The 144,179-nt window shown below is 44.0% G+C and overlaps 2 protein-coding genes across 4 annotated transcripts in view; both read right to left on the reverse strand.

The window, feature by feature from the left end:
• Positions 1–13,355: 13,355 nt before the first annotated feature.
• Positions 13,356–74,972, reverse strand: LOC117369093 (cytochrome P450 3A29-like). 2 transcript variants are annotated; one of them, XM_033963081.1, is made up of 13 exons: positions 74,812–74,972; positions 69,398–69,491; positions 60,806–60,858; positions 58,846–58,945; positions 54,121–54,234; positions 51,074–51,162; positions 47,167–47,315; positions 42,744–42,871; positions 36,893–36,968; positions 33,740–33,900; positions 28,999–29,225; positions 25,840–26,002; positions 13,356–15,147 (listed from the first exon to the last, which is right to left on the reverse strand). In XM_033963081.1, the coding sequence occupies exons 1-13, from the start codon at positions 74,880–74,882 to the stop codon at positions 15,052–15,054; spliced, it is 1,521 nt and encodes a 506-aa protein (XP_033818972.1). In that variant the 5' UTR covers positions 74,883–74,972; the 3' UTR covers positions 13,356–15,051. The 2 variants fall into 2 exon arrangements, with proteins under 2 accessions (XP_033818972.1, XP_033818973.1); XM_033963082.1 differs by lacking the exons at positions 54,121–54,234; positions 58,846–58,945; positions 60,806–60,858 and having other exon boundaries at positions 74,812–74,971.
• Positions 74,973–107,366: 32,394 nt separating this feature from the next.
• SDK1 (sidekick cell adhesion molecule 1) overlaps positions 107,367–144,179 on the reverse strand; it is a 1,012,418-nt gene continuing 975,605 nt past the window's right edge. For both annotated transcript variants that reach the window (XM_033963079.1, XM_033963080.1), the window contains 5 exons: positions 143,116–143,280; positions 131,025–131,162; positions 121,373–121,493; positions 115,174–115,303; positions 107,367–108,322 (listed from right to left, as the gene is read on the reverse strand). In XM_033963079.1, the coding sequence (XP_033818970.1) occupies positions 108,050–108,322; positions 115,174–115,303; positions 121,373–121,493; positions 131,025–131,162; positions 143,116–143,280 (827 nt within the window). In that variant the 3' untranslated portion in view covers positions 107,367–108,049. The remainder of the gene's footprint in view (positions 108,323–115,173; positions 115,304–121,372; positions 121,494–131,024; positions 131,163–143,115; positions 143,281–144,179) is intronic.

Genomic DNA, 144,179 nt, shown 5'->3' on the forward strand with positions numbered 1-144,179 from the left:
GCATGCTTTTCTTAGGGAATGCAATGGGGAAATGAGAATTACAAGTCCCTGCATGCAACGAGGTAAACCCAGAACTGGATCAACCGTGTCCTGTGAATCTGGATCCAGTTGGCAGCCTTACAAAAATGCAAGTTTCAAGTTTATTTAAAATTTCTTATACCGCCCGATCAACCTTCTAGGCAGTGTACAAAATCATAAAAACATACTTTAGCTAAAATGCAGGTTATTATTATTAAGCAGGGTGGACCATTTAGTCTTTAGCAAATATCAGCTTCTGGGGCAGCCCTGTTGGTCTGTAGCAGCAAGTGGAGGCACTTTATTGACCGGGGATACTCAAACCTGTCCTAGGGGTTCACAGGCTAGTGGGGATTTCAGGATATCCCTAACAAATATGAATGGGAGAGATTTGCATGCTCGTCATCTCCATTCCATTTATTTATTTATTTAATTTTCTATACCATTCTCCAATGGTTTACATGAATTTATTCAGGTTCTAAATAATTTTCCTCTGTCTAATGTACCCGGGGCAATGGGGGAGATTAAGTGACTTGCCCAAGGTCACAAGGAGCAGCGTGGGTTTGAACCCACAACCTCGGGATGCTGAGGCTGTAGCTTTAACCACTGCACCACTCTAGAAATCAAAATGTAGTCAAAGTGAGCTGAGTATAGGACAATCGAACCACTGTGACATCACCGATGAGGATGGCTCTTATTGGTGGAATGAGGCATTATGATGTCACAATACCAACTCAGAGGAGCTCAGCATGGTTTACATGAATTTATTCAGGTTCTAAATAATTTTTCTCTGTCTAATGTACCCGGGGCAATGGGGGAGATTAAGTGACTTGCCCAAGGTCACAAGGAGCAGCGTGGGTTTGAACCCACAACCCCAGGGTGCTGAGGCTGTAGCTTTAACCACTGCGCCACTCTAGAAATCAAAATGTAGTCAAAGTGAGCTGAGTATAGGACAGTCAAGGCATTGTGACATCACTGATGAGGTTGGCTCTTATTGGTGGAATGAGGCATTATGACGTCACAATACCAGCTCAGAGGAGCTCAGCATGGTTTACATGAATTTATTCAGGTACTCAAGCATTTTCCCCTGTTTGTCCTGGTGGGCTCACAATTTACCTGAGGCACTGGGGGGATTAAATGACTTGCCCAGGGTCACAAGGAGCAGCTTTAGCTCCAACCACTGCACCACACGTCCAGAGTGGGCCAATGTGGATCCTACCAGTTGATCTGATGCCTGGCTTGTGTCAATTCCCGGGTTTCTGCCTTGTGTTTAGTATGCAGTTTTTAACGGATTGAGCGAAGATCTGAGCCTTATTCCAGTACAGCTCCTGAAGACCCCAGTGGGCGAAACACAGTTCTGTGTCGGGCTGTTTGCTTACATCAAAAGAAGCGCAAGGGAATGTGAAGGGCCATTCTTTTGCAATTTGGCACAAACATCTAATGGGACGCAAGCTGAAGCACATGAATTGTTTGTCTGTGTAACAAAATGAACAGTGAAAATATGGACACATATTTCAGGATGTGAAAATTATTAAATACTTATTTCATTTATGTGTTGCATCATATTTTTAGTGAATGGTTTACATTTGTGTAAGCTTATTATTGTATGCAGTTTGATATTCCATGTATGGTATGAGTAACATAACATAACATAAAAACTCACTTGTATACCGCAAATACCATTAAGTTCTATGCGGTTCCCAAAGACTAGTAATACAGATGAATAAACATCCAATATCTAACTTCCAAAAGATTCCCTAAAAAGAGGAGTCTTTAAGGCACGTCGAAATTGTTGATATGAATTTGAGAATGTGAATATGTGAGTTAGATCCATAGTCCATAAGGCTGCCTGAAAAGACAGCAATCGTTCCTGAAATTTCTTATATTTACATCCCTTTGCAGAAGAAAATGAAAATAATGAATGAGATTTTCTAGAATGTTTAGAATTTGTAATAATGAAAGATTCCATAAGATACTCTGGAATTAAACCCGTTAGTGACAAATATGGTAAAAAAAACAAAAAAAAAAAAACCCCACCAAAAAATGGGGGAAAGGAGAGAGGGGTGAAAGGGAAGGGGGTAGGCAACAGGGGGAGGGTATAGAGGTATGTAATATTTAATATGGAAATTTATTTTGAAGGAAGATGGATATGTTTGAAATTAATTTTGTGAATATAAATGTAATGATTATTTTATTGTATTATATTATTGTATATTTATTGGATTCTTTCAATAAAATGTTATAAATTATAACAGCCAACCCCCCCCAAACCCCATATTATTATTAAAAGTTATTGTGTGATTGAACTGAATTAGGGATATCCTGACAACCCATCTGGCCTTTACCCCTGTCAAAGACTGACAGATTTATTGAGGCAGCAGCCTTAGAAGACACGAGTCCATTTCGCAAGATCCATCTGTCATATACATACATCTTAATGTATCTTAATACATACATGTTAATACATCTGTCTATAAATAAGCCTATAATGTGCCACCAGCCCATGTGCTCTTTACGTAAGCTTAATTAATCAGAAATTCTGATCATCACTGCTGGTTGCATTTCATTGGTTCACCTCACAAATCCACAGGCATGCTCTTTGGCGTTCATTTTTACGCCCCCAAATTACAGTGTAAGGCCCACTAGGCGTTTCCTACAGTGGAAATTCCTGGAAGAGGCAGATCTAGCAATTAACGGTGAATTACGTGCACGGGGAGAGCCCTTTCTTTTTAAATCTGTGTGCGTTCAGTCACTGAGGGCAGGATGCACACAGCTTCGGCAATCCGGTAAAAAAAAATACTGGGTCGGGAGCGATTTTATTTTGCCGAGCTATGCTGAGCACAAATAGCATGCAAATGGGGAAGGAACTGCGCCTGGCCTGCGCAAAAGAGCTAAGTGGTACGTACAGCTCTTTGATGCAGGTCCTGTAAAGCTCCTGATCACAGGAGCTCACGAGCAGTTTATTAAAGTGGGGTTTTTTGGTTTTGTTTTAACACCCAATAAGGACGTAACCTGTGCCTAACATCTGCGTTCTGACCATAGGTGCGAGACGTATACTCATAGAACACTTGCACAAACTGCCACTGGCAGCTACAGACCTGCCGGAAAATTGGACCCCATAAGAGGTGGGTTCTCCCTTCTGCACAATCCAGGAAGTGCTCATTTTAATATTAATGAGCTCCTTGTAATGCATTTGCATAGGATTCTCAAGGTGATTGCTACCATAATTGGTAAAAGGCCCCCCCCCCCCCCCCCCCATAAGAACCCTTTTGAACATCGGAGGCTGAGCTACCTTGCAAGTAAGACTGGCTAGAACCAGTCTTACTTGCAAGGCAAGCTTTTGAGCACCGGGCCTAAGGTGAGTCAGTCATAATAGAAAAAGGGAGACGCTGCACACTGCTGATTCTCCCCTTGATCTGGAAAGAGAGAGTTGTTTGTTTTCCTCCAGTAAGGGGAGCTGACGGTGCTTCTCCTAACAGGTGCATTGGAGGTTAACGGGGGAGGGGGGGATAGAGTGAAGGAAAGTGATGGATGGACTATTTCCAGTGCAAGGGGTTAGGAGACCAGTCCAGAGACTTGATGCACCATCCAGATATAGGGCAAGGTTCACTAAGCAAACCGATCGTCTACTGAACAGTTTGCAAGCCCTTTCCGACCCTGGAACCTGTGTTCCAATCCGATCTTGATCCATGCATGCAAATGAGGGGAATCAGTATGCAAAGCAGGAAGGACGCAATTCACTAAACTTACCGACTGGCTGGCCGAACAAAAAATCCTGCTCTCTGCCCCAATTCTCCTGCTCTGGCCGCCCTGCTCTCTGCCCCGACTCGTCTACCTTTCCCCGCAGTGCGAGCCCGTGGTTTTAACCCGCTTCAAACCCACGGGTTAAAATCACAGGCTCGCACTGCAGGAAAGGGCGGCAGAGAGCAGGTGAGTTGGGCCAGTAACCCCCCCCCCCAAAAAAAAACAACAACAGACAGCAAACACATGCGCAGACCAACTACAGGCAAAGTAGACAGTCTGCGCATGGGTCGGGATTGCTACCTAGCGATCCATGTCGGCAGATGGGGGCGTGCCTCCGATTGCCCCTATTAGAATATTCTTGTTTGCAGAATCGATCGGCCCTGCCCGGATCGGACATGGATTGATCACGATCGGGCAGGTTAGTGAATCTAGCCCATAGTGTCACAACACTCAAGAGGGCAAAAAACAAAAACAAAGACCTTTTTGTGTTGGGAGTAGAGAGTTGCACGGGGACAGAAACCCCACCCATCCCCACCCGTCCCCATCAGGATCCTCTCCGTCTCCGTCAGGATCCTCTCCGTCCCCTTAAGGAATTACCTCCATCCCCATAAAAAGCAGCAATTCTTTCTGACAGGATCATCAATTCCACAGTTTCTTTTGCTGTTTTCCTTGTGGAATCTCTTTGGTGGAACCCTTTTTTTGTTTTCTGTTCAGGTAATTAACTTATAAACCCCCTCTTTTACTAAGGCTGATGTGTCAATTATATTATATGGACGAACCCTGCTTCCAAAGCCTTCCATCCCCGTGGGAGTCCTATGGGCCAGAGGGGGATCCCCGTGGGAGTCCCGTGGGTTAGGGGGGGAATCCCATGGGAACCTCATGGGACCCGCAGGATTCCTGCAATCCCCATTCCCGTGCAGACCTCTAGTTGGGAGCTGATAAGGAACCAGTGAGGATTCACATTCCTGCCAGTTTGTTCGTCAGTTAAAAACTGTATTATCTTCCATCAGAATTGTGTGTTTTGTCAAAGTGACCCCTAAATGGCAAGAGGGTGTGATGCACATAGTAATCAACAAGATCAGAAAGTCCTTTGAAATTTTCCTCAAGGCTACAATGCAGTACAATCAATGTGAGAAGGACACAACTTCCAGTGTTTTCACCTTGGCTCAGTGCTTGGAGCACATTAAAAGAACTTGTAAGTGCTTAGATGGCAAGCCCAGTAACAGGAAGGTGAGGCCAGAGGTTGTGGTAAGAGCGGATAGCGTAGCTGCTTTTAAGAAAGGTTTGGACAGTTTCCTGGAGGAAAAGTCCTTAGTCTGTTATTGAGAAAGACATGGGGGAAGCCACTGCTTGCCCTGGATCGGTAGCATGGAATGTTGCTACTCTTTGGGATTCCGGAATCTTTCTATTCTTTGCGGTTCTGTATGGAATGTTGCTACTCTGGAGATCCCGCAATGAATGTTGCTACTATTTGGAGTTCTGGAATTTTGCTACTCCTTGGGTTTTGGCCAGGTACCAGTGACCTGAATCGGCTACCGTGAGAACGGGCTACTGGGCTTCATGGACCATTGGTATGACCCAGTAAGGCTATTCATATGGTTCTTATGGTCCTTGTCCCAATTATAGAGTGGACTTTGACAACAACTTCAGAGATTGGGAAGTAGGACAAGTGCTGGGCTGACCTCTATGGCTTGTGACCAGACGATAGCAGGGACAGAACAAGAACAAGTGTACGTTTTTTTGTGTTTCACATTTACCAAAAGGTTAATAGTGAGTAAAATGTCTGTTTGCAATACTGACAATAATGTGACTAGCCCAAATTATAAGTCCGCTCTTCCATGACTGTGTGAATGCCCTATTTCTGGTGCCAGTATTTGATCAGGATGGAGTATAATCTGCATAGAGTGGCTCTGGTTGCCTTAGTGGGCAGACTGGAAGGACCATGAGGGCTTTTATCTGCCGTCATCTGCTATGTTATTGTCCTTCCAGCTGCCGCCCTGAGCTTTGTGTAACGCAGTGGTTCCCAACCCTGTCCTGGAGGACCCCCAGGCCAATTGGGTTTTCAGGCTAGCCCTAATGAATATGCATGAAGCAAATTTGCATGCCTATCACTTCCATCATATGCAAATCTCTCTCATGCATTTTCATTAGGGCTAGCCTGAAAACCCGATTGGCCTGGTGTTCCTCCAGGACAGGGTTGGGAATCACTGGTGTAACGTATCAGGAATATGCGTAGTCTGTTACTGAGACATCGTGTGGTGTGGGTTTGGCCATTTCTGGCCTTAAATTGAAATTTGACATTGATGTGACGTGTATGTTATACGTAATTTGATTTGATATGCAAGTATGTAGTTTGTTATAGTGTGTCTCTGAAGTGTTTTGTGTGATAAATATAAATCTTGTTATTTGGTATGTAAATATGCAATTCGCCCTGGATAAGGGCGGGTGAGAAATAAACAAACATACCCCATTATGTATTATTATTATTATTTACTGGGACTTATTAACCACCTTTATGAAGAGATTCATCCATGATTCTAAGAGTGTAACATTTAGATGAGAAATTACTTTCTTTAGGGGGGGGGGGTTGTGCAGTCCTATAGTCCTTTGTGGTACTTGCCAAGTTGCCAACGCTGGAGTGCTCTGTCAAAGTCCCTTCCTATAAATTTGACCTTTGGGCTGTGCTTGCAAGCTCTCAAGTCATATTCGTTGATTTGATAAGTTGAATTAGCATTTCTCTTTACGTCGCTAAGAATCGCTTCATAAAAAGGGGGTTGTTAAATACAACCTGTGATTTCTCTACTTAAGGCATTATCGGAAAAATAGCTTCCAGGGCGAGATAAACATTGGGCCCTTGCAAATATCAATGTTATCCCTTCCTCCCTGTTCAGTCTCTGGATCTTCTTTCTTGGTCTCTTCTGCCCTACCTCCCCTGGCTGCTCTAAGCCCAGCTCACTTCTGAAGTGACAGGAAACTGCAGGGGAAGCTTCTGGATGCAGTAGCAGGCTGCGAGTGACTGCCGGGGTCTGAGCAGTTGCACGCTCACGGCCTTGCCTCCATCACAGAATGCAGAAGTAGGGGGGGGGGGTCACTGTGGCCTGTGAGCGCACATTTATTTAGTCCCCTCCCTCCCTCACGTCCTGCCTCCAGTGCCATCACCTTCAAAAATGGTAGCGCCCATCCCTTATATGGCAGACTGACCCTGCCTGGTGCATTTCAGGATGTCACGAAAGGAACAGTACACATCCTATGCGCCTGCAGGCGGACCTTAGGAAATTGGAAGACTGAGCGTCCAAATGGCAGATGAAATTTAATGTGGACAAATGCAAAGTGATGCACATTGGAAAGAATAACCTGAATCAGTTACTGGATGCTAGGGTCCACCTTGGGGATTAGTGCCCAAGAAAAGGATCTGGGTGTCATCATAGACAATATGCGGCAGCGGCCAGAAAAGCAAACAGGATGCTAGGAATTATTTAAAAAGGGATGGTTAACAAGACTACGAATGCTATAATGCCCCTGTATCGCTCCATGGTGCGACTTCACCTGGAATATCGTGTTCAATTCTGGTCTCCTTATCTCAAGAAAGATATAGCGGCACTAGAAAAGGTTCAAAGAAGAACGACCAAAATGATAAAGGGGATGGAACTCCTCTCGTATGAGGAAAGCCTAAAAAGGTTAGGGTTCTTCAGCTTGGAAAAGAAACGGCTGAGGTGAGATAGGATTGAAGTCTACAAAATCCTGAGTGGAGTAGAATGGGTACAAGTGGATCGATTTTTCACTCCATCAAAAATTACAAAGACTAGGGGACAATCAATGAAGTTACAGGGAAACACTTTAAAAACCAATTGGAGAAAAAAATTTTCCACTCAGAGAATAGTTAAGCTCTGGAACGCATTACCAGAGGATGTGGTAAGAGCAGATAGTGTAGCTGGTTTTAAGAAAGGTTTAGACAAGTTCCTGGAGGAAAAATCCATAGTCTGTTATTGAGAAAGAGACGGGGGAAGCCACTGCTTGCTCTGTATCGGTAGCATGGAATATTGCTACACCTTGGGTTTTGGCCAGGTACTAGTGACCTGGATTGGCCACTGTGAGAACGGGCTACTGAGTTTGATGGACCATTGGTCTGACCCAGTAAGGCTATTGTTATGTTCTTAACTTGTTGATTTGTCTCGGTGCATCTTCCAGGTTCACCGAGATTTCTTTCAGTTCGTCCTCCACCCTTGAAAACCATTTCCAGTTCAGGTAGGTCTCTTACATTAAAGACCAAAGCAAAGAATTCATTTTTTTAGCCTTCTTTATCAATGCTTTGCATCTAACTTGCCAGTTCTTATTTCACATCTTAATTTCTTCATTTGGATTCTTTTCTGTTCTTTAAAGGATGTTCTTTTGGCTCTAATAGCTTCTTTCACTTCACCTTTTAACTATGTCAGCTCTTGTTTTCTCTTCTTTCCACCTTTGTTAATATGTGGAATACATCTAGTCTGGGCTTCCATAATGGTGTTTTTAAATTACATCAATGCCTGATATAAAGTCCTGACCTTTGCCTCTGATCCTTTTATCTTCTTTTTAATCATTTCCTCAGTTTATCATAGTCATACTTTTCAATAGTGTTTTTAATGTTAATTCTGGCCCTAAGAACAGGATATGTAATAGTAGAAACTATATTACGAAACAAAGCACAAATGATGTAATAGTAGAAACTCTTGCATTTTTATACCACCTCACCTTTTTGTTTGTTTTTTCTAATGTTACCCATTCTGCCTGTGCCTGACAGAAAGGGTGACGTTTAGCAATAAACTGTGGATTACTGGTATAATTTTAACATGGAAGTCATTTGCTTGCTTATTGCTTACAGCAATGTTCTCAAACTTTTTTTTTAAATCTCTGGCACACTAAACAGAGCAAATGACGGCAAATAAAGACCTGAAATTGAAATAGGATCGATTCCGTACAAACGTAAGGAAGTTCTTCTTCACCCAGAGAGTGGTAAAAAACTGGAACGCTCTTCCGGAGTCTGTTATAGGGGAAAACACCCTCCAGGGATTCAAGACAAAGTTGGATAAGTTCCTGCTAAACTGGGACGTACGCAGGTGAGGCTGGGCTCATTTAGAGCACTGGTCTTTGACCTGAGGACCGCCGCGTGAATGGACTGCTGGGTACGATGGACCACTGGTCTGACCCAGCAACGGCTATTCTTATGTTCTTATGAAAGGTCCATCCAGTCTGCCCATTAGTGATACTCATTTTAAAAAATACCTGATTTGATTAACTTGCCTCTTCTTTGATATTTCTGGGCCGTAGACTGTAAAGACTGGTATTGTCCTAGCTTCCAAATGCCGAAGTTGACGTCCAAGCTCACTCCTGCCTATCCAACATCCCGTTATTTGTAGGATATCTACCGTAAAGTCTGGCCAGTAACATCCTCATATTCCATATTAGTGGAGTTCCCATTGATGCCCACCCCATCCTACACCGAATCACCATATATGGGACACAGACCATGAAGGTGTGTCCAATACCGGCCTTAGTTCTTTAATTTACATCCTTTGTTTTCTAATTAGAGATCCTCTATTTTTATCCCACTCTTTTTTAAATTCCATCACTTTTTTTGAATTCCATCATGCCCCAGTTCATTGACCACTGCGTCAAAGAAAACAGGGCTTCAGTGCCATATTTAAGTGTTTACTTAATCTTGAATAGCAGACCATGCACTGAAGCCCCGTTTTCCCTGACAAAGTGATCAATGGACTGTGAAACGCTGGCCCTGGTGGTCAGATAAAGTTTTGGCGTGGCATCTTCTTGAGAGCAGCAAAAACAGCTGCACACAAAGTACAACAGTTAAATAATGACAGCCAAAGAATCATCTAATTTAGCCTGGATTTTATAATAGGATGTTTGTGTGATGATCACGATTGCTCAGTTTAATTTTCGAACAAGGAAAGAGAGATGTCCTCTCAATGCAACAATATTTATTCTTTAAAAAGCATTTTGTCCCAACAAAGATCTAGGTTTCAGCTTACAGATATACCTTCTTCATAGGGCTCCACACCCCCTACTCCCCCCCCTTACGCCACTGGCTACCATATGACTACAGAAAAAGGAGGACAGATTGAGATATCCAGGTTTATCTTCCATTGCTTTCAATGGAAGTAAAACTCAGATGTCTCAATCCATCCTCCTTTTTCTGGAGACATATGGTAACCCTAGTTATAAAAGACTTTGCTTTTTCAAGGGGTCACCAGGAGAGGACAGAGTAAGGAGTGTGGGAAGAGACTCATCTCCAAAGGGAAACTGTGAGTGACATGACCCTGCTTCTTGCCCAGGCCGTTTGGAGGGTTTCAGCTTGGTGGGAAAGATAAGAGCGGTCCCAGGTTGAGGAAAGAGGATGGGATCCTGGAGCTGCTCACCGCTTGTATCAAGGATTGTATGAAGAGATTGGGGAACATGATAGAAAGTGTTTCTGAAGTGGCTTTATTGTAAACAGCTTGTAAAACCAGTTTCAGTAGGCAATGGTTTGTGTTTAAACCTGCAATCAAGTTCAAGCAGCATTCCAGTTATCAAATGCACCTTGATCTCAGCTCGATTCCTTGATAAGAGATTAAGTAAAGGACTGAGTGTGGTGACTAAACCTCCAGTAGTGTGATCCTTTGGCCTACTGGAGGAAGTCCGGCACCAGCCTACACCCAACTCAAAGAGACAAACTCTTTTTGTGAAGCCTGGCTGTGGGTCCCTGATCTGAGGAGCTAGCTGGTGCGTGCGTGAGACCAGGGTAACATGTCATTCATCTATTTCTATGTCCAAATGTTGCTCAAGACTTCTAAAATGGCCTTCAAAATTTCTAACAATGCCTTTTACATTGTGTCTGCTCATATGTTAGCTCTGTACCTCTCTCCCTGCTCAATCCTCATTCTCCTGCTCTCTAGAAACCTCAATAAATTTCTTTAGTAACCCCCCCCCCCAAGTAATTTTCCCCTATACCCTATTCATCCCCAGGACTAGCTGTAGCTCTACCACTAATGAGCAAGCAGAAAGAGGCACTGGAGATGTCAAAACCAACTGATGGTCACGAGTCTTTTATTAGAAGTCAAACATCTAAAATGTCTCATTTTTTTAGATTTTTTTGGGTTAAATAACTGCTTTTTAATTCAATTCATAAAACAGTGAACAAAATCTTTTCAGTTCCCTTCAACACCGGAATTATGCATATAAAATGTAATTCTCAATTCTTTGCTCAGATCACTGCACTCGAGTGGTCCCAAGCCCCACTGCACTGACATAAGCTGAGAGAATCTTGACTACTTGTTTGGTTTCTAGGGTTAGTCTGGATTCATTCAACCAGTCAGTCGCTATTCTTCTCGATTCCCCTTTCAACTGATTGACAAACTTAGCTGCCAGCTTTGACTTCTAATAAAAAACTCATGACCATCAGTTGGTTTTTGACATCTCCAGTGCCTCTTTCTGTTGTTTGCTCTATTGTTCAAGGTTTGGTTTCTTCTTTCCTCTACCATTAAAGAAGCATAAACAGTTGCCTTCATTGCCAGAATTTGGGAGGGGGATCAAAACAGTCAGTAGGGTTGGCCCTACTAGTAAGCAAACCTAGGAAGTCACCTAGGGCACCATAATTCGGGGGGAGAGGGGGAGGCAGCATAATAGCCAGTAGAGCTGGTTGGTCAAAGCAACATGGCTAACAGTAGAGCTGGCTTTCAACCATTAGGCATACTAGGTGTGCACCTAGGGTGGCAGCAAAGACCAACTGTAGTCAACGCAAAACAGCTCCACAAACTAAAGAACCATCAGTGGGTAACTTTGACTTGAAGGGAGGGTGAGCAATTTTCAGAGAGCCCATTAACTCTACAGTTTATAGATATATGAGTATGTATTGTATATATAAGTGAAACTAATCAATTCAAAATTTGGCGAAGTGGGGAAATATTAATATATAAAAATGTACGAAACTCCACTTGTTTAAGGCTGAAAGTCAGCTCATACGGAAGAAAAACCTCAGGTCTTTATCGGTTGAGCTTCAAGCTCAAACCACCTCTACCCACATCATTGGCCAAAAACTTCCGTAAAGAATCGCTAAATACCACTAAAGTTATTCCTTTGAGGATTGAGATTCTTAAACAACTCTGTAATGACTGTGCTTAAAATTAAAGGAGTCTTCGATTTTGCCATTTCTTCAGGGCTTTCAGACTTCCCATATAGCCACACAGTGTTCACGGTCCCACGGTCCTTTAATTTTAAACATAGTCATTAGAGAGTTGTTTAAGAATCTCAATCCTCAAAGGAATAACTTTAGTGGCATTTAGTCACTCTTTACGGAAGTTTTTGGCCAATGATGTGGGTGGAGGTGGTTTGAGCTTGAAGCTCTACCAATAAAGACCCGAGGCTTTTCTTTCGTATGAGCTGACTTTCAGCCTTAAACAAGTGGAGTTACGTACATTTTCATGTATATATAAGAACATACCGGTAGGTATGATGTTCAATTGTACATTTTTAGAGGTTTGCTCTGGGATGGGTAGCATCAGGGTGGTGATGATTTTGAGATAATTACTAAAATCTTAGGGGGGAGCCTGAAAGTGAATTGGAAAGGGGCAAGGCAGGTTTGCCTAGCCTCACAATACACTCACTACCTCCAGGTTCTGACCCTCAGCCTTAAAATCTCTGTTCTTCCCGCAGGACAGGTTAACACAGCGGTCTCAAACCATTTCCAGGGCCACATTTTGGATTTGTAGGTACTTGGAGGACCTCAGAATAAAATAGTTAATGTCTTAGTAAAGAAATTACAATTTTGGATGAGGTAAAACTCTTTATAGTTTATAAACCTTTTCTTTTGGCCAAGTCTTAATAATACCATATGATCAAGAAACTTGTTTTATTTTACTTTTGTGATTATGATATAGTACCTGGCAGGCTGCATGTGGCCCCTGGGCCACGAGTTTGAGACCACTCGTAACAACAGCAACCCCCAGCCTCAGTTCATCCTTGCTCCGGTTCATTTCTCCGAACTCAGCTTCACCAAACACTCAGTTATGGCATTAAGACTTCAGACAACTTTAAGTGGGTACATGACAGATAGATGCTGTTTTGTTGGGTTTTTCAAAAAAAATTAATTTGAAAAAAAAAAAAAAAAAGTTGGCTTCAAGATTTAAACTAGAAAGCCCTCTGGATGTAGAAAATCCAGCATACATATTACTGTATATCCCAATTCCCAAGCAACAAGAGGACCCATCTTGAGCTCTTTGGAGAGGACAGGATAGAAAATGAATGAATGAATTAAATAAATAAATAAACAAACTCCAACGGGTCATAGGTGAACCACTAATGTATGCAACAGGAAACTTCAAGGCTGGTCATGGCCCCCTGATGCCTCCATATATTTGCTATAACATTTAAGACACGGTAACGACAACTTGTAAAGAACGTTTTATTAAATACTTCACTACAAAAACACAAATTCATTTTTAGCCATGTTTAGTTGAATTTCTTCCATTAGTTGGGGGAATAACCAAAGTGATTTACATATTATCGGAAACTTCATTGGTTGCCGATTAAGGCTAGAGTTTTGTTTAAGTTTGCTTGTATTTGTTATAAATCAATCTTTAGCTACCTTCTTTCCCATTTTTCTTTGAACCACTCAAATAAGTCCACACGTAGAGTTTGTTGTTGGGGGGGGGAAAGGGAATGGAATAGAATAGAATTTTATGATTTTTATGAATGGTTTCAAGAAGGTTTGATTTATTGATTGTATATTTGATGGGGGGGAGAAATTACTTTGTTGCAGTAATATTTGAAATTTCGCTGTGCTTATTTTACAATTGTACATATATGTGATTTATTTATGGCGCATTTATAGTTTGAAAATCAATAAAGAATTAAAACAAAAAACATTTCCTTCTGTTAAACTGTGCTGTTATAAAAGATTTCTTGAGAGAACTCTCTCTTTTCAGGCTGCTACACTGAATGGTTGGTTTGGAAAAATTAGACTAGGATTCCTCCTATCTTGATCTTAGAAAATTATCGACGACCCAATTATTTGATAAATTTGTATCCTAATTGTATTCTGTCGTCTTTTTAAAATTTTATGCATTTCTTAGGTTTTATTATCTGATGTATTTCCCATATCAAATTGTATTCTTCGCTGTATGATCAGTTTTTATTTGTTGTAAACCTAGAACCATCCCTGGTTAGGCGGTATATAACAAATAAAATTATTATTATTATTAAAACCTTTGCTAAAGCTGGTGAAATTGGAGGCTTTCTGGCCTCTCTCTTTTCAGACACTGCATAGCAGGATGTTTTTGGCAGAGGTCTCCCATCGCATCCGAGAGGGGGCACTTGAGACTTGTAATACAGGATATCCTTTCATTTTCGTTAGCTTGGGCTAGTTCTCAAAGCGACCGCTAAATAGGCATCAGTGAGCGCTTAAGAAACACTCCACGGTTTATACGAAGTTCAGAAGAGATTTCCAGAAATCTGTGTAAAATGGTCCTTTTTCTCTATTCTGATGTATGTTTCTGATCTTTAGGGGGAGAGGGGGGAATTCATCAGGAGGAGCTCTAACGTGGTTACCGCATGCTAAGCCACTAACCCCCTCTTTTACAAAGGTGCGCTAAGCTTTTTAGCGTGTGCTAAATATTAGCGCTCTAAACGCAAGCTAAACGCCAACGCATGCATGTTATCCTATGGACGTATTAGCGGTTTGCGCACACGTTGATTTAGCGTGCGCTAAATCCACGCTATAACGCTTAGTGCGCCTTTGTAAAAGAGGGCCTAAGGGTGAGATTCTGGAAACGGCACCTACAAAATGGGAGCCTACCGCGTAGGCGCGGCTTCCAGAATCGCGTCTTTTTTTTTTTTTTTTTTTTTTGTACAGATGCCTTAAATGTAGGCCAGTGTTTCACAGGCCTGCATTTAAGGTGTCTGATTCACGCCTAAAGAAGCGCCTAAGCACGTCTAAGGCCACTTCCGACGTAAACCACACCTACACTGACCTTAGGCATCCATAGGTGTGCTTAGGCGCTTTTATAGGATCGAGTCAAAAGCCTACCTTGTAGGCATCATTCGCTGCATTGATTTTTTTTTTTTTTTTTTAAATGTGCGTCCCAATTGGTCCGTTAGACAGCAATAGGACGCCTACCGCCACCTACAATTGGGATGCCATTTTGAGAATCCAGCCCTTAGGGCCCCTTGATGAATTCCTCCCTTCTAACATAGGGAGATAGCACCAAGGGAAGTCTCAGCTGGCAGAAGCTGTAGCGTTTCCTGCGACGTCGCCTGTTCTCAGTTTCACTCTTCAGCACTGGTGCTGGTTCTGGGCACAAGTTTTAGCTCAATGGGCTTCTTGGGCTGCAAGAATCCCTTTGAGTCAAGTTCCAGAGGGACCTAAGGAAAAGCAGAATGGATCAAGAGAAGGATAAGTTTTTATCGCTTAATAATAATGTGAGAATGGAACCCAAGCAATATATGATTTTTTTTAACCTTTCCTGCAAACATAATAGGGCAGTTTATAAATTAAATTAAAGAAAGAAAGAAAGAAGGAAAGCAACACTAGTGTAGAAGACAGGAATGAAGAAAAGCAAAACTGGCATTAGTTCAATACGAATTAATTAGAGATTCTATCAAAACTTTAGATTCTGTCATCTGAGAAATATTCAAAGATATAAGCTACCTTTTGCTTCCTTTAAGGCAGTGGTCTCAAACTCAAACCCTTTGCAGGGCCACATTTTGGATTTGTAGGTACTTGGAGTGCCGCAGAAAAAATAGTTAATGTCTTATTAAAGTAATGGGAACAACAAAACAAAACTGCAGACGTGTACAAGATGTAGGCAAGATTTATTGTGACAAATTAAAATATATAAAAACCTTTTTACCAATCAAGAAATGACAATTTTGCATGAGATTAAACTCTTTATAGTTTATAAATCTTTCCCCCCCCCAAGGCCTGCATATTCCCCCCCTTCTTTGCAGCATCCTCCAGCTTCCCCCCACCATGGCTTCCTGGTCTTAGTTTCAGCTAATTGCTGCAACCTGCAGAGAGGATCGCTGGTGTTATAACGTTCCTTGCAGGCTGCCGTCGACCTCAGCAGCACGTTCCCTCTGCTGCGGTCCCGCCCCTCCTCTGACGTCAGGGGCAGGATCGCGGTAGAGGGAACATGCTGCTGAGGCGATGGCAGCCTGCAAGGATCGCTACAGCATCGGCAATCCTCTCTGCAGGCAGCGGTAATTATCTGAAGGTAAGAGCGGGAGGCCGGGGGGGGGGGAAGCCGGAGGACGCTGCAAAGAGCGAACAGCACTAGTACAGACAGCACTAGTATAGACCGCGGGCCGTAAAATAGTACTTGGCGGGCCGCATGTGGCCCCCGGGCCGCGAATTTGAGACCACTGCTTTTAAGGGAATCAAATCTGCTGGGAAGCTTAATCTATCTTTTGCTTTCAAGTTTGTAGAGATCCCTGACTCCATTAGACTTATAGGCCAGCTGCAATTATTTTGTATGACCCTGAAAACTTTGTTGTTCTCGCAATCTTTAAATGGTTTAACTACAGTCTCCCAAATTAGAAAATGGGAAAATGGGTAATTAATATGTGGGCAAACGTTAGCTAATACAAAACACTAAAAAATCCCACACTTTCTATATGAAAACGTGAATATTCAAACTAAGTACAAAAAAGCGCTCAGAACCAATGGAATGGTAGTAAAAAGATCACGCCGGGATTTGACCCCTAGAGAAAATCTTCACTTGTTCAATCATCACACTTTGCGTATTGTACTATATTGATAACTATTCCAACTACTCAAAAAGTCATGCACATTCAAAAGGTTTTTTGTGTACTCATCTTGAGTGTCTAATTGTTCCAGGTTCTGACGCGTTTCGCCAGACCAAGAGATACAGGTAGGAAAGAACATTAGATCACAATTGTTTTGAGACTTCTGTGTGGGTTCTCTGAGGAAGCCTGGTCTGGCGAAACGCGTCAGAACACCCAAGATGAGTACACAAATAACCTTATGAATGTGCATTCTTAACCCTTTCAGGACCAAGGGACATATTTGTCCCATAACTTTAAAATCCTATAAATTTTGATTGGGATAGTCTACAGTTCTAAATTTGATATGTACGGATTCCATATGATACTGCCTTTATGTAAACAAACTGGTTCCGACATTCATTCATTAGCGTCGTTGCCAGATTGACGAGAAGATTCACTTGCCACACTGTCCATAAGCCAGAAGTGTGATTTAAAAAAAAAAAAAAAAATGATATTTCACAAAAAAAATCAATTTTTTGGCATCTGCAAGCCCTTTTTACCATAAAAATGTCGTCAAAACCACAAAAATTGGCCTACGATCCTTATGGTCCTGAAAGGGTTAAGAAGCTTAAATTTACAGACTAAATGCCTGTTAAAATTGTATATCAAAAGCATTTATTTGGTGTGCTCTGTTTATCATATACACTTCCCCCTCCCCATTCGCGATTTCCGCACTCGCAATTTCACATAATTGTGATTTTTTTTGGGAGGAGGGGGAAAAAAAAACCACCCATATTTTTGCCTTCCCCCCAGCATCCCAGCCTTACCTGGTGGTCTAGCGGGCTTTCGGTGCAAGAGTGATCTTCCTACGCTCCTGCCCCGTGTAGATCACCAATAGGAAATGGCTGTGGGGAATTCCCGTCATAGTCTCGAGAGACTACGGGAACTCCCCACAGCCATTTCCTATTGGCGATCTGCATGGGGCAGGAGCATAGGAAGATCGCTCCTGCCCCAAAAGCCCACCAGACCACCAGGTAAGTCCGGGATGCCGGGGGAAGGCGGGAGGGAAGTGAGGGTGGGTCAGAGCCGGATATTCGCGATATTTCCCTATTCGCGGTCCGACTCTGCACCTATCCCCGCGAATAACGAAGGAGATGTGTAAAGTATTCCACAAGATCATAAATGTATTACTTGCAATCAACAATGCAAAAAAAAAAAAAAAAAAAAGAGAATACAAAAAGTAGCCCTCCCACTGAGGGACTACCTTACATTCCCTGGTGGTGGAGTCAGGGGAGGAGTGATGCCCCAGTTGCGACAGAAATTTTGAGAGCAGAGCCCAAATGGGCAGGAGTATCTGGGGATCATTCCAGGCCCACCTATAGCCCTAAACCACCAGGAATAGTAAACCAGGTCTAGAAAGGCCTGAGGATCGGTGGAGAGGGATTTGAGGAGGTTCTGTGGAGAAGGGACAACTCCTCTTTGGAGAGAGGGAGACAAACGGAATAAAGCACAAATTTTCAGCTTCCATGAAAACATATGGTCATTTTTTGGCAGAAACTGAAAACATGGCTGAAAACTAAAATAACCTTTCTACTTTAACAGAAACTGGGCAGAAAATGGATTTTGGGCTGGTTTTGGTATTGTAACCGAAACCGAAAGCAAAATTTGGTTGGTCTCTAAAACTAAGTCAAGCTAAACTTTTTGTTAAAAAGAAAATCCAGACAACAGTGCACTGGGTAGCCGTCGTGGGGACCCAACTGGTCAGTTGCGATCCTGCCTCTGTAAAAAGAAAACTCCTTAACAATTGGTTTTCAACGTAAAGATTAATGAAAAGTATTCAACAAGAGGAGAACTGTGCAAAGGAAAGCAATCTGGTAAGTGCTTTGAAGCGGTACGCGGGAGACCGAGGCAAGATGCAAACCTCCATCATTAAGGGAGCGTAAGGCCCTAGCAAGGGTGTAGACGATGATTATCAAGGATAAATAAGAAGGAACACTGTCTGTAAGATCTTATCAATTAGAATAAGGGTTTTGAACTGAATTTGGCAGAAGATAAGAAACCAATTATGGTGACTTATGAGGGAGGTTATGCAGTCAAACCTTTTTGTGTGGCTTAGGATTCTTTAGTGTCGTGTTTTGAACAGATTGAATGCGTTAATCAACAAGAAGGTTTTACCCGAGTAAGCTATGTCACAGGAAACCACGCCAGAGATACTTCATGCATATAAAAGAGTCATTTTTGAAGCTTTATTTAGATACAGTAAACCTCGGTTTGCCAGCATAATTCATTCCGGAAGCACGCTCATAATCCAAAGCCCTCGTATATCAAAGCAAACTTCCCCACAGGAAATAATGGAAACTCTAGACGATTCGTTCCACAACCCAAAAACTTTAATACAAAATACTGTGCTGTTGTGAGTGCTTGCGTTGCGCTTACATTGTGCTCAGTCGCGACGCTTGTGCTGCATTCAGCTGCGCTCAGCAATGCGACACACATAGGTTGTGCGCACTTACATCGCGCTTACATTGTGCTCAGTTGTGACGCTTGCGCTGCATTCAGCTGCAATCAGCAATGCGACACACATAGGTTGTGCGCACTTGCATCGCGCTTATATTGTTCTCAGTTGCGACGCTTGTGCTGCATTCAGCTGCGCTCAGCAATGCGACACATGTTGTGCGTACTTACATCACGCTTACATTGTGTTCAGTTGCGATGCTTGGGCTGCATTCAGCTGTGCTCAGCAATGCGACACATATGTTTTGCGTACTTGCATCACGCTTACATTGTGTTCAGTTGCGATGCTTGGGCTGCATTCAGCTGCGCTCAGCAATGTGACACACATAGGTTGTGCGCACTTGCATCGCGCTTATATTGTTCTCAGTTGCGACGCTTGTGCTGCATTCAGCTGCGCTCAGCAATGCGACACATGTTGTGCGTACTTACATCACGCTTACATTGTGTTCAGTTGCGATGCTTGTGCTGCATTCAGCTGCGCTCAGCAATGCGACACATATGTTTTGCGTACTTGCATCACGCTTACATTGTGTTCAGTTGCGATGCTTGGGCTGCATTCAGCTGCGCTCAGCAATGTGACACACATATGTTGTGCGCACTTGTGTCACGCTTATATTGTGCTCAGTTGTGATGCTTGTGCTGCATTCAGCTGCGCTCAGCAATGCGACACACATATGTTGTGCGTACTTGCATCGCACTTTCATTGTGCTCAGTTGCAATGCTTGTGCTGCACTCAGCAATGCAATGCACACATGTTGTGCATACTTGTATGTGGTGTGCGTCGACGTGCTCGTCTTGCAAAACAACGCTCGTTGATCAAGTTAAAATTTTATCAAATGTTTCGCTCGTCTTGCAAAACACTCGCACGCCAAGTTACTCGCAATCCAAGGTTTTATTGTAATGGCAAACTGAGAGAAACTGCCAAAGAGAAAAAAAAAATACAACTTAATCATTGTGGAAAACTGGTTCAACAGACAATTCTTGGTCCACGTATATTCCTAAATATTTAAAATTGTGTAACCAGGGCAACTGAATGACTTTGCAACATCAGAGGAATATAGAGACAGAAGGAACTACCAGTCCTTTACCACACAGCGTCCAGGCATGGGAGCAGGACCAAGTCAAGACGAAGAGAGTCGGTGAAGACTTGAAGCGGTCCAGAGGAGGGCGACGAAAATGATAGGAGGCTTGCGCCAGAAGACGTATGAGAAGAGACTGGAAGCCCTGAGGAAAGGAGGGACAGGGGAGATAGGATTCAGACGTTCAAATACTTGAAAGGTATTAACGTAGAGCAAAATCTTTTCCAGAGAAAGGAAAATGGTAAAACCAGAGGACATAATTTGAGGTTGACGGGTGGTAGATTCAGAGGCAATGTTAGGAAATTCTACTTTACGGAGAGGGTGGTGGATGCCTGGAATGCGCTCCCGAGAGAGGTGGTGGAGAGTAAAACTGTGACTGAGTTCAAAGAAGTGTAGGATGAACACAGAGGATTTAGAATCAGAAAATAATATTAAAGATTGAACTAGGCCAGTTACTGGGCAGACTTGCACGGTCTGTGTCTATGTATGGCCGTTTGGGGGGGGGGATGGGCTGGGGAGGACTTCAGTGGCTGGGAGGGTGTAGATGGGCTGGAGTAGGTTTTAACGGAGATTTCAGCAGTTGGAACCCAAGCATAGTATCGGATAGAGCTTTGGATTCTTGCCCAGAAATAGCTAAGAAGAAAAAATTAAAAAATTTAAATTGAATCAGGTTGGGTAGACTGGATGGACCATTTGGGTCTTTATCTGCCATCATCTACTATGTTACTATGGTGTAACGGTTCACTAGTAGGTCATCAGCATTAAAAAAAATGTACCGATACCTTGATCTTGAACAATTATAGCAAGAGGATGATGGAAATATTAAACAAGAACTAGCATGGAACCCTGAGGAACGCTGCAGTGCGCAGGTTGTGTGGAAGACGGCAGCGAGACGGGGAGCTCCTGGATTCTGTACGGGTCCTCCAACTGTGCATGCAGATCCCGTATCTGTGTGCAAACTAATTAGGGGATGGAATTCCTCTCGTATGAGGAAAGACTAAAAAGGTTAGGGCTCTTCAGCTTGGAAAAGAGACGGCTGAGGGGAGATAGGACTGAAGTCTACAAATTCCTGAGTGGAGTAGAATGGGTACAAGTGGATCGATTTTTCACTCCGTCAAAAATTACAAAGACTAGGGGACAATCAATGAAGTTATGAGGAAATATTTTTTAAACCAATAGAAGGAATTATTTTTCACTCAGAGAATAGTTAAGCTCTGGAACGCGTTGCCAGAGGTTGTGGTAAGAGAGTATAGGGTAGCTAGTTTTAAGGAAGGTTTCCTGGGGAAAAGTCCATAGTCTGTTATTGAGAAAGACATGGGGGAAGCCACTGCTTGCCCTGCATTGGTAGCATGGAATGCTGCTACTCTTTGGGTTTTGGCCAGGTACTAGGGCCTGTGAGAATGGGCTACTGGGCTTGATGGACCACTGGTCTGACCCAGTAAGGCTATTCTTATGTTCTAGTTAATGAGTCATCAACAATCAATAATTGATGTTAATTGCCAACAATTTGGAGGTCTGCATACATCTACCCTAGGTACTATGCAATAAAATACGTACCTACATTTTTTAGCACGCAACTCCAAAGGGGCATGGGTGAATCAGGGAGTGAAGTTAGGTGTGATGTTTTAGAATACTATCAATTGTGGACCCAAGTGCAAACATAAATAATGATGACCAATGTTAGGCACAAAATCCATGCTAAACTCGCATTCTACAAAGGGAACTCTTCCATGCTAGACTACTACAGTAGTACCTTGGATTACGAGTATAATCCGTTCCAGGAGCATGCTCGTAATCCAAAATGCTCGTTTATCAAAGCGAGTTTCCCCATAGGAAATAATGGAAACTCGCTTTGATGCGTTCCCCAACCCCCTCATTGCTCCCCTCGAAGGCCCCCCCTGTGATCAGGCACCCACCCCCTGCCTCGAACCGGCACCCCCCGCCACGATCCGCCCCCCCCCGCCACAATTGGGCACCCCCCCCCGACACAATCCGACATCCTCCCCCGACACAATTTGGGCACCCCCTGCCGCTTCTTACCCTCATCTGGGCACTCTAGAAGGTCGGACTCCTCGTCTGCTGGGCCTTGAGCATCTGAGCATGCTCAAGGCTTGCGAGTTCACGTTCACGTTCAGAATGTGAACTCGCAGGCCTTGAGCATGCTCAGATGCTCAAGGCCCAGCAGACGAGGGCCGATCTTCAAGAGTGCCCAGATGAGGGTAAGAAGCGGTGGGGGGGTGCCCAATTGTGTCGAGGGGGGGGGTCGGATCATGTCGGGGGGGTGCCCAATCGTGGCGGGGGGGGGAGTCGGATCGTGGCGGGGGGTGCCCAATCGTGTTGGGGGGGGGTCAGATCGTGGTGGGGGGGTGCCGGTTCGAGGCAGGGGGGGTGCCGGATTGCGGGGGGGGGGGGTGCTCGTAAATCGAGCCATGCTCGGTTTCCGAGGCACCGATTTTGCAAATGTTTTGCTCGTCTTGCAAAACACTCGCAAACCGGTGCACTCGTAAACCGAGGTACCACTGTATTTTATAAAGAGCACACCCTGAAGCGTGCTAGTCTACTGGATCTTCCTGATGCTTGACTTTGGACATCATTTACTGCATCTCGTCCTTAAAGTATGGCCGTTCAGAAAAGAAGGGATCCATTGAAATACTCTACCAGTTAACCCGATTTCCTACGCTCTGTCCAATAACAACTTATGGTCATCAAGATCAAATGCAGTTGACTGGGCCAAAGAGATCATTAAAGCTATTTTACCACTGTAAAAGGCAAAATGTAATTCACTCAATAAGGCGGTGAAAACAGTCTCGGTACTGAGAAAGGTTTAGAATCCAGGTTGCTTACAGAAGGCCTCTTTAACTAAGAGTCGGTTCAACGGATGGCCACCAGGATGGTCTCAGGACTCAAGGATCTCTCACACCAAGAGAGGCTGAACGAATTGCAGCTATACTCCCTCGAAGAGCGTAGGGAGAGGGGAGACATGATTGAGACGTTTAAATACATCATTGGACGTATAGAAGTGGAAGAGGATATTTTCTGTATTAAAGGACCCACGACCACTAGAGGGCATCCGCTCAAAATCAGAGGCGGTAAATTTCATGGTGACACCAGGAAGTATTTCTTCACCGAAAGAGTGGTTGATCATTGGAACAGGCTTCCGTTGCAGGTGATCGAGGCCAACAGTGTGCTGGATTTTAAGAGTAAATGGGATGCCCATGTGGGATCCCTAAGGGAGTGGAGTTAAGGAGTAGGGTCGTTAGGAGTGGGATCTTTAGGAAAATAAGCCTAGGTGGGCAGACTTGATGGGCTATGGCCCCTTTCTGCCGTCATTTTCTATGTTTCTAAGCTTTGGCGTTGTCTTCGACTCTAATCTCTCATTTTCTACCCACATCCAACAGACTTCTTAAGCCTGTCGCTTCTATCTCTACAACATTACCAAAATTTGCCTCTTCCTCTCTGAGCACACTCCCCGACCCTTGTCCACACTCTCGTAACCTCATGCTTAGACTACTGCAATCTACTGAAGAGCGTAGGGAGAGGGGAGACATGATTGAGACATTTAAGTACATCACGGGACGGGTCGAGGCGGAAGAGGATATCTTCCTTCTCAGGGGACTCTCGACCACAAGAGGACATCCGCTCAAACTCAGGGGAGGGAAGTTTCGTGGAGATGCAAGGAAGTACTTCTTCACGGAGAGAGTGATCGAGCATTGGAACAAGCTTCCAATGCAGGTGGTCGAGGCACGCAGCATCCCAGACTTCAAGAACAAATGGGATACCCATGTGGGATCCCTACGGGGTCATGCCAAGGGATAGGGTCACTAGGACTTGAATGAGCGGGTCAGTAGAGTGACAGTATAATTACAATTATACTTAAGGGGTCAGAAGACTTAAGGGGGTGGGTAAATAGTGTGGGCAGACTTGATGGGCTATATGGCCCTTATCTGCCGTCATCTTTCTATGTTTCTATGTTTCTACTTCTAACAGGTCTTCTGCTGAATCACCTCTCCTCCCTGCAATCTGTACAAAACTCTGCTGCATGACTCATCTTCTGCCATCCTTTCCTCAAATCACTTCACTGGCTCCTTATCTGCCTTCATACACAGTTCAGACTCCTATTTATAACCTACAAGTGTGTTCATTCTGCTGCCCCTCAGTATCTCTCCTTATACGCCTTCCCAAGAACTCCATTTCTTCTCCTCCACTGCCAATTCCAGACTTTGTTCCTTTCATCTAGCTGCCCTGTATGCATAGAATAAACTACCCGAGTTTGTCCATCACGCTCCTTCCCTTCTTTTGTTTAAAAGCAGACCGAAAACCCACCTTTTTGATTTAGCCTTCAATCCAAAACCCTACTCCCCATTGTCCACTGCTCACCATCCTAGCCAAAAGACTAACCGTCCCCCCTAAATGTATTTCCCACCCTGGCATCCTGTTTGTCTGTCTTGTCTGTGTAGATTGTAAGCTCTTTCGTGCAGGGACTGTCTCCTTCGTGACTCTGTACCACGCTAAGTATGTCTGGTAGTTCTCTAGAAATAATTAATAGTAGCAGTAGGTGTTAATGCATGACTTACCGATGAAAGCTCATCCTGTCATAAGTTCCAAATGTGCGTGTGCTAACCGCGCACTAAAATACAGTGGTACTTTGGATTACGAGCATAATCCGTTCCAGGAGCATGCTCGTAATCCAAAATGCTCATTTATCAAAGCGAGTTTCCCCATAGGAAATAATGGAAAGTCGCTTTGATGCGTTCCCCCCCCCCGAGAACCGGCATTGCTCCCCTCAAAGGCCCCCCCCTGCGATCCGGCACCCCCCTGCCTCGAACCGACACCCACCGCCACGATCCGACCCCCCCCCCGACACGATTGGGCACCCCCCCGACACGATCCAACCCCCCCCTGACACGATTGGGGACCCCCCCCCCCCGCCGCTTCTTATCCTCATCTGGGCACTCTTGAAGATCGGCCTACTCGTCTGCTAGGCCTTGAGCATCTGAGCATGCTCAAGGCCTGCGAGTTCACATTCACGTTCAGAATGTGAACTCGCAGGCCTTGAGCATGCTCAGATGCTCAAGGCCCAGCAGACGAATAGGCCGATCTTCAAGAGTGCCCAGATGAGGATAAGAAGCAGCGGAGAGGTGCCCAATTGTGTCGGGGGGATGTCGGATCGTGTCGGGGGGGGTGCCCAATCGTGGCGGGGGGAGTCAAATCGTGGCGGGGGAGTCGGATCGTGGCGGGGGGGGTGGGTGCCCAATCGTGTCGGAGGGGGTCGGATCATGGCGGGGGGGGGGTTGCCGGTTCGAGGCAGGGGGGATGCCGGATTGCGGGGGGGGGGGGGGGTGCTCGTAAATCGAGCCATGCTCGGTTTTCGAGGCACCGATTTTGCAAATGTTTTGCTCGTCTTGCAAAACACTCGCAAACCGGTGCACTCATAAACCGAGGTACCACTGTACTTTAAATTTTAAAAATATTTTACCTTTTTTTTTGATGGTGCGGAGAGCGGGCATTCCTGTGCTAACCAGTTAGCGCAGCTATAGTACCACATGCCAACTGGTTAGCGTAGTAGATGAGCCCTTGTCGCCTAAAAAAAATGGGCGCAAGCGAATAGCAACGTTAACACAAAAAACCCAGAAAAAGCCCATTTGTACAGCTATGGTAGAAATGACCTACGCGAGGGCACCCTAAGGCCACTTCTTACTGCGACTTAATAAAAGGACCCCAGAGTTTGGCTTCTAACCTGAGTGTCTTTGGTGGTTTGGAAGGAGAAGTTCTGCAACAGGACCGCCATTGCCGCTTTCATGATGAGGAGGGCAAATCTCATGCCGATGCAATTTCTGGGGCCAGCTCCAAAGGGGAGGAAAGTGTACGGGTCCACGGAGTCTTTGTTCTCTTTACTGAACCTAGGAGAAGTCAAACACACAAGTAGGAAGCAGGAAAAGCTCCTTTCGGAAGACGTGACATTTTATTGTCTATCTAGCACATTCTTGCTTTTCTGTGCAGATTTGAATGCCATCTCAATATGATGGCTATTTTTGAAAGCTCTAGTTTTGTTTTGGATGTATGAAAACTGGCATTTAGACATGGATATTGCATGGACGTCCAAACCCTGATTTCATATAGCCAGGATATGGACATGCAAAACTACAGTATGTCCATATGTAGGGTTACCAGACGTGTCCTTTTGAGGACATGTCTAGGGCTCCGGACGGCTTTTCAAAACCCGGCACTTTGTCTGGATTTTGAAAAGCTTCTATCAAATCGCCGTCGGGCAGGATGCGCGGATGCCTTCCTGCCCGAGAGCAGGCAGTAGGGGGGCAGGGCTAGGGTGTGACTGGGGGCAGGCATGGGGGCATGTCTAGGGGGGTCTGAATTTTCCAAACGGAAAATCTGGTAATCCTATCCATATAGAAGTGGGGCATGTTTTGGGGCTCCAACTGCAGAAGAGAAAGAGATGTTCATAACCAAAAGAAGGACGTCTTTATTTAGACCTGGTACTTGGCACTTCCAGGTTACAGAAAGGTACTCTAATTGATCAATTTTCTACTGGATTGACTAAGGACCCCCAAGCCAATCGGGTTTTCAGGATAGCCCTAATGAATATGCATGGAGCAGACTTGCGTGCCTGTCAATTTTATTACATGCAAATCTCTCTCATGCATATTCATTAGGGCTAGGCTGAAACCCAATTGGCCTGGTGGTCTTCCAGGACAGGGTTGGAGACTACTGGACTAAGGCAAGACACTGCAGGTGTTTTTCTGTCCCTGGAGTGCCCTTAATAATAGCAATATTATTATTAAGACAATTACAAATAGCTGCAGTGGGATTTAAACTGGTGACATCCTCCGCTCTCTGTGTTATTGACTGCTCTAGCCATTAGGTTATTCCCCCCCCCCAAGGATGTCTCTGCGGCCATATGTAATATTGACGTTCTTACCCTGCCACAAAGAAGTCCATTTCCCAGTTCATAGTTTGTACATTTTAATTTGGAAAATGGATGCTCATAGCCAGCACTTGGGCATCCATTTCTCATATATTTTAAAACAGGCCGCATGTCAGATTCTGTTCTAAAACGCGTGAGAAGTGGACGGCCATATGCGACGTCCATATTTCGAGTCGAACATCCTTTCTGAAATACTGCCGTACAGCTCTACGTTGCGCAATCGTTTTGATGTTACCACAGAACTATAAAGATTCAATTGTAAAAACCAGAGCCAGTCTCCGAATCACCTCGCTGCCTCTGTTTTCCTCTTGATCACAGTCTAGAGAGTTGAGTTTCCTGCTCTGCAGGGGTAGTGATTGTCCACTGGCGACTGAACCAGGGCTGGCAGAAGTCGCAGCACAAAGCGTTGAAATCTTGAGATATAGTTTCTAATTAAAGCTCGGGTTTATATTGTAAGATCAGTGTACTGATGAGTTATCTGGTAGGGTGCCAAGCAAACTGTCTGAACCCGACACATAAAATAACACTGAGATATTTCAGGTCACGCTTTACCAGATGGTGTAAGGAATTATTTGAAATGCTGTTTTCTCTGATACATCATGGTCTACTGTGCCAATATAATGAGATTAATTATGGATATTGTTTTCCTTTATTTATTTACTTTGGACTTTTGTGTGAGGGGGGGAATAAAATAAATGGCGGTCAAAGTTAAGTGTTGAGCTGATCTGCGCTAAGCTAATATTCTGGAAAGAGCGCTCTGTTATCCTTGTGCGCATTTTGCAACCCAAATTTGGGTTTGAGCATTTGCACCTGCCAAAGGCTAATGTAAATGACTGTGTCCAGCCAATGGCAGTTAGACGCACAAATGCAGGTGTTCTATAACAATGCGCCTAAATTCTGGGAATGTCTCTGACCCATCCATACCACTCTTATGGCCAAGTCCCCAGGCGCCATGTTGCTGGGGGTGCAGGCACCCCTTCTCCTCTCTGCCCCCCCCCCACCTCTTCCCATTCCTCTCATCCACGCGCCCCCCTTCCCCTCCCCCACACCTCCAGTTGAAGTTGTTGTTCGCGGCGGTCTACAATATGCTCTTCGTGACCCTATCGGCTCTCCCGCTGATGTCACTTCCTGGTGCTGCGCATAGGAAGTGATGTCGAGGGAGAGCCGACGGGGTCGCCAGAAGCAGGTTGTTGACCGCTGCGAGCAACAACTTCAACTAGAGTTACAGGGGAAGGGAAGGGGAGGGAGTGCGTGTGCTAGGCAGGAGCGGGGAAGGAGCGGTGGGACAGAGACGAGGGCAGGGGAGGGATGCTATTCGCTACGCCACTGCCGCCCCTATCCAAGCCAGTTAGGGAATGACTGATTAGCGCAGATATTCAGCATCATTATCCTAAGTGCTGCTGAATATTGGCAGCTGACCAGCTCAGCGAGATTAACCAGGCAGTGGTGTAGCGAGGGAAGTTTGCATGCGGGGCAGAGTTGCCCAGCATCGCCACACCGTGTGCCCCTCCCATACATCTTCAAATCTTTGCTGGCACCTCCCCAAATCTTCACAGCAGCGAGCAGCATTTCCTACCTGCTGCTTGCACCAGCTTCAGCCTTCCCGCTGAGGTCATTTCCTGGTCCCGCAAAGAGGAAATGACATCAGAGAGAGGGCTGAGGCCACCATGAGCACTAGGTATGAGATGCTGCTCTCTGCTAGGGAAGATTTGAAGTGGGAGGTGAGGAGGTGCTGATGCTCTGTCCCCTTAACTGTGCCTGGATAAATCCTTTTGAATATTAATCCCTTAGTTGTATTAATTATTTTAATTTAGCCATTACAAAAGTGCCTGCATTATAGCTTTCACACATTAGTATTCAAAACCCTATTTTATGCATTCAAACCACCTCTATTTTGTTTTCCTAATTATTTTAACCAAATACTTTTCAGCAAGTGGTTCTTTCCTCGTGGGGTACCTTTCAGGTCGAAATTCCTCTGGCTCCGGCCAGTACTCCGGGTCCCGATGTATCGCGAAAACTGGGACCATTGTTGGAATCCCTTCTGGAATGGTTAATCCGTTTATCTCCACCGTTTTCTTACAGACTCGTTCTAGTCGTCCTCCTGGGGGATAGAGTCTAAGGGATTCATTAATCACCATGTCAAGATACTCCATCTGCATCAAGGCCTCATAGGTAGGTGTGGCCTAGAGAAGAAATGCAGGAAACGTCATACGGTCATTGCTCACTTCACGTGAAAAGGGGCTGTAATGTCTTAATGAAGGGCTGTTCCAAAAACAATAGCAGGACATCGAAGACCTTTTATCTATATCAAGTTTCAAGTTCATTAAAAATTTGATTTAACGCAAATCAGAATTTCTGAGTATTTTACAATTTTTAATAATAAAGGGAGACAAACTTAACAAATAATCACTTTAGAAGACATGACTGACAGACACAGTTAGGAAAGTTGAGAGAACTACAAATTAAAAGTAAAGTGTACAAAAAAGGAAAGACCACAGTAGGAAGTAGAGGGTTGTGCGGGGACAGAAATCCCACCCATCCCCGCCTGTCCTGATATTTGTCCTGGACTTGTCCCCCCTTAGCTTCAGTCCATGTCTTCTTGTCTGCTCTATTTTGTCGATTCCTTACAGTATTTTGAAAGTCTCGATCATATCCCCTCGCAGTCTCCTTTTCTCAAGGGAGAACAATCCCAGTCTCTTAAGTCGTTCCTCGTATTCCAAGTTCTCCATACCTTTTATTAGCTTCGTTGCTCATCTCTGCACCCTCTCCAGCAGTTTTATATCCTTCTTTAGGTTGGGAGACCAATGTTGGACGCAGTATTCCAAGTGTGGTCTGACCATTGCTCTATAAAGCGGCATTGTAACTTTCTCCAATCTACTCGCGATTCCTTTCTAACATTCTATTTGCTTTCTTTGCCGCTGCCGTGCATTGTGCCGACGGTTTCAGGGTCCTATCTATCAGTACACCCAGGTCCTTTTCCTGTTCGCTCTTACCCAAGTTGCACCTGGCATTCTATACTCGTGTTCCTTGTTCTTTCTGCCTAAATGCATTACTTTGCACTTTTCCACATTAAACTTCATCTGCCATTTCTCCGCCCATTTCTCTAACGGACACAAGTCGCTCTGGAGTTCCTCGCTATCTTTCTGCGATCTGATTGCCCGGCATAGCTTTGTGTCGCCTGCAAACTTGATGATCTCACTGGATGTTCCTTCCTCTAGGTCATTGATGAAAATATTAAATAAGATTGGCCCAAGTACCGAGCCCTGGGGTACACCGCTAGTCACTTTCTCCCAGTCTGAGAAATTCCCATTTATGCCCACTCTCTGCTTTCTGTTCTCCAGCCATTTGCCTATCCATCTTAGTATATCTCCCTCTATTCCATGGCTTTGTAATTTCCTGAGAAGTCTTTCATGTGGAACCTTGTCGAAAGTTTTCTAGAAGTCCAAGTATATTATGTCCACCGGTTCTCCACTATCAATTTGTTTGTTGACGGTCTCTAGCATGGCACTTTTTGTAGGCGTTCCCACTATTTTTATTGCGGGTCATGCATTAATATTTCCATTACTGCGCAAGGACATAGGCAAACGTCTAAAGTATTCGCGCGTTAACCCCCAGATTCTATAAAGGGTGCCCGAGTTTGCATGCCCAGATTTGGACGTGATCCTTAAGATCAGATGATAAAAACCTACTTTCCATTCCATCCTTAAGAGTTATTAACACACGGCGAGATCCAGTCTTTACGGTCATGGCGCCCCAGATCTGGAACTCACTGCCGGCACAGCTTAGGGAAGAAAAACCCTTCATAAATTTAAAGGAATGCTAAATTGTTTTTTTGTATATGATGCATTTGATTTTTAAACTTATACGATGCCTCTTTTACCAGGAATAATTTAAAAACTCCCCACCTTATGGGGTTTTTTTTTTCCTTTTTTCTTTAATTTATTGTTGTTCTCCCCACTTACCTTTTGCATATGTTAGTCTCTGTATTCGGCTTTAAGGGCTCCTTTTACTAAGGTGCCCTAGCGGTTTTAGCACGTGCTACACTGCCCCACGCCCTAGATGCCAACGCCTCCATAGAGCTCGCATTAGTATTTTCTGTGTAGCACGGGGTTTGCGCGCTAATCTTCAGCACGCGCTAAAAACGCCAGCGCACCTTAGTAAAAGGAGCCCTAACAGTCTCTTTTAGAAAGCCACGCTAGCAGCTGCGCTAACGGCCCTGAAGCCCATAGAGATTTAAAGATTTTGGGGCTGTTGCCGCGTGGCTTTGTAAAAGAGGCCGTAAGGGGGTTTTTTTGCTCCCCGGATTTCTATCTAAATTGTACATTGCTTTGAAATTTGATATTACGATTTAATCAAATTTTTAATAAAACTTGAGAGGCCTAACGAAATTGGGGAAGAAACCAATGAGTGGCAGGCAATATTTGGGTGCTGTCAATCAGTGATGTTAATTGGCGCCAATTTCAACTTGTGCCCACATCTGGTTATGCGCTGCTTTCTAACACCGCACATCTAAATCCCATCGCGTGCAACCCAAAGGGATGCGTTTGGCAATGGGAAGGGAATTGGCAGGTCAGGAGTAGGCCTGCTAGATTTCCTCTTAAAAGAGAGAGAAAAAAAAAAAGAGGACACTTGTCCCCGCCCAGTTCTGCCCCCCAGCCCCTCCCCCAGCTGAACCTCCTGTCTCCTTCCCCGAGGTCTGGAGGGGCCTCTGTGCACGTGCGGACGTCGACGCGATGATGTCACGGGAACGCGTGTGTATTAGAGTTGCGCAGGGACAGAAATCCCACCCGTCCCCACCAGGATCCTTTCCATCCCCGTCCGTCCCCGCCAGGATCCTCTCCGTCCCCGCCCATCCCCGCCAGAATCCTCTCCGTCCCCACCCGTCCCCGCCAGGATCCTCTACGTCCCCATCCGTCCCCGCCAGGATCCTCTCCGTCCCCGCCAGGATCCTCTCCGTCCCCACCCATCCCCGCCAGGATCTTCTCCGTCTCCACCCGTCCCCACCAGGATCCTCTCTCCGTCCCCACCCATCCCCGGAAGGAATTACCTCCATCCCCGCCCGTTCCCATAAAAAGCAGCAATTATTTCTGACAGGATCATCAATTCTACAGTTTCTTTTGCTGTTTTCCTTGTGGAATCTCTTTGGTGGAACCCTTTTTTTGTTTTCTGTTCAGGTAATTAACTTATAAACCCCCTCTTTTACAAAGGCTGACGTGTCCATTATATTCTATGGACAAACCCTGCTTCCAAAGCCTTCCATCCCCGTGGGAGTCCCGTGGGCTAGAGGGGGGTCCCCGTGGGGTTTCCCGTAGGACCCCTGCGATCCCCATTGTGGTGCAGACCTCTAGTGTGTATGAAGTCATCGCATCGACGTCCGTGCACATGCGGAGGGTCTCCAGACGCGGCCCCGACCTCGAGGACTTCCGAAACCCATCAAACTGCGGGGATTCTGGAAATCCCTCCGGGCACCCAGACAGTCCTCTACAAAGAAGACATGCCTGTGTTTTCCCGGACGTCTGGTCACCTTAGTCAGGGCTGTTCTCGCTAAATCTGTGCAGTATTTTAGAATTAGGGGGATCTGCGCGCAGCTCGTGTGCCTTGACTTGGGTTTTAGTCCGATGTAAGCCCTCACACTCAAAGCTGAGTGCAGAAATCCACGCTGAGTGCTCTTTATAGAATTTCGCAATGCGCAGATTTCTTAAGACCTCCAAATTTTGGTGCCATTTTCTGAAGCCGGTCCTAAGAGCTTAGAGCCCCTATGTATGCTAAATAAATAAGCATATCATAGTAACATAGTAGATGACGGCAGATAAAGACCCGAATGGTCCATCCAGTCTGCCCAACCTGATTCCATTTAAATTTTTTAATTTTTTCTTCTTAGCTATTTCTTGGGTTCCAACTGCCGAAATCTCTGTTAAGACTTACTCCAGCCCATCTAAACCCTCCCAGCCATTGAAGCCCTCCCCAGCCCATCCCCCACCAAACGGCCATATACAGACACAGACCGTGCAAGTCTGCCCAGTACTGGCCTTAGTTCAATATTTAATATTATTTTCTGATTCTAGACCCTTTGTGTTCATCCCACGCCTCTTTGAACTCAGTCTGTACCGTGGATGTCCTGAAAACCCAACTTAGTGGGGTGGCTGCAAGGACCACATTGCCAGTCATTGCCATAGAGCTTAGCCAGACATGGGCAACTCCGGTCTTCGAGGGCCGGAATCCAATCGGGTTTTCAGGATTTCCCCAATGAATATGCACTGCTTTCAATCTTTTGTCTTAAAAGAAAAACACAACAACCGAGCTTTCAACCCCCACCACAGGAATCACCTTCGCCACAGACTCAACAGGCTGCCATCAGCGCCGCACCCTCATGCCGCCCGCCTTACCCCAGACAGGGGAGGGAGGAAGCGCTCCCATCGGGATGCTGGGCAGAGGGGCAGGTGATGTGAGAGATGTCCTCGGGTGCGCGTGGAGAGGGGGAGGGTAGCAACCCATCCCCGCGTCCCTCTGGCTTTCTAGTAACGAAGTCTGGCAAACTCTGTACTAGGGTGACAGCGCACATGCCTACAGAGAGGGCTCCATGCCTACAGAGACCCTTCTGGCCATCACTATTCTATACACTGGAGTTCTTATGAACATTTCCAGTAAGGGTCACCATTTCTACCAGCTGCTCACGAAGGAACAGGTCCTTCCTCACCTTGTTGGGTAGAATTTTATCTATCTCTTCGTGAAGTCTGTGCTGGACTTCGGGGTGGGTTGCCACATTATAAGACAAGAAGGACAGTGAAGAACCAGTGGTTTCGTACCCAGCAAGGATAAAAACAAGAGACTGGGCCATAATCTCCGAATCACTTAGAGCTGTAATAGAAAGAAAGGTGATACAGACCATCATTTATTGTATATATCACATACATGGCACTTTAGAGCGAACATAGAAGTGGCTCGGGAATACTGTCAAAGTGCTGGATTTCTTTGATAAATTAATTGCATTTGCACTCCTGCAGAAGGAGAAATAACCCATTTGAAGGCTACTGTATCTTCTTCAACAGATATTTAGGGCTCTATGATCAAGCTGATAAACCACAGGAGGAATTTCAAAGTTGCTGACTTCAGTTTCAGGGCCTTTAATCAGCAGTTCTTCTGCACTAAAAGCCACAAATGCTCTGCTGCAGCTTTTGTCTTATCTTTAAAAATGCACTGATATGACAAAACAAATAGCTCCACAGGCCAGTATGGTGTGGTGATAATTTTGTCAGATTCAATTCCTTTGACATTTGAAAAAGGGAATCATTGTGGTGCAGTGGATTGAGCTACAGCCTCAGTACCCTGAGGTCATGGGTTCAAATCCACACTGCTCCCTGTGACTCTCGGCAAGTCATGTTAACTACCCCCCCCCTCCCAAATTGCCCCAGGTACATTAGACAGATTGTGAGCCCACCAGGACAGACAAGGAAAAATGCTTGAGTACCTGAATAAATTCCTGTAAACCATTCTGAGTTCCCCTGGGAGAATAGTATAGAAAATTGAATAAATAGTGTGATAAGTTTCAGCCTCTGATAACCAGAGCTGGCATTGTGACATCATAATGCCTCATTCCACCAATAAGAGCCAACCCCATCAGTGATGTCACAATGGCTTGATTATCCTAGACTTGGCTCACTTTTACTACATTTTGATTTTTAGAGTGGCGCAGTGGTTAAAGCCTCAGCACCCTGAGGTTGTGGGTTCAAACCCACACTGCTCCTTGTGACCCTGGGCAAGTCACTTAATCCCCCCATTGCTCCCGGTACATTAGATAGATTGTGAGCCCTCTGGGACAGACAGGGAAAAATGCTTCAATCTATATATATATATATATATATATATATAAAATCGGAGGTATGTATGTGTGTATGTGCCGCGATCACGCAAAAACGGCTTGACCGATTTGAACGAAACTTGGTATGCAGATCCCTCACTACCTGGGGTGATATGTTCTGGGGGTCTCGCGGCCCACCTGCACACGTGGGCGGAGCTACAAACAGAAAATCAGATTTCACCCATTCATGTCAATGGAAAAAATGTAAAAAGCTGCCATTCTCACAGTAATTCAAAAACGGCTTGACCGATTTGAACGAAACTTGGTATGCAGATCCCTCACTACCTGGGGTGATATGTTCTGGGGGTCTCGCGGCCCACAACTCTATGTTGCTTGCTCAGGGCTGGGTTCACCCAAGAATTTATATGTTCTTGCTCCAGGAGGTGAAACTAAAAATGTTGTTTATAATCACGTTTTGCGTTAGTTGTATTGTATTCATTTTGTCCAATATTTCACATTATAATTTGAATATTGTACTTTTTATTAAGCTGTAAAAAAATAATTTCATTCACCACTATAAAGTATCTTTATTTGAATCCATTTACAGTGTTATTGCTATAATTAAATACCCGTGCAACGCCGGGGCATCAGCTAGTACCTGAATAAATTCATGAAAACTGTTCTAAGCTCCCCTGGGAGAATGGTATAGGAACTTGAATGGATAAATAAATATGTTGTTCCACACTTTTCATTTCAGTGAGGCAAATGCATCTACCGTGTTTCCCCGAAAATAAGACCTAGCGTCATTTTGGGGTAGGTCTTAATATAAGCCCTACCCCAAATATAAGCCCTAGTCCCAGGATTCGTCAGCAACTCTTCAACCTGGCCCCTCCCCCCCACCGTGCAGCCGAATCCCTGCTGAACCTCCATCCTTCCCTTCCCGTCGACCGCGAGCGAGTTCTACCATCAACCGACGCAGCGTCAGGACAGCGGCACTCTAAACAGGCTGCTTTGGACTTGTCCGGCGGGGAATTCACTCGGCCGCGTTACTGATGATGTCATCAGTAACACGGCAGATTGAATTCCCCCAACGGACAAGGCCAAGCAGCCTGTTTTGAGTGCCGCCGGCCCGACACTGCTTTGGATGAAGGTAGAGCTCGCTTGAGGTCAGCGGGGAGGGAAGGATGGAGGGTCAGCAGAGGTTCGGCTGCGCGGTGGGGGCAGGGAGTGGCTCAAGGGTTCTGCTGCACAAGGGATGGGAAGGAGAGGAGGAAAGTGCTGCACATGTTGGGGAGAGAAAGAAAAGAGGAAGAATTGGGGTGAAGGAGAGGAAGGGAGGGATGATCATGTGCATACACTGAAAATAAGACCTAGTGCCTTTTTTGGGCCCCAAATGAATATAAGACACTATCTTATTTTCAGGGAAACACGGTAGTAAATGGGTGCAAGTATAGGGAAGCCAAGTCATTGTGACATCACCAATGAGGTTGGCTCTTAGGCATTGGTGGAATGAGGCATGATGACATCACAATACGAGGGGCTGCTGAAAAGTTCCAGCCCAACCAAGAAGAGAATGGGGAGAGTGTGATACAATGGTTAAAGCTACAGTCTTAGCACCCTGCGGTTGTGGGTTCAAACCCACACTGCTCCATGTGACTCTGGGCAAGGCACCTATCCCCCCCCCCCCATTGCCCCAAGTACATTAGATAGATTGTGAGCCCACCAGGAAAAATGCTTGAGCAAACCATTCTGAGCTCCCCTGGGAGAATGATATAGAAAATTAAATACAATTATTGATAATAAATAATACATTCTTTGTCTTATTAAAAGGCACCAGTATCACAGTCTACTAAGATTAGCACTTCTTTCAGGCTCAGTACAAGTACTAGAATTTTGTAATAGTGTCTGAATAGGTTTTCGGAGGCAATCTACAACGCAATACCATTCACTTATTTTTTGGATAACAACTTTAGCTACGCCAAACCACCTCTAGCAACCAGAAAGACCCTCCCTGTATAAAAGTATTTAGGAGAATAAATGAAATGGTGTTACTTTTATATTCGTGAAGATTGCCACTGGGCTCAGTACTTTGAGAGTCGAGCATCAGCTGCAGGAAGTCCACTCGGTCCTGAAAACAGAAGGAATGAATTAGGACAGAGGTTCGTAAAACATTTCGATTTCTGAGACCCTCTCACCCCTTCTTAATTTGAATGTCCATTAGTAAGTTTCAAGTTTCTTTATTTTTCATATATCGTCTATCAAAACACATGTCTAGATGGTGTACATTATAAAAGATTATAGGAAACAATTAAAATAGGTAAATAAAAACAAATAATTTATCAAATATTAAAAATACTGGACAAATTCAGATTAACATACAGCGTGCCGGATTTTAAAAGGAAATGGGATACACATGTGGGATCTCTAGGGGGGTAAAAAAAAAAATAAAAAAAATGTAAATGGGATACACGTGGTATCTCTAGGGGGGTAAATTCAAGGGGGTAGGGTTGTTGGAGTGGGCAGACTTGATGGGCTGTGGCCCTTTTCTGCCGTCATCTTCTATGTTTCTATGAAACGGAAGGAAAGTAGGGGAGGGAGAGGTTGTTTAAAATACATCGAAGTAAAATTAATACAAAAGGACGGTAAGTGGGGAGTGGTAAAGACATTAGGAGGGAAATCACTTCAAAAGAAGGATTAGATGTTTCAAAGCTACACATGAATCAGGGAATTAAGAGGCGGAGGCTGATGCTAAAGAGTAAAATCATCTTTAAAGAGGAAAGTTTTAAGTTTGGTTTTAAATTTTCCGAGTGAGTTCTCTAATCGAATGTCGAGTGCAGGGGTAGGGAACTCCGGTCCTCGAGAGCCGTATTCCAGTCGGGTTTTCAGGATTTCCCCAATGAATATGCATTGAAAGCAGTGCATGCACATAGATCTCGTGCATATTCATTGGGGAAATCCTGAAAACCCGACTGGAATACGGCTCTCGAGGACCGGAGTTCCCTACGCCTGGTCTAGTGGAAGGGCATTCCACAGAGAGGGGGCGGTAGCTGAAAAGATGGATTTGCGAGTAGTATCGTAAAACAGTAGAGAGAGTAAATTTTGATTATTTGATCGGAGGGCCCTTGACGATGAGTAAGGGATCAAACGTTTATCTATGAACGCCGGTTGGTTAGAGATTTTTGTTTTAAAAGTGAGGAGGAGTATTTTATAGGAGAGACGATGAGCGACAGGTAGCCAATGTGCTTTACGGAGGAGAGGGGTGACGTGGTCAAATTTTTTTGCGTAATAGATTAATTTAACCGCATTGTTTTGCAATAGTTGTAGACGGCGAATTTCTTTCTGGGTTATGCCTTGATAAAGGGCATTACAGTAATCTGTAGCTGAAATTACTAGAGAGTGAATCAGGATGTTAATGGAGGAGTGATAAAAAAAAAAGAGGAAATAGAACGGACTCTGAGCAAGTCACATAACCCTTTGTTGCCCCAGATACAAAGTAAGTAGGGGTCTCATTTTTCTTTGAGTCGCGCCAAAAAGATTTGTTTTCATATCCCTCCATAAAATCATGTCGTTATAAGAAGTTCCTTGAGAGAACCCTCTCATTTCAAGCCACTAAACTGAATGTATGGCTTGGAAAAATGATGTTCGAGATCTCTTCCTATCTTGATTTTAGAAAATTTGGTATCTTAATGCATTCTGCTTCATTTTTTCAATCAAATTCCTTATATTCAACTTGATGTATTTTATCTGTTCTATGAATTACTTCTTTCCCTCCCATGCCGGTATTTTCTGCATTATATTATAAATGCTTTCTGTCTTTATCTGTTTTTAAGTCCATTATTCTAATTTGTATTTTATCTGTATCCCATGTATTAAGCTCACCTTGTTGTGAACCGCCTAGAACTTTTTCGGTATGGCGGTATATAAGAATAAAATTATTATTATTATTATTATATAATATATAAACCAGTGGTTCCCAACCCTGTCCTGGAGGACCACCAGCCAGTCGGATGTTTGGGATAACCCTAATGAATATGCATGAGAGAGATATGCATATAATGGAGGTGACAGGCATGCAAATCTGCTCCATGCATATTTATTAGGGCTATCCTGAAACCCCGACTGGCTGGTGGTCCTCCAGGACAGGGGTGGGAACCACCGATGTGAACCATTTTGATTGTAACCACAGAAAGGCGATATATTTCAAAACTCATCCCAGGTCCCTTTCCCTGTAAGCCACTAACATATGCACATAGTAGAGCTTTCCAGAAATGTTAAAATATGATGAACAAAGCAGATAGAAGTGTAATAAAAACCGAAGACCCTCCTCTTCGAGACAATATGCACCATTGACAATCAGTTGCTTGTTCCGACTCAGAGATTTTGATTCCTTCCAATGTAAATTGTACCGTGTATTTTCCATATTACCACCCAATTAGAAGACTTTCACCCCCTCTACTCCTCCTTCTTCTTCTCCACTCCCCTCTCTCTTTCCCCTCACTCAAATTGTATGTCGCCTTGAAACTACTTAGGCCTAGGGCTACTTTTATCAAGGTGCGGTAGGCGGTTAACGTGCGGAATACCGCGCGTTCAACCGCCCTTCCACTCTAGTCGCTAACGCCTCCATTGACAAGGTGTTAGTTTTTAGGCTTGCCGCGGGGGTTAGCGCGTGATGAAATGTCAGACGCGCTAACCCCCGTAGCGCGCCTTGATAAAAGGATCCCATAGAGCGACTCACAAATTGTAGATTAGATTAGATAAATTAGGATGAGTGTAAATATAATATATTTGGTTGAAACAGTTCGACTTCTTCGGATGCGTGTAAATTTAAACTTAGTCGAAATGGTTAACCTAGTACAGTCAAACCTCGATTTACGAGTACCGCGGTTTACGAGTGTTTTGCAAGACGAGCAAAACATTTGTAAAATTTGTGACTCGTAAACCAAGCTTGACTCGCTATACGAGCATGTCCCAAAGTAAAACATCCCGCATCCCCCTCTCCATACCTTGCAATGCACACTTTCTGATGCTCTTTCACTTCAGTTTTGCCTTTTAGGGTGTCCAACCTGCTGCCCCATGCGGCCTGCTCGAGGACAATGCGTTTGTGCCATCTGCCGCCCCTGAATGATTGCCTTCTTGCCGGCTCCTTCCTCCTTGCTGTGTTCGCTCTGGGCCGCGGCGGCAGCTCCTGCATGCCTCCTGCGGCTGGCCCTGAGACGTTCCCTCTGACGTTGCGACGTCAGAGGGAGGGCTTCCGGGTCGGCCGCGGGGGGCACGTGGGAACTGCTGACCGCCGCTTTGAACGAGCACTGCGGCAAGAAGGAAAAAGCCGGCATGAAGGTAGGTACCGCAGCACAGGGAGGGCTTCCGGGTCGGCCGCGGGGGGCACGTGGGAACTGCTGCCCGCCGCTTTGAACGAGCACTGCGGCAAGAAGGAAAAAGCCGGCATGAAGGTAGGCACCGCAGCACAGGGAGGGCTTCCGGGTCGGCCGCGGGGGGCACGTGGGAACTGCTGCCCGCCGCTTTGAACGAGCACTGCGGCAGGAAGGAAAAAGCCGGCATGAAGGTAGGCACCGCAGCACAGGGAGGGCTTCCGGGTCGGCCGTGGGGGGAACATGGGAACTGTTGCCCGCAGCTTGGAACGAGCACTGCGGCATGAAGGTAGGCACAGCGGCACAGTGAGGGCTTCCGGGTCGGCCATGGGGGGAACATGGGAACTGTTGCCCGCAGCTTGGATAGACGGCATGAAGGAGGAGAAAGCCGGCATGAATGTAAGCACTGAATAAAAAAGAAGTTAAAGATGCAAGGCCCCAGTGAGGCTGGTTGGCTGTGGAAAGAGCCCCAGTGCCCCAGTTCCGTTATGTTTATGTCGGTCGTTGGCAGCAGTAGCAATGAACTGTCCGAGTCTCCATTATATCCTACGGGGAACTCTGCTTTGATAAACGAGCGTTTTGGTTTACGAGCATGCTCCTGGAACGGAACATGCTCGTAAACCAAGGTACCACTGTATTTTAGGAGTATATATGCAGAATGATTGATTTATCATATAATGTGCACATATAACTAGGATGGCTGATTATGGTATAAATATGTCTGCATCGAAAACCGTCTCAGAAAACGTTAACTCTGTATTATAGCACCTTTACAGAAGCTCATGTAAACTGCTCTGAATTGACTCCCCCGGTCATTAGGAGCGGTATAGAAGCTTCAATAAACAATTAGATGTTGCTTAAATTACAGAAGTACACAATTATACTGGCAAAGACATCACACTTAAAACCACAATGCTGCAGACATGGTACATAATGTTCAATAAAATGACTGTTTACAATGATTCATATGAGGAAAAATTTTGTTCACGAGGATTGCAACAACAATTCTGTAATTTCAGACATGATTATGCAACCTGGAGAAGTGTGCAAATGAAGTAAAAACAAACAAAAAAAAGACACGTTTTGTCTCAATTTTTGAGAGAGCACTGCTGCTATTTTCCCCTCGATCAATGCTCAAATCTATGGATCAGTTTTCGCCATCGCAACTTATGTGATAGCGTCAAATGCACCCTGGAATCGTGCTACTCTGGAATTCCAGAATCTTGCTGTTCTTTGGGTTCCTGCCAGGTACTTGTGATTGGCCACTGTTAAAACAGGATTAGAGAAAGACATGGGGACAAATTTGTCCCCATCCCCACAGGACCTTAATTTCCCCCCCCCCCACGAGTTTTGTCGCTATTCTTGCCCCATTCCTGTAAGCTCTGCCTTAACTGCAAAAGCCTCGAACACTTCTGATTTTAAAGTATTTTAAAGTATTTGATACTTGTGCAGATGAGGACGGAGCTTAGGCATTGGTGGAATGAGGCATTATGACATCACAATCTGAGCTCTAGAATGTTGTTACTTAGGATTTGAAAGTGTTTGAGGCTTGTGCAGATGAGGACGGAGCTTAGGCATTGGTGGAATGAGGCATTATGACATCACAATCTGAGCTCTAGAATGTTGTTACTTAGGATTTGAAAGTGTTTGAGGCTTGTGCAGATGAGGACGGAGCTTAGGCATTGGTGGAATGAGGCATTATGACATCACAATCTGAGCTCTAGAATGTTGCTACTTAGGATTTTAAAGTGTTTGAGGATTGCAGGAACGGGGCAGAAGCAGGAAAAGAACTTGCCAGGACAGGAAAATGAGTTCCCACAGGGAAGGGGAAAAATTTTGTCCCCGTGTCATTCTCTATGCAGGATACTGGGCTAGATGGACCATTGATCTGATCCAGTATGGCTAGTCTTATTTTCTTATGGCACTGATGGGGCCATCCCATGATTTTCAGTGACTTGTCTCAATAGTGCCAGCACTCGCTGCTGAATCTGAATATTCAGTGCCAATCAATAACCAGATACTGGATTTATTTAGCCATGGTGGGCAGCTTTCAAAAAAAAATACCGCCCGCCCTGGCTGAATATTGACCGGTCGCTGTCTAAACTGTGTTGGTGGAGGCCCTCCCTCTTGCACCTCGTTTCATTTAAATTCTTTGTATTTCCTGCTGATGGTCTGACTGCAACTGTTTGTTTCGAATATAAATTCAAGAGCAAACTGATTTCATGGTTGGGTGCAACAGAGCAATCCACTTCTTTATTAGACTTGATATTTTGACATTCTAGCAAGGTGGTTTAGAGTGATATGGTTCGGATTACAAACCAAGACAAATCTAATACCTGAAGACAGAAACTACAACAGAAAAAGTGCAAAAAAATAAAAAAAGAACGAAAGAAAGAAATACAGGCAACCAAAACTGAAGGAGAAACCACGTGAACTGCCTCTCACATTGAGGCTGAACAGACCTGGTAGTGGAGAGGTTGTCTGCGCCCTGGGTTCTCATTTCTACCGTACCACAGAGGGTATTTCAGACTCACCGTGCGACCTTCCTGCAAACGCTTGGCCCGTATGCCAGTGACAGCATTCAGAAAGAAACGCATCACATCCTTTGGTAAAAAGTTCACATTCAGTTTCTTCAGGACGGGGATGAGAAATGGAAAGAGCACTGGGGAGGAAGAGGAAAGCGACATTCAGTGGGTTGCGATCGGAACCAAGATCGCACCAGATGTGGAACGGACGTGCTGCTTATGTGTGGTGCAGCGGTTCGAGCGACAGCCTCGGCACCCTGAGGTAGGGGGTTCAAATCCCGCACTGCTCATTGTGACCCTGGGCAAGTCATTTAGGGCTCCTTTTACGAAGGTGCGTTAGCTAAAAAAACTAGAAACATAGATGACGGCAGAAAAGGGCTCCAGCCCATCAAGTCTGCCCACTCTGCTTACCCACCCCCTGTCTATGCCCTAATGACCCTTGTAGGGATCCCACATGGGTATCCCATTTATTCTTAAAGTCTGGCACGCTGTCTGCCTCGATCACCTGCACTGGAAGCTTGTTCCAATGATCAACCACTCTCTCTGTGAAGAAATACTTTCTGGTGTCTGCAGCAGCCACTCTCTCCTCCTCTCCCTATTGGCTAAGGCTCTTAACATTTGCATCTCCTCTTCCTATAGGCTAAGGCTCTTTACACCTGCATTGTGATGTCATAGAACTTTCTGATTATAGAAACATAGAAACATGATGGCAGATAAAGGCCAAATGACCCATCATAGAAACATAGAAGATGACGGCAGAAAAGGGCTCCAGCCCATCAAGTCTGCCCACTCTGCTTACCCACCCCCTGTCTATGCCCAATTTCCTTATCTTGACCCTCGTAGGGATCCCACATGGGTATCCCATTTATTCTTAAAGTCTGGCACGCTGTCTGCCTCGATCACCTGCACTGGAAGCTTGTTCCAATGATCAACCACTCTCTCTGTGAAGAAATACTTTCTGGTGTCGCCATGAAATTTTCCGCCCCTGAGTTTGAGCGGGTGCCCTCTTGTGGCCGAGGGTCCCTTGAGAAAGAAAATATCATCTTCCACTTCGACACGCCCCGTGAGGTACTTAAATGTTTCGATCATGTCTCCCCTCTCCCTACGTTCCTCGAGTGCGTAGAGCTGCAATTTGTTCAGTCTCTCTTCGTAGGAGGCGGCAGCGGCTAGCGCGCGGGGCATTTTAGCACGCGCTATTCCACGCGTTAAGGCCCTAACGCACCTTTGTAAAAGGAACCCTTCATCCCCATTGCCCCAGGTACATTAGATAGAGCGGGAGCCCACCGGGACATTTAGGGAGTAATGCTCGAGTACCAGAATAATTGGTTCATAGACAACGGCACAAAAGACAAAAGCGCGCGCCGCCGCGCCGCTCTAAATTACAGTTTTTAGGTGCTCCGACGGGGGGTTTTGTTGGGGAGCTCCCCCAGTTTACTTAATAGAGATCGCGCCGGCATTGTGGGGGGTTGTAACCCTCCACATTTTACTGTAAACTGAACTTTTTCCCTAAAAACAGGGAAAAAGTGAAGTTTTCAGTAAAATGTGGGGGGTTACAACCAGTGTTCCCGCTAAGCTGCGTTGGCCTGCGCTCACGCACAAAATATTACATCGCAGCGCAAAGTTTCTCTTCACAGCGCACACACGCGTCGGTAAGGTAAGGGGACGCACTGGGGGGATTGCACTTCCCCACAATTGCCATGCTTCGGTTCCTCTTCTTCCTTCCTTCCTCCCCCCCCCCCCCCCCGCGGGACCCTGCGGCACCATCAACTCTTACTCCCTCTAATGTCGGCCCTGCAGCTCCAGACTTCCTCGCACCTTCTCCCCTCCCCCTTTGGATCGCTATTATTTTAAATGTTATAGCCGCGGAGCTGTATCCATCAGTGGAGATGTCTAACCTCGGCCTGCCCCGGAACTCTTACTGCAGCAGCCGCCCGTCTAGGCAGGAACAGGAAGTCACTGTTGCAGTAAGAGTTCCGGGGCAGGCCGAGGTTAGACATCTCCATTGATGGATACAGCTCCGCGGCTATAACATTTAAAATAATAGCGATCCAAAGGGGGAGGGGAGAAGGTGCGAGGAAGTCTGGAGCTGCAGGGCCGACATTAGAGGGAGTAAGAGTTGATGGTGCCGCAGGGTCCCGCGGGGGGGGGGGGGAGGAAGGAAGGAAGAAGAGGAACCGAAGCATGGCAATTGTGGGGAAGTGCAGAGCTGCAGGGAAGAGTGTTGCGGTACCCAGCTGGAGGGAGAAGGAAGATGAGGGAGGGAATTAAAGGAGATGCCAGGGCTTGGAGCGTAGGAGGAAGGTATGCCAGTCTAAGGGAAAAGGAAGGGGGAGATGTGAGAGCATGGAGGGGGAGCGAAAGATGGAAGAAAAGGAAAGGAGAGAGATGCCAGAGAATCAGGGAAGGGGAGATACCAGACTATGAGGAGAAGTGTGGGAGAGGGAAGGCGAGGAGAGAGATGCCAGACCAATGGGGTGAAAGGAGAGATGGAAGGGGGAGGCATACAGTTTCTGGAAGGGGCATAGAAGGAGAGAAGATGCCATATAGGGGAAGAGAGACGGCAGACAGTGAATGGAAGGAAGAGAGTTACAAGAAGATGAGGAAAGGAGAAACCACAGAAGACAAAGGTAGAAAAAAATTTCTATTTATTTATTGCTTTAGGAGACGTGTCACTGTTTCTGTGAAGCATTGTATGCAGAGTCCAGCTTCTTGCTGGTTCAATTTAACCTTTGTCTATGTATTTTTATTTTATCCCCCCTTTTACAAAACTGTGAAGCGTTTTTAGCACCAGCCTTGGTGGTAGCAGCTCTGATGCTCAGAATTTTATGAGCATCAGAGCTGTTACCTCCGTAGCTAAAATCCACACTACAGTTTTGTAAAAGAGGGAGGGGTTAGTTTGTGATTACATATTCCTTACTAGGCGAAGGTGTTTTCTGTGTTCTGTGTGTTCGAAAGACATGGTTTTCTGTTAGGATTGACGGTGTAGGATTGATCTGTGCTGGTCTGGCTTGTTTAGTTTTACAATGGGTGTATTGATGTACTGCTCACTGCAATATGTAAGATGCTGCCTTTTCCTAGGTACTCATGTGTGACGTGTGGTTTGTTACTAAAAATCATGTTTTTCTTACAGATGGGGGGGGGTGCCAAAAAATGATGGGCCCCGGATGTTACATATGCTAGGTACGCCACTGTATGTAAAGATACCAGAAAGCTGGCGTAGCAAAAACTTCTAAGTTTTGAGTATTTAACCCTCCCACAATCTCACGGGCACTCGTTTCAAGTTTATTGAGATTTTGATTTAAACGCAATATCAAATATTTTCAATGCGTATAACAAAAATAAATTTGGGGAAATAAATAAAACCATTTGAACCAGTGTTCCCGCTAAGCTGCGCTGGCGTGCGCTGGCGCACAAAATATTACATCGCAGCGCACACGTTTCTCGTCACAGCGCACGATCGGAAGAGGCGTACGGCAGATGGCAGGGCGGCGAGAGGAGAATCGGGCGAGTTGGCTCATAACTTGCTGGCGCCCGATATTTTTGGCTCACGGTGAAAAAAGTTTGCTCACAACACCCGCCCGCTTAGAGGGAACACTGGTTACAACCCCCCACATCCCCCACAACGCGGCGCGATGTCTATTAAGTAAAGTGGGGGGGTTCCCCCCCACACACCCCCCCCCGTCGGAGCACTAAAAACAGTAATTTAGAGCGGTGCGGCGGCACGCGCTGCGCTCAATTGTCTGGGCATGCCTTTGTCCCGGCGCGCTTTTGACCTGACCGAATAATTTGTAATCTGCATCGACTTATAGGCAATGCGGCATATAAATTATTATTTTTTTTTAATGTGTCTAAGAACATATTTCTATTAAAGAAGCTATTACAAATGGAGACAGTCATAGCAATAGGCAACAAAACAAGGAGAGAAGGGAGGTCCCAACCAAACCTGCAAAAAAAAAAAAACCAACCGAGAGCAAACAAAACAAAACTGCAGATCGGTACAAGACGTAGGCGAAATTTATTGTGACAAAATAATTATATGCAAACCCTTTTACCAATCAAGGGACCCGACACGGTCCGTGTTTCGGACAAACCTTCGTCAGGGGTCCATGGTAAAAAAAGGAAAACAAAAGAAGTCACAAAAATTGTAGAGTAGCAGCAAGGTTTAAGCAACGTCAATGTCCACTAACTGCAATGAGCCGTCGCAAAAAGAAAAAATGCCTAAACCTTGCTTCTACTCTACAATTTTTGTGACCTTTTTTGTTTTCCTTTTTTTACCATGGACCCCTGACGAAGGTTTGTCCGAAACACGGACCGTGTCGGGTCCCTTGATTGGTAAAAGGGTTTGCATATAATTATTTTGTCACAATAAATTTCGCCTACGTCTTGTACAGATCTGCAGTTTTGTTTTGTTTGCTGACAGTCATAGCAATACCTATAATAATGATTAATGGGTTTAATAAGCTGAATTTGAGCAACTTCTTGCTGTTGGTGACAAACGGGTCATTGGGGTTGTTCATGGAATCCACGTTGACGCTGAACGAGGTGCTGGTGATCACGTCTGTGCTGTAGGCTCCGAAGATGCTGAAGGAGAAAACGGAAGAGAGAGATGAGGCTCCGCGGTCCAGAACGGGCCTACAACACTTAAAATGTAATGACAGGAAGAAGCTGAAGGAACGAGAATGCAAACTTCACCGTGCCACTGTGGGACTTAGAGAGGAACCAATATTCAGACTGTGGGAGGCAGCCCGGCTGAGTCTCGTGGTCGACGCTGAGCCCAGATTAGGGTTACCAGCTGTTCGGCTTTCCTCGGAAATGTCCTCCTTTTGAGGACATGTCCTGGGGTCCGGACGCCTTTTCAAAACCCGGCACTTTGTCTGGGTTTTGAAAAGCTTCCCCCGAAATTGTATTGGGCAAGAGTGCATCTGCGCACACGCGGATGTCCTCCTGTCCGACCAGAGCACGCAGCGGGGGCAGAGCTAGGGCATGATTAGGGGCAGGACTGGGGCGGGGATGGGCGGGCCTGGGGCGGGCCTAGGAGGTCCGGATTTTACAAATGTAAATTCAGGCAACCCTAACCCAGATATTCGGCTAAGTCTCGTGGTCAGCACTGAGCCCAGTCAATGGCAGGCCGTTTCCAGTCATTTTTTTGGCCTACTCTCCCTTTTACAAACCCGTAGCATCTCCGACACTCATAGGAATTCTATGAGCATCAGAGCTGGCACTAATAACTGCACTACGGTTTTGTAATAAGGGTGGAGGGGGTTAACTGGCTAAGTCAATATTCAGTGCTGGCTGGTTAAGTTAATAGTGGCCAAAGCTGGTCCTTCTGTTTACACAGCCTGATCTGACCACTAAACTTAACCGGCCAGCATTGAATATTCCAGCTTATTGTGTGATATAACTGGTTAACTCATGCAGAATATTTTCAGTTAGCTGATTAACTGCTATGTAACCAGTCTGTGGCCCTTTCTGGCTGGTTAAATAGTTTTGAATATCAAGGGGATAAGTATCTATCTATCATCATTCATTTATCCTGTACACAACAGTGGACTCTCACATTTTGAGGGACACTTTTTACTATTAGATAGCAGAACATAAGAATAGCCTCACTGGGTCAGACCAATGGTCCACCAAGTCCAGTAGCCTGTCCTCACGGAGGCCAATCCAGGTCACTAGTATGTGGAAAAATCCTAAGAGAAGCAATGTTCCGGAACCTCCAATAATAGCAACATTCCATACAGAATCCCCAAAGAGTAGCAAGATTCTACAATCCCAGAGAGTAGCAACATTCCATTATCTCAGAGTAAGCAAGATTCCGGAACTCCAAAAGTAGCAACATTCCATACAGAATCCCCAAAGAGTAGCAAAATTCTAGAATCCCAAAGAGTAGCAACATTCCATTATCTCAGAGTAAGCAAGATTCCGGAACTCCAAAAGTAGCAACATTCCATACAGAATCCCCAAAGAGTAGCAAGATTCTTGAATCCCAGAGAGTAGCAACATTCCATTATCTCAGAGTAAGCAAGATTCCGGAACTCCAAAAGTAGCAACATTCCATACAGAATCCCCAAAGAGTAGCAAGATTCTTGAATCCCAGAGAGTAGCAACATTCCATTATCTCAGAGTAAGCAAGATTCCGGAACCCCCAACAGTAGCAACATTCCATACAGAATCCCCAAAGAGTAGCAAGATTCTAGAATCCCAGAGAGTAGCAACATTCCATTATCTCAGAGTAAGCAAGATTCCGGAACTCCAAAAGTAGCAACATTCCATACAGAATCCCCAAAGAGTAGCAAAATTCTAGAATCCCAAAGAGTAGCAACATTCCATTATCTCAGAGTAAGCAAGATTCCGAAACTCCAAAAGTAGCAACATTCCATACAGAATCCTCAAAGAGTAGCAAAATTCTAGAATCCCAAAGAGTAGCAACATTCCATTATCTCAGAGTAAGCAAGATTCCGGAACTCCAAAAGTAGCAACATTCCATACAGAATCCCCAAAGAGTAGCAAGATTCTTGAATCCCAGAGAGTAGCAACATTCCATTATCTCAGAGTAAGCAAGATTCCGGAACCCCCAACAGTAGCAACATTCCATACAGAATCCCCATAAAAAGTAGCAAGATTCCAGAATCCCAGAGAGTAGAAACATTCCATTATCTCAGAGTAAGCCAGATTCCGGAACCCCCAACAGTAGCAAAATCCCATACAGAATCCCCAAAGAGTAGCAAGATTCTAGAATCCCAGAGAATAGCAACATTCCATTATCTCAGAGCAAGCAAGATTCCAGAACCCCCCAATAGTAGCAACATTCCATACAGAATCCCCCAAGAGTAGCAAGATTCTAGAATCCCAGAAAGTAGCAACATTCCATTATCTTAGAGTAAGCACGATTCCGGAACCCCCAACAGTAGCAACATCCCATACAGAATCCCCCAAAAGTAGCAAGATTCTAGAATCCCAGAGAGTAGCAACATTCCATTATCTCAGAGTAAGCAAGATTCCAGAACCCCCCCAATAGTAGCAACATTCCATACAGAATCCCCAAAGAGTAGCAAGATTCTAGAATCCCAGAGAGTAGCAACATTCCATTATCTCAGAGTAAGCAAGATTCCGGAACCCCCCAATAGTAGCAACATTCCATACAGAATCCCCAAAGAGTAGCAAGATTCTAGAATCCCAGAGAGTAAGCAAGATTCCGGAACCCCCAACAGTAGCAACATGCCATACAGAATCCCCCAAGAGTAGCAAGATTCTAGAATCCCAGAAAGTAGCAACATTCCATTATCTTAGAGTAAGCACGATTCCGGAACCCCCAACAGTAGCAACATTCCATACAGAATCCCCCAAGAGTAGCAAGATTCTAGAATCCCAGAGAGTAGCAACATTCCATTATCTCAGAGTAAGCAAGATTCCGGAACCCCAAATAGTAGCAACATTCCATACAGAATCCCCAAAGAGTAGCAAGATTCTAGAATCCCAGAGAGTAGCAACATTCCATGCTACCAGGGCAAGCAGTGGCTTCTGCCATGTCTATCTCAATAGCAGACTATGGACTTTTCTTCCAGGAAATTGCCAAACCTTTCTTAAAACCAGCTGGTCTGGCATCCTGTTTTCAGGATTGTCACTTCTTCAAGTCTCAGGGCTTGAGGTCCCAGGTGGAACCATCGCAACGCAGTGAAAAAACAAAACTGAGCAAAACTGTACTGCAGTCATAAGGACATAAGATTTGCCGTGCCGGGTCAGACCAAGGGTCCATCTAGTGGCCAGTCCAGGCCACAAGTACCTGGCACATTCCATGCTACTGACCTCAAGGATAAGCAGTGGCTTTTCCCAGATCCACCTTAATACCAGTTGGGATTTGTCCAAACCTTTTCTTTAAAGCCAGCTGCATTAACTGCTTTCACCAGAGAGCTCCAAAGCTCAGCTCTGCGCTGAGTGAAAGTATATTTTCTCCTATGTCTTTTAAATGTGCCACTAGGTAACCAGATGTCCTTGTTCATGTTTAAGAGGAAGAGAAGTGTGCAAATTTCTACTACCCTCCTCTTCATCTGCTCTGGGCTCCCTCTCTTCACATTCAGAGACTTACAAAGGGGAGAGTGTGGTGCAGTGGTTAAAGCTACAGCCTCAGCACCCTGAGGTTGTGGGTTCAAATCCACATTACTCCTTGTGACCCTGGGCAAGTCACTTAATCCCCCCACTGCCCCAGGTACATCAGACAGATTGTGAGCAAACCAGGACAGACAGGGGAAAATGACTGAGTGGCTGAATAAATTCATGTAAACTGTTCCTAGGAGAACGGGATAGAAAATTGAATAAATAAATAAATAAAAAATACTGACTCTTTCATGAGCAAAGGTTCATCGTGTTCCATTTTCTTCTGGACATTTTTCACCAGGATTTCTCCATAATGCTTTATAATGGGAAACATCTGAGGTGAAAAGAAGGGATAATGGGTTCAGTACAACAGTCATTTATTGATCTCTCTGTACATTGCAGTTCAAAGGGAAGTCCAAAATCTGGGATAGTAGCGTGGCCAGACCTTTAATGTCTAGGATTATCAGACGTCCGGATTTCCCCTTTTGAGGACATGTCCGGGAGCGAAGACGGCTTTTCAAAACCCGGCACTTTTTACGGGTTTTGAAAAGCTTCCCGACAAAATCGCGTCAGGAAGGGGCAGCCGCGCATGTGCAGATGCAACGCGGTGACATCATTGCATTGCATCCGTGCATGTTTGGATGCTGTCTGGGAGCTTGGCCGGGGGGGAACAGGGCATGACAAAGGCGGAACTGGGCGGTCCTGGGGGCAGGGCTATGGCTCCGGATTTTCCCAAAGGAAAATCTAGTAACCCTAGTTATGTTTAGTGAGCCTTTCTAAGCTACCACTGCAGCCACACCCTTGATCCTGCATCTTGCCTCCTCTCCTTCTGCCCTTGGATCTGGCATTTGGTGCCACACCCTCCTACTCAGGACCCAGCAACTGCCCCACCCAGTGTATCTCAGCTCCAGGGCGTTAGAAGTGACGCTTATCTGCTACTTGCGCCAGCCCCGCAGGCTTCCCTCTATGGCAGAAAGAAAACAGGAAGTGACATCAGCCAGAAAGAAAACAGGAAGTGACATCAGCGAGGACTTGGCATGGCAGAGAGTCATTAGTGCATTTCCAGTAAGCTATATTTATATCTTCATCACATCTATTACAGTCAGTGTCTCGGCATTTCATGAGGTAGTTTTTAATCAGAGACTCTTGATAAAGGCATTATTGCTGAAACCCTGTCAGTGTCAAGTCTACACAGTGCTAGGGTTATCTGATTTTCCGTTTGGAAAATCTGGACCCCCCCTAGATCCGCCCAGCTCCACTCAACCCCGCACTGTTATGCCCCAGTCCCGCCCCTGCTGCCTGATCTGGTCGGGCAGGAGCGCATCCACACACGAGCGGATGCAATGCAATGACGCCACACACACAAGCGTATGTGCACGACATCATCATGTGGCTTCTGAGCATGCGTGGATGCGTCTCTGCCCGACAGTGATTTGTTCCAAGCTTTTCAAAACCCAAACAAAGTGCCGGGTTTTGAAAAGTTGTCCGGACCCCCAACATTTCTGGGGAAATCCGTATGTCTACACAGTGCTACTATCAATAAGGTGCATCCTGAACAGTCCACGGCCGAGCGACCGACATCTTTTCCTCACGACTCCTTGATTTGGCATGTAGTTTTCGTCGTAGAGGCCTCTTGGGCTCTCTCTCCAGGGGCACAGGCATGTCAGGGGCGTTCCAAAACGTTTCGTGTGTAGTTATAGAATGCTGGAGAAGTGTGCCTCACTTGGGCACCAGCATTTACACCACGTTTCAGCAGGCATAAATCTGGCACGGGAATCAGCACTAAGCGCTTTCTATATAGGATGTACACCCTTTATAAATAGTGCTTAGAGCTGATTTTTTTCATTTCCAAGCACTGTTTTTAGACGTATATGAGGATGAACCTAGCACATAGAAAAGAGAAAGCTATAAAATTAATCTTTTATTTTAAAAAAGGGATTGAAAAGGTAACAGCTAGTACACAGTATTAGAGGCACTGTGATCACCTCAACTCCCTAATAAAAAAAATGTTTCTTCAGCCTTCACATGCTGAGGAAAGTGAGAACCTGTTTCCATCAAAAACACTTTGCCATCCTTGTCCAATCCACCATCCTTTCCAGACTGGACTATTGCAACTTATCTATCTAAGCCTAACAAAGAAAATCCTTCAAAGACTCCAGCAGATTCAGAATGCCGCTGCCAAGCTTATCTTCGCAAAAAGCAAATTCGACCACGTCTCACCGCTTTTGTCCAAGCTCCACTGGCTTCCGATAATCTCCAGAGTCCATTTCAAATGTGCCTGCCTTACTTTCAAGATCCTACACGGCATCCTCCCCCCTTTATTCCTCTTTCTTGGAACTCCTCTAACCCCAATTCCACCAGATCCACCCAAAAACTGAAACTCTCCTTTCCCTCTCTAAAAAGCGTATCCCTTGTAGGAAAACTAGGTTCCTCCCTCCCTTTTAGAATCACTGAGCTCTGGAACAATCTTACCTCCCCTCTTAGGAATCTGAGCTCCCTCCAACTCTTCCGTAAACATCTGAAAACCTGGTTATTCTTCCTCCCTCTCTGATTATTCTAGTCCTCTAAATTTCCTCTTCATCCTTTCCCTCCTCTGGAGTTCCTTTCTACCCTAACTCCTGTTAACCGTATCAAGCGTTGCGAATATAGAGATGCTGCGGTATACAAACCTAAGGTTTAGTTTATTTTAGAGGCGCTGGAGAGACGCAGTTCCCAGAGTGTTTGTCAGTAGGGTTGCTAGATTTTCCAATTGGAAAATCCGGACCCCTAAACCCACCCCCAGGTCCGCCCATCCCCTGCCCTGTAACACCCTAATGCCGCCCCCAGTCCCGCCCTAGCCCTGCCCCCCCCACTGCCTGCTCTTGTCGGGCGGGCAGGAAGTCTGTGCCTGTGCGGATGCCATGCGATGATGTCACACGCACGCGCACATGAAGTCATCGAGTGGTGTCCGCGCATGCGCGGACTTCCTCCCTGCCCGACGCAATTTGAGGTGGCTTTTCAAAACCCGGACAAAATGCCGGGTTTTGAAAAGCCGTCCGGACTACCGGACATGTCCGCAAAAGGAAGACATGTCCGGGCAAATCCGGATGTCTGGTAACCCTATTTATCAGGCAATGTGCACTAGTAGGAAGTGACTAAGGGTTCCATTTACTAAACTTTGGTGGAAAGTGGCATTAACTCACCTTTACATGGGGTTTTCCTGCACACTAAGGCCATTTTTATCACAACAATAAAATGGCCAATTTTCCCTTGAATGTGGCCATTAAAAGAAATAAGCTTCTTTTTTTTGTACCTCTTTGAGTCGCCCACTAGTGAACGTTGGTGAAAGCACCGTACGGATCCTCTTCCACTGGTCGTCCTTGGCAATCGTGATAGCAGATTCCAGGGGGCCATTTAGGCCAAAATTCTAGGAAACAGCGAAGAGAGGGAAGGGAAAGGGCAAAACAGGTTTTCAGTGGTTCTGCTTTTAGGCCCCCCTCCCTCCCCTCCCCCCCCAGAGGCCCTTGACAAAGTGACTGTGACAGATTATGGCATAGGTTACCAGTGAGTTTGTTTGTGAATTTCAAGAGTGAAATGCAGAGGGACACAGAGGCTTCAATGGCTGGGAGGGTTTAGATGGGCTGGAGTAGGTTTTGATGGAGATTTTGGAACCCAAGCACGGTACCGGGTAGAGCTTTGGTTTCTTGCCCAAAAATAGCTAAGAAGAGAAAATGTAAAAAATTTAAATTGAATCAAGTTGGGCAGACTGGATGAACCATTCGGGTCTTTATCTGCTGTCATCTACTATGTTACACAAAGGACTTTATCTTTCCGTGTTTCACAGACAGAAATCTCCAAGCAGAAATTCGTTGTTCATGCTAAAATTATTAGGGCCTGATAATCAAAGGATTTATATTCTTAACTTGGACAGCTATACTCCTAAATGGACCTTTTTGAAAATTCACGAGGGCTAAATTTATACCCAGATTTAACTAAACTCTGAAATTTAGGAGCATTAAAAGTGGATGGTAACAGGGGAGCATTTTGGTGGCCATTTTGAGGCTGAACCTGCAATGGACAGGACATTGCTCTCACTCGTACGATCCCTAGAGACAAGAGACTGACAGAGACGAAATTAAAAAAGAGAATGAATTAGCTTTAGGCGCTACCTTTTACTTGCGACATCCTTGCAAGTGTATTGTTCATCACCAAATGAATAAGTATGTTTTCTTTGAACCTTTTCAATTAACTACTTTCCTGTCTGTATCCCGGTTGGATAAAGGAAAATCGTAAGCTCATTAGAAGTTATGAATTTTGCTTTCAGCTTATAGCAGTGATTCCTTAAGTTTATATTTACTTTTTATTTTCTCGCTAATTGTGGAAGTCTTGGATCCAATTTGAGGACTTGAGTAAAGTTAAGCCATTGTAATTTTTATGTTCTATTATGAATTTACTTGTACAACAATCTATTTCTTTTTTGAATTGTTGTAGAATGTATCAGGCTTGATTTCTTTTCTGTACAAGTTTAATGCTTGATTTTATGTTGAAATCTATAAATAAATAAATAAATATATATATTAAAAAAAAGAGAATGAAAAATTTAATACATTTGTTAAAAAAAAAAAATTCTATTCAAAAGCTCACATACTGATGCGAGTCAGGCATTTTCACATATTTAGAGGCAATTTTCAAACGTCCCACAAGAATCTGCAGACCTGCAGTTACATTTTCAGAGGGAAACTCCCGCTCTGAACACATGGGAGGACAGGCACTGGTGTGCTTTGCTGGTGGAAAACAGGAGGGCTGAAGTATCTGTAGAGATTTCAAAATAAAACTCCCGATTTATTAAGGTCAAAACAAAATGATTAATAAATATATGAAAAATACGTTTTGTAAAATCTAGTTATTAGTAGGGAAACATCCAGGTCATGTATACCAAAACCAAAGCTGACAACACATAAACCAAAAATAGAAACGGAGAAAAAATAAACCTCAATTGAGGGAGGTTGGGACTACACAAGTGCCCAACCATCCACACATCATCACGGGTTTATAAAAAAACTCCGTAAACATATATATAAGAAGTTGCTTCACTCGTTTCCATTCATACAAAATCTTATTTTGGTCACTTTTTTTCTTCTTTTTTCTTCCAAGTCTTTTTGTGTATAAACGTCAGTGTGTAGTAATACAGGCCAGAATCCCAAACTTAACTGAATTAATTAGCAAGGGCTACAGCTTAATTACATTAGTGTAAGAGTTCTTAAAGGTATGGAGCACACAGTCAAAAACAATACGGAAAAAATACACTCATCTGAAAAAGGCTTTTCACCAAAGGCTTCCAACTCATACTCCCGACAGAAAAGACTTTCTGTTTCGCCCGACAAGGGCTACTTCAGGGGAAAAAAAGCCATCTTCTGCTGTCTCCATGCTTCTTACAATTTGTTGGTAGTGAAGCCGACTCCTCTCAAGAAGGTACTGGAAAACTCCCCTCATGTAATACCCGCTCAATGCCTCCTGTATTCAGCATTGCTAAAGGGGGATTTTCATACTGTGTTTTTATCTAGGTGAGATTTTAAACTTCGGCAGAATAATTTCTGATTGCAATATATAACCAATCTAGGTGCCATACAATTATTGCAATCTTACTCAATTCAAACCCATTTTATTCTCATTTTGTCCTCTATAGGATCTTCAGAGTCGAGCGCAGTAATCTCTCATTATTTCTTAAAGATACTGCTCAAATCGTCATTGATCCATCCTTTCTTCAACTTTCTTCATAATTATTATATATAAATATTGGTTTTACACTTTTATAATACTTCAAAATCGCCTATAAATCAGGCACTTATCTTTTTTAATGAGGTTCTGTCGGTTCGGGATCTGCCGACATGTTTTGCCTTTCCGACTGTATCAAGGCTGTCCCCTTGCGGTATTATGCTCCACCATCAAGCCCATCACCATCAGCCATCTTGTCCAGAGCAAACAGCGGGCTTGATGGTGGAGCATAATACCGCAAGGGGACAGCCTTGATACAGTCGGAAAGGCAAAACATGTCGGCAGATCCCGAACCGACAGAACCTTATTAAAAAAGATAAGTGCCTGATTTATAGGCGATTTTGAAGTATTATAAAAGTATTAGTATTTAAGCCCTTTACATTAACGGGTGCTAGAATAGATGTGTCTGTCTTTCTGTCTCTCTCATTGGCTGCTGTCTGTCTGTCTTTCTTTATTTCTGTTTCTCTCTCTCCTTGGCCACTGTCTTTCTTTATTTCAGTCTTTCTCCTTGGCCGCTGTAATTGTATGTATGTATGTCTTTTTTTCTGTGTGTCTCTCCTTGTCTACTGTCTGGTTTTTTTTTTTTCTTTCTATCTCTCTCCCTGGCCCCCTGTCCTTCTGCGTATGTCTTTCACTCCCAGCTACCTGTCTTTCAGTGTGTGTGTCTCTATTTCTGTCTGTCTGTCAATGTCCCTGCCCACTGCCTGTCAATCATGTCCCTTCTCCCACCTACCTTTTTTTTTTTTTTTAAATCACTTGTTGTATACAGTAGAAAAGGCAACTGGCCCACAGTAACCCCTGATGGATATAGTAAACCGCCACCACTCGTAGCAAACCGTCATGCGCAAACCCTACGAATGTGCACAGGCGCCGCACGCTTTAACAGTTCTCTGCTGGCCACGGAGTTACAGATCACGGAGGCAGGGATCACACAGGTAGGAGTGCGCATGAGCGCTTAGGGTTTTATTATTAGCGATAAAACCAATATTTATATATAATAATTATAAAGAAAGTTGAAGAAAGGATGGATCAATGACGATTTGAGCAGTATCTTTAAGAAATAATGAAAGATTACTGCCCTTGACTCTGAAGATCCTAAAGAGGACAACATGAAACTAAAATGGGTTTATCCAGGTGAGGACATGTTTATCTGCTGAAAACCTTTCCCCTCCCATGCTCAGTTTCTCAGGCTCCAGGCCACAAGTAAAAATTTCCACTTAAAAATAATGCCCTTGTCTCTGAAGGTTTCTGAATAATTCAGTTAAACGTTCCAGCGTGTCTCTTCCCAGTCCTGGGTCTTCATTAACATTATCGACTGTACCATTAATGCCACAGTATCCCAGGGGAAACGCTGTGTGAGGGACAATAACAAATTTTAAACCAGTCCCAAGAACACTGCAGCAAAGCGACTGGTCCCGATTCAAACCACTGATGTGTGAAAGAGGTTTCATCTGCCACAGGTGGTTAATTTCAAAGGTCAAAGTACATTTTCACAGATAGGGGACCTCTGTATCCCCAACCCCCACGTTTGTCTGTCCAAGTTAAGATTGTAAGCTCTTCTGAGCGGGGGGTCTATGTGGTGCAGTGGTTGAGCTACATCCTCAGCACCCCGAGGTTGTGGGTTTAAATCTCTTGCTGCTCCCTTGTGACCGTGGGCAAGTCACTTAATCCCCCACATTACACCAGGTACACTAGGCAGTTTGAGCCCGCTGGGACAGATAGGGAAATATGATAAAGTACCTCAATGTAAAACCATTTAGGATATAAGATTAATTGAGGATTGATAAGAGGACTGCATTGAGAACCAGCTCAGAAAACTCTTAAGTCTGTATTGTAACACCATTACAGAGGCTCATGTATTGTAACACCATTACAGAGGCTCATGTATTATAACACCTTTACAGAGGCTCATGTATTGTAACACCATTACAGAGGCTCATGTATTATAACACCTTTACAGAGGCTCATGTATTATAACACCTTTACAGAGGCTCATGTATTGTAACACCATTACAGAGGCTCATGTATTGTAACACCTTTACAGAGGCTCATGTATTGTAACACCATTACAGAGGCTCATGTATTGTAACACCTTTACAGAGGCTCATGTATTGTAACACCATTACAGAGGCTCATATAAACTACTCTGAATTTTAAATAAATAAATAAAATGTCAAAATGTATAGCACTATAGAAGCGTTAACTAGTTGCAAACCCTGGCCAGCAGCATTTGGCAAAGTGCGGCATCAGAGTAGACACATACCCGCCGGTTGGTGAAGAGGGTGTAGCACTCTTTCACCAGGATGGTTTTAATGATGGCAGGGTCTGCGACTGCGAGAATGGGGTATCTGCCGTCGAAAAACCTGCAAGGACACAAAACGAATGCCTTATTGATATGGCACAAGAATGATGCTGCTCGCGAGGGAGATGCCGACGACGCTTCGTCAACACATTTACTTATCGAGATGTATTATCCGCCTTTATGAAGAGATTTACCCAGAGCTTAATTGCATTGTGGAACTGCAAAACACATCGGCAGTGCTCACAGTTCAAAACAGAAGGATCCCTCGCCTGCGGCACAGAGATAGTCTGAGTTGCAGCGTAGGGTCTGTTTCTGAAATGAAGCACAAGGGGTTGACATTGACGGCGAGCGTTTTGGGGTTTGTTTGTTTTTTAAACACCACATGTCTGGGCACCGTCCAGTGGCGTGCGATGAGGGCTTTCAGGGGATTTAGTGAATCCCCAGCTCTACAGCCCTGCTTTTGTCTATTTTAATTTTTGCTTAATGCAGTTTGATTTGTTGAGTAGACAGTCTGCTCAACCAGTCAAACTGCATCAAACAAAAAGTAACCCCCTAACCCCACCCCCAAAAAAGCAGCGCTCTTGGACTGGGGATTCTCTGAACCCCCTTGAAGGCCCTGACTGTACTGATCGGAATTTGATTGGCTGAGCAGCCTCTGCCTGCCACCTGCTCGACCAATCACATTCAGAGCAGTGCCCTCGGGGCCTTTAGGGGGTGGGGTGAATCCCCCCGAAGGCCCTGACCGCACGCCACCGGCACCGGCATTGAATATCCAGGTTTAGGCGGCCAGCTATCTCATTGTGATTAAGTGCGATATTCACCACCTACGCACCCTGACTAAAGACAGGGCCGACTTTTATGCGGTCCAATTTAACTGCTCAACGTAGGCGGCTTCCTATTGCGTACCGGCACTTAGCCACCTACGTTTTGACTCCTCCCCTTGGACCACCCACAAAATAGTCGGCTTTGAGTTTAATCATGGCCTCGAGTCTAAGGCCCTCTTTCATTAAGGTGCGCTAAGCGTTTTAGCGCGCGTTTTATCACAAGCTAAATCAACATGCACGCTGAACGCTAAGGCGGCCATAGGATAACATGCACGCATTAGCGTTTAGCGCGTGCTAATATTTAGCGCACGGTAAAAAGCATAGTGCACCTTAGTAAAAGAGGGGGCAAGTGGCAATAACAAGTTAAGGGCTGCTGAATATCGGCGGATAGTGCCACTCAAGCAATCGAACCGGCCAGGAACCGTTTCTGGCTGGTTAAATCGCGTTGAATATCGACCCCAAAGAGGCTGCTTTTTTTTGAGTCTGCCAAATAGTCCAACTAGAGGATTGCCTGTGCCACAGGACAGATCCGAGCAGTGGTGTAGTAAAGGGGAGGGTGAGGGGGGGGGGACGGTCTGCCCCAGCAACCATGTTGGGGGGGGGCCCCGGCATCCCTCCTCCTCTCTGCCCCACTTCTTCCTATTCCTCCACGCACGTGCCTCCCCCTTCCCTTCCCCCATACTTCGAGTTGAAATTGTCGTTCACGGCAGCCAACCACGTGCTCTTTGCGACCCCGCTGACATCACTTCCATGGCGCCGCGCATAAGACGTGACGTCAAGAGGGAGAGCCGAAGGGATCGCGAGGGGCACTTGGTTGACCGCTGCAAGCAACAACTTCAACAAGAGGGAAGGGGGGGATGCGTGCAGCAGACGGGATCAGCACCGGTTTTTGAGCCCCGTTTTGAATCTAGCCCCGTATTTTGCTATTTCATATCTAAACTGAATTGAATTTTTTTTTCAAGGCATTTCCTAACTTGACTAAGTAAGGATGGTGGAAAGAGAGAACTGAAACAGAGGTGGATGCAGAACATCCTCAGCGATCCCACGCCAAGCTGCACGGTTGCTTTGCAGCTGGTAGGTCAACGGATGGAACTCACCCCCAAAATTTTCCATATTGCTTGTAACACTCCACGTCAAATTGCAATATGCCCTGAAAAAGAACGTGGAGACAGCCATTTTGTAAACAGTCAAATGACAAACTAGTTTGAACGGTTTAAAACAATATATTTTCAGTCAATACTCATTAAGCTGTGGATTTTGTTAACAGAGGATGCAGTCATGTTTAATTGTGTAGTTGGGTTTAAGAAATATTTGGATAACAATTGATAGGTGAATCAGGGCATCACGAGCTCTTTCTTCTGGGTACTTACAGGAGACACAGATGGGCCACTGTTGGCGACATAGCCACCCAAGTGTAGTAAGGGGGTGGACAGGAGGGGGGCAGTCCACCCTGGGCACTGTCTTGGTGAGGTCGTCAGCACCCTTCCTCCGTTTCACCCCCTGCTTCTTCACACTCCTCCTCCCGCCAGGCGTGCACGTCCCTTCCCTTCCGTTGGTGAAGCTCTCCCTCTGACGTCACTTCCGGGTCCCGCACTTAAGAAGTGACATCAGAGGGAGAGCCGAAGCCGACGCGGGTAGCGAGTTGGCAATGCTGCTCGTGCCGGGGAAGTTAAAAGAGATACGGGGTAGGGAAGGGGTGTGCGTGGAGGGGGGGGGGTGGACAGGGAAGGGGTGTCACCGCCCCCGGGCACCTCTCACCTACGCCACTGAATATGGGTGGCTGGCCAGCTCAGTGGGGTTTAACCCAGGGATCTCAAAGTTCCTCCTTGAGGGCCGAATCCAGTCAGGTTTTCAGGATTTCCCCAATGAATATGCATGAGATCTATGTGCATGCACTGCTTCCAATGCATATTCATTGGGGAAATCCTGAAAACCCGATTGGATTCCAGCCCTCAAGGACCGGAGTTGCCCCTGCCTGGTCTAGAACGACACCCAATACTCTAGAACAGGGGTCTCAAAGTCCCTCCATGAGGGCCGCAATCCAGTCGGGTTTTCAGGGTTTTCCCAATGAATATGCATTGGAAGCAGTGCATGCACATAGATCTCATGCATATTCATTGGGGAAATCCTGAAAACCCGATTGGATTCCAGCCCTCAAGGACCGGAGTTGCCCCTGCCTGGTCTAGAACGACACCCAATACTCTAGAACAGGGGTCTCAAAGTCCCTCCATGAGGGCCGCAATCCAGTCGGGTTTTCAGGGTTTTCCCAATGAATATGCATTGGAAGCAGTGCATGCACATAGATCTCATGCATATTCATTGGGGAAATCCTGAAAACCCAACTGGATTGCGGCCCTCAAGGAAGGACTTTGAGATCCCTGGGTTTAACCGGACAGGAGCATCTCCTGAATATTGCACTTAACTGGCAATATGTTAGCCAGCTCCACAAACCTGGAAATTCAATGCTGGTGATTGGATGTTGCCAGGCACTGACTTTCCTGGTTTAGTACCTGTGGGTGTCAGTAAAATGCTGATCACTGCCAGCTGCATATCGATCCCTCAGTTCCTAATCGCTCTGTAGTAGCTGCTTGTAGCATCACAGAGATGACCCTACGAAAGCGATTCCCAGAGGGGCTGAGGGCATAAGCCTGGCCGTCTTCCACCAGACTCTGAGAAAGATCGACATTCGTAGCCAAGCGGAGAAAATATCAGTTCACCCAGCAAACATTTAGCACGGGGGTGGGCAACTCCGGTCCTCGAGGGCCGGAATCCAGTCAGGTTTTCAGGATTTCCTCAATGAATATGCATAAGATCTATTTTCATGCACTGCTTTCAATGCATATTCATTGGGGAAATCCTGAAAACCCGACTCAAGGAGGGACTTTTGAGACCCCTGTTCTAGAGTATTGGGTGTCATTCTAGACCAGGCAGGGGCAACTCCGGTCCTTGAGGGCTGGAATCCAATCGGGTTTTCAGGATTTCCCCAATGAATATGCATTGAAAGCAGTGCATGCACATAGATCTTATGCATATTCATTGAGGAAATCCTGAAAACCCGACTGGATTCTGGCCCTCAAGGACCGGAGTTGCCCACCCCTGATCTAGCAGCTGCAGATGCATCTTTTTGTTGCCAAGTCAGCTGGAGCCAAAGAGGAAGATCCCAACCAAACCCAGTGTGGCAGAGCAGTCCCAGAAGGCTCAGCTTGCACATGGAGGTGAGGCGGGATCATACCTATGGTGTCGGGAGAGAAAGATACCAGTTTCTTTGTTTTGCAAAAGTACACATTAGGCTAACTGGGTGCGAAGTCTGGCAAACTTTCACATAACTGGTTTATTGCGTAAGAAGTAACTCGGCATTTATTGTGGTTTTGTTGTAACAGAAATTACTTGGACTGTATATTTTGTATTCAGCTGCTACTGAAAAGAGTATTATCTTGGATACTTGCTTGCTGAAAGTGCCAATTTATTTTCCACTTGGGTGCTTTCTTTCTTCAGTTCAGATGCTTATCTGAACCTCCAGGGCCGTTATTGGGAGCATGCCATCTCCTAGGCATAGCCATTGTATTAACTGCCCCAATTAGGGTAGATTCATCACCCCAAGTTCCTAGGTTCAATATGAAAGCTCTCACCTTCCTGTGTTCAAAATGAATGCACTCAGCTGCCTGCGTTTACTATGAAAGCGCTCATCTTCCTCTACGCAATATAAAAGCACTTGGGTCTATAGTTGGCGGCGGAGGAGATGGGTTCCTTGTTGTTTTTAAGGCGGAGGGATACGAGAATGTGGCCAAGTTCAGTCGGGAAGTGACCAGTGGACAGGCATAGTGAGACCCAATTGAAGAGTTCGGCTTTGAATGAGGGGGGGCGGATTTCATGATGGTGGGTGGGCAACTGTCTAATAGGCAGTTGGAGTTAGCGTATTTTGAGTAGAGTTTGAGAAAAAGGTTCCAGTCTGGGCTTTCGAAGGAGCTCCAGGTCATGTCAGCAATTGAACCTATTGTGTCTACTGCTGGAAGGTTGAATATTGGCTCAGTGCTGGGAGCTATAAGAGACGATTTTAAGGTTTGAATTTTGTTGGCAAAATGGTCTGCTAGGATTGTAGGGGGGGGCGGGAGCTCTGAGCTGGAGCGTTTGTGTGAATCTGTGTCTAAAAGGGAGTTGACTATTCTAAAAAGTGCTTTACTGTTTAGCGAAGGGGTGTTGATTAGTTGGGAGTAATATTTACTGCGTTTTTCGTTGATCAATTTTTTGAATTCGTTAACTTTCAGTCGCCAGTCAAGTCTATCGTTGTCAGTCCCTGATTTACGCCATGTTCTTTCTAGTTTCCTTACTTCACGTTTTATGGCTAAGAGATCCGCATCAAACCAATTGTTTGAGGGCCGAGGGGTTTTCTTGCGAAGTCTTAGGGGGGGCGATGGTGTTTAGGACTTGGTCGCTGAAGTTTTTCCAGTCTAGGTGGAAGTTGGGGTTGGGGTCAGAGTTAGAAATGAGGGTGTAATGTGACCAGAAATCTGCTGGATTGATTTTTTCTCTTGTCCAGGTCATCATCTTTGTATGGTTAGGTGTGGGCTTCCTGTCTGGTTGTTTTTTGAGCCAGGAGAGTTCAAAATGACATAGGAGGTGGTCGGACCAAGGGGTGTTAGACCAATTTTGTTCTGTGAGACTTATGTTGGGAGTAGTGGGGGTGTTGGAAAGGAAGGTGATCAAGTCAAGCTGGTGACCTTTATTGTGTGTTGTGGTAAGGGGGGGCTTGGTGAAGCCTAGAGATGTGAGGAAGGAGAATAGGTCAGCAACATTGGGGTTTTCTTCTTGCTCAAGGTGAAGATTGATGTCTCCTGCTAAGAGGTTGTGGGTGCCGGCTGCCGAGTTCGTGAGATGGAATTCGTAGTAGTCTTCTTTTGCTAGATTCCATTTATTAGGGAGAATGTAGAATAGCGTGATGATAAGGTTATCAATGTAGTCAGTTTTGGAGATTTTGCAGGTGAGGATTTCCAGGTCGTTGGTTAATTTGGAATCTAGGATTTGGAAGTGAAAGTGGTCGCGGAGAATGATGGCCGGGCCACCTCCCCTTTTAGAGTTTCTTGAGAGGGGGATGATTTTGTAATGTGGTGGGAGAATATCCGCTATGATGGCATCCTGGTCGGAAATGAGCCATGTTTCGGTTAGAAGTACAATGTCTAGATGGGTTTCTTCCAGCCAATCTTTGAAGAGTTGGGCTTTGTTTCTAACCAAGCGAATGTTCAGGTAGGCGCCAGGAAGAATGGATTGTTCTGAGAGGGGCGAAGGTTCCGTGCGTTGTAAATTTTTTAGGGATCGTTTTCTATTGTGTGTTGGTTTGGGTGGGTGGCGGGTAGTGTAGATCACAGGGATGGGGAAAGGACCTGTTTCTGTGACATCATGAACGAGCCGGTGGGATCGGAGGAGTTTGTCAGGTCCTGGGATTCTAGTCCATGCGATGTAGGTTGCTATAGGTTTGAAGGCTAAAGCTTTTGTAATCCAGTCTCTTGTGCTAAGCAAGTAGAGGAGGAGAAAGGCAATGAGCTTGTAAGTGGGGCCAGACATGTTGGGGTAATAGGTAGGGTGGCGAAGGGAGGCTGGACAGGGAGAGGGGGGGAGGGCAGACTGGAGAAGCAGGGGAGGAGGGGAGACAGACGCTTAAGGGAAGGTGGGCAAATACGAAATACTCATGGGCAGATAAGAGGAAAGGATCAGAGGGCTTGTGAGCTGGTACTGAATATAGGTCTATGAACAGATGTTCAAATTAAGACTATGAGCAGGTATGTTATAAAAGACTATGAAAAGATCTATAAGACCGAATATAGGTCTAGGCAATACAAAGTGTAAGTCATGAGCAGGTGTGCAATATGAATCTAAAGCAGAGGTGGTATAAAAGGCTAAGAACAGGCTATGAATAGGTATGAGATAAGAGACATGGGCAGTTAACAAGTATAAATCTATGAACTTTAAAAGATAGTGCTCTGATCAGGTTGGCCACAAGTGAGAAACAAGGAATATGGTGCGTGGCCCTAACGAATTAGAGACACTGAGCTTGGTGTCAGTCCTTGGTGGGTTGTTGGTATAGGAGGTGATGGGCCTGAAGAACCGGCTGATGGGGGCAGGGCTAACCGCCGACCGCGTGGTGTCCTCCGATATAATGAAGGGGGACGACTCGATCTCCCTTCACCTTCACTGTGCTGCGGCTGGGAAAAGGTCTGGTTTGCTGGAAAAAGGTCTGGTCTGCTGAAAACGCTCATCTTCTTCTACGCAATATAAAAGCACTTAACTTCCTTTATTTACTATGAAAACGCTCATCTTCTTCTACGCAATATAAAAGCACTTAACGTCCTTTATTTACTATGAAAACGCTCATCTTCTTCTACGCAATATAAAAGCACTTAACGTCCTTTATTTACTATGAAAACGCTCATCTTCTTCTACGCAATATAAAAGCACTTAACGTCCTTTATTTACTATGAAAACGCTCATCTTCTTCTACGCAGTATAAAAGCACTTAACGTCCTTTATTTACTATGAAAACGCTCATCTTCTTCTACGCAGTATAAAAGCACTTAACGTCCTTTATTTACTATGAAAACGCTCATCTTCTTCTACGCAGTATAAAAGCACTTAACTTCCTTTATTTACTATGAAAACGCTCATCTTCTTCTACGCAGTATAAAAGCACTTAACTTCCTTTATTTACTATGAAAACGCTCATCTTCTTCTACGCAATATAAAAGCACTTAACTTCCTTTATTTACTATGAAAACGCTCATCTTCTTCTACGCAATATAAAAGCACTTAACTTCCTTTATTTACTATGAAAACGCTCATCTTCTTCTACGCAATATAAAAGCACTTAACTTCCTTTATTTACTATGAAAACGCTCATCTTCTTCTACGCAGTATAAAAGCACTTAACTTCCTTTATTTACTATGAAAACGCTCATCTTCTTCTACGCAGTATAAAAGCACTTAACTTCCTTTATTTACTATGAAAACGCTCATCTTCTTCTACGCAATATAAAAGCACTTAACTTCCTTTATTTACTATGAAAACGCTCATCTTCTTCTACGCAATATAAAAGCACTTAACTTCCTTTATTTACTATGAAAACGCTCATCTTCTTCTATGCAATATAAAAGCACTTAACTTCCTTTATTTACTATGAAAACGCTCATCTTCTTCTACGCAGTATAAAAGCACTTAACTTCCTTTATTTACTATGAAAACGCTCATCTTCTTCTACGCAGTATAAAAGCACTTAACTTCCTTTATTTACTATGAAAACGCTCATCTTCTTCTACGCAATATATTTACTATGAAAACGCTCATCTTCTTCTACGCAATATAAAAGCACTTAACTTCCTTTATTTACTATGAAAACGCTCATCTTCTTCTACGCAATATAAAAGCACTTAACTTCCTTTATTTACTATGAAAACGCTCATCTTCTTCTACGCAATATAAAAGCACTTAACTTCCTTTATTTAATATGAAATTGCTTATTTTCTACCCAATATAAAAGCACTTAACGTCCTTTATTTACTATGAAATTGCTTATCTTCTACGCAATATAAAAGCACTTAACGTCCTTTATTTACTATGAAATTGCTTATCTTCTACGCAATATAAAAGCACTTAACTTCCTTTATTTACTATGAAAACGCTCATCTTCTTCTACGCAATATAAAAGCACTTAACTTCCTTTATTTACTATGAAAACGCTCATCTTCTTCTACGCAATATAAAAGCACTTAACTTCCTTTATTTACTATGAAATTGCTTATCTTCTACCCAATATAAAAGCACTTAACGTCCTTTATTTACTATGAAATTGCTTATCTTCTACGCAATATAAAAGCACTTAACGTCCTTTATTTACTATGAAATTGCTTATCTTCTACGCAATATAAAAGCACTTAACGTCCTTTATTTACTATGAAAACGCTCATCTTCTTCTACGCAGTATAAAAGCACTTAACGTCCTTTATTTACTATGAAAACGCTCATCTTCTTCTACGCAGTATAAAAGCACTTAACGTCCTTTATTTACTATGAAAACGCTCATCTTCTACGCAATATAAAAGCACTTAACTTCCTTTATTTACTATGAAAACGCTCATCTTCTTCTACGCAATATAAAAGCACTTAACTTCCTTTATTTACTATGAAAACGCTCATCTTCTTCTACGCAGTATAAAAGCACTTAACGTCCTTTATTTACTATGAAAACGCTCATCTTCTTCTACGCAATATAAAAGCACTTAACGTCCTTTATTTACTATGAAAACGCTCATCTTCTTCTACGCAGTATAAAAGCACTTAACGTCCTTTATTTACTATGAAAACGCTCATCTTCTTCTACGCAGTATAAAAGCACTTAACTTCCTTTATTTACTATGAAAACGCTCATCTTCTTCTACGCAGTATAAAAGCACTTAACTTCCTTTATTTACTATGAAAACGCTCATCTTCTTCTACGCAGTATAAAAGCACTTAACTTCCTTTATTTACTATGAAAACGCTCATCTTCTTCTATGCAGTATAAAAGCACTTAACGTCCTGTATTCAGCATTTACTTTCCTCTGCTCAATATAAAAACACTTACCAGTACCTGGAACTTAGCAATAAACACCCCACAGTCTTCTATGCATAAAAGAAACCTTCCCCCCTCCATGCCGGTTTCAACTACCCATAAACCGCCATTGCAATTGACAGCATCATTCAACATATTCTTCTGTGTGAACGAGGAGTTTGAATTCTCTTCAGAACTGGTCAGAATCTCAATATAAACCCGGAAGCTCCTGTTCTGGACGAGGGGCCGCTAAAAAAGTTCTCAGCCCAACCAACAAAGTTGAGGCCGTCTCCGTCGAGGGCTATACACTTAGGGCTCCTTTTACAAAGGTGCGCTAGCGTTTTTAGCGCACGCACCGGATTAGCGTGCTAGCCGAAAAACTACCGCCTGCTCAAGAGGAGGCAGTAGCGGCTAGGGCATGCGGCATTTTAGCGCCCGCTATTCCGCACGTTAAGGCCCTAACGCACCTTTGTAAAAGGAGACCTTAGTCCAACGATTTTCCACTTTTTTCGTTCCATTGGAAAAATATGGAATGGAAAAAGTGGAAAAATCGCTGGACTAAGGGCTCCTTTTACAGAGCCGCGTTAGCAATTTTAGCGCATGCAGCTTTTTAGTGCGCGCTACGCGGCTAGAACTAACGCCAGCTCAATGCTTGGGTTAGCGTCTAGCGCAGCCAGCAGTTTATTACGCTATTGCGCTTTTACGCGTGTTAAACCGCTAACCTAAGTGTATAGCCCTCGACGGAGACAGCCTCAACTTTGTTGGTTGGGCTGAGAGTTTTACGAAGGCCCCTCATATTACAGATGCCATAATCCCCCAACAATGAAGCTTCCCCCCTTATAACTCGCCCCCTAAAAAATATCCAGATTGTGATGGTTTCTCAGGAACAGCAAATGTTCCTTTAACCACCAGGGTGGGTTTTGTGTGTGTTGTGACTCTACTGGATGTAGATATCACTTGTCCTGGGCATTTTAAATTTTCAAACAGGTCAAACACTTTAAAAAAAATAACACAAAGCCCTGCAAAAAGACACTCGGCACCTCTATAGGAAACTATAATAGCCCTAACCCACCTCTGAAAATACCCTCCTGTATTCAGTTTGAAAACACTCACCTTTCTATATCGGAGAAATGTTCCAATGAATGGAAGGGGCCTTGGCCCAGGAATCCCCAACTTCTTAAAGAAGCCATAAGGCCAGATGCCATATCTAGGAGAAATACAAAGAAAGCTCGAGGTACACAGGAACACGTAGATGGTTTGCATGGATGCACCCTTCCGTTTGATCTTATCTGAATACTTCCATAGATAGATCTTCCACTCACATTTATATGAATCCATATTTTAGGAATTTCGTCTTAAATTCTGTGCATTTAAACAGACTAACACTGCAGCTGCATTATCTCCATTCACAGGGTGGTCATGTCTGTAGGATCCACTTTTGCAGACTGCATTCAGTATACTATGTATAAAAACGAAGATGGGGAAGAAAGAAGCACACTGGACCAGAGGCTGCTGGGTGAGTTCAGGTCCCTTTCCTTGGCAGTGTTGGTTTCTTAGCCTTTTTTAAAAAAATTTATTTTCTATGCTTTTTTGGTATTGAAATGTGTGATCTGTTGTTGTGTTAATGTGATTATTGTCTTTATGGGTTTTTTGTGTGATTTTATTATGAATATTATTTTGTAATCCGCACATAATCGCTGAACATGTGGAATATACATTTTTTAAATAAATTGTAGTGGTTCTCGTCTCTCCTTTTCCTGTACCATTGTACTTCTTTTCTTAATGAATGTTTTCAATACAATATAAACCGCTTTGACGTTCAGTTCTGGTTTCCTTATCTCAAGAAAGATATAGCGGCACTAGAAAAGGCTCAAAGAGCAACCGAGATGATAAAGGGGATGGAACTCCTCTCGTACGAGGTGAAGACTAAAACGGTTAGGGCTCTTCAGCTTGGAAAAGAGACGGCTGAGGGGAGATATGATTGAAGTCTACAAAATCCTGAGTGGAGTAGAATGGGTACAAGTGGATTGATTTTTCACTCCGTCAAAAATTATAAAGACTAGGGGACACTTGATGAAGTTACAGGAAAATAGTTTTAAAACCAATAGGAGGATATGTTTTTCACTCAGAGAATAGTTAAGCTCTGGAATGCGTTGCCAGAGGACGTAGTAAAAGCGGTTAATGTAGCTGGTTTTAAAAAAAAAAAAAGGGTTTGGACAAGTTCCTGGAGGAAAAGTCCATAAACTGCTGTTGAGACAGACATGGGAGAAGCCACTGTTTGCCCTGAATCAGTGGCGGGAAATGCTGCTACTATTTGGGATTTTGCCAGGTACTTGTGACTAGGATTGGCCTCTGTGAAGATGGTATACTAGGCTAGGTGGACCACTGGTCTGACCCAGTAAGGCTATTCTTATATTCTTATGATAAGCAGCATAAAAATTTTGAGTGCATAGCTATCACATGCTGCTTTGGAATTTACCGCAGGATGCCTGAGCATGTTAAGCTCTATGACCTAGAAATATCAAAGAAGAAACAAGTTAATCTAATCATGTATTTTTAATGAGAATATCTAATGGGCCAACTGGGTGGACCGTTCAGGTTTTTATCTGCCGTCATTTACTATGTTACCTGGCAGAAACCCAAAGAGTAGCAACATTCCAGAGCTGAGATTGTGATGTCATAATGCCTCATTCCACCAATGCCCAAGAGCCAACCTCAGCAGTGATGTCACAATGGCAACTTCAGCATTTGGAACCTAAGACAATAACAGGTGGACTTTAGTCTATGGCCCAGAAATATCAAAGAAGAGACCAGTTAATTTAATCATGTCTTTTTAACGAGAATAACTAATGGGCCGACTGGGTGGACCGTTCAGGTCTTTATCTGCCGTCATTTACTATGTTACTATGTAGCTAGATGAGGCAAGGTTCCACTTTAGGCATCAGTACCCAGGACACGGTTCTCTCGTTATCGATGACACATTGAAATGCTCAGTGTCCAACGGTGGCCAAGAAAGCAAATAGAATGGTAGGAATGGGTTACAGAATCCAACAAAGAGCATCATTTTGCCTCTCTATCACTTCATGGCGAGACCCCACAATTCTGGCAGTCACATCTCAAAACAGATAATCTAATGTAATCTTCGATTTATATACCGGGTCATCTCCCAGCGGAGCTCGACCCGGTTTACAAGTAATTAAAGACCAGCATAAGAGAAAAGAAGTGTTAGAGAGCAATCTTTTCGTCGAATCTTTCGATCGACTGTTCGAGGATGGTGCAAACTTCTACGAAATTGTTGTAACTGACAGAGTCAGGAAGCCCATTCCGCATTTCTACCAGTTTGCACGCGGAAGATTGACTGAGGGCTCCTTTTACTATGCTGCGTTAGCGGTTTTAATGCGTATTTAGCGCGTGCTACAATGCTGTGTGCGCTAAACGGTAACGCCTCCATTGGGCTGGCGTTAGTTTTTCTGTGTAGCGCGGGGGTTAGCATGCGTTGATCTGCAGCGTGCGCTAAAAACGCTACCGCAGCGTAGTAAAAGGAGCCCTGAGTTTCCCGGCCGATTTAATTCCTCTGGAGCAGTGGTCTCCAACTCAAACCCTTTGCAGGGCCACATTTTGGATTTGTAGGTTCTTGGAGGGCTTCAGAAAAAAATAATGACAATTTTGCATGAGGTAAAACTCTTTATAGTTTATAAATCTTTCCTTTTGGCTAAATCTTAATAATAATATTGTCATTTATAGCTAAAGAGATATATGATCAAGAAACGGTTTTATTTTATTTTTGTGATTATGATAAACATACTGAGGGCCTCAAATTAGTACCTGGCGGGTTGCGAGTTTGAGACCACTGCTATAGGCTAAGGCTCTTTACACCTGCATTGTGATGTCATAGAACTTTATGGTTATGGAAACATACTAACATGATGGCAGATAAAGGCCAAATGACCAATCCACAGCATCCACTATCTCCTTCTCTCCCTATTGGCTAAGGCTCTTTACATTTGCATCTCCTCTTCCTATAGGCTAAGGCTCTTTACACCTGCATTGTGATGTCATAGAACTTTATGGTTATGGAAACATACTAACATGATGGCAGATAAAGGCCAAATGACCAATCCACAGCATCCACTATCTCCTCCTCTCCCTATTGGCTAAGGCTCTTAACATTTGCATCTCCTCTTCCTATAGGCCAGTGGTCTCCAACTCAAACCCTTTGCAGGGCCACATTTTGGATTTGTAGGTACTTGGAGGGCCTCAGAAAACATAAATGACAATTTTGCATGAGGTAAAACTCTTTATAGTTTATAAATCTCCCCCCCCCCAAAGGCCTGCATGTTCCCCCTTTCTTTGCAGCATCCTCCAGCTTCTCCCCTGGCCTCCCGGTCTTAGCTTCAGCTAATTACCATGCCTGCCAGAGAGTGCTGTAACATTCCTTGCAGGCTGCCATCGGCCTCTGCATGTTCCCTCTGCCGCGGTCCTGCTCCTCCTTTAACGTCAGGGGCAGGATCGCAGCAGAGGGAACATGATGCTAACGATCGCTACCGCACTGGCAATCCTCTCTACATGCTACTGTAATTATCTGAAGGTAAGAGCTGGAGGCCAGGGGGGAAGCCGGAGGACACTGCAAAGAGCGGGCAGCACTAGTACAGACCGCGGGCCGCAAAATGGTACCTGGAGGGCCGCATGTGGCCCCCGGGCCGCGAGTTTGAGACCACTGCTCTGGAGGAAGGTTTGTATCTCTGTGTATTCCTCAAATGGCAAGATCAGAGGCTTTTCCAGTATAAAGGGACCAAAGGGCCAAATATTCCTATACAGTAGAGCGAAACTAGAAAAGGTGCAGAGAAGGGGATGGACCACTGGCGCAGTAAGGAGGGGCGGCGGGGGAGGGGGGGGTCGCCCCGGGTGCCATATTGGTAGGGGTGCTGGCACCCTCCTCCTCCCCGCCCTCCCACTACCGCACACAAGCGCCACTTCTCTTCCCCCGGCGCAAGCAGCAGCCCAACACGCTGCTCGTTGCCAGCGCCGGCTCTTCCTCCGATGTCACTTCCTGGACCCCCGCCTAGGAAGCGCCAGAGGAAGAGCCGACGCGAGCAGCAGGCTGGGGGCTCGCTGCTCACACTGAGAACATTAAAGAGGTCTTGGAGAAGAGGGCGGGGGAAGGGTGCTACCGCCCCGGACCCCTTTCACTCCCGCTACACCACCGGGATGGACTCGTTCGTGAAAAAGGCTAACGAGGTTAGAGCTTCTTCAGCTTAGAGAAGAGATGGCTGAGGGGTGAGATGACGGTGGTCTTTAAAAAAACCGAGTGTAGTGGAACAAATAAAGCCTAATTGTTTACGCCAGGGGTGTGCCGCATGCGGCCCCGTGAAGTATTTTGCGCGGCCCCAGTCGAGGGCGATGCAGTGTTTTCCTCTGCCCCCATCTTGCCTGCTCCCTCCTCTGTCTTGCTGCAGCGTTTGCGTGTTTGTGCAGCCCCAGAAAAAGTTTTTTCGGCCAGTGCGGCCCAGGGAAGCCAAAAGGTTGGACAGCCCTGGTTTACGCAAAAAAAAACAACCCCAAAACCCACAAGGACTAGAGAACAATGAAGTTACATAGTGATACTGCACTTTGAAAGCAAATAGACAAAAAAATATTTTTGCATTCCTGTTACGCTCTGGAATTTGTTGCCAGAGAACGTATAAGTGAAGCTGGGTTTAAAAAAAGATTTGGACAAGTTCCCAGAGGAAAAGCCCATCAGCCTTATTAAGGTGGAACTGCTTATCCCTGGCAATACTGTGTTTCCACAAGCAGGAGTTTGTGGCTATTTGAATGTATTAGCCCATATCTACTGCATTCTGAATTTTTGTTTTTGCATTTCAGAACCTGTATTTGAATTTCTTACAGTTATTAACCTATGGTAGAACTCAATTAGTCAGGCGGGGTCTCCTGAAGTAGACACCGAAACGGGGCCGCGTCGGGACCCTGATAAGTATTTTTTGAGATTTAATCATACGAATGCTGAATATTCCAGTGCTTACCTGAATGCAAACAAAATTTACCTGAATTTTGAAACTTTTTGGAGTGCATATTGCATCTTTATTGAGATATATATACAGCTGAAACTTTTATACCTCTGAGTTGGACTCGTTTGTTACAAAGTATGAAGCAATGATTGGAAGATAAACTCTTTCCTTAAGAGGGGGGTCATCTCTCCCTCTTCAGAGTTTTATATCTCTGAGCTAAATTTTTGTCCAACGGATCCTCCTCCGGGGTTGTGATACTGTTACAAAGTCAGTCTGTTTTGGTTTATAGTATCCCTGGCAATAGGCAGCACAGAAACTCTCTTTCGGGATCCTGCCAAGTACTTGTGAGCTGGACTGGCCACCGTTAGAAACGGGCTAGTGGGCTTGATGGCTTTAGCAATTGACAGCCCAGCTCTGGTCTCTCGAGCAACTTTCCCCGTGGGTGGGACCTTGCAAAAACCAGTTCTCTGCCTTGGTGCAACCTTCAAAGGTTCCCAAACCATGATTAGGCTCAGCACTTACATAAATAGGAGGGTGAGAAGTGCGACCAGCAGAGTCCAGGTTTCTGTGGAGAAATTAGGACGAAAATTCATCTTCTTTCAGTCTCCAGCGCCCTGTTTCTGTCCTTCCTCTCTCGGTTGTTTCTAATGAGAAGGATCTGTTCATCGCCCTCTCCTGGTGCTCATGTGACCGGGAGGATGGGCCTTTATTTTGCTCGTTTCCCTCTTATTTCAAGCCAGAGACTGCTTTGGTTTCATGATATATTTATTGCACATGTTTGGTTTTTTTTTAAAGTCTCTTGATTTAGGGCATGAGAACAGATTCTGAGAGCAAGGGTGGGGAGTGTTTAAATAATCTGTTTAGGTGCTATAAAAAATTGGGCTTTTACCACGCCTTGATTTATCACAGGTTGCTGACTCCTGCGATCAGTGGTGTAACTGGGACTCGGGACTTGATGCACTAAACACGGTTGCTAAGACCGTGCGAGTCGCTGTTGGCCGATTGTGGAACAGCGATCGATGTTCCAACAAGTTTCCAGGCATATGATTTTGCACAGTTCACAGCAATGCGGTCTGACCATGCGCAGAGCCGGTTGGGGAAGCCCCAAAGCAGCTATTGGGGCTTTTTTCGTTAATGGCACAGATGTTGTGCGTGTGTTACACACACACTCTCTCTCTCCCCCATTAAGAAAAAAAGCCCCCCTTGATGGTCCCTCGCCAAATGACCCCCAGTATCAAAAAATCATCAGGAAGGATGCCCACTTCCTCTTGCCATTGCGAACCTCCCCCACACTGACACCTCCACCAAAAAATTGGCAGGAGGGATGCCCATTCCCTACTGCCACTGTGAATCTCTCCCCATACACCAGCCAAAATCAACAGGAGGGAGTGGGCATCCCTCCTGCCAACTTTTTTTTTTTTAGGAAGGGGATTGGGAGAAGGGAGGGGTTCTATCAGTGTCGTGGAAGTGTTGGGGTGGTTTTTTTGGAGGTTTTTTTTTGCCTTTTCTCATCACTTCTACTTCTGTAGCAGAGTGACTTCTGGGAACTGGGTCTTAAGAATCGAGCCAGTCATAGGCAGAGCGAAAAGAGAACTTTGTCCTTTCTTTAAGGCCACTGAAACCAAAGTGAGGAGCTCCCACACCTTATGATATGCATTTGGGTCTTGTCATGAGGTTTGTATTTTGGCCAGAGGTCATGAAGTAAGATGAAGAATGATTCTTCTGCCAGGAATTTTGAAAGAGTTTGCCTATCTCTGAAAATCTTCCTGTGAGGTGCCGGGTATTTATTTTGAACCTGGGGCAATTGAGCTGCAGTGAAAAGCAAACCTGATTCCTCTGGCGAGAGCCACAGTCCCACCAATATTTGCCGTGCATGGCATCAGCAACCACAGAATTTTGTTGCTCAGATGAGCCGCTCTTAGCTTTACCCTTCTCCTCCACTGCCAATTCCAGACTTCGTTCCTTTCATCTAGCTGTCCCCTACCTGAGTTTGTCCGCCAAGCCCCTTCCCTTCCTTTGTTTAAAAGCAGACTGAAAAACCACCTTTTTGATATAGCTTTCAACCCAACCCGGCCAGCTGATTAACCCTTTCCCTTAACCCTTTCAGGACCAAGGGACATATTTGTCCCATAACTTTAAAATCCTATAAATTTTGATTGGGATAGTCTACAGTTCTAAATTTGATATGTACGGATTCCATATGATACTGCCTTTATGTAAACAAACTGGTTCCGACATTCATTCATTAGCGTCATTGCCAGATTGACGAGAAGATTCACTTGCCACACTGTCCATAAGCCAGAAGTGTGATTTTTTAAAAAAAAAATAATGATATTTCACAAAAAAAATCAATTTTTTTGGCATCTGCAAGCCCTTTTTACCATAAAAATGTCGTCAAAACCACAAAAATTGGCCTACGATCCTTATGGTCCTGAAAGGGTTAACTGTATCCATGACATCCTGTTTGTCTATCTTGCCTGTTTAGATTGTAAGCTCTTTCGAGCAGGAACTGTCTTCTTTGTGACTCTGTACAGCGCTGCGTACGTCTGGTAGCACTATAGATTGTGATGTCATAATGCCTCATTCAACCAATAAGAGCCAACCTCATCAGTGATGTCACAATGACTTGATTGTCCTGTACTCCCTCTACCCTCCAACCCAGCCAGCAGATTAACCCTTCCCCTTAACTGTATCCATGACATCCTGTTTGTCTGTCTTGGCTGTTTAGATTGTAAGCTCTTTCGAGCAGGAACTGTCTTCTTTGTGACTCTGTACAGCGCTGCGTACGTCTGGTAGCACTATAGATTGTGATGTCATAATGTCTCATTCCACCAATAAGAGCCAACCTCATCAGTGATGTTACAATGGCTTGATTGTCCTGTATTCCCCTCTGCCCTCCAACCTAGCCAGCTGATTAACCACTTCTCTTAACTGTATCCATGACATCCTGTTTGTCTGTTTAGATTGTAAGCTCTCTCGAGCAGGGACTGGTTTTTTTCTGTTTGTACAGTGCTGCGTATGTCTGGGAGTATAGAAATAATTAATAGTAGTAGTAGAGCTTTGGGCTGGGACCTTGTGAGAATACGACTTGTTCATGGAGGGAAGAGGGTGGGTGGACTGAAGGACAGTATAAGCAGAAAGCATTACAACATTTTCTCCTAGGACAAGCAGGATGAGTCAGCCACATACGGAAATCCTGCTGTCCACGGAGAACCTACGTTACAGGTAAGTAACTACGCTTTACTGTTCCACCTGCTCAGTGCCACAGAGAAAGATTGATTTGAGCGGCTGATGTAAACAGCTGGGAGTATTTTGCATCCTGCTTTGTTTCTCCGAGAGCAGCTGGAAACAGTTTCTGCCAAAATAGCACTGGATTGCTATGTAAGGTGGAAGTGAAATACAAACCACATGACAAAACCCAAATGTGTGTCATAAAGCGTGGGAGTTTCATTAATCATCAGTGAAGGATCGGAAACTGCACATGAACTGGGGGGGGTCCTGATGCAATGTAAAGGCAACAACTGATAAGAATTGCACAAGTAAGCAGTTTCAGATGTGTAATTTGCTGGCAGGACTACAGAAAGGAAATGCGCACGAGGCAATTGAAAGGAAAATCCAGGGTGAAAGGGCAGAAAGTGAGATTAAGAGGAGTAATCCGAGGAAATACTTTTTTTTACAGATGCGTGGAAGAATCTTCCGGTAGAGGTGGTGGAGACAGAGACTGTCTGAATTCAAGAAAGCGTGGGACAGGCACGTGGGATCTCTTAGGGAGAGGAGGAAATAGTGGATGTTGCGGATGGGCAGACTGGATGGACCATCTGGCCTTTATCTGCCGTCATGTTTCTATAACCATAAAGCTCTATGACCTCACAATGCAAGTGTTAAGAGCCTTAGCCTATAGGGAGAGGGGGAGATAGTGTATGCTGCAGGGGTGTCTGGCAGGAGGGACTGGGCATCCCTCCTTCCGGGGAAGGTTACGGGGCATCGCGGCAGGTTCGGGCAGGAGGGATTGGGCATCCCTCCTGCCAGGGAAGGTTGTGGGGGATCACGGCAGGTTTGGGCAGAAGGGACTGGGCATCTTTCCTGCCAGTGATGCTTGGGGGGGGGGATTTCAGGGGTTTCCAGCAGGAGGGGACTGGGCATCCCTCCTGCCAGTGATGCTTGGGGGGGGGGGCGGGTTCAGGGGTTTCCAGCAGGAGGGACTGGGCATCCCTCCTGCCGGCAGTGCCTGTGAGGGGGGGGGGGGGGGAGGTTAGACATATTTTCGTTTTGATTATGTACATCTTAGTGTATCTGGGTTTAATAAAAATTTGGACATGTTCCTGGAGGAAAAGTCCATAATTTGTTATTAAGGTAGACAATGGGGAAAACCACTACTTATCCCTGGAGTTGGTAGCATGGAATCTTGCTATTTTGGGGACTGTGTCAGGTATTTCTGATCTCGAATGGCCACTATTGGAAGCAGGATACTAGGCTAGATGGACTTCTAGCCTAACCCAGTACAGCAGTTCATATGTTAAGATATTTTCACATAATTCTTTATGGCTGAGTTCACAAAGTCTCATTACAGGTGGGTTACAATAGGATGGTGGATTCCGTGCCAGGATTTGATATGACCTCATGACATAAACGCTTTTGATTTCACATGATCATATATTCATACCTTTTCTTATCTTTGCCATTTATGGTCTATTATTCAGCCATCCTTATGCTCTTATCTGGGTTTTTTCCACACAGGACTTTGGTCAGATTGTTGAGTCAGCTCCTGTTTTGAAACATAGGCTTCACTACGGGGCCAGAAAGGGTGACAAGTGCCATCCCAAATAAATGGCCTGCCCTTCCCCATTTCAGTATGTTTGTACTTTTTTTTTTGGTGAGGTGGTGGTGGAGAAGAACAGGGTGCCTCACTCCCTGTCTGGCATCCCTACCCATCCTCCACACCCCACACAATTCTCCTTCTTCCTCTCCTCCTACTCCTTTCCCTGCCCCCCCCCCTCCAGCATCTCTTTCTTTTTCATCCTCCGCTGGCAGTCTTCCAACCTTTCTGTGGGCTGCCAGCAGTGTCCGTGAATGGAAATGGGGTTTAGGCAGCGGAGACTGGGGAAGGAGAAAGCAACAGGGGGCAAAGGAAAGTTTGGATAATTTCCTGAAAGAGAAGTCCGTAGGCCATTATTGAGGTGGACGTGGGGAAATCCATTGTTTATTCCTAGGATAAGCAGCATCAAATCTGTTTTACTACTTGGGATCTAGCTGGGTACTTGGGACCTGGGTCGGCTACTGTTGCAAACAGGATACTGGGCTTGATGGACCTTTGGGCTTTCCCAGTAGGGCAATTCTTATGAAGTGCTGGAGAGGGGATGAAAGGGAGATGGGAAAAACTGGTACGTAGAAACAGAAACACGATGGCAGATAAAGGCCAAATGGCCCATCCAGTCTGACCATCCACAGTCCTCCTCTCCCTATTAGCTAAGGCTCTTAACATTTGCATCTCCTCTTCCTATAGGCTAAGGCTCTTTACACCTGCATTGTGATGTCATAGAGCTTTATGGTTATAGAAACATGATGGCAGATAAAGGCCAAATGGCCCATCCACAGCATCCACTATCTCCTCCTCTCCCTATTGGCTAAGGCTCTTAACATTTGCATGTCCTCTTCCTATAGGCTAAGGCTCTTTACACCTGCATTGTGATGTCATAGAACTTTATGGTTATAGAAACATAGAAACTTGATGGCAGAGCTCTTTAAAAGTAAGTTTTTCCACAACACGCTGGTGTCTTGCGCCAAATGTCAGCACGCTTTTGTCCCGTCACAATAGTTTGGCAATTTCACGCCTAGCTCGGTCTGCACTAACCTGATGCCTAGTTCTTATAACTTAAATACAAATACACTAAAGTCCACTTTTACTAAGCTGCGGTAAAGGTTTCTAGCGAGGGCCGGGCCGCTAAATGCTTCGCCGCTCATAGGAATTCTAGGAGTGTCGGAGCATTTAGAACTCTGGGCAGCGGTGAAAACCTCTACCGCAGCTTAGTAATAGGGGGGGGGGGTAAATTAGGGCCCCTTTTACAAAGTCACGAAAGCGATGCTGCCGCGGTAAACGCGTCAAAGCCCACATCAATTGAACAGCTGTTGGTGTGTTTACCGCGGCAGCATCGCTCCCACAGCTTTGTAAAAGGGGCCCTAAATTCAGTAAAAAGGTGTCACCTTTTGCTTTTATTTCAAACAATAGTGCTTGTATAAATAATGTATTTTTTTTTCCTTTTTACAATTACTCTTAATAGTTTATTAAAGTACAGATTGTAGTAGAGATCATAACAATCTGGAACATTTCACGATATTAATTGTGCGGTTTATGGTTTATTAAAACTTACTTTACCACTAGGCTGACACAGATCGCAGCTTTGAGCAATATAATGTAATAAGTGAAGTATAAAAGAGAGAACTTCATTAGCATAATGGGCCGTTCTAATACGGTAGAGTTATTTGCATAAACTCACTCTCTATAGTCTTGTGAGTCTGCATGGATATTGCTCTGACCATGCAGCGATATATTGAAAAGAGGCTTTGGGCTGGTGATAGGGAGTCCAACTCCATGGGGGGAGGGGAAAGTCAACCAGGGTTAAAGGTCAAGTGGAATAGATCGGGTTGGAGGAGTTTTCTTCTTAGAGCAGTCTCTCAAACTTTATGAGCTCCGGCACACTAAACAGAGCAAATGTTTTCCGTGGCTCACTATAGTTAAAATTATAAAATTACAAAACCAACAAAAAATTAAACCCTCCGTTTTATGAAGCTGCGCTAGGCTTTTTTTTTTTTTTTTAAATCGCCAGCCGTGGCAGTAAGAGCTTCCAATGCTCATAGGAATGCTAAGAGTGTTGGAGCTTTTACCACCATGGCCAGCGATAAAAAAAAGCCTAACGCAGCTTCATAAACTGGAGGGTGTCAGGTCAAAAGCGTGCCGGGACAAAGGCGCACGCAGACAATTGAGCGCAGCATGGAGGCACGCACCGCAGCCGCGGAAAATTACAGTTTTTACGGCTCCGACGGGGGGGGGGGCCGTGGGGGGAACCCCCCCACTTTACTTAATAGAGATCGCGCCGCGTTGTGGGGGGTTGTAACCCCCCACATTTTACTGAAAACTTCACTTTTTCCCTGTTTTTAGGGAAAAAGTTAAGTTTACAGTAAAATGTGGAGGGTTACAACCCCCCAAACCTCCCACAACGCCGGCGCGATCTCTATTAAGTAAACTGGGGGGGGCTCCCCAACAAAAACCCCCGTTGGAGCCCCTAAAAACTGTAATTTTCTTCGGCGCACGCCTCCGTCTTGCGCTCAGTTGTCGGCGCGCGCCTTTGTCTTTCGCGGGGTTGTCTATGAACCAACTGGAGGGTACATTTGAGAGTTATTTATTTCAAGTTCTTTAAGCTAATTGTAACAACGGTGAAACTAAAGTAGACAGAAGTGCTTATTTTTGAGTGCAAATTAACTCAAAATGCAGCTTGATAGTCAAACACGCATTTGATCATCCACCATCGGCAGTCGCTTTCTTTTCTTTTTTCGATTTAATTTCTGTCAGAGCTGAAAATCCAACTTCACAGAGATAAAAAGATCCAAAAGGTAACAAAGCCTTGATTGCTTTGTTGCTCAGGTCAGGATAACTACCGCATAAAAAATAAAATCTAAAAGTACTTGCAGTTCATTTTCAAGGACCAATCACGTCAAAGAATGATGCTCGTCTGGATGGTTTTATCATTACATTACATTAGTGATTTCTATTCCGCCAATACCTTGCGGTTCAAGGCGGATTACATAAAAGTTTTCAGAGATTACATAAAAAGTTTACATAAAAATTTACAGGAATACCATAAGAGATGTCATAAGAGTTACATAAGAATTACCAAAGAGTTGTCGTTATCTTAAGGTGATAAATGTTGAGTAATAAGAATTACCAAAGAATTGTCGAGATCTTAAGGTGGTAAGTGATGGGTAAATAGAGGCATTTTAGCATTAGTTGGGTAATTAGAAGTGGGGTTGAGGCAGGAACTGGTCGTGTTAGATAGGTTTTATGTATTTTTTGAAGAGTAGGGTTTTAGTATCTTTCTTGAAGGTTTTGTAGTCTGTGGTCGATGACAACAGAATGGTGATTTGTCTGTCCAGTTTAGCTGCTTTGGTGGCTATTAGGTTGTCATATAGTTTTTTTCGTTTGACATTTTTGGATGGTGGGTGTGTGAAAAGTGAGTGGGTTCTCCTGTGCCTGGATGAGGAGGATTGAGTTAGTCGGTTATTCCAGTAGGTTGGGCTTTCTCTGTTAATAGCTTTGAATAGTAGGCAGTAGAATTTGAAGTGTACTCTTGCCTGTATTGGAAGCCAGCGAGAGTCATGGCATGCTTCTGTGATGTGGTCATATTTTTTCAATGAGTAGATGAGTCTTAATCCTGTATTTTGTATTGTTTGTAATTGCTTTATCATGGTCGCTGGGCAGGGGAGGTATAGTATGTTGCAGTAGTCAATTAATCCAAGGATAAGAGATTGTACCAAAAGTTGGAATTGTTTGGCTAGAGGCATATTTAGGAAACCACTCGCAACGCAACTGTTTGCAAATGTCTTTTTATAGAGTCTGATTTCTTTGATTGAAGATTTCCTGAGGACTGAATTATGGCTGTTTACTTGGTTTTTTTAATTTGTCTTAAATTTATGTATGTAATATTTTGTCAACCATCTAGGTCTAGACGGTATAGAAATTTAAAAAATAAAATAAGTAAATAAAATTCAGGAATCTCTTTGGGGCACATCACTGTGCCATGACATCGTTTGAGAGACACTCCCCCTGTTTTACTGAGGTGCGCTGTGTGTTTTAGCGCACGCTAGATGCTAACGCGTCCATAGACATAAGAACATAAGAAGCGCCATCTCCTGATCAGACTTTCGGTTCATCAAGTCCAGTGATCCGCACACGCGGAGGCCCAGCCAGGTGTACATCTGGCGTAATTTTAGTCACCCATATCTCTCTATGCCTCTCGTAAGGAGATGTGCATCTAGTTTGCTTTTAAATCCTAGAACGGTGGAACCTCCTCTGGGAGAGCATTCCAGGTGTCCACCACTCGTTGTGTGAAGCAGAACTTCCTGATATTTGTCCTGGACTTGTCCCCCCTTAGCTTCAGTCCATCTCCTCTTCTCCGTGTCACAATCTCAGCTCTGGAATGTTGCTACTCTTTGGGGTTCTGGAATCTTGCTATTCTTTGAGATTCTGCCTGGAATCTTGATACTGTTTGGGGTTCTGGAATGTTGCTACCTCATTGTAACATCACTGATGAGGTTGGCTCTGAGGCACTGTGGAATGAGGCATTATAAGAACATAAGAACCGCCATCTCAGGATCAGACCTTCGGTCCATCAAGTCCGGCGATCTGCACACACGGAGGCCCAGCCAGGTGTACACCTGGTGTAATTTTTAGTCGCCCATATCCCTCTATGCCTCTCGTAAGGAGATGTGTATCTAGTTTGCTTTTGAATTCTAGGACGGTCGATTCCGCAATAACCTCCTGGAGAGCGTTCCAGGTGTCAACCACTCTCTGCGTGAAGCAGAACTTCCTGATATTTGTCCTGCACTTGTCCCTTAGCTTCATTCCGTGTCCTCTTGTCCGTGTCAAATTGGACAATGTAAATAATTTTTCTTCCTGCTCTATTTTGTCGATTCCTTTCAGTATTTTGAAGGTCTCGATCATATCCCCTCGCAGTCTCCTTTTCTCAAGGGAGAACAATCCCAGTCTCTTAAGTCGATCCTCGTATTCCAGTTTCTCCATACCATTTACTAATTTCGTTGCTCGTCTCTGCATGCGTTAGCATTTAGCACGCGCTATAAAATATAGCGCCCCTTAGTGAAAGGAGCCCACTGTCTCAGAGCCTTGTTTTGTCTCATGTAAGCCGAGCACCTGCGGTTTCCTACTCTGGAGATGTAAGGGCTTGCGATAGAGGCAGGAGGAAGGAAGAGAGAATCCTTTGCCTCTTTGACTGTTCTAAGCAACCTGGTACAGTGGTGTAAAATCCACCCCGCGCCGCCCTCACTTTGTGGGAGGTGGGGGGCCGCGAACCCTGCACCACAGTGGCCGAGGTAGAGCCCTGCAAATGCCGTTTACGCTTGAAAATGTTGCCCTGTTGTCCTCGGCTGGCTTTCTCCAAGTCAAGTGCTTCAGCCTGGCTCCCCCCTTAAAACTCAGCACATAAACTTTTTGCCTCCTTTTGCCAAGCCGCCCTCGCAGTAACAGCTGCATGAATTTGCAGCTTCTCTCTGGTCTAGGGCCTCCGTGTGCTAAGTACTCATACCAGGGATGCACTGACTTGAACTGCCCAGGTCAGGGATGCCCTTACTTCGGTTATCTGGGGTGCACTGGGGTGGCTTCAGGGCCATTTGGCTCACAGGTCCTCTGAGATGAAGTGCTGCACTTTGGATGATCCCGCTGCTTCTGCATACGCTTTTCACGTCAGCCCTGAGGGAAAGTTACATTCCACTCCAAAATTCAGCATGGTTTTCATGCGGCCCTGTGAAGTATTATGTGCGGCCCCATGAAGTGTTTTCCTCTGCTGCCCCCTGGTGTTTACCGTCTTGCCGGCTCCCTCCTCTGTTTTGCTGCAGTGTTTGTGCATATGTGCGGCCCCAGAAACATTTTTTGGGGCCAATGCGGCCCAGGGAAGCCAAAAGGTTGGACACTCCTGGTTTTCCCTTTGAAATTCCTGGTTCGGTGTGCTTGCGTGCAGTTTGCACACTGACTACGCTACTGTTTAGTGCCACTGTATGGGAAGTGGGGGCCAGGACTCCAATGCCAGTATTTCAGCCTGGCTCCCCCCTCCCTGTAGATTTTTACACCCTAAGGGCTAAATTCTATATATGGCACCCACCAAAAAATCAGTATCGATAAAAAGCACAATTCTATAAGCCACACTTAAAGTTAGGTTCAGTTCACAGAGTATCGCTTACACCTGGGAACTGTGACTAAAAGTAGGTATGGCTATTCGCACTAGAGAATGACACGGTGACAAAATTCATCACCGTTCCCGTCCCTGCGGATAACCGCGGGAAACCATCTTCATGTCATTCTTTAAGGAGAGAGGGAAGAATCAGAGTATGAATGGCCACAACCACTGACCCTCAAGCTTTGCTTTGAAGAATGCTGGTGTAGAAGGACTGAGGCTGAAACAGACACTACAGAATGACAGTCTCTGGTATCCAGAGCAGATATTGTGATGTCATAATGCCTCATTCCACCGGTGCCTAAGAGCCAATCACATCAGTGATGTCACAATGGCTTCATTATTCAGAGTATGAATGGCCACAACCACTGACCCGCAAGCTTTGCTTTGAAGAATGCTGGTGTAGAAGGACTGAGGCTGAAACAGACACTACAGAATGACAGTCTCTGGTATCCAGAGCAGATATTGTGATGTTATAATGCCTCATTCCACCAGTGCCTAAGAGCCAATCACATCAGTGATGTCATAATGGCTTCATTATCCTTGGCTCACATAAGAATCAGAGTATGAATGGCCACAACCACTGACCCTCAAGCTTTGCTTTGAAGAATGCTGGTGTAGAAGGATTGAGGTTGAAATAGACACTAGAAAATGACATGGGATTATTTCCCGCGGTTATCCGCGGGGACGGGAACGGTGATGAATTTTGTCACCGTGTCATTCTCTAATTCGCACCAAGGGAAAGGTGGTGCAAATGCCTGGGGCCTACATTTAGGGGCAATGCCCTCATTCTATAATATTCACAAATTCATTCACAATAACTTCTAATTTCGTGCAGTATAACCATTGAAGACTATAAGGGAGTTGTACTTTAACGCCTCCAAAAAAACGCAGCGGCCATCTTCGGATCGCCAGCGGCTGATGTAAATGGGAAAGTTTTACTTTACTTTAAGGTAAGCTAGGCTTTTAGTTAAGATAGTAACTTATTTATATAAAAAAAAAGAATTGATTTAAACAAACTTATTTATAGTATTTATGAATTAATATTTAAATTTTGTGTTTTAACAGTTCCCCTGACTTTGACAAAGACAACCGAAAAAGCTAAGTTATAAGAAAAGAATATGTATTGAATTATAATAAGTTATAATAGAAATTAGTGAAACTATGATGGGAATAATCCCACCGAAGCGTTATCATCTTGGTGGAAATCTGAACTCCCTTATAGTCTTCAATGGTTATACTGCATGAAATTAGAAAAAAATTAAAAAAGTGCTTTGTTTGAGCATTATTGTGAATAAATTTGTGAATATTTTTGAGAACTGAATTGATTTGCATGAACTTTAAAGGATGGCTCATTCTATAATTATTACAAAAAGAAACTCTCAAACATTCTATAATTACACAGGTAACTTATAACGCCCCCGATCTGCCCATTTCCTGCCCTCCTTTTTTTAACTGTGTAAAATGTAGGCCCAGATCCATGCCTAAATTTATATATATAACTGATAGTTAAAAAGCCAATTATTGACACTAATTAGCTTGTACAATCCAATGGCGCATGCAATTTGGCAATGTGGCCAAGCAATTGTTGATGCCTTTTATATATTTTTTTTTTTTTTGGGGGGGGTTAAACCCTTTTCTACATCAGGAGTAAGGCTAGCAAAGGAAAATCAAAAGTTAGCGGCCATGCTGAAAGAGCAGGCTGTGAAGTGGGGATGGGGGTGGGGCTAAGGTAGAAATCTCCATAAGAGTCTGCTCACTGGGATGGAATGTCCCTTCTAGGGAGTTGGCTGGACATCTTTGTTGCAGGGTTCACCTCAGAGATAGCTCAGGGAATGGAGGAGCGGTCTTGGTGAAGACGCAGGTGCTCGTCCTCCTCTCTGCCCTCCCCCGCAGCCAAGCATACGTGCCGCTTCCTTTCCCCTGTACCTCTGTAATGTTCCTAGTGTGAGCAGCAACCCCCAACCTGCTGTCGTTTAAGTATTGGCTCTTCCTCTGATGTCACTTCCTGGACCTGCACCTAGGAAGTGACATCAGAGGAAGAGTTGATGCTGGGGGTTGCTGCTCGCGCCTGGAATGTGACAGAGATAAGAGGGAAGGGAAGTGGCATGCGCATGGCAGGAGGGGGCGGGGGGGAGTGTGTGGAGGAGGATGGAAAAGAGGGCAGGGGAGGGATGCCACTGTGCCTGGCACCTCTCACCCTTGCTACACCACTGGTGAGGTGGACCCTCCTTACAGTTTGGTTTGTCCTTGTGCTGCACTGCTAAGTTTGCAGGTGAACTACCCCTGGCCTTTGTGACGACTGCATTTACATTTCCTCCATAGATGGGATTCATCTGTGGACAGGAAAAATATGGCAGGCTGGAAATATGGGCTCTGCATGCTGCAACTGGCCTGCAAGCTGTAGCTGGAGGAAGAGGTGGGTGGAGGTGGGCTGGGTTGGGTGGGAGTGTCCTGCTCTAAATAACCAAGCTAGTATTGCTGCCCTATGTAGAAGATGCTAAACCAAAAAACAAAGGAGACTCTTAAGGGGCTCATAATCAAAAGAGAAAAACGTACAAAAAACGGCCTAAGTCGGCACTTGGACGAACATTGTCCAAATAGGTCCAAGTGCCGATACTAAAAATGGGTTTTGGACGTATTTCTAAACAACCTAGGCCTTCATAGTGCCGCTGAACGACCAAAGCTAAACAGGGTGTTTCGGGAGGAGTATCGAGGGCGGGAATTGGGTGGGACGTGGGACATCTTAGACTTAGTCGAACAGCATGTAAAACCGAAAGTTATAGAGCCCAGGATCGACGGAACTTGGACGTTTTGACTTAGACCATGTAAAACATGGTCTGAGTCACAAAACCCACCTAAAGTCATCAGATAAGCACTGCAAACACATAAAACAGACCCCTACATGCTACTCCAGTGATCACCAACCCCCCCACCCCCATAAAAATATTAATCAGACTTTTAAAATTCAGCCTCCAGACTATCATCACCTGGCAGCCTGGCATAGGAAAGCCTAGTCGTCCAGCAAAGAGGCGGCTTAAGCCATCTTGAGGGTGGGTTATGGACTCATGGGATGGAGGACCAATGCCCATAAGCCTCTGTAATCACCGCATTGATACTTAAACATATGCACTCCCCTATACACCCCCAAAACCCTTTTTTACTGGCATATAAGTGGCTCCTGCAGACATAAGGGCTATTGGGGTGGTAGATAAGTGGGTCTAGAGGATTCTGGAGGTGGTTTGGGAGACTCATCATGACCTATAAGGGAGCTGTAGTGAGGAGAAGACATGGCACCCTTTTTTTGAAGTTCACAGCACCCCACTATTTAGGTGGCATGTCTGGGTGTTCAGTCCATCACTTTGCAGACCCCTCCCACGTCCAACAGGGCTTGTTCTAGGCATTTTGGATTTGGACGAAAATGTGGTATAAAGATGGACGATTTAGTGACTTGGACGATCAGAATGGCAGGACTTATAGTTAGACGATTTTTGAAACAAAAAAAAATTTTGGATGTACTTTTCGAAAATGTGTCCTAGGCTGTTTTTTACTTTGGACGACTTGCGACTTTAGACGAAAACGGACTTAGACGTCCCTTTCGATTATGCCCCTCCACGTGCCCAATCATTTTATTTTGTATCGAAACTCGACACGATCGTGTTTTGGCCCAAAAGGGCCTCCCTCAGGAGTCTTAGAAATATTGGTAGTGATAAGATCTTCTTAAGCGGTCAATGCCTATGACTTGATGCTCATATCTGACGATAGTGCAGATACTAATGCTTGGTGGTAAAAACTCAATCCTGGTCCTAATGTGTGTCTTGCTCTCTTCACAAAACAAGAATGAAAACGTTTTGGGCCGAAACACGATCGTGCCAAGTCTCGATACAAAATAAAGTGATTGGACACCTAGAATCTCCTTTGTTATTCATTTTTTGCTTTCCAAGTTCTGGGAAGTTGCCATCTCCTGTTTCCCTGAGAAGACGCTAAAACGCCAGACACTTTTTCTGTATTACAATAAATTAACTGGAACACGGGAAGGAACCGAAGGACAGCAGGATCCAGCAGATACAGTGCGAGTCGAAGAACCATTAGCCAAGCACTGCGCAAAGCAGGGTAAACCAGCTGGTGCTTTGCAGAAAGGAAGCTCCAATACACAAGGCAACTTCAAAATATGTTTTCTTTTTAATCAGAAGCAAGTTTGCAAAAGAATAAATAACTTTCTTCATATAAAATAGTGGTATAGTGGAAGAATTACAGAGAACAGCTGTGAAGCAAAGATAAGATCAAAAGAAAACAAAATGGAAGGCCTCAAATCAGTACAGTAAAAAGTGGTTTGAAAAACCTAAGTGTGCAACATTATATCATTGTCTACCTTCTCTAAACAGACATTGACACACCAGTGGACTAAATCTGCATATTTAAAGAGGCGCAAGAGTTTTTTTACAGACACAAATGCACATCTTCATTTCACTTTTCTGCTACCTGAGACCTCGTACAGCACTACTACACCTGGAAAAGCTAGTGAGAGGAGTGAAATGGAGGACTGTGCTAGTGCAAACTTTCAACAACTTCTAAAGAGTCATTATATTAACTTAGAAGAGTTCTGTACCGTTTATTCAGGAGGAAGGAATAGATGGAAGATTATCACACTGGAGCTGATTTTCAGACTGTAGGAGGCAGCCTGGCTAAGGGCTCCTTTTGCTAAGGTGCGCTAGGGCTTTAACGCGTGGAATAGCGCGCGTGCTAGACCTTAATGCCAGCATCGAGCTGGCGTTAGTTCTAGAAGCGTAGCGCGCGGTAATTTCCTGCGTGCGCTAAAAACGCTAGCGCACCTTAGTAAAAGGAGCCCGAAGTCTCAAGGTCGACAGTGAGCCTGGCCCATTTCTGGTGACCAGCATTAAATATTCTTTTTTTCTCTCTCTCTCTCGTGTGGTGCTAACTTAACTGGTTAAGTCAATATTCAGTCCTGGCTGGTTAACAGTGGCCGAAGGTAAGCCTGCTATTTAGGCAGCCTGATTTGGCTAAAAACTTAGCTGTCCAGTGCAGACAGAGATAAGTGCAGATTTGGAGCTTACAATTATAGTGAAAAGTGAAAAAAAAAAAAAATGTTCGACTCGGGCTCTCTTAAAAGTGCCCTGAAGTAGTCGAGATACGTCATATGGGGGTTGTACCCCGTACTGGTCTCACAACAACCCTTATGAGCACCTACGTATTATCTCCATATTTGTAAGAGCCAGTGTTTGAAGGAATCTGCCAGTTTTCCTTAGTGTCAGTGCTGAATATTGCCACATAATAAAGCCGGTTAACTTTTAGCTGTTAAACGTGAATATTCAGTGATGATAAACGGTTATCTCATGATGACTATTCACGGTTAGCCCATTAAATACTATTTAACTGGTCAGCGGCCATTTCTGGCTGGTTAAATAGCTTGGAATATCAAGGGGGGGATTGTAGTTTAAAACCAATCTATTCCGTACCAGTCATTTCGAGTACCTCAGGCCGGGAACTCCCTCTCCCTTCTATAAGATTCCATAAAAAAGTAAATGCATGCTTGGTGCTTTGAAGCCAGGAATAATCAAGATATTCCTAAACCACCAATAAGAAATATAAGTTAATGACTTCCATGTCATGGTTTCATTAGTCATCCCAACTCCCAAGTATCTCCAGCTTTGGCCCTCCCATTCCTTCTTTCTGTTAACAACTCAACAGAGCTGGGATCTCAAAATCCAGTCCTTGTGGGCTACAAGCCAATTGGGTTTGATTTGCATGCCCACTGCCTTCACTTCTCTCCCTTGCGGGTTCACTAGGGATATCCTTAAAACCCAAGAGATTTGCAGGCCTCAGAGCCAGAGTTCGAGAGCCCTGTAACAGGGGATGCATTAGACAGGCTTGCAGGAATCCTGTAAGTACTGAAACTATTTGCTGGTCAAAATACATGTGGAACAGGTCCGAGAAAGCTGGGTTATTATACTGTCATACCTAAAACTAGTCACCCCAGCAGTATATAACGTTATCATAAAAATTAGTATAGGATACCGCTAATACTCGACAATACCCTTCAAATACCCTCCCCAGGGTCTTTGAAGGGCGTTGGGCATGCGGCAGGCTGGGGAGCCGCTGGAGGGAGTCAAGGTAACTGGTGGAACGCTGCCGCTTTGAGGCACTGGAGGAAGAGCGGGGTGCTTTGCTGACGTTAATGTGGTCTACTGTGAAGACCTTAGACCAACTCCGGCAGCTTCCATCACGGCACAGGATCAGCAGCAGATAACACTGGATGTGAGCCTGTGATTTTGAATGTCCTGGTGGCCCTGACGCAGCGGATGTTTAAAATTCCCGCGAAACGCTGGCCGCGTTGGCAAATAGACACTAGTGACCGAATATGCTTTAAAGACAAGTCAGCAACAAGATAAGTCTTTTTGGTCTACTTTTTTTCAAATCCTGGCTATTATATATACACAGTATCCCCTAAAAGTTCTTAAAGTCTGGGGTGTAAGGGTTTAGCTTCATTGAATTGCTTTAGAAAAAGTTTTTAAAAAAGTAAATACCGGCCAATGATTGGAGCAGGAGCTGGATAACTAAGCGGATTATCTCAGTTTGTGATTCACTGCTGTGCGTAGGCTCCGATTCTGAGGCCGTAGCCTTTCAAGTCTGTTGGGCTAACAATACTGATGTGTATTGCCGAGTATTAGCGGTATCCTATACTAATTGTTATTATACTGTCAGACTTGCTGGTCATTGGATCCTATTGCTTTCTTCTCCTTCCACTAATCGTCCTCTGCAGATCCAGTTCGTTGACTGCAAAACTACCTCTTCGGTGGTTTTGCACATGAGAAACCAAAAGAAGCCCAACGCGCTCCGTCTTTCAACGCTTTGCTTTGGTTGTGATGCACTTACTAGATAACATGGAAACAAAAAGCACCTGAGAAATAATTTGTCTTTTAAAGGAAATTCTACTTTTAAAGCTTTATTCAAGCGCACACACAAGCGCCCTTACTCACCGAGTATTTATTTGCAACCACAGAATAGAAGAAATGCATTGTAGACTAACGAACTGGAAAAATGATTCATGTTTTATCTTTTGCAAAAGTGCAGCTCTTCGTAAATCAGTTTTCTACCAAATGCTGTGATTGAAAGACTAGAGAAGAAAAAAGAAGAGACAAAGCCCCGAACTACTATGAAGAGAGCAACAAATAGAGGCATTGGAGATGTCGCAGCCAACTAATGGATTTGTATTTGAAAATAAGCCACTCAAATATGTAAAAACAAAGTCCCGACTAGGATCCAAGTATCGAAATCAACAAGTGAAAATCATGGCAACAAATGAGGCATATTACAAAAACCCTTTAGTTGGATGTCCAACACAATTGACATTTTGAAGTACCAGAAAATCTATAAAGATATTTAAAAAAAAAAAAGATCCAAGTTTCGGCGACAGAGTCGTCTTCCTCAGGGGACAGTATCAAACGTGTCGATGTCTCTTCTTCCCAAATGAGGCGCCTCGTGATTCTAAGACTATCATAACAGCCTAGGGTCTGATCCGGAGATGGCAATTCTTATGTTCTTATATATAATATAACAGATGAAAAATACCACAGACGCATTTTCTGCCCAGTGTCTCCAGGCAAGAGCATATATTGACTATCAGCTGGAGATCAAGTATCACTCCCGATCTAAGGCACCTGTTTTGCTTTCCTTCGCTCCGTTCCCATGTGCCGCCATAAGGTCCAAATTAAACCAAAGAGCCATCAGCACCAATGTATGTGGCTTTTACTTGACCATGCATCCTTCTAGGTCTCTGTGGCCTTCTAGATGGTGCTCTGCCACAAGAAGCACATAGCCTGCTAGACTGAACCAGCTACTTGAGACGTGCCATCCAGACCCAACTGTTAATTAATTTTATCACTTCAGCCTGCTAGACAAACGCAGCTACATGTCTGCCTCCCAGGAGATACTGCATGTGCTATGTCATTAGACCTGTGGAATTCACCCATCTAATTGACTCGAAATAGCTACTAGCCACATCTCCAGCTCTTCTCAGGACGGAGAGGGATGCTACTCACTATGGACAAGATTCACTAAGCAAACCGATCGTGTACCAATCGGTTTGCGAGCCCTTAGCGACCAGATTTCCCTCCTGCAGTATTCACTAACCTGTGTAGCGATCCGCTTCCAGTGCGCGCATGCAAATGAGGGGAACTGCATGCAAAGTAGGCAGGGACGCGATTCACTAAACTTTTTTTTGATCCATCTGGGCTCGCAAAAAGCAACTGCCCTGTCTTCTGCCGGCCTGCTTTCTAACCTGTCAGCCCTGAACCCCCTGCCTGCCTGCCTCGATCTCTCCTGGCTGCTCGCTCCGACTCTCCTGTTCTCTGCCGCCCTTCCCCGCAGTGCAAGCCCGTGGTTTTAAAGCAGGGCTGCACGCCAGCTTTAAACCCGCGGGCTCGCACTGAAGGGAAGGAGGGAAGAGGTAAAAGTTTAAAGTTTAAAAAAGTTTAAAGTTTAAAAAAAAAAAGTCGCGGCTAGGACGGGTCTGCACATGTGCGATCCGTGCAGGCAGATGGGGGCGTTCCTCCGTTCACTCCCATCTGCATATTTTAGGTTAGTGAATTTTTCGGACCTGCCTGAATCGGAAACGGATTGTTCCAATTCAGGCAGGTTAGTGAATCTAGCCTTATGTGAACTGCTATGTAAAGCAGCATATTTAGCTCAGTCATTTATGTAATATGAAATCCTTCCGGGTCATGAAAAACATTTCCTTGTTGAGGAAACAATAAGAAAAAAATATATAAAAATGTGCACAGCGGCATTTCAGAAAGGAGAAACAAATGGGGCATTATTTTAGAACAGAACCCGCCAATGTAGAGCCTAGTTTAAAAGTCATTTATGCAAGAATGTCCGAAAAGTGAACGTCTAAATAGCAACAGGGTGAAAAAAGAACACGAATATCCCGTTGCCCTCATGAACCTTCATGTTATCAAATGACAAAACAAATACTTATGCCATTCACCTAATTATATAGTTGGTCAATTCACACTCATTCATCTCAGTTGCTCATATCAAGCCACCTTGGTTTTCCTTCTGTCCGTGGTTGCTTATACAAGAGATTCCCGCAAAGATTATTGTCTTACCAGGCTGTTAGCTGGGACTCTGAGTTTCACAGATTATTCTCTCTTTCTTCATCTTATATGCATTTCCGAAAATTGTTAAAATCTAGTTTATGTGTGAAATTTTTGGAGAATTGATTTTTTAATCACTAAGATTGTTTAGTCTCTTTAGAAGATTGTTAAACCCCATAGAACTGTGAGGTTTTGCGGTATACAAATATGATTTGATGTTATGTTTACTTTTCCTGAAGCTGTCACAGAGCCTGGTATCTCTTGAACAGTTTCACTTTTTTGTTTTTTAGGGAAGGCTTAACCACTGGAGAATGAAGAGATGACTTCCCCTAATCCCTCCAGTGGAGCGCTGTGCAATAGGAGCAATTTTCTGACACCTAGACATCAGTTCTAGATGCCAACATCCATTATTTCGTACAGAGACATTCATTCTTCTTCAGAAATGAGGTAGAACATAAAGAACATAAGAACAGCCTTACTGGGTCAGACCAATGGTCCATCAAGCCCAGAAGCCCGTACTCACGATGGCCAATCCAGGTCACTAGTACCTGGCCAAAACCCAAGGAGTAGCAACATTCCATTCAGAACCCTAAAGAATAGCAAGATTCTGGAATCCCAAAGATTCCGGAATCCCAAGGAGTAGCAACATTCCATGCTACCGATCCAGGCCAAGCAGTGGCTTCCCCCGTGTCTTTCTCAATAACAGACTATGGACTTTTCCTCCAGGAACTTGTCCAAACCTTTCTTAAAACCAACTACATTATCCGCTCTTACCACAACCTCTGGCAATGCGTTCCAGAGCTTAACTATTCTGAGTGAAAAAAAATTTCCTCCTATTGGTTTTAAAAGTATTTCCCTGTAACTTCATCGAGTGTCCCCTAGGCTTTATCATTCTTGACTGAGTGAAAAATCAATCCACTTGTACCCATTCTAGAAAGGTGTATATCTTGGGTCAACACACCCAGACCATGCCCTCGTGCCATATGGGTGTACTTCAGTTTTAGCTTTGTAAAATTGCAATCTAAACACTTATGCTTTGTGAACATCTAAATTCTGCTGTATGGACATCTAAAACATGAAAAACGCTTCTAAAAGAAGCATTATAGTCTCTTTTGACAATCTTTTTTTCTTCTTACAGCTCCCTTGTCGATTTCTGCATTTCTCCCTTATAATTTATACATTAGGCTCTCTTCTCTGAAATCAGCTGTAGGTTGACAATCCTCTGTTATCTCCAAGGAGGGATTATAGCTAGGAGCTAAGCAAGCTGTGCTTTGTGAGTGAGGCCATGAAAAGGGCCAGGCTAAGTCTAAGTAGCTGAACATTTCTTCTTTGACTTCAAACCTTATTTAGTTTGTAGTCCTGGGGCAACCTCTCCAAATGTGCCCTTCAGTATGCCCACGTTTATCAAGTGGACATGTATGCAGAATTTGCTTTATATATGGTAATTTTACTACCCATGCTTGCAGAGAGCTGAAAGAGAAACAGGACACCTTGACTGTGATTTTTCAGATAAAAGTTTTCATTAAAATCCTTCTTTCGTCCCTCTACTAAGCTGTAATTGTTTCTGATGGAAATCTGGGAATGAAGAATGAAATAATGCATTCTACAAATATAATGTATATTTTCTGTAAACCGCTTAGAACCTAACGGATGTAGCGGTATATAAGAAATAAATTACATTACATTACAAAATTACATTACATTACATTATAAGGAAACCACCATCCTCTGAACCCCATTTTCAGATATTTCTTCGCGTTCCTTCCGAATTAGAGTCTTCATGCTGTACAATGGGGAGCACTGCCACCTTGGAAAGCATTAAGGGTTCATTTCTCTCATTCCCGCAGATCATTCTTTATCCAGACAGCTAATGGCTATCAAAGAGGAAAGAGGCCCAAATGGACAAAACAGTGAAACAGCGCCCTCTCCTGCCATAAGGTAGAAAAATTATTTCGGAAGAAGGCAAAAAAATAGCTTTTTCTAAAGCAGTGGTTTTCAATCTTTCTTCTGTCTTGACTCCCCTGATACAAAATGCTCATGTGCGTGACACACTGACCACTTTAATTCACAGCTGAACAAAGAAAAAAGCCCCCTCTATATATCATTTCATTGCGAATAAAAACGATGCAAGGGAAATACAGACATAATGAGTGCCAGAAGGAAAGGGAGGGATGGGCCAAAGGCCTGTAACGGTGCCAGTTAGAGCTGCTGGTTGAAGTAGGGATTGGTTATGGAGATTTTAAGGGCATTAACGCACAGAATAGCGCGTGCTAGACACTAATGCCAGCTGGCGTTAGTTCTAGCCGCGGAGCGCACGGTAATACCCAGTGTGCGCTAAAACCGCTAGCGCACCTTAGTAAAAGGAGCCCTAAGTATCTGACTTCCTGATTCTCAACTTTCCACAACCTGAGGGGGATCACTGCTAGGGGTAAGTAACCTTGAAAGAGACCTGGGAGTGATGGTAGACACATTTTTGAAGGCGTCAGCACAGTGCGCCACAGCCTCAAGAAAAGCAAACAAAATGTTGGGTATCATTAAGAAAGGTATCACGACCAGGACAAAGGAGGTCATCCTGCCACTGTATCGTGCAATGGTGCGACCGCATCTGGAGTACTGTGTCCAGTACTGGTCGCCGTACCTCAAGAAGGACATGGCGGTACTTGAGGGAGTCCAGAGAAGAGCAACTAAACTGATAAGGGGTATGGAAAACCTCTCATATACTGACAGACTGAAAGAGCTGGGGCTGTTCTCCCTGGAAAAGCGGAGACTTAGAGGAGACATGATAGAAACCTTCAAGATCCTGAAGGGTATAGAAAAGGTAGACAGGGACAGATTTTTCAGATTATGGGGAACCACAAGTACAAGGGGGCATTTGGAGAAATTAAAAGGGGACAGGTTTAGAACAAATGCCAGAAAGTTCTTTTTCACCCAGAGGGTGGTGGACACATGGAACGCGCTTCCGGAGGCTGTGATAGGCCGGAGCACGTTACAAGGCTTCAAAGAAGGTTTGGATAGGTTCCTAGAGGATAAAGGAATTGAGGGGTACAGATAGAAGTAGCGGTAGGTTATAGGGATAGTCTGGGACCATTGCTCAGGCAATGGGCCTGATGGGCCACCGCGGGAGCGGACCGCTGGGCGAGATGGACCTCTGGTCTGCCTCAGCGGAGGCAACTTCTTATGTTCTTATGCAACTTCTTATGATCACACACGTGTCAAATTTTTCATGCCACGCTGGTTGAGAACCACTGTTCTAAAAGTGATGGTCACACTCGTGCAAAGAACCGTTCAGAGGAAGAATGAGATTTGGAGGAACTTTGGCCTGCCGACTGGCGGGAGAATAACATTTCTAAGACCACTATTAAAAGATGTAAGAAATCTGATCCTGCAACGCACAACTGCTGGAACAACTCCAACTTGACAAGAATTTAGCAAATCACATCAGACGTTATTCTGACAGATTGAGAAAACCGAACAGAAGTCTGTAGCCAATTTGCTGAACCTTAAACATTGTACATTTGATACAGTTTATATACCACATAGAGATGCTCAAAGTGAAAATGAAAGCAAACAACAACACAATCTGCAGTGAGAAGAACGCAAACCAAAACAAAGAAAACTGCAGACAGGCTAAATTTATTAAAGCAAAAGCATGAATGCGGTTAATGTTACCACCTTGAACCAAACCAAAGGAGCCGACACGGTCCGTGTTTCGGTAAACACGCCTTCATCAGGGGTCCCAGGTGGATAAGGTATCAAATCAAACCACAAACAAAAAACTTAGCCTATCAAAGAAATACGAGCAGCAGTGGAACAATCTCTTGGAATACTCGCCGTGTTTTCCAAGATATTTCCTGGAGCAGTTATGACCTCCTATATCTCAAGCTTATTATCTACCGGGAAAATGACAAACTCAGCAGCAAGTTAATGCTCCTGATATGAATGTAACTACTTTACTTGAACTTTCTGATGGAGTCAGTTACACCTGCTACATTACTACTGACGGTGGCTACGGCCCCAGATAAAAATTGGCTTATGAAAAATTTCTTCAAACATATGCAGAAAGAATCCCTAGGTTTAAAAGTACAAATGTATCCAGATCTAGCTAGGGACACCCAAAGATGTCAAAAGGAATTTCTTTTATTAAAACCTGGGGTTCTTGCATTGGGGGCAACCTTTTTTCTACGTTTCCCACGTAAATGTGTGGTTCATTTTTCCTCACAAAAATATGTCTTCTTTGAACCGTACCAATTGACTACTTTCCTTTCATTGTCGCGATTGGAGAAGGATAAAGTTACGAGCCTTAAATAGAATTTATAAGAGGTGACTATTTCAACTAGATATCAACCTGACCAGTTGTGCTAGTCTTAGTTAAGGTATTTCCTTATTTGATTATCCCGCTATTTACATTTTGGATCTCTAATATTGGGGACTAGAGCAATTATGGAAAATTTCTTAATTCTACTGTATTTTCTGTGTATTGATTTGATCTTATATTGCTATCTGTACAAGTTTATACTTGAAATGTTAATAAGAAAATGATAAATAATAAATAAAAAAAACCCTAAAAAAACATTAACCGTATTCATGCTTTTGGTTTAATAAATTTAGCCTGTCTGCAGTTTTCTTTGTTTTGGTAAAGTGAAAATGAAAAATATTCCAGTTTTTGAGAGGTGCAATCAGCTGTTCGTGCAAATTTCTCCCTTAATTCTAAGGAATCAAATTCGCTCGCTGACTTGTCTGTGCTATCCAATACCCTACAATCATTCAAAATAAGGGCTAGATTTACTTAAATGATATGGATTTAATATGGAGCAATGCGATTTAATGCATATTATTAACACAAGGCCCATTATTGCCAATGGGATCGATTTACTAAGGATTGAATTCTTAAATTTAGGACCAAAATTTGTCACCTATTTTCAATCAAACATAGAAAGCTGTTGCTCGCGGCTGTCAACAACGTGCTCCACGTGACCCCGTCCGCTTTCCCTCTTGACAACGTTTCCTATGCGCGGCACCTGGAAGTGATGTCAGTGGAAGAGCAAGTTGTTGACCGCTGCGAGCAACTTCAACCAGAGGTATGGAGGAAGGGAGGACGGGGGGTGCGTCCGTGGAGGGGAGGAATGGGAAGAGGCATGGGGGCAGAGAGGTGCCAGCACCCCTACCAACATGGCACCTGGGGCGGACCGCCTACGATGCCACTGCCTAGAGCTGAAAATAATTTTTTCACTGAACTAAGTCCGTCCCTGTTGTCACCCACTTTCTAGGTGCATAATTTAGGTCGTAACTCTTAAGATCAGTCTTTGAGGGGGCCAATCTATAAGTGGGCTTCTCCTTTTAGGCACCCCAGTGCTGCCCAGTGTAGGTCCATGCTATAATGGCATCTGGGCATTCAGATCGGAACTTGCATTGGAATACCCACATGTACTGCGCTTGCAGTTTACCCCAATATTGGTGAGGAGTGAAGCTCATTACGTTCAAAACCAAAAACCCCCAAAACACACAACTTCACCAAATAGTGCTCCAGAAGCAAACCATCAACACATTATAAATATTACATTTTAATGTATCAGAAGGAAAATCCTCAGGAATCTAATGTGCATTTAAACCAGCGCTCTCACAGTAGATTATGATCGACATAAAAACCGTCTGATTATATCAAAAATAGAAGTGCAAAACCATTCAAACTTTTAAATAATGCAATGAAATGTAACTTTCAGTGTTCAGTTGGGTTCATTTCTTGGTCCATTCAATGATGGCCAATGTTTCGCAGTACAAAATACCGCTGCGTCAGGGAATCAGTTCGTTTTTAATGTAATTTCTGTGTGTTTTCTTATTATATTTCTGGTGTAACTGAGGGCTGTTAAGTTATGCTTGGAAGTGGACGACCTGTCCATGCCCCTTCCCCTCCCCGGTGAATATCCTCCTAGCATTTTCACGCTAAGGAGGGAGTTCAATAAGTGCCGCTGAGGTTTGGGCGTTAAAAATAGCGTTTGGTGTGCATCTGGCGCCTAACCAGATTTATGCCGGCTAAAAGCAAGTGGAAACGGCAGTGCCCAACTTAGGCGCACTGCAGGCAAATTCTGTAAATCTGCACGCAACTTTTTGACATGCCGCTGGCCACACCCCCTCTTACAGATACGCGCAATTAAAGTTACGTGCTGTGCTTTATAGAACACTTCACTTCAATCCAAATTTCTAAGGTGCTTCTATGCTGTTCATCTTTTCCATCTTCATACTTAAACACTACATACAATGTTTCACCTTAAGACCTCAGAACCACCACTCCTCCATCCCACTCTATGAGTTGCTTCACGGGGAGATTCATGTGGTAACTCCTCACTGGTCTAGGCTACTTTTTCATGATTTTATTCAATTTGTATGACTTCTTAGTTTTTTTTAAATTTTTATGTTTTTTTACTTATCTTAGTAATGACTTTTTTATCTTCAATAAATTAAGCGGTTGGACCCGACATGTTTGTACAAATAGAAGTGAATGTGTAGGTTGGATGATAGCAGTAATGAGTGGATCCCTGATGAAACATGTCGGGTCCAACCGCTTAATTTATTGAAGGATAAAAAAGCCATTACTAAGATAAGTAAAAAAACATAAAAATTTTAAAAAAACTAATGTCATACAAATTGAATAAAATCATGAAAAAGTAGCCTAGACCGGTGAGGAGTTATCACATGAATCTCCCCGTGAAGCAACACATAGAGTGGGACGGAGGAGTGGTGGTTCTGAGGTCTTAAGGTGAAACATTGAATGTAGTGTTTAAGTATGAAGGTGGAAAAGACGAACAGCATAGAAGCACCTTAGAAATTTGGATTGAAGTGAAGTGTGGACATTTCTGAGGTTATATATTTGCCATCGACGTTTGGTTTGAACAGTGCTTTATAGAACAGCATGCAGTGAGATGTGGTACAAATTTGTTTCCAAGCTCCTCAGTCCATTTATTTGCGTGTGCATTGCTGATGTTCACGCAAAGTGGATCGCAGAAATTTGGGTGCGATACTTAGAATGTGGGGGCAAGCCACTTACAAGCACCATTTCAGGATAGCGTTTAGTTGCCATGCTGCCACTTACAAGGGGTAAGTGTACACTGCGAGAGTGCTGGTAAATGCAGAGACCCCGAACTCACATTAAGGCAGGTTTGTAAATCAAGCCCCTAAACTGTGAATCCTCCAGGGCATGAAACCACATCCTGCACTTGACTTTAGCTTGCTTTGAACAGATAAAGAAATCTAAAACCCAAATCCTAAATCCAGTCCCTATTTTATGACCATGCTAATCACAATACATATTTCTTACATGAGGCGTTCTATCAGGGCTTAATTATGTGTGCTGTGTAAGGTTTATCGAATCATGTGCTACCCATAAAACTGGCAGTATTAGTAAATAAGGAGATCAGAGTCATTTCCTCAGCTAATAAAAGATTGAAATTATTTTGTCTTAGCTCATTAAATCTATGTCCTTGTGACATAAAAATGTGAAAGCAGCAGTGCGCTGAGTAGTTCTTTGCTTATAAATTCATTTTCAAGGACAGTTCAACATACTTTCTGGATCGGCTCTGTCAGTGATTCACAAACCTGTCCCAGGGCAACCCCAGCCAGTCAGGTTTTCAAGATGTCCGCCATGAACAGACATGAGGTAAATCTGCTAACGAAAGAGGCAGCTTATGCAACCTGATTTCATGATCACTCTTCATTGTATATATTATTTAGTACTAAATTGTTGTAAAGTCTTTCCCCTATTTTAATCTGTAATGCGCTCTGAAATATTTGACATTGCGCACACATCAAATTTTAATAAAACTTAAAACTCCCGAAAACCTGAGTGGCTCTGGTTCCCCCAGGACAGGTCGGGAAATCACTAGGCTATACTGCATGTCTCTGGAAAACCTGCTTCCCAGAACCCAAGCTCATAACACAGAACTCTCCGAGACATATTCTTTACAATAAATTATGCAACAATACGAGAACATACTCTGGACATATGATGACATCATGGTTTCAGGCCTGGCAATAGTCCAGTCACTTGTCTTTCACGTGCATTCATAATTCAAACATCTCCAAATATTTTTAAAAGTGGAAAGAATATGTTACCTGAATTTACCTCATGCTTGGATCAGAAAAGGCTGGGCACTAAGGCAGTTTTAATGATCAATGGGAGAATAGGTTTGTAGGGGATGTGATTGTAGCTCGCCTCAGTGATCATCCATGCAAACGCCCATTCCCCCACTGATATTTCAACTTCCCAAGGAAATGGGATAGGTCAACGTGTGATATACTCTCTACTTTAAGAATGCTTTTGAGATGATTGAATTATGAGATCACTTTAAAGATGCATGAATATGCAGTAGCCAAGCTGAAGCCTTGACGATAGGCTCTGCTGCAACCCCATACTAATGCAACCTCTTTTTGTGCAGGGAACTATGGGTAATAATCTCAAGGTTAAAGCCTCTCAAGTTGCCCAACATTCAAATTAAAAATGTCCACTTGAAGGTCAATATTCAGTGTGTAACCACCACAAGAATACAAACAGATAAGTTATTTGCTCTAGGCTGGATCTTCACGCAGCCTTTCCGTTTTAAGTGGGATCACTACGCATGTCATCTCGTTAACCTCATGAATCCTTTTGAATACGAACCTCTTTGTGACCAGAGTAACCTGCTTCTGAAGGCTGGATGTGAGTCACCGCTCCTGTAAGGAAGTACTGCGAAGCCAACAGTAATGCCGCCATGTACTGACCTTGCCTAAAAGAGGCACAGATAGGTGCCAAACCTCCCATGCTGCACGGATCTGCTAACGAGAACCTTCCCAGTATTGCAAGTACATTTGTCCCTTCATAATGCACTCAGCAGACACGACAACTTTCCGATTTATGACTTGGATTGTTTTACACTATGCTTTAGGATCGGATTTAATTTCAGTGGTGCCAAACCAGAGGATCAAGCCAGGGTAAAAAGGCAAAAGCTTAAGAGAATGCTGTGAAACCCATTTCTGTACCTCAGGCTTCCAGCAGAGAGGAAACTGACTGAAACCATTTGTATTTTTCTTTTAACGAGGTTTACCTTTATTCTGAGAAACTATGTTGATTCTCCTGTGTAAAATGCTGAACACTTTTGCAAAGGCACCCATGGACAAAAGAACACCCTTCATAAATCTACCAACAACAAAAAATGCTAAAATTTATGGCAGTCAGTGCTGCAAAATTCTCTCTCTTTTATTCTGCTTGGGAGGTGTTGGGATTTGGCTTTCATTCCCATGGTTTGATTACCTAAAATTGATTTAGCCTGGATAAAAAGTTTCAGGTTCTAGCTACTAGGTCAGGGAAATATTGATTTCTCTTCTTGCTGTGGTTTAAAGCAGCAATACCAATTATATTTCTTAAAATTGAAATCTAATGTGAGATTTATAGTCTGCTTTTTTTTATCCATACAGAATTTAAAATAAATAGTTACCTAATAGCAACTATGCAAAACCATTTTGCAAATCCATGGTTTCCTGGCGGGATCTTATTCCAATCCATGTTTCCTTTATTTTGTTTGGGGGGCTTCCAATCCAGATTCAGGTGTGTCCTTGAGTTGAACTGACTTCTGGTGACCACACAATGAGAGGCTTCTGCCTGTGGTTTTCTTGGCATGATACCAGAGTGGCTTGTCATGGCCTTCTCTACTGTGTTGCTGCAGATCAGCATCGGGGCATAACCCAGACTGGGAATGCTGTCAGAATCAGCCTGGCATTGGACCCAAGGCTATAAGGAGTCCTTAGTATGTTATTAAAGACATGGGGGAAGCCTCTGCTTGCCCTGGTCAGTAGCATTGAATGTTGCTACTATGGGGATTCTGGAATCTTGCCACTCTTTGGGGATTCTGTATGGAATGTTGCTACTCCTTGGGGTTCCGGAATCTTGCTGTTCTTTAGGATTCTGAATGGAATGTTGCCACTCCTTGGGTTTTGGCCAGGTACTAGGGACCTGCATTGGCCACCGTGAGAACGGACTACTGGGCTTGATGGACCATTGGGCTGACCCAGTAAGACTATTTATATTTGATTGGAACCTGGGCTTTCTGGCTCCCAGCTAGCTGCTGCAACCATTGGGCTACACCGAGGTTCCGCCAATGCTTTAGTGCTCCTTCCCTCCTTTCTAGTTATCTTTTTATATAAGTGAGGTTTTTCTCTTAGATTGTGGGCCCGTTTGAGGGACGTTGCAATGCAAGTAAAGCAGATTGAACACAGTGAATGTAACATAGTAACATAGTAGATGATGGCAGATAAAGACCCGAATGGTCCATCCAGTCTGCCCACAGTCTGTAAACTGTAAATCTAAATAAATAAATATATGGCCGAGAACTTTTGCAGTTGAGTTGGAGATTCCTAGCATGCAAATGAAGGGTGAGGCCTTTAGAGTTATGAAGTTGACCTGTTTTTCTTGGGATAGCTGAATAGTCAGTATTTGCTTCACTGAGCTCTTGGCCTAATACAGGGTTGGCCACGGAAAAGTAGCCCACTTCCAATACCGATTCCTGAAAGATGGTGTTCTTCCTGGAACAGCGAAGAGTGATTGTGGAAGCAAGGGGTTATGGCCACCACATTCCCCGGACTTGTCCGCATGCAATTTTTATCTGTTGGGAAATTTAAAGCAGAAAGGCCCGGATTCTGTATAGGGTGCCCGGTCTCGGAAGCGACCTATATAGAATCACCCTAAGCCGCCTAACCACCATGGCTCGCTAACTGGCACCCATTTTACAGGCCCTGGTTAGAGAATCAAATTGTTGCTGAGCTGATCGCGGTAAAGAAATCTCTCTGCTGCAGTCAATTAGTGGCTGCAGCAGGGAACCTCCCCCCCTCCCCCCCCGCAAAGATGGCAAAGGAAGGAGGGATGCCTAGTCCCTCCTGCTGAGACCCTCAAAGACATCCCCCACCCGTGAATGTCAGCGGCAGGAGGATTGCCCAATTCCTCCTGCCAACACTGCCCAAAGACATTCCCCAGCAGAAGGGATGCCCAGTCCCTCCTAACATACGAACATAAGCAATGCCTCCGCTGGGTAAGACCTGAGGTCCATCGTGCCCAGCAGTCCACTTACGCGGCGGCCCAACAGGTCCAGGACCTGTGCAGTAATCCTCTATCTATACCCCTCTATCCCCTTTTCCAGCAGGAAATTGTCCAATCCTTTCTTGAACCCCAGTACCGTACTCTGCCCTATTACGTCCTCTGGAAGCGCATTCCAGGTGTCCACCACACGTTGGGTAAAGAAGAACTTCCTAGTATTCGTTTTGAATCTGTCCCTTTTCAACTTTTCTGAATGCCCTCTTGTTCTTTTATTTTTTGAAAGTTTGAAGAATCTGTCCCTCTCTACTCTCTCTATGCCCTTCATGATCTTGTAAGTCTCTATCATATCCCCTGCCGGAATCCCCCCCAACCCCTGAAAGATTATCGGCAGGAAGGATGCCCAGTCCTTCCTGCCAGAACCCCCTCGAAGGGCAGACCAAATGCTGACCCACCCCAGCCCTCCCGGACCCCAAAATACCAGAGGTTAACTATTCTGAGTGAAAAAATATTTCCTCCTATTGGTTTTAAAAGTGTTGCCCTGTAACTTCATCAAGTGTCCCCCTAATCTTTGTAATTTTTGGCAGAGAGAAAAATCGATCCACTTGTACCCATTCTACACCACTCACGATTTTGCAAACTTCAATCACAGACACTGTACTTGCATGGGATTCTGGAAAAGATCACTAGAGCAGTATGATTCATGATGTGGAAATCAGGCTCGAATGTAGACATAGGCAACGCAGGCTCCAAATGTTGTTAGGCATCATAGCACTGCCATTTTTGCCAAGCCTGATTTGGCCTGCCTTGACCTTTGAGCGTGAAGCTTGCGAGTGACAACATCTGCTCACAGTTCCCTGTTAATGGAAATGAATGCACAAGGAGGGGGCCGATCACTAGAGAGACCTGAGCACGTGCTGGCTTCTTAGGCCCCACAGTGATTTGTCTTCAGGTTGTTATAGAACAAGCAGGCTACCATGACCTCCAGTAGTGATGGGGTGGACCTGGGATGGAAGCAGAAAGGGGACAATCTAGGCAGGAGCTCCCCTGATAGCTCACTCCAGTGGGGACCCCCTTAAGTACCAATTGGTACTGAAACTTTAAATCTGACACTGGTGGCAAGAAATGTGTAAGAGAAGCTGGACACACTAATATGACCCAGGAAAGAAAAAGAAATCATAATAAACCCATAAAACCTGGAATGGTTGTGTTTGTTTTTTGATTGCAAACTACATTAACACTTTTTTTGTTCTGTTTGTATTGCTGCTTTAAAGGACACTAGAAGTAGTGGAAGTGGGGAATTAGATCAGGAAACAGCTGGTGACACGTTATCACAGTTATCAGCAGGTATCGACCTAGCCCAGGGGGAGGCAATTCCGGTCCTTGAAAGCCAGAGCCAGGTCAGGTTTTTAGGCTATCCACAATAAATATGCCTGAGATAGATTTGCATCTCAAAGAGGCAGTTCACGCAAATCCATCTCATACATATTCATGGTAGAGATCCTGAAAAACTGACCTGGCTCCGGCTCTCGAGGACCGGAATTGCCTTCCCCTGACCTAGCATAAAATCTTTAAGGAAGTCATCCACTGAATGATACGAGGAGGTGGTTTTGGAGTGACCACAGATCAGCCTTCAGAGAAACCAAGATGACTCTGGTTCAGATATGGGTTAAAACAGGGGTCTCAAAGTCCCTCCTTGAGGGCCGCAATCCAGTCGGGTTTTCAGGATTTTCCCCAATGAATATGCATGAGATCTATGTGCATGCACTGCTTTCAATGCATATTCAATGGGGAAATCTTGAAAACCCGACTGGATTATGGCCTTCAAGGAGGGACTTTGAGATCCCTGCTTTATCTGAAATCCTTGGGACTAGGGCAGGGGTAGGCAATTCCGGTCCTCGAGAGCCAGAGCCAGGTCAGGTTTTCAGGATATCCACAATGAATATGTATGAGATGGATTTGCATGCATTGCCTCCTTGAGATGCAAATCTATTTCATGCATATTCATTGGGGAAATCCTGAAAACCCAACTGGATTGCGGCCCTCGAGGAGGGACTTTGAGATCCCTTGGTTAAAACTATGCAAATTTACCAGACCCCTGGAGAGGAGGTCTGTGCTAGCAAGAATTCTCCATTTACTTAATCAGAATTCGTCCCTGTTCGCCATTCCCAAAGCACAAACGAATAAACTTTTGGGGTCCTAAAAGTAGATGTGTTCTCAAGATGTCTGAAAAACATTTTGTTGAAGAAATCAGACAACCTGGGGGACGCAGCACTTGGAACTGAGCTGTTTCGCATTATTACAACCAATGCCTTTCTTCATAAAAATTAAAAGAAGAATCATGGCAGCTGCTTCCAAAATTAGTGTTACAAAAAATGTGTTAAAAAACCCTTTGAAAATCAATGATGAGTATTCACAGGCAGTTAAAATCATCTTCTTTTCAGTGTTTCTATAAAATGGGAGCTTTGCTCTGTATTTCAAGAGTTTTAAGGGCTGATTGTCTCCAAAAATAGACTTACTCATGTGTCCTTTACACCCCCAACAGTGATAGGTACCCACAGTTCACTGTACTGATCACACACACACAGTCACTGTGAGGGATCTAATTCGGTCTCTGAAGCTTTGTAGCACTGTCAAACAAATGACGAGAAACCTGTCACTGGAGTCCGAGAGCCAGGGGCTTGTTGCCCTGTCGGAGTGTACACCCCTCCTGTGTTTTGCGTTGTAATGACAGTCTGGAAATAAGGCTCCGTCTCACCCCCTGAGCACTCCTCATAGCCGTATGCCCCACTGTTCCTAATGCCCTTCTGTTGACGCTTCCATGAGTTGTAGTATGTGGGGTCGCTCATGTAATGGTTCACAAACGAATGCTTTGGCATTTCATCCTCGTAGTCAGAATCTGAGGCCTGCAGTTGACAGAAAAACGCCGTTAGCTATAAAGCATCTTTATAGTTTTCGCATTTATGCAACATGGTAGGTCTCAAAGAGATTAAATCTCGCTATTTGGAGTCCTAGTGACAGTAACCATCTGACACTGTGGGAGTAATTCTACAAAGTGGGCATTAACATTTATACAATGACAGAAATACAGAAAAATGAAGGCAGATAAAGACCATGTGGCCTACTCAGGTGCCCATCCATGCTATAAGAACATAAGAATTGCCATACTAGGACAGACCACAGGTCCATCAAGCCCAGTATCCAGTGGCCAACCCAGGACCCAAGTACCTAGCTGGATCCCTTGTAGTAAAACAGATTTTATGCTGCTTATCCTGGAGAACTGTGTCCAGTATTGGTCACCGTATCTTAAGAAGGATATGGCAATACTTGAGAGGGTTCAGAGGAGAGCGACACGAATGATTAAAGGCATAGAAAACCTTTCATACACTGAAAGATTGGAGAGACTGGGGCTCTTCTCCCTGGAAAAGCGGAGACTTAGAGGGGACATGATAGAAACCTACAAGATCATGAAGGGCATAGAGAGAGTAGAGAGGGACAGATTCTTCAAACTTTCAGAACATAAAAGAACAAGAGGGCATTCGGAAAAGCTGAAAGGGGACAGATTCAAAATGAATGCTAAGAAGTTTTTCTTTACCCAGCGTGTTGTGGACATCTGGAATGCGCTTCCAGAGGGCGTAATAGGGCAGAGTACGGTGCAGGGGTTCAAGAAAGGATTGGACAATTTCCTACTGGAAAAAGGGATAGAGGGGTATAGATAGAGGTCCTAGGCACAGGTCCTAGACCTGCTGGGCCACCGCGTGGGCGGACTGCTGGGCACGATGGACCTCTGGTCTGACCCAGTGGAGGCATTTCTTATAAAAAATATATATATATATCCCTTTCATTCCCCCAGAGATCCTATGTACTTGTTCCAAGCTTTCTTGAATTCAGATACAGTTTTCATCTCCACTACCTCTGCCAGGAGGCTAATCCATGAATTCATCACACTTTCCGTAAGAGTATTTCCTTTCACCTTCATCCTATGCCCCCTCAGTTTCAGTTGAAAGAGACTTGGCTTCTGTGCCTTTATGCCACAGAGGTGTTTAAACATCTCTATTATATCATATCTTAACCTCTATCCCCTTTCTTCTAAAGTATACATTTTGAGATCTTTAAGTCTAGGGGACAGTAAGAGGTGAAAGAAAGAGACTGAGTATATGATCAGATTAAGGTGAGTGGTATATCAAGTTTATAATAAACATATAAACATATCAAGAATAGAAGTAAAAATGAAGCAGGGTATGGAAGCAGCAAGAAGAGGGCAATAGAGAGAGAGAGGGAGAGGAGAGATCAAGGATAAGGTGGTAAGAGAGAAACAGTAAGAATGAAGGAGAGGGGACAGGACAACGAGAGGGAGTGAGGAGAAGGAGAATGTAAGTGGGGACAGAGGAGATAATAAGAATAGGAATGGGTGAGTAAGAGGAAAGGAAGAAGAGTGGGAAGAGAGAAAAGCATACGATGGGGGAAGGAAGAGGGAGCAGAAGGTATCTGAGAGGAAGCAAGGGAAAGAGTGAGGAGAAAAGAGTTCTGGAATTAATAGGAAATGGAAAAGATCCTGAACTGGAGGGGGGGGGGGGGGGGGTTGGAACTGTGGATGGAGAGCAAACAGTTAGAAGAGAAAGTGAGAATAAAGTAGAAAGGATCAAAGAAAGAGGAAAAAGGGACAGAACTGAAAATGAAAAGAAAAAGGAAGGAGGATGCCAGAGAGAGAGAGAACAAAAAGAATAGACAGAAATGCAAAGAATGAAAAAGGATGCTGACCTCCCTCCAGCAAAAAAAAAAAAAAAAAAAAAATCAAGCAAGAGACACTAAAGAAATATTAGGTTCTTACCTCGCTAATTTTCTTCCTTGTTTATGTGTCTTATAGTCCTGATTAGAGAATGATGCGGGGAAAAAATTTGTTCCCGTCCCCGCAGATTCTGTCCGTCCCCTCCCCATAGACTCTGTCTGATCCCATCCACACAAGTCTTGAATAGCTATTTTGTATTGAAATCATTTCATTAAAGTATAAAAAAGAACACTATACTGTACCACTGTCATTTTATAAATCACAAATACAGAAAAAGGATTAACAAAACCCATCTCCCCTCACAACATCCCCTCCACTATCAGGAAAACGTAATGCTATATAGAAAATTCATCCTAACAGAATATCTCAGTCACATACACAGAACACACATGCCAAATACATAATAACCGACCAAAAATGATAAACAGAAATTCAACCAAAATCCCAAGAAGCCCCACCTTCCATATAGTACAACACCAAAGAAATCAAAAGATTCACTTCCCTCCTATACTATGCAAAATATAAAGATCACACATGCCAGGGATAGTGTTAGGCCAAGGAGTGAAATTAGAGCAACTGCCCCCTGGATAGAGAAAACCCTGAGCCTGCTGGTAGAGGGCTTTGGGGTCCCCTCCCAAATTTCTGCCCTGGGCCCTACAGCACTGGCAGGATAAACATTTCAGTTCTTATATATTCTAATTACAAAACAGAAAAAAAAATATTTTCTACCTTTTGTTGTCTGTCATTATTCAAATCATGTTGGTCCCATGCTCTGGTTTCTGTTTGTCTTCTGATAACTCGCTTGCCAGGGTCTCCTGCCCATTTGACGTTTTCTTCTTTCTCCATGCTCACCATCCATCTTCCATCTCTATCCTTCCCTTTCTTACCTCGGTCTGGCATCTTTTCTTTTTTTTATTTCCATCCCCACAGTCCAGCATTTCTCTAATGATCACTCCCCCCCATCTGTGCTCCTCTCCTCCATGGGATCTGATAAAGCCCAAAGAATGAAAGAGCGGCTGCAGCGACAGATCCCACTAACCCCAGATCCACCATCTCTCCTTTTCTCAACTATCCTTTCATTTAACATCTATTACTTCTTTCTCACCGCCCTAGGGTCTATCATCTCTCCCTTTCTCTTCCCAACTGCCCTCCTATCCAGTATCTCTATCCCCCTCCCTGCACACTATATGCTTACTTTCTTGTAGATGTGTCTAATAGTCCTGATTAGAGAATGACATGGGGAAAAAATTTGTCCCCGCAAACTCTGTCTCCGTCCCCTCCCCATCCCTGTGGACTCTGTGCAACTTCTCTTCCTTTCTTTTCCCTCCCTCCTTCCCATTGTTTACCATCTCTCTCCTTCTCCTCTTTTTCAGACCCATTATTTCTTCCCCTTCACCTGTCCCCCTCAGTCTGGCATATGCCCCCTCTCTTTGGACCACTCTCCCTCCATGTACTTCACCAGGGAGCCCCCCAAAGGCCAGCATGCTTCCCCTTCTCTCCACCATCATCCGCCATCCCCCTGGTCTCACTTTAATTAAGGCCTGCAGAGGATCACCGATGCACTTTCCCTCTGCTGCAGTCTGCCCCATACCAAAACAGGATGTTAGGTCAGAAGAGGGCGGGACTGTGGCAGAGGGAAAATGTACCAGCAATTCTCCACAAGCCGTAATTAGTTTTTAAAGTGAGACCAGGATGCGAATCGGGCAGCACTAGCTCGCGGGTTCAGACGGCTTCCCTCCCTCTTCTCTGCCACTGGCACAAACCTTGCAGAACGAGCCATTGAACACAGGCTTGCTCAACGATGCTCGTGTTCTTCCCTCTGCCGGGCTCCTCCTTATGATGCAATTTCCTGGAAGAGGGAAAGCCGTGAGCACCGTCCAGCACACCTGTGTAGAGATTGGCTCGCTCTACAAGGTGTGTGCCAGTGGCAGGGAGGGAAGGAAGCCGGCTGGAGCCACTGGACCCACGAACGATGGGGGCTGGGCTGGAGCCACCAGACCCATGAAGGAGGGCCTGGAGCTGCTGGACCCGCAATGGTGGGATATCGGGGAGCTGTGGTGGTTCCCTGCGGGAACAAAGCTTTTTACTGTTCCGCAGAGCGGTGAAAAGGTTTGTCCCCATGCTGGCGGTGAACATATATAAATTTTGCCCATTTATGAAGGTAGTTGCCATTTTAATACATCTAAACATTGAGGCCTTAGACGTCAACCTCCCTTTCTTAGCATGACTCATTAGAACAAAAAGGTGAAGTGATACATGAAATGCATTGGTAACTTTGATCTATGAGAATGACTCAATTATAGCATAGGCCAAGGGGGAAACATGTACAAGAGTCCCTTCTCCAGCCAAGGCTGGACTAACACGTCCAACCCTGTGCTTCCGGGCTCGTATCTTCGGCAGTAAAGTGAGCAGCCTTTGTGTTTACTGTTGAGGCCATCAGATCCATCTGTGTTCGCCCCCACTGCTGAACAATGGTGTTGAATGCGTGGGAGGACAGTGACCAAACCACAGGTGAGAGTCTGCTGACTGAGAAAGTCGGCCTGCACATTTTCCACTCCTGCTACATGCGCCGCCATGAGAGCCTGCAAATGAGCTTCTGCCCACCAAAAGAGGAGTTGAACTTCTAGGTGTAATGGGGGTGCTTCTGGTGCCTCCTTGCTTGTTTACATAGGCTACCGCATTGGCCAAGAAAACTCTGACTGCCTTGCCTTCCAGAAACTTCTTCAGGGCCTTCAGTGCTAGCCGAATGGCTGAGTTCTAGGCGATTTATGGACCACTTTTGCTGAGCTATTGACCAACGACCGTGAACTGGGTATCTGTTGCAATGACCCCCCCCCAACCATAAAGGCTGCATCAGTCGTTAGTATCTCCCAGGAGGAAATGCAAAGAGGCATGCCCCTTGAGAGGGAAGTTGTCTGCAAATTCCTCCGCAGGCTGTCCCTCATTTTCAGTAACCATGGAAGTGGTTGCTGAAGCAAGTCCATCTGAAGGAACCAGCAAGAGAGGAGATAGTGGATGCTGGGGATGGACCATTTGGTCTTTACCTGCCATAAGGGAAGTGGTGTGGTGCAGTGGTTAAAGCTAGAGGCTGTGGGTTCAAACCCATGCTACTCTTTGTGACTTTGGGCAAGTCACTGAAACATCCCATTGTCCCTGGTGCATTCGACTGTGAACCCACAAGGACAGACAGGGAAAAATGGTATAGGAAATTAATTAATTCAATCAATCATGTTTCTATAACCTCACAATTTTAATTCATTTTCTACCCTGTTGTTCCCAAAGAGCTCAGAACAGGTTACTGGTTAAACATACATCATTTTAGTACACGTTTTTATCTTAACTTGACACATAATAGGGGGTTTAATATTAATATACATAATATACAGTTTACTGGTTACAATTTGCCATAGTTTTCAGTACAAGTTTTACTCTAATTTACAGATTTAAAGAGCCTTAGCCTATACGGAGAGGAAGAGATAACGGATGCTGTGGATGGGCAGACTGGATGGGCCATTTGGCCTTTAGCTGCCACTCTGCTTCTATGTTTCCATATAGCTAAAAGCTTGAACATGGTCAAGTAGTCTACCCACTGCAGCATGCATTTGCATAATATACTTTAAAGGACCCCAAGCGCAATCTATCATCAGAAATATTTTCCTGGATAAATACAAATTCCACACCAGTTCAGCATGGAAATGGTTCTATAATGTTTTTTTTTTTTTAATCCTCAGTAATGTAAAAAGATAAAATGTATTTCTCTGAAGAAGCCTGAGAGGCAAATTCCTGATAAAACATTACTGGTTGTCACAGGCACTCTATGAGAGCACCGTGCTGAAGAGAATTAAATACAGAGAGCAGAGCAGATGAAAGAAGCAGAGAAAGACAGATAAAAATGTTCAGAACTTCACAGAACCAACAATGTACACAAACCGGCTCTTTCCAAGATGATCAAAAGCTGACAGCCACTAACAGGAAGCCAGTGGCAGCCCATTAACACCCTCTTCCCTCGAAGAGCTCCTTCCAGTGCCAGAGTATACAGCACTTCTGATCATCAAATCAGGGCATATAAAAGCAGTGCCTTCTTTTTTTCTATGAATAGGCAATGCACAATGGAGAGAAATGGAAAAATATTTATTTTCAAGATTTGGAGCTATAACTCATGGAGAGCAGAAGGAAGCAAATGGAAAAGTCACATATACTCACTAATGTCTGAACAGTATGCTTTAAGTCATAAGGATAGCCTTACAATGGTCCATCAAGCCCAGTAGCCCGTTCTCACGGTGGCCTATCCAGGTCACTAGTACCTGGCCAAAACCCAAGGTGTAGCAATATTCTATGCTACCGATATAGGGCAAGCAGTGGCTTCCCCCATGTCTTCCTCAATAACAGACTATGGACTTTTCCTCCAGGAACTTGTCCAAACCTTTAGTTCTTCACCAGCAGCAACTCATACTTGTTGTTTGCGCAGCCCCAAGCCTTGCCTCTGACACAACTTCCTGGTCTCGCAAACAGCTGTGTCAGAGGAAAGGCTTGGGGCCAGAGCAAGCAGTAGGTATGAGTCACTGCTCACTGCCAGCAAAAAACGGAATGATTTGAAAGTTACTGGGGGGTGGGGGAGAGTGGAGTTAGGAGACCCCCGAATGTCTGGGGGAGGGGAAGGAGAAATGCTTGGAGTCTTCATCTGGCAGGACTTGGGGATCCCTGCTAGCCACAGGTGCTGGGTGGGTCTGTGCCCACCCATGGCTACACCACTGACTTGCCCCAAGTTTCAAAACTAACCCCCCATCCCCACAAATAATGTTCACCCAGCAAAGAGATGGTGAGACACTTGCTTGATGACCTGGTGAGGCAGAAACAGAAAGGAATGTGGCTACCCGTCATTGGGAGAGGTTGTTTTTACTGGCAGATGGTAGAGAAACTGAATGACATTATATTACGTGACATATCTTCTTGGATGGCAGAACTCACCTCGGATTCTGATAGTTCTATTGGCTTCTCGGTCAGCATAGTGCTCTCAGTTAGCGCCGCTCCGTTGTATGTTTTGCAGATATCTTCATCAGAGTAGTGCAGGCCACCAGGACTCGGACGAGGAGGGGATCTGTGCGAAGTGCAAAAAGTCGTAGTGAATGAACTGATAAATTTCAATGGCCCAAAACTCTTCAGAGCTCTGACTCCATTTTCCTTTTATTTTAAAAGAATATTGTATTATGGCCTATGTAAAAACAAGCAAATGGTGTATCCTCCCTCCCTTTATCCCTCTTTCTTGGAATTCCTCAAACCCTAATACCACCAGATCCTCCCACAAATTAAAACTATCCTTCCCCTCGCTAAAAGGCATTTCCCACACAGGAAAGCTAGGGACCTCCCTCCACTTCAAAATCACTGAGCTCTGGAACAACCTTACCTCCCCTCTTCGGAACTTGAGCTCTCTCCAAGTTTTCCGCAAACATCTGAAAACCTGGCTTTTCTCAAAAAATGTAAGTCTCCCTTCAACTTAGGAATCAAGGAAACTCTTATATCTTGGCATCCCAAGTCCTCTAAATTTTCTTCACACTTCTACCTCTAACCCTCTGTTGTAGTTCCTTCCTATTTCTCCTACTGTAAACCGCGTCGAGCTCTACGAACGTGGAGATGATGCGGTATACAAACCTAAGGATTAGATTAGATTAGAACATATGGACATGTGGAGAATCCAGCTGAATTCCTCTGTCATCTGTTTCTATTTACTGAAATAAGAATATACGTAGGGGCTGATACTCAAAGCTTGCTAAGCAGGTAAGAATATAAGTGGGTAAATTTGCTTTATTATCTCCAGCCACGTTTTCAGTTGTATTTACCAGCTAATGTGGAAGGAGACTCTTCTGTTAAATTTACCTACTCAAAATCAGAGTGGGTGGAAAGTTTTAGAGCTGGACTTGTGTGGGCAATTTATTCAGCTTGCCGTGAATGCTGTGTTAACTTGATAAATTTAAAAAAAAGTCACCCAGGGATGACCTTGAATCTGTTCAGCTTGCGGTTTTACCCATACCAATTTAGCCCACTCGAAAAGCCGGATACACTTCTCCCTCCGTATTCGCTGTGATAGGCGATTAAGAGAAGCGCAAATACAGAAAAACCGCAAATAACTTTTTCGTATGTCACTCGCTGTTTTCTATTAAAAACCATTGTGAATAGGATGAAACCGCGAATAACATGGTGGGAGACCTGGTCTATTCCTGAAGGAGAGGTAACACACGGTAAAGAAAGTGATGGGAATCAGCAATTTTCTCTGTAAATGCTTGGAATCAGCGATTTCTTTAGGCAAGTTGATGTAATTTGGCGGGGAGGAGCCAGCCAACTAAAAACCGTGAATAATTGAAACCGCAATTGCTGAAACCGCGAATACGGAGGGAGAAGTTTATTTATCAGCCATGATCTCTGTGACTAAAATCGTTTTTATAAGAAACTGCCAGGAATTTGTAAAATATCCTACATTTTTTTTTTTCTGAAACCCTTGTCTTTCATATTTTCCCAATTTGGCAGCTTTCTCCCTTACCCCTTTATCATGTTAGCAAACTCCTTCCCAAGAAAGTCTGCTAGAAATACAAACTTGTAGAAGGAAATTAACTACAGGGAGCATCAGTTCAAGACGACTAGACCTCATTGAAGCATAGTTATTTTATTTGCAAAAACTGGCATACAAAGGTATCTTGGCATGCTGGCTTTCCCCAAATTCTGAATTAGTGAGTATTGCAGCCGTTTATTAGTTCAGAAGCTGAATAAACCTTCACAAACAGCAACCTTTGCGTGGTGACAGAGAAGTCTCCAAATCCAGGCTGATACTAAGTCAGAACGCAGGCAAAGCCCACTTACAAGGTGGGGCTTCAGGACTAGTAGACACATCGAGTACCTCATTTTTCTTTCTAGTGCCTGAGTCTAGGACAGGCCCACTGAGCTGGTATTCAAAATGCAGGACCCGAAAGTGGCATCTTTCCTGACTGCTGCGTCTACTCTATAGAACCTGGTAAAGGTACGAAGAGTAGACCATGTAGCTGCTCTACAGATTTCCTCGGGCAAAACCACTCATCTCTGTCCATGAGGTAGCAACTCCTCTTGATACAGGGGTAGGAAGGCCTGAGGGGTCCATCCTTATTGATTTTAAGTAAAATTGAGTGGTTTTGAGAGAGATGGAGGCATTAGAAAAAAAGACTGTTTAAAATCCAGGATGGCCACTGCCAGTAAAACAACCCTTGGGGACTCCCATGAAGTACAAAAAAATGCAGAGAAAGGGGTTTTAGAGGTAGAGGACCTTGGCTATGGCTGCAGAAACGTTCAAATTTAACTTTTGCAGACCGCCCCCTCTGATTTTCCCCATAGGCTATAATAACCTTACCGACTGTGCCATGTGCCTGCCTGCTTCAGCTTAGGAGTGCAGATGGAACAAATGGAGAAGAACTCTGCCTCACAGGTGATACAAACTTGTTGACAGACAGATGTCGGACTGAGCTTCAATCCCCAGAAAACCTCAGGTCATGAAGGGGGAGAAGATTATGCAGCTGGCCCACTATTAAGCCCAGCCATGCCGGGACGGAGCAGCTATGCAGGGGATGGCCCCTGAGCTCTCAAAAATACAAAAGCAGGCTGGCTAGCTAGGTGTCCCTGAGGGCTGATCCTGCGAGCAACAGATTTCCGCATGAGTCTGCATCTTCTCCCAGGCAGAGGTCTCAACAAGTGAGAACCTCTAGTCACTGAGCCTCCAACCAAACACTAAGAAAAAATACCCCAAAACAATAAAACCGCAGAGCAGAAACACTTCTGAGCAACTTGCTTGCAGAAAAAATTCTGAGGGGGCAGGAGCAGCTTCCTGGGAAGGAGGCGGAGTTCAAAGATGATTGATAGCATTCTGCAAGCAACTTGCGGGTTCAGATGCATAACCCAGTGTTCAGGACTGCTAAACACAATTGCACTATCCAGTTAGGTGCCTCTGAGTATCATGCTGAGACCTCTAAAAGATGCACAAACAAAAAGGGCTTGCCTAGGCCCTAGGGCTGGGGTAGGGAACTTCGGTCCATGAGAGCCGTATTCCAGTCGGGTTTTCAGGATTTCCTCAATGAATATGCATGAGATCTATGTGCATGCACTGCTTTCAATGCATATTCACTGGGGAAATCTTGAAAACTCGACTGGAATACGGCTCTCGAGGACCGGAGTTCCCTACCCCTGCCCTAGGGGATTGTTTTTGTATCTTTTAAGGATCTTTTCCCTTTTGGGGGGCTTTACTGTTGTTATTTTGAGACCTGATCAGTGGCACTTAGCAGGATTATTTCTGCGGAACATACTTTTTTGCTTCTAGTCCTGCTCAGTTAATTCCTTTGAAATACTGATTCCTCAGTTGATAGCTGCGGCTTAAGCTCACAACCGATGATCATTCTATTTCTTGATTTGCCCCTAACTTGCCAGGCTAAAGATTAGAAGAAGATTTAGGTCTGCCTGCTTGGAATGCTCACTGACAGCTAGATAATAAGAAATAACCAACGAAAAAAGATGTACTATTCTTCTTCAGTGTTGGAAGCTTCAAGTTCTCAAAGATAATTGTTTCGCATTTGGAGAATTTCACTTTGGAGAATAGTGAGCTAATAGCTGTGGATAATTCAACTACAGCAAAGTGTAAAAAAAAATGTGCTAGTATTTTCTGTGGGAAAAGTACATGAAGTGAATTTGATTGCATAATTGATGATGGCTACAGTGAATTGTCTCGACAGTTTAGAACTGAACAGGTTGTACTCTTTTGTTCCAGTAGAAACAGAGAATATGGATTTACGCCTAGTAAAGCTTAGACTTACACCTTGTCCGTGTTCCTCATGACTCATTAAATCAGCAAGACCCTGTCTTCTGCCTTGTCCTAAGCCAGGGGTAGGCAATTCCAGTCCTCGAGAGCTGGAGCCAGGTCAGGTTTTCAGGATATCCACAATAAATATGCATGGGATAGATTTGCATCTCAAGGAGGCAGTGCATGCAAATCCATCTTATGCATATTCATTGTGGATATCCTGAAAACCTGACCTGGCTCTGGCTCTTGAGGACCGGAATTGCCTACCCCTGTCCTAAGCAAATAGTTAATGCACTCCACTGGAGACAACAAATACAGTCAAACAACAGTATCTTCATTCAAAGCTAGGCTGGGAAACTTTGTCAGTCCTATGTTTTCAAGTTGGTAGAGATTTGGAATGGACTTCCTGGTCTAATTAGAATGATAGACCAATTGCAATTATTTTGGAAAACCTTAAAAACCCTGCTATTCTCACAATATCTAATTAGATTACCTGCAGAACCTACTAATTGTTAACATTGCAAGAGTTCCTTCTATGATAGACTAAACTAATTTTTATTATCATTTATTTCTCCTTATTTTATGTATATTCTAGTCTCTTGACTTCTTGTAAACCGAGTTGAGCTCCGATGAGAGATGACCCTGTATATAAACTGATGGCTAGATTAGATTAGATATACAGTTAAATATTCAGGCCCCGAACCACAACGTTCTGACACCACGGTAAAAAATACCATGGTGCGAGTGAATTTTCTTTACTGGCTGATGCTCACCTTAATTTTTTGCAGTAAGTAAATTAAAAAATTATTAAATAAATCAACAAGGTTTTTAGACCGATGATAAAAATCATACCTCCAGTAAGACTCTCTCACTGGAGGGTGAGGTTTGGGTGTTTGAGGTCTTTTCCTTGTTTTTGATAAACACACATATATGAACTTTCTCTCACCTTTTTTTGAAACAAAACAATGCATGTAATTTTTAGGAGCACCTATGATCCTTCCACACCATGCCCCCTTTTCAAATTTGCGTACTGCAACGGGCGCTTACTTTTTATAGAATCACACTTTGTGAGTTGTGCATGTAACTTTCTCAAACTCAACAAACTGAAGACCAAGGTCCTCTGGTTTGGAAACTATAACTCTTTGCCATATATGGAATTGGTGTTGATAACCGGAGAGAAACTCAAGATTGAGAGAACATCAAAGGTGTTGGGTGTAATCATGGACTCAGATAGTATCTTTACTGACTGGATTAAATCTTTAGTCAGAAAATCCTTCTTCGGACTAAGACAGTTAAGAGCAATTAGATCAGCTCTGCGACAGGATAGCTTCAGCACAATAATGCAATCAGTCCTACTTCTGTAATTAGACTATTGCAATTCCTTGCATTGTGATATTACTTAAAAAAAATGCGGGAGATTACAACTACTCCAAAATACGGCTGCCAGACTAACCTTCCGATAAAGCAAATTTGAGAGGGTTACCCCGCTTTTAAGGGAATTACATTGGCTACCTGTAAGAAAAAGAATTCAACATACAATTGCATGCATGGTCCACAAAACCCATTTATGGGGATAATTCCATATGGCTAATCTCTGACATCACTATTACAACCTCATTCTTCAACTCAAGATCAACGCAACGCTTAAAGCTAGCTTTCCCTTCACCCTTCCGTGTACACCAAGAGAAATATGAATCCGCTTTCACATTCCAAGGCCCCAAGATTTGGAATGGCCTCCCACAACACCTGCACGAGCCAGACACATATTACCACTTTAGGAGAATGTTAAAGACTCATCTCTTCTCTTCAGACCTATGATCCGTAATGCAGAGATATTTCTAAACTAATAATTCATAATGCAAAGACATTCTGATTCCTAGACCACCGATTAGAAATCTTGTGGTAAACTGCATTGAATCCCTGCCAAAACTTATGGTATAGAAGAAAATGTATGGTATGGTATCAGTTATGAGGTGTTAATTACCAATTATCAGTGCCAATTAATCAATTAAGCTGAGCATTCAAATTGGCTGTGTGTGCAATTTAAGGCACCATCTACAGAATTTGGGTGATTATGTTAAATTGTAAGGTGCTATACTTCGGCTTGAGCACTGTAATCAAAATTTGAACAATAAAGCATACCAAAATCAAGCCTGGTATTTTGGAATCCTTTTTGTACAACACTGAAGGGGTCATTTAATAATGATAAGTGCATACTAACCCTGTTATCACGCGTCATCTCCCACAGGGCCTCCGATAATGTTTGTTAGTGTAAATGACTCCGAGTGTGTCACTGTTCTGTTTTGAGGGTGAGAAGGAAAGAGAAAGGTCCAAAAAAAGAAGTCTTTCTGCTCCTACCTGGTCCCATTCTTCCTAGAGAAGGTGTTCTTTAGGTTAACGTGTCGGCTATTTAGTTCCAGAGCAGTGAAGCCTCCATTATCCAACGTCACAGTCTCTTCCACATTCAGTATGGCTTTACCTGGAGACCGGTGAGAATAAGATGGTTATCAGTATTGGTGCACGCTGAATGGTACTCACCAGAAAGGAAGGCAGGGACCACCAAAAATACACCCCCTCCCTTCCACATCTGCTCATTCTTTAAAGCAGGTCCTGTTTCCAGGGAGGAGAATGACAAAGCAGCTCTGCACTTCAAAGCCTGCCATAAGAACGCCTGTGATTTCTTCTTTTTATTTCTTTCTGTGTGAGAAGATGAAGCAGATAGAAAGAGAAAACCAAGAGCAGGTTGAATAAAAAGAGAATGAAAAAAAAAAAAGAGAACAGATAAGTGGAGCAAAAGAGCATAGGTCAGTGAATGAAGAAAGAATGAGAGAAAGAGGAAAAGATAATCTGCCTGATATTCAGCACTATTTAGCCGGAAAAGGAACAGCTCCCATTAATATTCAGCGGGAGATAGTTTGCTATTAGAGAATGACACGGAGACAAATTTTTCCCTGCAGGAACTCATTTTCCCATCCCGGCAAGTTCTTTCCTGTCCCTGCCCCATTCCTGCAAGCTCCGCCCTCATCTGCACAAGCCTCAAACCCTTTAAAATCCTAAGTAGCAGCATTCTAGAGCTCAGACTATGATGTCATAATGCCTTATTCCACCAATGCCTAAGCTCCGTCCTCATCTGTACCTGCCTCAAACACTTTAAAATCATAAGTGTTCAAGGTCTGTGCAGTTAATGCAAAGCTTACAGGAATGGGGCAGGGACAGGGACCGCGACACAACTTGCGGGGACGGGATAGGGAAATGGAGTTACTGCGGGGATGGGAAAAAATTGGTCCCCATGTCATTCTCTACTTGCTACCTCCTGCTGAATATCCCGGTCAGTGGCTAGTATAGTTACCGGCGACATTAGTCAGCACCGATATTCATGGGCTGACTGGCTAAGTTTTTCGGGCAGATAGAACCGCGTAAAAAGCAGCTCTATATTTGGCCGCAATGACTTAGTCAGTCAGTCAATGAATATCGGCTCGGCTGGCTATGTCAAATGTGGCAAAAAAATAGACTGGAAATTCAATGCTGGTCGCTGGATACGGCCGTGGCATTGAATTTTTAGTTTTGCCGCTGACCGAAGAAGAAAGCTGGGCTGGCCACCCCCCTCCCCCCTTGGTCTGAAAATCAGCCCTGATGAAACCAGAGCAGGAGACTTTTCAATGCATTATAGAAATTCTGTTCATACAGAAAGAATCATCTGTTGCACAGCTTCACTCAAAATGCTGACTGACAGTTCCATATACACGAAGTAACAGGTTCAATATTCCTTTGAGAGCTCTTTCCTTAGAGTGAGACGAGCATGCAGAGAGCATTTCAAAGCATACTTTTTATAAGACTCTACAAGAGCATTAGCCAAAATATTCAGTAGGAACCAATCTAATCTATACTACACACTTATTCCAAAAAAATACATGACCAAAAACACTATAGGCTCCTTTTACTAAGGTGCGTTAGGGCATTAACACGCAAAACAGCGAGTGCTGAATTGCCACGTGCGCTAGACCTTAACGTCAGCATTGAGCTGGCATTAGTTCTAGCCGTGTAGCGTGCGGTAATATCCCGCGTGCGCTAAAAACGCTAGAGCACCTTAGTAAAAGGAGCCCTATGGTCCAGATGAAAATGGAGAGATGAATTGAAAAAAGGGAGAACGCTGCTCCCCAGGGTTTACTGAAGATTGTTATATCATATTTAATATGGTCAGACAACAGAGTAAAATACATAATGCAGTCAATGATAATTTCCATCTTTTAAGAAGGTAAATTCTGAGGGGACAAGATGAAGTTGGCATAAAAGCACATACAGTCAAACCTGGTCACTACACTCCCAAAGCGTCAGAGAGAGAAGAACCATCGGCTCAGTTGTGATGTGTGTACAGTGCTCCCCCGAAATTCACGGGGGTTCCGTTCCAGGAGCCCCCCGTGAATTTTGCAAAACCACGAATACGGTTTTTAGGCAGGGGAGACAGGAGAGGGCAGCTGGAGTGCCGGCAGGTGAAGGAAATCATTCGCGGTCTGCTCCGACCGCCTCTTCCTGTAGTAAAGTCGGGCTGCACCAATCAGGAGCTGCTTTGACACGCAGCTCCCGATTGGTGTAGCCTGACTTTACTACAGGAAGAGGCAGTCGGAGCAGACTGCGAATGACCAGGTCCGCGATTCGCAAACCACGAATTCGCTGGGGAACACTGTACAGTGCTCCCAATTCAGGAAAAAAAAAATTCGATTCAATTCAGCCTATTGAATCAATTTTTCGATTCAATTTTCCTGCCCAATTGGGTGTCTTTTTCAAACATCCTGGTGGGTTTATTTTATAGCCTCTTCACCCCTTTTGCCTTCTCCTAACCACACTGGCACTGTGGTGTAAACAAAATAAACAAACAAAAAAGACTTTTCGTCTCTCTGTTAAATCCTAGCTCACATTCGTGGTCTAACACCAGCTCTGGCAGGGTACACATTTCAAATCTGACATATTGTAATCACAAAACAGAAAATAAAATTAGTTTTTCTACCTTTTGTTGTCTGGTCATTATTCAAATCATTTTGGTTCCAGGCTCTGCAACAAATGTCTTCTGATAACTCGCTTGCCAGGGTCTCTTGCCCATTTGTCGTTTTCTTCTTTCTCCATGCTAACCATCCATCTTCCATCTCTGTCCTCTCCTTCCGTTTCCCTTCCCTCCCCCGGAGGTCTGGCATATTTCCTTTTTTCGTCTCTATTCCCATAGCTGCAGCGATGGACTCCACCATCCAAAGATCCACCATCTCTCCTTTTCTCAACTACCCTTTCATCTAGCACCTCTCCCTCCTTCCCCAGCATCTCTCTCTTCCTAACTACCCTCCTATCCAGTATCTCTATCTCCGCCCACCATCCCTTGTGTCCAACGTCTTTCCCTTTCTGTTCCTTCCTTCCCTAAATCCCATTGTCTACCATCTCTCTCCCTCTCCTGTTTTTAGATCCATTATTTCTTCTATCCCTCCCCCATCTCCCCTGTCCATGATCTCCCCCAAATTTCTCTCTCCCTCCCCCAAGTCCATTTCCCCTCTCCATGATCTCCTCCAAATCCATCTCCCCCTCCACCATCCATCTTCCCCCTCCACCAAGTTCATTTCTCCCATCCATCTTCTCCCCATTTCTTCTTCTCCAGTCCACCAACTCCCCCAAGTCCATCTCCCCTCTCCCCATCTACCTTTATTCTGACGTTACAACATGTTGCCAGTGGCAGTAGTAATTTAGCAATCTACTCCTGCCACCACTCCTTGCATCTTCTCTCCACTGTGGCCCACCCTCAGTGAAAACTTCCTGTTTCCGCTTGGGTGGCCGAATGGAGAGAAGATGCCCATAGTTGCGGCAAGGTAGTTAATCGCATTCGCTATCGCCGCTTTTGCCTGGCTGGGGAAGCGAAGAGAAATATTTCCGGCTGGGGAGGAGAAAGCCTTGCTGCCACCGATCTGCCCGCAGAGGTCCGTCCGGGCTTTCCCTCTGCCAACTGAGTCCTTGCTGCTGATGTAACTTCCGGTTTCGCAAAACTGGAAGTTACATTAGATGGAAGGACTCTGGTGGCAGAGGGAAAGCCCAAACAGGTCTCTAGCAAGGGGGCCGACAGATTGGTAAGTTCGATTTTTTGCCAAAACAAATTGATTCACCAGATGTGAATTGTGAATCGATTTGAATCGCAAATCGGGCAGCACTAATATGTACTTGTCTTGCAAAACACTTGCAAACTAAGTTACTTGCAATCAAAGGTTTTACTGTATATGTCTGAGCCTTTTTCTGTCCTGGATTCCTGTCTCATTTAAGATGGTTAAAGGGAAAGGGAAGGCTAGAATTTATCTGTCCAAGCTCCCTTCAGTTCTGCCAGCACTATGGACAGAATTATAATCTGAGCTGTAACAGCCTTGGAAGTCTCCTTGACAGGGGAGGGAAGCGCCATAATATAGTCCTGAGGTGTGGTTACTCCTCTGAATGCCAGAATGAAAAAGGAAAGGGTGGCAGACCTCCCACCTTGGAGTCACTATATAATCAGAGAGTAAGGTTCATTGGGTACATCAGTGGCCCTAGCAGGTATTGCAAAAGCAGACTCTGCTTGGGAATATTTCCTATGGCTACATCCTGGTGGCATCCATACTGTTCCAGTCACATTTGTTAACTTAACAGCACCATTAAAAACCTTTTTTTTTTTTTTATAAAAACTATTGAACTAAAAAAAAAAAAGGTAGTCATCTATACTGAGGCAAGAGTACAAAAAATGAGGTAGACAAAGAAGAACCATAAAAAGGTCTTTAGAGTAGTATCTTACTTCAGAAACACGCACTTGAAAACACTATGGAGACTTGAGATATGGCTGTTTCTGCAAATCAATGCCTGCATCAGGAGTCCAATTTCAAGATTTGTAGCTAAAAAGTGCGGTATTTCAACTGGACACAAATAAATGCACCGAGTATGATATTGGGTGGCTGCAAAACAATGAATGTAAATATCCTTCAGTCACACAAACTGTTGAGGGAAAACCCGCACAAAGACGATTGTCTTCCTCTCTTTTTGTACTGTTACCTTGTGTTGGTCATGGAGTATTCCTCTCTTTTTGTTGTGCTGTTGTCTATACCGAGGCGCCTACCCAAAAAGCAGGAGCGATTAGATGCGGAGTTTGGGCGTGGATAGAGTTAGGCACCGGTATTATAGGCCAAGAAAACCCTGGCCTAATATACTGGTGCCTAACTTGATTTAGGCGTGATTCTATAAACGGCATCCAACTTTGAATGACATGTAGTAGGTGCCATTGTTAAAGACGCCTACCAATTTTGATGCCATTTATATAACTGGGCTTTTAAGACCCAATTCTCTATATGTAGCCTAAAAAAATTGGTGCAAACTTGTATGGCGTCAAGTGCGGTTCTATAAAAGTTAAGTGCATTGTATAGAATCACGCTAAGCGCCGCCTAAGCAGTGCTAGGCATTGCTATGCACGATAACATTTAGGGGCATCCTATTTATGCCAGGGATTTCTTGGCCTACATGCATGACCCTACGTCGTTTACACAATGATGGCTAAGTCAAAACCAAGCACATGATCCAAAAACATGTCTACTTTTAGGTAGATGCTTTGGACTAGGTGCATACCACTTGGTGCTATGCAAGTTTCAAGTTTCAATTTTATTTTAATTTGATGAGTCGCTTAATTTAATTTTTACTAAGCGAGTTACAACACTGAAAAAAAAATAACATTTGTTTTAACATAATGTTTAAAAATTTTAAAACAACAGTTAAGACCAACAGACAAACAGACCAACTGAGACACTAGGTAGGTAGGGTACAGGAGAGAACCATAAATGGAAAAAACATTAGGAGGGGGAAGGTGGAAACCTGGAAGGTAGTGTAAAATTTTTGAACATAATTTATAGATTAAAAGCGTCTTTAAAAATAAAAAAAGCTTTTTAAATGACTTTTAAAATGACTCAAATGATTTTCCTCTCTCAGTTGCTGAGGTAAAGTGTTCCAAAGTTGTGGAGCCTTTGTCGTCGAGTTCCAATAATTTTCAGGGAGGGAACCACTAAGAGTTTTTGGTTAGTGGACTGAAGGGAACACAATATACTATAAGGAATAAGAAATTCGACGTTTACAACTCATACAACATACAGCAATCAAATTAATAAATAAAAAAGGCAAATTCGAACATGTCACTCCGCTCCTTAAAGAGGCTCACTGGCTTCCTATCACTCACCGTATAACTTATAAAATTATTCTCCTCTCTTTCAAAATTAAAAACTCTCACTTACCTTCATTTCTTGATAAATTATTAATACCCCAAAGTTCACCTCGCTCTTTAAGATCTACTGATCAAAAACTTCTATATATACCATCCTTAAAAGAATCCTATTACACTAGAAAAACTAATTTCGCAATAACAGCACCCACCTTATGGAACTCTCTCCCTCAATATCTTCGTGATGAATTACAACTACCAAAATTTAAAATCAATCTCAAAACTTTTCTTTTTCAAGATGCATACGACAAACCCTAATCTCAAAATCATAATTTTTTTTTTTTTTTGGAAACAGTCCACCTCCTTCTTTATTATGCCCCCACCCCTTATGTGTCATCCCCTTTCCCCTCTATATCCTTTTTCTTCTTTAATTATGTAACTTTTTCCCACCTCCCCATCTTTCCTCACTTTCTAGTTTGTCTGTAAATGTCATACTTGTTCACTCTATTTATTCTTTTACACTCTTTTTTTTATTTCTCTCTATTCTATATTAAATTATGTTTTGATTTTTTTTTTCTTTTAATTTTCTCTATTTATAATTGTAAACCGGTCAGATATTCATTTTATGATCGGGATATTAAAAACTAATAAACTAATAAACTTGGAAACTTGGAAACTTGCTTTATTGATAAATTGGGGTTTGTTAGTAATAAGGGTTTTGAATACTAGTAATAAAATTTTAAAAGTGATGCGGTGATTAAGAAGCCAGTGAGATTTGGTCAGAAAAGGAGTAACGTGATCATATTTTTACCATTATGAATAAGTTTAATGGCGGTGTTCTGGATGATTTGTAATCGCTTCTTTTCCTTTTGCGTAATATTTATTAATAATGAGTTACAATAATTAAAGAATAAATTAGTATATTTAAAGATTTTGGCTCTAGAAATTTAGAGATTGACCGGATCATTCGTAATCTGTAAAAGCAAGATTTTACGATGTTACTTATATGCTCATGGAAAGAAAATTTGTCATCGATGATGACACCAAGTATTTTTAAGGATGATACAAGCTCCAGGTGAGTGTTATCAAGGGTAAGCTGAGCACCTAACCTTCAATTAAGTCCAATTAATGCCAATTACAAGTTAATTGCCATATTTTGGCACTGATTAGGCCTATTAATCAATTAAGTTACGTGCCTACATAGGCTAGGCGTGCCAATGTAGGTGCCTAACTTTAGGCGGAGTTTATAGAATTTGGGAGTTACTTAACCAGTGAGCAGACTGAATATCACTGCTAACCACTTAAGTGCTGGCTCCACTCAGCACTAACCAGACAGTGCCCCAGCAGTCCGAGGCAGTATTCAGTGGCACTGCATATGACCAGCTCTCTTGCCCATTTATACCCCTCTGAATATCTTGATCTTGATTCCCTAAACCTCTCTTGAAAACGCGTGAGGTTCTGGCTACATTTGCTTTCAAAGCTAATAGCTGTTAAACGGAGTACTTTTTGTATTCTTGGATTTTTTTTATAGTCAATTTTAATGAGTGTAAATCACTTCAAGTATATGTAGAGGCAATTAGTAAATGTGAATAAATTAAATAAATAAAGAAGCTACCACAGAGAAAGTAAGTTATTGGATGAATGAAGGGAATCTACAGCTTCTTTAGCAAGAAAATGCACTATTTGGACCCTCACTCTGAATACGAAGAATAATTTTGTGCATCTTAGTCACCATACTCTGTGGGCCTTGAACTTCATCTTCCCCATTGCTCAGGAATGAATCACATCCAATATCCTTATTTCAGGGTAATGACACAAGAGGGGTTTCTATTTATATTTGAGTCAGCGCCCCCCCCCCCCCCCCCCCGCCTGGACCTGTTGGAGGTCTCTCCCGGACCTGCCGTAAGCCCTGCTAGTCCAGAGGTGAGTCGGAATAGGAGAGAAACCTCCTGCCTCCTGACCTAGCCGACTCTAAAGCATTCCACCTCCCTCCTGCCTCCCAGACCTCTAAAATGCCTACCTTGAAAGCCCTGTTGGTACAGCAGTGAACTGGGGCAGAAGCGATTTTCCTATGCTCCTGCTATCTAAAATGGCTGCCGTGAGTTCTCATGAGTTCCTGCAGTCTCATGAGGTTTGCTGCAGGAACTCATGGCAGCCATTTTAGATTGCAGCTTGCATGGGGTAGGAGCATAGGAAGATCACTCTTGCCCCGGTTCACCGCTGGATCACTAGGGCTTTCAAGGTTTCTAGAGGTCTGGAAGGTTGGATGCTTTAGAGTTGGCTGGAACAGGAGGCGGGAGGGATCCCTCCTGTCAAGGCTCACCACTAGACCATCAGAGCTTACGGCAGGCTCAGAGAAAGGTCTGCAAGGCATTAGGGGAGGGAGGGAGGAAGTGGGGACAGGGTGCAGAGCTTGGCAGGGCAGAGCAGGGAGGGAAGGAGGCAGGGTGGCTAGATGCAGAACCTGGCAGGGCAGGGCATGGCACTTGAATATAAACCCTCGGTTTATATTCGAGTTAACCATTTAGGAGGAAAAAAAAGGTTACCTCAGTTTATATTTGGATCAGTTTATATTTGAGTGTATATGGCACATAAAATTCAGATTAAAAAAAAAAAGTCCATTGTCAAAGCATTGCCAAAATAGGAGAACAATCAGTATGAAAATGTGCCAGAAAGAGACTTCTTTTATCTACCTAATTGAGTTATTATGAATTAAATGAAAAAAGATCAATGAGAAACAACATCAGCTTCTCTCAAATTGAGTACTCTGAATTTGATCTGTGTTTAATGAAAGGAGTGCAATGATTTGGTAATATGGAAGGTAATTCGATAACAGGTTGTCTATGATAAGAGGGCAAGATGATTCCTACTTAGGCCACATCTGTGCATAAATATGACTGTCTCTGGGAAAAGGTAAGTAAAGAAGTGGAGCCAAAATGTTGAGAATAGTCAATTTTTCATGTCATGGATCCATAAGCAAACTGCAAAAGTTACATGTTTTAACTTCTGTAGCTTTTTTATTTTTTCACATAAAATGATGGGGTTATGACTGTTGTATTACAAACTGTTTGTGCTAACAAAATTTATAAAAACCTTGTTTTCTTTGTTTCCGGTGACTTTAGTCACCTTTTCCCAGAAAATTCTCACAAATTACCCTTAAGTGGGCCCATATTTTATTGCTTAAAATACATTCCCCCTTATAGAATCCCCTCGTTTATTTACTGAAAATATTTCTAGACCACTCACTCTCCAAGGTGGTTTACATTAAACAAACAGTAAGAAATGTTAGTGTATTAACTACACATCTCCCTCCAAATTCACAGGTTTAAGACGCGTGACTCCAGTTATTTGCGAGTTTCTAAACCCTGACACACCCCTGCCTCCCGGGCCTCTCCACGCCATACCTGGTGGCCTGTGAAGCGGGACAAGAGCGATCTTCCTATGCTCCTGCCCCGTGCAGAGCCATCAACAAAAATGGCTGCTTTGAGTTCCCGCTGTAGTCTCGTGAGACCATGGGAACTCACAGCTGCCATTTTTGTTGATGGCTCTGCACGGGACAGGAGTGTGGGAAGATCGCTCCTGCCTCGCCTCACCGCTAGACCAAAAGGTAAAGTGTGGAGAGGTCCAGGAGGCAGGAGGGTGGCGGGGGTGGGTCAGAGTCGGCCCTAAATGTTATTCATGATTTCTCCATATTTGCAGACCAGCTCTGCCCCTAACCCCTGCGAACATGAAAGGAGAAGTGTAATTTGCTGAAGATATGCTGAAATTTCACATTGAATGACCACACAGAGTGATCCAACGCCTGAGGACAGTCACCTGTGTTGCAGTTCTTGTACTTCTTATTCTGACCATGCAGAACCAAGGCAAACACCACCAGAAGGAGGAGGATCAGACTGCAAAGAGCCATCACTAGCACGAACCACCACTCTTCGTAAAATGGAGCTTCCAATTCGGCTAGAAGGGCAAACAACAAAGGCAATCAAGCACAGATTTATCACAAGAAATCCAGATAATGCATGGTTTAGCTTTGTTAATCCTTTGAGAAATGCAGCTCTATTCTCGGGGTACTAGTTGGTTAGTACAGCATGTTGGGCCTACACTCGTCACAGATATTGTGCGTTGACATTGTAAGTACTATACTATACCTTTTATGTACTAGTTTTTGAATATTTTTATTGCTGTCTATTGTCAACGTTTGACATATTTCTGCCGTATACCACCTTGGGTGAATTCCTTTAAAAAGGTGATAAATAAATAAAAATTACTGAATGCATATTTCTTCTAGTACACTTAGTATAATTTTAATCTACTTAATCCTTCCAGCTACTCTCCCCATCTTTCTGTAATCTTGTGTGCACATTTTCGTGCTTAGCATGCAAAACCATGCATGTAGAGTTATATGCATAACTTAACAGCCTAATTAAGTGTGAATTGACTTTAGCAACCAATAATTAGCAATTATTGGACTTAATGGGTACTAAGTGACCCTAAATTCCATTCTGGTCCCAGTTTCTCAAAAAAGATATAGTGGAATTAGAAAAGATTCAAAGAAGAGCAACCAAAATGATAAAGGGGATGGAATTCCTCTTATATGAGGAAAGACTAAAGAGGTTAGGGCTCTTCAGCTGGGAAAAGAAAAGGCTGATGGGGGATATGATTAAGGGCTACAAAATCCTGAGTGGTGTAGAACGGGTGGATCGATTTTCACTCCGTCAAAAATAACAGACTAGGTAGGGGACACTTGATGAAGTTACAAGGAGATACATATAAAACCAATAGGCGGAAATAGTTTTTTACTCAGAGAATAATTAAGCTCTGAAATGCATTGCCAGAGGATGTGGTAACAGCGGTTAACCTAGATATGCTTTAAAAAGGTTTGGACAAGTTTCTGAAGGAAAGTCCATAGTCTGCTATTGAGACAGACATGGGGATAGTCATTGCTTGCCCTGGGATCACTAGCATGGAATCTTGCTACTATTTAGGGTTCTGGAATGTTGCAACTATTCGGGTTTCTGCCAGGTACTTGTGACCTGGATTGGCCACTGTTGGAAACAGGATACTGGGCCAGATGGACCATTGGTATGACCCAGGATGGCTGTTCTTATAAGAACATAAGAATGGTTTTAGCCCAGTAGTCTGTCCTCACGGTGGCCAATCCAGGCCACTAGTATATGGTAAAAACCCAAATAGAAGCAACATTCCATGCTATCAATCCAGGGTACACTATCTGCTCTTACCACAACCTCTGGCAATGTGTTCCAGAGCTTAACTATTCTCTGAGTGAAAAAATATTTTCTCCTATTGGTTTTAAAGGTATATCCCTGTAACTTCATTGAGTGTCCCCCTAGTCTTTGTAATTTTTGAGGGAGTAAAAAAAAAAATTCAATCAACTTGTACCTATTCTACTCCAATCAGGATTTAGTAGATTTCAATTATATCTCCCCTCAGTCGTCTCTTTTCCAAGCTGAAGAGCCCTAACCTTTTTAGTCTTTTCTCATATGAGAGGAGTTCCAACCCATTTATCATCTTGCTCTTCTTTGAACCTTTTCTAGTTCCTCTATATCTTTCTTGAAATAAGGCGACTAGAACTGAATGCAATACTCTAGGTAAGGTCGCACCAAGAAGCAATACAGAGGCATTATAACATTCTTAGTCTTGTTAACTATCCCTTTTTAAATAATTCCTAGCATCATGTTTGCTTTTTTGGCCACTGCTATTGCCCTGGGATCATTAGCATGGAATCTTGCTATTCTTTGGGGATTCTGCATAGAATCTTTATACTCTTTTTTTTTTTTTCACAATTGCTCGACGAGCAATCTTCTCCTTACCTCCAGATTGGCACTTCTCCTATTCACACACCATTGTATGCCTAGGGCATAATTAAATCTTGTGACATTTGTTAATCGGACCCCTGAAGAAGGCCTTCAGAGCCTAAACATGGACTGTGTTGGTTCCATCATATCATAATTCATTAATGTGTGATATTGTTTTAACAGTATGGATTGAAGACAGGGTTGGACAGGTTCCTGCTGAACAAGAAGTGCGCTGGTAGGGCTAGTCTCAGTTAGGGTACTGGTCTTTGACCTGGGGGCTGCCACGTGAGCGGACTTCTGGGCACGATGGACCACTGGTCTGACCCAGCAGCGGCAATTCTTATGTTGACTTGAAACCGTTTGAAGTCTTTGCAAAGAATTATAATAAACTCTGACATCAAGTGCCTCATATCTGCGGCCTCACTTTTGGTTTCCCTTGTTTTTCTGTGGATCTTGTTGGCGTTTCTTTGGCTGTGATTTCTTTGAGATTCTGCATGGAATCTTGATTCTCTTTGGGGTTCATGTGACCTGGATTAGTCACTATGGAAACAGGATACTGGGCTAGACCATTGATCTGACCCAGGATGGCTATTCGTATGTAATTTGCAGTTAGGAACACGTAACTGCAAGAGGGTCATGTGCAGGGCAGGGGCTTCCAAGTACTTACACGCTAAGTGTTTGGAATATTGTCTGTTACATATGTAGCTGCTCAATTTAGACATGAGCTTTTACGTCTGCCATAGAACTACAATAAATGCTGGCACCTACAGTTATGTGTGGAACTGAGGACCTATGCAATTAAGTAGTGAATTAGCAATATAAAATTCACATTTACCCCTGGATTCTATAAACAGCACCCAAATTTGTGTGCGATCTTGAGATCTGTGCACAAATAAATTACATATCGAGCCATTAACAAACAATTATTGATAATAATTGGCAATAGTTTGGATTTGCGCACAGATTTGGCTGCGCGCGATTCTAAAAAAGATCTGCATCCAACCCAAAAGGGGTCATGGCCATGGTTGGGTCGGGGCATTCAGAAAAGAGGTGCGCAGTGTTGCAGAATTCCGGGGATCCACACCCAACTTGCATACCAAGACTTACACCAGGTTTCAGTCCTTGCGTCCAAAGTCCAATGTGCAAATCCCCACTAGGTACTGTTCTATAAAGAGTGCTCATCCCTGAACATCTTTACAGAGCAAAGCTAAGCGCTGATTTTTCCTAGTGCTATTTACTGAATCCGGCCCTTAGATTTATACTATCTTATAACTTGCTAATTAAGTAATCTAACAACATCTACAACAGTTCCTTATGGAATACTGTAGGTACTATAATTACAGTGGTACCTTGGAATCCGAACTTAATCCGTTCCAGAACCCCGTTCGAGTTCCAAAATGTTCGAGTACCAAGACAATTTTTCCCATTGAAAAGAATAGAAACTGGATTAATCCGTTCCTGGTCCCGCAAACTCTGCAAGATCGGGCCTACCTGGCAGATACAGAAAGATCGGGACCCCCAGCAGCAGAGGCAGCAAGATCGGGATCCCCAGCGGCAAGACAGCAAGATTGGCAACGGCAGCTGCAAGTGGGGTTCAGCCCAAAGCTTCCCTCCCAGGCGGAAACAGGAAGCTGCGTCAGAGGGGAAGCTTTGGGCTGAGCACTGCTTGCAGTTTGGATTCCAAAACAGCATTCATATTCCAGGGCAAAAATGAAGAAAAAAAAAAGAGTTCGGATTCCAAATCGTTCAAGTTCTGGGGCGTTTGGATTCCGAGGTACCACTGTACTACTATACTAGTACCTCTGGAAAATGCTTCAGTCTCAACCTGTAATATGTTCTTATGAATGTGCTTCCAGAGGCTGTGGTAGATAGGAGCACTGTACAGGGCTTCAAGGAAGGCTTGGATAGGTTCCTAGAGGACAAAGGGATTGAGGGGTATAGATAAGTGTAGAGATGGGTTATAGGGATAGGAGTAGAGGTAAATTACAGGAATAGGAGTAGAGATAGGTTATAAAGCTAGTCAGGGACCACTGCTCAGGCAAAAGGGCCTGATGGGCCGCCGCGGGAGCGGACCGCTGGGCGAGATGGACCTCTGGTCTGCCTCAGCGGAGGCAACTTCTTATGTTCTTATGTTCTTATGCTGTCAGTGCATTCATGCTTTAACTGCTAGATCCCTTGCTACAGACCCTACCTTGGCCTCTTCTCTACTGATTATGCAAGAATCTCAGGTTGTATAAGCCAGCGCAAAATCTCCGGGCAATGGATAAGGTATTTATTTAACAAGCTTATTCCTGCCTAAAACCTAAGCGGGTTACAAGAATACATACATAAAATATAACCAAAATCAATAACATAAGAGCAAACTATGGTAAAATTACTCATCCTGCATCTACTGCTCCATATTAAACAGCGCTTCTCATCTATTTAAAAAAAAAAAAATACTTCCACAAATACCGAATGCTATCCATCATCCCCAACTGTCCAAACACTACCAAGCTTTCGCACAGTTAGTTTTCTTGGCTTTTGCTCCAAAATTATGGAATTTACAACCTTTCGCTTTACATTAAATTGATTCTCTTCTGCAATTTACGCACCATCTTCAGACCTATTTGTTTCAGAAAGCGTACTCTTTAATTTAGCCTGGAAGGACCCCAGTTGTGGAGTCTGCATAAAGCTACGATGTTGTTTTCTGTATCGTTATTCTTAATTCTCTGTGAATAGTGGAACGAGTGGAATATAAGAACATAAGACTTGTCGCTGCTGAGTCAGACCAGTGGTCCATCGTGCCCAGCAGTCCGCTCCCGCGGCGGCCCTTAGGTCAAAGACCAGTGCCCTAACTGTGTACGTTCTGATTCAGCAGGAACTTGTCCAACTTTGTCTTGAATCCCTGGAGGGTGTTTTCCCCTATGACAGACTCTGGAAGAGCGTTCCAGATTTCTACCACTCTCTGGGTGAAGAAAAACTTCCTTACGTTTGTCCGGATTCTATCCCCATTTAACTTTAGAGAGTGCCCTCTCGTTCTCTCTACCTTGGAGAGGGTGAACAACCCGTCTTTATCTCCTAAGTCTATTCCCTTCATTATCTTGAATGTTTTAATCATGTCCCCTCTCAGTCTCCTGTTTTCAAGAGAGAAGAGGCCCAGTTTCTCTAATCTCTCACTGTATGGCAACTCCTCCAGCCCCTTAATGATTTTAGTTGCTCTTCTCTGGATCCTTTTTGAGTAGTACCGTGTCCTTCTTCATATAAGGCGACCAGTGCTGGACACCATATTGCAGGTGGGGGCGTACCATGGCCCGGTACAGCAGCATGATAACCTTCTCTGATCTGTTCGTGATCCCCTTCTTAATCATTCCTAGCATTCTGTTCACCCTTTTTGCAACCGCCACGTATTGCACGGATGGCTTCATCGACTTGTCGACCAATACTCCCAAGTCTCTTTCCTGGGGGGTCTCTCTGAGTACCGCACCAGACATCTTGTATTCGTGTATAAGATTTTTGTTACCGACATGCATCACCTTACACTTATCCACGTTAAACCTCCTTTGCCATGTTGCGGCCCATTTCTCGAGCGTGCAAAATAAATATGTAAGAAAAAGAGGCAGAAGAGCCCAAAGCCACTAATTCATTTCATGACAGAGGTTCTATTAACATTCAAAAGATGCATATCAACGGACAAAGAAGACGCTTATGTAGGTTATTTAGAAGTGAGAAGGCAATACAATAATTCGGTGATTCTTAAAACTGTCCTGGGGAGCCAGCCAAGAGATCCCTGATGAATATCCCTATACGTCTCCGACTCTGCTCAGTCTTTAGTCCACTGTTCTTGTACTATGTGCACCCTTGAGATAATTTTTTTAACCGCATCAAATTACCAGATGTATAGCGGTTTAAGAACCACTGCTTCGATTGATCTTTTTGGTTCCTAAAGGAACAGTTGCAACCAATTGGGAGCTCTGCATTTTAAATCAACAAGGGACCAGTTTTCGCAATAGCAACACCACCCTTTGAATACAGAAAATAATGCGACGCAGGCAGTTCCTCTCATGTCACTATCCAGCTTGCAGACTGCGCTTCATTATCACCACCATTCTAAGGCGTCAGAATTGTGGGTTTTCAATTCCAGTGACCTCCTAGTTGAATGCATCAATTTCAGGGGGATAATAAAGGAAAGCACATTAATGAACTGGAGGACCACTGAAGCTGAAAAAGAAATACAATCTTAACACACGCGTCTCGCAAAGTGTATCGGTTGCGAAGAAAAGCTCTTTCTGTAGTTTAGGGAGTTATTAAAAGCCTGACGGAATGCGGGCATGGATAATGTATTCTTATGATTGTTTCATTAGCATCTCATTTACCAGATAAAGACCCGCTGATGGAAACAATAACAAATAACAAGGTTCATTTTCATAAGACACCCGCACTGCAGTTCTTTATCAGTCAAATAAGGACTAGATGTTCCTCACTGCTGGCAAAACACATTTTTCAGACAATGCTCTTGGCAGGTAAATGAACAAGAACATGTCTTCAGTTTTTTCTTAAAATTTCAATTCAGTGGAGATGCTTATGATGAAGAGTTTGGAAAGCTATTCCTACCCAAACCACAATCAGTCGAAATAAAATTGCAGTTAAAAAAATTACGCTCTCCCCTTGGAGGTAGAACACTGATACATATAGATGAAAATGTCAAGCAAATTTTCCAAAGGAAACGCCTTGCAGAGCTTCCCTTTGAAATTTCCGAGACCAGCTGGCAGCATTAAATACCTGGAAAATGAAAACCCAAGCATTGCTTGCTGTCCCTGATCTCGCTGTACCCTGGCCACACCTTTATGCATGCTTGAAGGGAGAGTGGCTAAAGCGATAGCCTCAGCACCCTGAGGTTGTGGGTTCAAACTCACACTGTTCCTTGTGACCTTGGGTAAGTCACTTAATCCACACTTCCCCACCCCCTTGCCTCAAGTACATTAGTTAAATTAATGTACAGGGAAAAATGCTTGAGTACCTGAATAAATTCATGCAAACAGTTCTGAGCTCCCCTGGGAGAACAGTATGGAAAACTAAATCTATATATATAAAATCAGATGTATGTATGTATGTGCCGCGATCACGCAAAAACGGCTTGACCGATTTGAACGAAACTTGGTTTGCAGATCCCTCACTCCCTGGGGTGATATGTTCTGGGGGTCTCGCGGCCCACCTGCACACGTGGGCGGAGCTACAAACAGAAAATCTGATTTCACCCATTCATGTCAATGGAAAAAATGTAAAAAGCTGCCATTCTCACAGTAATTCAAAAACGGCTTGACCGATTTGGACGAAACTTGGTATGCAGATCCCTCACTACCTGGGGTGATATGTTCTGGGGGTCTCGCGGCCCACCTGCACACGTGGGAAGGGTGGGTTCACCCAATAATGTATATGTTCTTGCTCCTGGAGGTGAAACTAAAAATGTTGTTTATAATCAAGTTTTCTGTTAGTTGTATTGTATTCATTTTGTCAAATATTTCACATTATAATTTGAATATTGTACTTTTTATAAAGTAAAAAAATATTTTCATTCACCACTATAAAGTATCTTTATTTGAATCCATTTACAGTGTTATTGCTATAATTAAATACCCGTGCAACGCCGGGCCATCAGCTAGTAAATAATAATAATAAAAAACATCCTAATACTTTTACCTGCTAAGGGCAGAGCACACATATCAGTCCTTACTGGTCAATAGTCAACATTTTTTTTTATGGCGCTGACCGCTAAGGCTTGACTAGAGTTCAGTGCTGGGCCTAATCTGGATACTGGCACTGAGAGAGTGCCACGGTGGTCAGAGGAGATATTTGCTTTGTTTTGACATATTTATTCACTAGATATATCGCTTAACACATTTATAAAGTTTTAAAGCAGTTTACAATAAAATGCATAAGAACATAAAAAGTTGCCTCCGCTGAGGCAGACCAGAGGTCCGCTCTCGTGGCGGCCCATCAGGCCCATTGCCTGAGCAGTGGTCCCTGACTAGCTCTATAACCTATCTCTACTCCTATTCCTACAACCCATATCTATATCCTTCAATCCCTTTGTCCTCTAGGAACCTATCCAAACCTTCTTTGAAGCCCTGTAACGTGCTCCTGTCTACCACAGCCTCTGGAAGCACATTCCATGTATCCACCACCCTCTGGGTGAAAAAGAACTTCCTAGCGTTTGTTTCAATTTCTCCGAGTAGATGCCAGATTACTGGAATCCCCCGAAAAAAGGGCTGGAGCCTGTAAAGTAGACTGCCATTCTATTTCTGAGAAACCTAAACCTGATTGCCAAGTATTAGCCATTTTATGAACTCTCTTGAAATATATATAACAAAAATATCCAAAAAATCAAGAAAAGGATGCCCAAAATAAATCACAAAAAATTGCACCCTCCAAAATACAGGACAAAAAAGTCACCTTTCTTTACAAAAAGGGAGAAAAGACCTCAGTGTCTAATAGGGGCTCTTTAAGCTTCCCATATAGACAGGCTAGTTTTAAACAGAATTTAATCCTAGCAGACACATCCTTGGTCAGAAAAACTCCCAATTAGTAAGTGAACCTCTATTCTAATTTTCTAATAGTTTTATATATTTTCTTATAGTTTTATATATTTTTTTAAACTTTTCTTCAAACAACAATTGTCAAAAATAGAAGTCACTTCTTTCTGGCATTTGTTTTAAACCTGTCCCCTTTTAATTTCTCCAAGTGCCCCCTTGTACTTGTGGTTCCCCATAATTTGAAAAATCTGTCTCTGTCCACTTTTTTATGCCCTTCAGGATCTTGAAGGTTTCTATCATGTCTCCTCTAAGTCTCCGCTTCTCCAGGGAGAACAGTCGTAACTGTTTCAATCTGTCAGTATATGAGAGATTCTCCATACCCTTTATCAGCTTTGTTGCTCTTCTCTGGACTCCCTCAAGTACTGCCATGTCCTTCTTGAGGTACGGCGACCAGTACTGGACACAGTATTCCAGATGCGGCCGCACCATTGCACGATACAGTGGCAGGATGACTTCCTTCGACCTGGTCGTGATACCCTTTTTAATGATACCCAACATTTTGTTTGCTTTCCTTGAGGCTGTGGCGCACTGCGCCGACGCCTTCAGTGTTGTGTCTACCATCACTCCCAGGTCTCTTTCCAGGTTACTTACCCCTAGTAGTGATCCCCCCCTCATATTAGCAAACTTATTCATAACAACATATAAAGTGTACTGAACATCATAAAAATATTGTTCATAATACATCAGCCGACAAAATTAAGAACAGCAAAAGGCACTTTCAAAGGTCCAATTTTTAAAAACTTTACACAAGCCAATATAACTAGTGATACAGCTAGCACTATTAGGCAAGGCGTTCCACATGGATGATCCAACGTAACAGAAAGATCTATTTCTTGTTGAAGTCAGTTTCACTACTTTTATTGACGGAAGGTGACGTAGGCAGCGCTGAGAGGATCGCAACGGGCACTGGTAAATTTGCTGCTCATTTTGGGTAGCCCTTTCAGGACCAAGGGACATATTTGTCCCATAACTTTAAAATCCTATAAATTTTGATTGGGATAGTCTACAGTTCTAAATTTGATATGTACGGATTCCATATGATACTGCCTTTATGTAAACAAACTGGTTCCGACATTCATTCATTAGCGTCGTTGCCAGATTGACGAGAAGATTCACTTGCCACACTGTCCATAAGCCAGAAGTTTGATTTTTTAAAATAAAAATAATGATATTTCACAAAAAAAAAAATCAATTTTTTGGCATCTCCAAGCCCTTTTTACCATAAAAATGTCGTCAAAACCACAAAAATTGGCCTACGATCCTTATGGTCCTGAAAGGGTTAAATGCCATTGAATATCTGCTTTCAACCTGCATAGCAATTCTAATCGGCTCAGTTAAGTAGTCTTAAATACTGGTATTTAAAATAGGAAAATAATCACAGGCATTTATGAAGGAAAGCTGTAGCACCAGATTCTAGCCATGGTTCTGATTGAGCCTGAAATTACGGAGATAAAAAAAAGAAAGACGGAAAGCACAGATGGAAGAGTCGTCGGGTTTTGGGATATGATCAATTTTAGACCAGCCGATTTCAGCCTGGTCCTTGAAAACCATCTGGCCATTTGGGTTTTCAGATTGTCCACAATGAATATGCATGAGATAGTTTTGTTTATTCAATTTTCTAGACCGTTCTCCCGGGGGAGCTCAGAACGGTTTACATGAATTTATTCAGGTACTCAAGCACTTTTCCCTGTCTGTCCTGAGGGGCTCACGATCTATCTCATGTACCTGGGACTATGGAGGGATTAAGTGACTTGCCCAGGGTCACAAGGAGCAGCGTGGGGTTTGAACCCACAACCTCAGGGTGCTGAGGCTGTAGCTTTAACCACTGTGTCACACACTCCCCAAGTGAAGTTTAGGGGCATATTTAAAATTCTATTTCTAATCTTGGTATTTACGAAAGAGTGGGTTCGGACCAATATAAGAGCAGGAGAGGGTGGTTGTTTACATCCTGGGATGAGAGTCTCAAGTGAGAATACTAATATACTGTGTGTGCCCTCTTTGAAAGCTTTCTTTCCCTCTCTGAAAAGCCTCATCAATTGGGTTCTCTCCCCTTCCTGGGCTCTGACAAGGTGATTAAAAGAACTGCACTGCCCAGATTTATTTTTACCCATATCTATGGTAATCCCTGCTGCCTTCCTATGACACTGACATAACCATGGCTTTCGCACGTGACCCCTCCTGGTAAGTTACCTCACGATGTGTCCCTTCACCTTTATTCTCTAAGACTAGCCCACAGTCAGTTTCCTCCCAGTGGTCCCCTCTTCTTCCACCGTTGTGTCTCCTGTATACCTCCTCCTGCTGATACTGACTTTCCCCAATCTCTCCCTTCACTCCAAACCATTGAACTCCTCAACAACACACCACTCACTTTTTGAATCCATTACCTCCTTTTGCTCACTACCCTCTTCTCAGGCCTAAAGCTTCAACACTTTCTTCCTCTCATTCAGCCATCCCCCCACTCTTCCTACATGCATCTCGCCTTTGGTGCAGAAGGTACACCCATGCCTCTCCCACTCTCACCCATATCTTCTTGCTCCTTCTCTTGCTCTCTGCTGGGGATATCAACCCAAACTCTGGTCCTCCCAACCAACTCCCACCCTACTCCCACCCTACTCATGCAGGGCACACTGCAATGTCACCAATCGCAACCTCGCCTCTCCCTTCCTGTGCCAACGTGCCCCTTCTTCCCTTCCTGTCAAAACATGACCCTCCTCCTCCCTTCGGCGCCCCAATGCGCCTCTCATCGTCTATTCCTCCATCTCAAATTTGTGCCTCTCGTGGGTGTCTACCTCCTCTGGTTGGCTCTCTCCTCCCAGTTGCACTTTGCAAAGCTATGGACGCTGGCTCCTGCATGCAGCTTACAGCTGACCTGGAAGTCTTCCTTCACATCAAAGGGAAAGCTTCCAGGTCAGCTGCATGCAGGATCCAGTGGCTGTGGCTTTGCAAAGTGCGACTGGGAGGAGAGAGCCGGCCAGAGGTAAACACCCGCAAGAGGCACAAATTTGGGATGGAGGGAAAGACGACGAGAGGCGCATTGGGACACCGAAGGGAGGAGGAGGGTCATGTTTTGACAGGAAGGGAAGAAGGGGTAGTAGGCATAGGAAGGGAGAGGCAAGTCATAATAAAGAATTGAACAGATAAATAAATAAATGCATGCAAATGTAGCTCATACTCTACATCAGGGGTGTCAAAGTCCCTCCTTGAGGGCCACAATCCAGTTGGGTTTTCAGGATTTCCCCAATGAATATGCATGAGATCTATTTGCATGCACTGCTTTCATTGTACGCTAATAGATCTCATGCATATTCATTGGGGAAATCCTGAAAACCCGACTAGATTGCAGCCCTCGAGGAGGGACTTTGACACCCCTGCTCTACATATTGACTGTGGATATTCTGAAAACCAGAATGGTCTAGTGGACTGTTTAATTCTTCCCTGTTTAAGGGGGAACAAAGTATATAGCAATGATGCCAACATAAGGAGGAGACTCAGTTGTTTATGGGTTAAAATAGGTCCACTTACCTGAAACTGCAGCTGAAGCAATGCTTGGTTCGCCATAGCCAAAGTCATTCACAGCCACTACACGGAACTCATAGCTCACCCCCGATCTTAGTTTATCTAAGCTGACGGTAAAGGATGTAGCTCCTTGAGGAATTTCCTTTACAAACATATCCCACAGTCCTTCATCTGCAGTTCAAGAAGAATAGGGAATGATTTTAAGAATGGCTTCCCTGAATTCATTTTACAAAACCACAGGCTCCTATTAGTTTAGAGAGAGGATAGATGGCCTTGGGTTGGGGGACCAGGATTTAAAGTCCTGTTTCTCCAGGGCAATGTTTCCAAATGGGGTGATTTTGTGCATACTGTGACAGCAATGAACCTCACATCTAAACCAGGGTATGTGGATTGCGATTTCAATCTCTCATATGTATTTCAATCTCTTGCCATAAAACCTGCACCATTCCCTCTGGATGTAACAAATATATAGATGAATTGGAAATTCTTTTTTGATCAAGCCTGCATCGTTCTGTCACAGATTCTTGGTCTTTGACAGCACATCTTGGTAGCCGAGGATAGTCTCTCTCTTCATTCAATTCACAGAGTAATCACTTGGGATTGACATCTCTATGATTAATGCCATTCTGGTGTTTTCCTTCTTCTACAAAGATGTGTGTGTAAATCTTTTTAGCAATTTTTTAGCGTGCAACTGAAAAGGAGGAGTGGCCATGAGAAAAATCATGAGCAAGTTGAGGTTTCACTAAAGATGCATGCGCTATTACAGAATCTGAGGATCCATGCTTAATTTACGCACGAGGATATTCACCAGGTTTCATTTGGTGTATATCCTCATGCCCAAAGCTGGGCGTAGATCCTGGCACTATGCGCTATTCTATAAACAGTGCCCAAACAGTGCCATTTACACATACCTTTACGGAACAGCACACAATCAATTGTCTTGCACAATCACAATCGTCTTGCAAAACACTCGCAAACAGGGTTACTCGCAAACCGAGGTTTGACTGTATTAGTGATAGGAAGAAGTGCAAAAGTGGCATTGTGAGACTCAAAGGTGAAGGGGAGGAATA

Source organism: Geotrypetes seraphini, chromosome 11, assembly GCF_902459505.1.
Source record: "Geotrypetes seraphini chromosome 11, aGeoSer1.1, whole genome shotgun sequence".
Lineage (NCBI taxonomy): Eukaryota > Metazoa > Chordata > Amphibia > Gymnophiona > Dermophiidae > Geotrypetes > Geotrypetes seraphini.

Coding starts and splice junctions, on each gene's coding strand:
- LOC117369093 (XM_033963081.1), bottom strand. CDS start 74,882: ATGAATTTTCGTCCTAATTTCTCCACAGAAACCTGGACTCTGCTGGTC. Junction 36,969..42,743: donor GTTTGCAGGAAGGTCGCACG/GTGAGTCTGAAA, acceptor TTCTGTTTTCAG/GACCGAGTGGACTTCCTGCA. Junction 29,226..33,739: donor ATAAAATTCTACCCAACAAG/GTGAGGAAGGAC, acceptor TTTCTTCTCTAG/GCCACACCTACCTATGAGGC.